We start from the raw sequence: 144179 nt of genomic DNA on the forward strand, positions 1-144179 counted from the left end.
TCAGATTTTATTTATATCTAAAAAACGCTAATTTCGTCACTGACTCACTGATGATCATCAAAATTCTTAAGGTATTTCCTAATGTCCTAGAAAGCTGAAATTTTGTATGTAAGCTAGTATTAGCACACAAGCAACAAAAACATTATAAAACTTGTAACTTTTATCCCCCAACCCCTTAAACTAGGGGATGGGAGTTTGTATGAGACCTGTAATTTTAAATTAAATTTTGATGACGCTAGAGGTCTAATCTAATAATCTAAAACTTGGTTCCCCTAGATATATATATGTATAGGTACTCCTTGTTAAAAAAAATTAAAACTTTAATCGACTTATAAAATTTTGTTACAAACAACTTACAAAAAGAAATGAAATCCCACCAAAAACATTTTCATGTAAAATGTTGCCAAGACGAGCCCATATGACTCGGACTGTCAAAAAGTTATCAGATCTAATGTAGAGCCAAGCTTCTAACACTACACGCCCTAACTCTACAAGGCCTAACTTCACAAACTCTACACTTTAGTCAAAATATGTGGCTTGGCCGTTCGTTACTACAAGAACTATTGTATAACACAAAAGTAATGAACAGTGAATTAATTTTTCACCTTACGCCGATGTGAATGTAGCGAAATGGCCAAGCCACATATTTTGACTAAGGTGTAGAGTTTGTGAAGTTAGGCCTTGTAGAGTTAGGGCGTGTAGTGTTAGAAGCTTCGCTCTACATGAGATCTGTTAACTTTTTGACAGTGCGAGTCATATGGGCTCGTCTTGGCAACATTTTACATGAAAATGTTTTTGGTGGGATCGACTATTCTAGAAAGACTAATCGATGAGTATATAGATTTTATCAAGTTAATTCATATGTAATTTTCGATTGCATAGAAAATAAAAACAATGATGAAACCTGTGTTTTTTTTAACATCACCGCTCCCGCTTATTCCTTGTTATAATTTCAAATTTCCATGTGCATATTGACTCAAATAGTAAAATTTTGTTACATTCACACTTGTTACTACTACAGCTACACTATTGTTTGTAACGAATTTGCTTTTCCGCTGTTTCGTAAACATTCCCCGCCATTTTGCTATGTCATAACATACATCAAATTTGACATTATGTAGCCAATGCACTCTGGATTTCATATTGGTATGTAATTAAATGGTATTTAGATATAGTTATGAGATACCTCTGGTCACTATAATAAAATGAAATTTTAAAATTATAACATGATAATAATTACCTCGCAAATCGCTCATTAAACGGTAAATATACCTTAAATTAGCATGACAAATTACAAGTATGATACCTCATATCTAGAAGAAATCAATTACTATTCTATCAATAAGACAGGAACAATAGCAACCACTTAGCAAACACACCTCATGCAAATAATATATAAACAACTACAAAAATAAAACATCCTTATTCCTTAAAGTGAGATCCACTTTCAAAGCATATTCACCACCAAAAGAATATCCTAAATCTTCAATATCTCAACCAACAGACAATATAATACTAAATCGCTTTAAGTCTCTCGAAATAAGTCACAGATAAAATATGAAAATTCAATATTCTATAAAATAAACATAATTCAGACTTGCAAAAGGAATAGAGTAGCTTTGGTTCGGATTCAGAAATACAATTTTCTACACACTGAACGTTCGTACGATCAACCGCTTTATATTTGAGGGATTCGGTTTGACATCGACGTTTGAAATGAAATTTATTTTGCGAATGGAAGTCAATAACGCTCTTTGGTTTTATGATTTTGTCCGCCATGTGATTGAATATCGTTTAATACTGTGTAAAATGCTCGTGTTAAACTTTTATATTTTAATTCATCACTACAGTGCTTGTCACCAAAACCAAACTTCTCAGAAACGGCTTAACAGATTTTAACATGTTTTTGTTGTTTGTATTCTATTTTATGAAAATTGCCAGAAAAACAACTTTTAACGGGATCGCTTAGTAATGCAATAAAATTGTTTTGAGAATCGTTTTGAGAAATCATTTACTTACATGATTAAATCAATCATGCATATAAGTTAAGAATTCGTATCGGTGTGACCATGTGCTTCATTAATTGACTTACAAGATAATACTGCTTAGTTGTTCAGGTGAAGGCACGGTAATGAACAAAGACAATGTTGAGTAAGAGTTTTATACAAGTTTTGCACTTTACATTGAAATAAAACCGGCCAAGTGCGAGTCGGGCTCGCGCACAAAGGGTTCCGTAGCAGCAAATATAATAAATTACAGTTAAATCAACCTATCTCAAAAACTATAAGAGATACTTTGATCAAACCAAAAATCGTTGAAAGAGTTAATTAGCATGCATCACCTCTATTTTTTTTAGAATTTTATACCCCGTAGTTATAAAAATAGAGGGGGGGGGACATACTTTTTACGACTTTGAGAGCTGATATCTCAAAAACCGTTCACTTTAAGAAAAATGTTTTTTAGAAAACTTTATATCATTTTAAAAGACCTTTCCATTGATACCCCACACGGGTATGTACATCGAAAAAAAAAATTTCATCCCTCAGTTACATGTATGGGGGGCCCCACCCCCAATTCTTTTTTTTACTATTTAGTGTCATATTTTTGTAGCGGTTCATACAACACATATTCCCATCAAATTTCATCACTGTAGTACTTATAGTTTCCGAGTAAATCGGCTGTGACAGACGGACAGACGGACAGACGGACAGACGGACATGACGAAACTATAAGGGTTCCGTTTTTGCCATTTTGGCTACGGAACCCTAAAAAGAAAATGCTAATCGTATCGTTATCGTGTTCATAATAAAATTCCTTCGCAACTCCCTTGACTAATTTTCGTGAAATTCTTTAACTAGGAATAAACCGGTGCTGTACAGTCAGATCTTATACACTAGATTTCGCGGTCATTAATCATTTTGTTTGGTTTTTAATTTATAAAATGTTATCCAAAATTTTTTATCGTTAAAATCTTGTAAAATGTCACTTGTCAGAGCACAAACTTTCGATCTTGCAACTTATTTTCTTTCTAATCTTTCAATTTATTATTTAAATGTTATAGTCGAGCCAATTTAATAGGCAACATTTGACGTCTATCAATTTTATCTTCGAAGAGAGGTAACCTGCTTAAAAACATCGATTAAAGTGAATTAATCGATACGGATTTGAAACATTTGTCAATCGAATTTATTAATTTATGATGATTTTTATTTACAAGTAATCAATGCATTCGATTCTAGATGTCAGATTTCGATTTTTAGAGTAACGTCTCTGATATTTAAAAAGAAAAAAGGTTTATTGACACAAAATTGTAGCGACGTCAGTTCTTCAATTCAGAAATTGTTTATTATGTTTAGTATGGTTTATCAGTAGAATGAAATCTTAAAATTACTTGTATCGGTCATTATTATTATAAATATGTAATCATAATTGAAAAAAGTTAAGCAAATGTGCAGTTCTAACAAAACGAAAATATCATGTTATTCTATGTCGTCGTTACTAGGTTACGTTGTTGAATTTTGTTAAACTGTCAAATGTTGCCTATTAAAATGGCTCTACTATAGTTATGTATTATTAAAAATATCTAATATATAAAAATCAATGCCACTTTTCGTTGTAATTCCATAACTCGAGAACGGCTGAACCGATTTCGATAATTCTTTTTTTATTATATTCCTTGAAGTACGAGGATGGTTCTTATGTAGAGAAAACGTTAATATGTACCACGGGCGAAGCCGGGGCGGACCGCTAGTATATATATATTTTTTTGTCCAGTAAACGATATAAATCCAGTATTTAAATAACAATGACGTTACTCAATGTGTATACTCATAATTGGGACACGCTGTACCCACATTTGGGTACAAAATAAACTTTCTAAGAAACATTAAGTATGGTAGAGTACACAATCCCATGTTGATTTGCTTATTTATGAAGCAAAATGTATTGGACCGGAGTCACTTGAACATTAACCACTGTTAGTGACGACTTGATCAATTTTATTAAAATTTTGAGGAGAAAAAAATATAATATGAGAATCGTTAAAAGAGCGTTCAAAACAATGTAATTAATAATAATTTGCATTAACATTTTTTAAGTCTATTAGGTAGGTACTTAATTCAATACTGGTAAAGTTTCTTAGTAATATAAAGAGCAAGTGCTCATCAAAAATTGTATTTTGTAAAATTGTATTTTGACACAATATAACACAATTGGATGTTTTTGTTGAAATTGTAACGATATAAACGATATACCTCTAAATGCCTTTTTTACAAAGTCCACAGTTTTAGCGTCGCACAGTGGGTCCTATTTCAAGAGTGCTCCAGTGTAGAATGCAATTTCCTCCACAAAGGGCTAAAAGTTTAGCCTAAAATGTACACGAGTTTCCGAACACAATATTATTTATACTTCAAAAATGTTGCTGAATGATTTGTAGAAGGACTCAATGAAAAATAGTAAATTAAGTGAGGATCAATTTCTGGACAAGACTGACTATAACTTAATCTAATGCCTAGGAAAGTGTTTATTCACAATTAGGTGTCACTTTTTTTACATTCGTCATTACCATTCTTTATCAGATAAAGTTCATTATAATATGCTCCTATTTCTTTTCTTTGTGACGCGGACGCCGTGGCTCAAGTATAGGAATAAAATGGGCATGATTTTTTTTTAATAAAAAAAAATAAAAAATAAGATCACTTAATAACGGATAGGTACCTATATTGTTTATTTTTATAGGTTTTACGTTTTAGGAAATATAATATGAAATTCATAGTGATGGTGAAAGCAATCAGCGCAGCGGTTATTGACCCCTGTACACACGGTGATCAATATTTCGGCTTTTCAATTGACAGCCGACTCCAAATTATAGGTCGGGACTTTTAATAGAGGTTTACTTACGCTCCAATTTTGGTGTTATAGGGATGTTTATTAATGTATAATTTAGTGGATACGTGGCTTTTCTATATTTTGGTACTTAGTTAAAATTCTTTGACGACTACCGTTAAAGCAATAATTATGTATTTTTCGGTTTAAAGTGATGTCCCGTCACCCGTGTCCCCGTAGTAGGGTAAGGGGCAGATGCGTTATGCATACTGTTTCACTGATCGATTTTCTTTAGGGACAAGTAGGTGATCAGCCTTCTGTGTCCTACCAGACCGAGAAATTTTTTTTTCTTCGTCTCCACCGGGAATCGAACCCAGGACCTACGGTTCTACGCTCACGCGTCAACCACTGTAACATGGAGGCGGTGGAGGCGGAGGTTATTTTTCGGTTTACTCAACATAAAAAGACGATAAAAGAATACAGTAGAGTAGCGTAGATTTTCCAAACTTTTTTATGGTGACGTATAACTGACGTCACACGAAAAAAAAATACGTTTGTTTCTATTATTTTTAAGCATCATTGAAGGAAGAACTTATTTTTATTTTAATAAGATGGGTTATAAGTTCACTATAATTTTTATTTAATAAATTAAAGTAAAATAATTAACTTCCCAAAATAATATCCACAAGTTATGTCACTTTGAAACAACATAACCTAGTTGTGTGACTTAAACCATTAAACAAACGTTACAGTTAATACATATTTCCACATCATTAGGCAATTACGTCATTATAATCCATCTGTTTCAATTATATAGGTACTTAGTAATAACGCGTATTATATCATCTACTTTTATCAACACGTAGTAAACAGTATGAATTTATTGTATAGAGTTAGAAAAAAAAATTGTAATAACCTACATTTTTCATCAAAAATAATTGGCATTAGCTAAAATATAAATAGTAGGAACCAATGCAGCGGCTCGACAGAACACAGTGGGTTTTTGTCGGTAAGAATAACCCACGGCTCCATCTCAGAGCCATGGGTATCTATTAAAGATTTCCCCACTAAAAAAGGTAATCAATTTTAAAACTTCAAAATTATAAAAGAAGAAAAATGGAAATAAAGACAACATAAACGCACAGTAAAAGACACTAGAGCGCTCGCGCCTAAAATTTTCCTTGAGTGCACGCGTGGGTTACATATGTCACCCATTACGACGCACGTTTTTTTTTCATAAAAATCGTAGTTTAAAGAGTAAACGAAGTACTTATTTATGAATCAACTTTATTTTTAAGTGATGAAACAAAAAAAAATATCAATATTTTCTCATTTTACTTAAATTATGAGCTAAACATAAACCTCTGTGAAAAGTAACTAATTTTTTACTTATTGTGATCAATCAGTTGTTTTTACTTTGGAAACTACAAATTTGATAAAAATAATCATCTACTTATACAGTTTAGGAATAATTTGTTCTTATCCAATAAAATTTTATTTTCAATAAAAAATAAGTATGTCGTCCTAGCACTCGAATATGAGTATTTTATTTCGATTTAAGTTAAGAATATATTATATTAATAATTTCTTAAAAGTATAAATTTATCATAAGAGCAGTAAAAAATAAAAGGGGTATACTTGATTTTCACTCGTAATTGTATGATTTCAAAAACTTCCTAGAACGCTCGCGCGGGGGACATGCGTCACCCATGTACTTTTATACTTATTTTCGCAGAGTACACTTCGTTGCACCAAGGAAGCTGACACGCTGCTAAAATGTCCGTTGATTGGTAGTCGGGGAATACCTGAGACAACAACACTCAAGCACGATTCTTTAAAAAAATATTTAGCAATATAATACACTGGGTGACCTATGTCCCCCGCGCGTGCGCTCTAGTGTTAAATCACTATCATTAGGTACGGTTATTATTTATTACACAAAACCAATGTAAGCTTAAATAATTAAGCCTTAATTAAGCCCAATAAATAGAACAAGGGTCTGCCTACATCTGTTCGCATACACTCGCAGTGCCGATAACATTTTTAAATTCTGATGTTTCAAGTGCGTTACGGTACGGTTTCATGAATTAATATAAAAATAATCTAGTCTTTTGTTGTGTTAATAATCTTAGAAATCTATTGATCTATCTTAGAAAATAAGGTTTATAAATAGAAGTTTTAAAATTCATATAATACAACCGAAGGGGTCACCTAATAGGAAGCGATAACTACCGCTAAAGAAGATGATAAAGCAAAAAAAGTCCACTAAACAAATAAAATATAACAAATAAAAACTGCACATTTAATTCATGGCCAGTAAATGTAACGACAATCGTTGCTGACAGATGTGATTTGACCCTCCATAAAATTCTTTCATAACCTTTTAATTCCATAATTATCATTAATTGCTACGTTCATAATTAAACAACAGCCGACCACAGTGTAATGAGTTTAACCTGAAGCGGGTATGTCATGAAAATCAGTTAACATTGACGGTCAAATATCCCCAGGTTCAACACGATCTCAATTATTTTAAATTAAATATAATCGTGTAGTGAAAGATGAGACTAATTGGACGTATATGTCCTGTGTGAGCATCGATTGTTTTATTTATGCAATTATTTATTACGAGCTGACCACGCAACTTTGTTTGCACTGAATATTTTGTAACATTTTTAATGGATGCTTGTCTTCTGTCGGTTGTAACGAGATGCTATAATAAAGTCTATTTAATAGTAAACTATTGCAATTACTTACTTATATAAGATTGGTTAAACAAATAAATTCATTATTACCACCACATTACCACCTAGTTAAAAAGTTAATAGAGCTTATATGACAAACCCATGATGGAGATTATATTATGACTAACAATAATTAATTACAACCAAACAAAGAAAATAACTTTTTAAATGTAAACAATTCATACAATCATCACAATTTTATTTTCATCTAAATCGTATACAGAAGTCGCATCATATATTTACTGCAAACGGAATTCCATTTCAATTTAACCAAAGCAACGTTTAAATTAAATGAATTTTCCCCGAGCGCTAGTTTAGAAAGCAAATAAAAATCTAATCAAGACTTGGAAATAATCGCGTCAACTTCGATTGTCTTATGTTAACAAGATACCAAGACCAGATTGCTGGGACTGATTGAACTGAGATCCAAACGGAAAAAAACCAAGTACACATTATCGAGCTAAGTGCGTCCGCAAATATTGGCTCAACGTACACTTTCCTTACATCAAATAAGTCTAGACGCGACCAATTTATGTTGGCACTTCGATACATTTATCCAGCTATATCGGTATTAAGCAAGTATGATTGGATAGGGCTCACACTTGATCGGTCGGTGACAGGCGACAAGGGTGCATTCAGATTAACAGGGAGATCGACAAAGAAATGCAATTAAATGTAAAAAAGGGGCTGTTTCACACGATTGTTGACACGCCGTGACGAATGGGGATGTGATAGACACTATTCAGGATTGCATTTTACGGATTTTTTCGGGATGTCCCGCTATCAAAATGTCAAAGGATTTCGATTTTGTTAGGAAAGTCGACGATAATTTTGTTTATAATCGGATTCGAAATTTCAAGTCAATTTTGAATAACAAATGCAGTTCAATTTAAGCTATTTAGGTCATAATCAAATTCAAGACGATTAACATAGATCTTAGTTGACTAGAATGAACATAAGAAATGAAAATAATTCAATTCAATTTAGAACAGCTATGATCTCTTCTGTTATAATTACGGATGTATGAAGTAGCGTAAGTGTTGTTTATTTTAGAAATTTATTAAATCATTAATCGATACTTACAATATAAAAAGAGAATGATTTATAAAACTCTATCTACCAAATTATAGATGTGAAAATTTTGAATGTTTGGATGGATGTATGAATATTGGGTAATCAATTACGCATAAACGGTGGATCGATTCTAAATCAAATTTGTCACAGGTTCAGATATAAGTGGTTTTGATCAGCACATAGCTTATTATTTAGATACATCTCTTCTATGCATGTGATTCCTCCAGTTAGTCATAGAAAAGCAACAAGAATCACTACATAGTATAAAAAAAGTCGCTTTCTCTGTCCCTATGTCCCTTTGTATGCTTAAATCTTTTAAACTAAGCAACGGATTTTGATGCGGTTTTTTTAATAGATAGAGTAATTCAAGAGGAAGGTTTCAGTATATAATTTATTGGGTTTTGGACAAAGCCGGTGAAGCCGCGGGCGGTAAGCTAGTTAAAAAATAAATCCCTGCTTAGTCCATATTATTTGAAATAATATGTACTTTCAATATCTTTATAACTATGTTTAGTATCATCCTAAACGATTACCTATTCATAAAATGGTAAAGTTAAAACTCGGGGGAAGCCAGTTAGCGGACCGACTGAGCCATGGAGATTTATGCATTTTAAATTACACCTGAAACGTGGGTTCGTTTATACGATACGACACGATAAGGGTACGATTGCAACACGATTATCGTGCGGTGATAAATAACGGGATGATCTATTTTCTATGATGTGTGAGTGATGATGCATATGGGATTGGCAGACCATTTTAAATAAACAAAATTATTTTTGATAGATCTCTATGTCCTCTGTCAACGCTGTGTATTCCAAAGTTTACTTGGAATAACTTTTAAATTCAATATACACTTTTATAAATAGGTACCTACTCTTTTAATGGTAGAAATAAACAATATAGGTATTAGGTATATCACAATCTGCAATAATGTTATTTGATGAATATTAAAAATCAGTTAATAAGTAAAAAATAATATGAATTACGAAGTCTTATTTATTTTATGTCATTACATTATATATAATAGATACTAATAATGTATTTATAGATAACTTATCTTACTAGGGAATTTAGATAATATTAATGGAATGTATTTAGTAAAAATTAATATAAATCGTGAGATGTGAAAGACATCTCTAATATTGGCTAGAGTTTGAAGTAAAACATGATGACGATCGACTTTGATGGCTTTCGGATTAGATCTATTTAATTTTGTATGTGGTTTGTTAAATATATGCGAATTATATGGGACTTTGTAATTTATAAAATATAACTTATCATAGGTATGTAAAAATGCGCTGTGTAGGTTCAAACTCTACATTTTAAGGACTTGAGATACACGTATAATATTATATTAATCTTTTTATTCTCAAAGAACTAAATTTAAGGTGTAAGATGTAGGTAACCAACTAACTATATACTGTAATTATTTTTTATCTTTTTATTATCATATCTCTTTTGTTTTTTCACATAATATTATGGTGAGCCTTTAAGAAGTTATTGCAATTATATAAGTTATTTCGTGTTAATTTTTCTGTATATCTGTGTTGATGTAAATAACTGTGGGCTACTGATGTAAATAAATACGTTTGCAGAATTCTAGAATTCAACATTTTAGTAGTAAGGTTTTATTCAATACTCAATCAATAAAATATAATAATTTAAAACATTTCATGTATCCAAAAGTTCTAATGCAATTGCTTAACTTAGATAGTACCTACACAGATAAAACAGATTCAAAAATTACCAACATTATATGAAGGATAATGACTATTTGTTACTTACTAGTTACTGTAGTATCGCTTTAAATTCATTAAACTCAAACTCAAACATTTATTTATTCAATTAGACTTCTTCCAGAAGCACTTTTGAATCGTCATTACATTCTTTAAATTTACCACCGATTCGGAAAGCAGTATCTATGGAGAAGAACCGGCAAGAAACTCCATAGTTGCTCTTTTAAGGTCATGTCCATATACAATATAATTTTACATTACATGTTACATCTAACTACATAATAAGTATTATATATTATCATAATATGCCAAAGAACTGTCCTGTTATTCTTACGCGACAACCCTCCATGGATTTTCATCTTCCATATATTCCTTAATGCTGTAGTAGGCTCTCTGAACTAATACATTTTTTAAATAAAGTTTTAAATTTAACACTACTAAACTCTTTAATACTATGAGGAATTCTATTGTAAAAACGTATACCTTGGCCCATAAATGAATTTTTAACTTTAGCTAACCTATAAAATGGCATTTCAATTTTATTTCTATTCCTTGTGCCATTATATTCAAACCTCGATTCAAACATTGCCATTTAGCTAATTGATACTCTATCAACAACTATGACAAAAACAGACCACAGATAAAACATAATATAATCTGTAACCCGATTATATAAAGCTCTTGCATTATGTATTTCAGGACGTGAAGACGGTCAGCTGTCAGTGATTGATCGAGTGTCTCCACAAGACTGATGCTCGCTGGTGACCTTCGATACTTGCATTAGGTTATTGCTAATCTAATTGGCGCCATCCATTTCTCACGCTGTGGACGTGTTTGTGTGTAGTGAGTGGATAGATTAAATGTGGAAGAAAAGTATGAGTATGATTGTAAGGTTCAATTGTAAGTAGGTACGTATAGTGTGGTATAGTGGTGTAGATAATAAGCCGCAGGCAAATTGCAATTTTCGCCGTTTACAGACGGTCGGCACTTTGTAATATGCCAAAAATTCGTTATCAGAAATTTTTGGTTTGGATAAGGGGGTGGGTTAGGTTAGGTTTTTGTTTTAAAAACTACACAGAAATAGGTACAAAAGTAGGTACTAATTTAAATAGTTTGAACATGTTTCGAATTATTTCAAACAATTTTTGATAGTATTATTTTCTATTTTATTCTAATAAAAAATCAACATGAGTTGGTTCATAAATCTTCCATTATCAAACTTAAATAAACGCACCCAATCGATTTTATTTTTTACTCCTACTTTTAAATACTTACTTTTACTTTTGATTAAATTTTAATTAGCATTTCGTTTAAATTAAAAATGTATAAGTATACAAAGGGTGAATTTACACGGGGAAGTGATTTCTTTCTGCAAGAAGGTGAGGGATAAATGCACCCCTTATCCGTAACCTGAGGGACGATCAAGTCTGTATATCATTGGAAAAACAGGATAAGACATAAAATAAGTTGAAAATTTATTAAACAGATAAATTACTTAGTTAATAAGGGGCATGATTTAAGTGATCTTGTTCTCATTTAATAAGAGGCTGATGTTTATAATGAAGAAATAATAAATAATATTTTTACTCTTTCTTTGAGCTGAAGATTTGTTCAGATTGTTTCTTGATGACATATTATCTTAAATTCAACAGTTTAGGCTGGTTGCAGAGCTTGACCGACCATCAGTGCGTACGTCAGTCGCGCTTGTCATATGTATGGAAATTCATAAAACCGTTCATAGCTAGACCGACCACACGCACGCGTATTGTCATGCGCATTAGTGTCATAGTCATACAATTGTTGATGCGTATCGTCAAGACCGACGGTACGCACTGACGGTCGGTCAAGCTCTGCAACCAGCCTAAATAGTATAACTGAATTCTACAGCACTTGACAGACTAAATTTCAGCAAAATTCAGCTCATCGTTCGCTCCATTCAACATCGTATCAGCGCTTATAGTAGAGCCATTTTAATAGGCAACATTTGACAGTTCAACAAAATTCAACAACGTAACCTAGTAACGACGACATAGAATAACATGATATTTCGTTTTGTTAGAACTGCACATTTGCTTAACTTTTTTCAATTACGATTACATATTTATAATAATAATGACCGATAGAAGTTATTTTAAGATTTCATTTTACTGATAAACCATCCTAAACATAATAAACAATTTCTGAATTGAAGAACTGACGTCGCTACAATTTTGTGTCAATAAACCTTTTTTCTTTTTAAATACTAGAGACGTTACTCAAAAAATCGAAATCTGACATCTAGAATCGAATGCATTGATTACTTGTGAATAAAAATCATCATAAATTAATAAATTCGATTGACAAATGTTTCAAATCCGTATCGATTAATACACTTTAATCGATGTTTTTAAGCAGGTTACCTCTCTTCGAAGATAAAATTGATAGACGTCAAATGTTGCCTATTAAATTGGCTCGACTATAACTGAACAAATGTCCAACATACGCATTCATAATATTTCAACCGATAAAATTTAACTTTAAAGGCATGTCCACACAATCTAAATTCCTTACCGCAATAATGTGTCCAGAATGACAGTTTGATTCACTTAGATCGTGTTACAGTGTACGCGGCATCAAACAAACGGGGTGCGACTTTCTCTTTAAATATTTCATATAAAATTGTATAGATAGTTTTGAGAATGTCTGAAATAAAATAAATATCTTATTTGTTTTATATATCTGTCATTCAGATGCTGAAATACATGATTGTATTGTACATGGATGGAATAACACATTATTGTTACCTTTTCATATTGGACACTGGTTTTGGATATCAGTTTCCCTATAGTAGGTAAATGTGTGTAAAGGTATATGTGTTAGTGTAAAGTTGTAAACAATTACTAATTAGATATGCCTCTCGGGGTGGATGCTATTATTGTCAAGCCTTATATTTTCATACTAATTATCCCGATGCACTATCTCTACATAATATGTCCAGTACAATCCACAGAGCATATTCAAATTTAAAACAACGCATCTACAAATACCTGTACTACTTGTAAAGTTGTAAATAAAGGGAGGTAGCTAGACTACAATAATTATCACAAAATGATAAAGCTGGCTGCGAGGGGAGCCACACGTGGTTTCGCAATTTCGACCCATCCGTCCACGCTGGCCGCAGGCGACTGAAAATCTGATATATTACGTGTTGAGTGGCTATTGCTATTGTCAATTCGATTGCCTTGGTGGTAATAAAAGTTTTTGCTCTATAAATAAATAAATCAATAATTAGTTAACATATTTTAATCTGCTCTACAATTAAATTGTTATAATTATGATCACAAAATATTTGTTTGTTACATGTTTTCTTTAACGTGCGATTTATTTACATTATATAAAATTCTACTAGCTAATTTTGGCTTGAAAATCTAACAAATATATGACTTTTATATGACTTGTATAAAAGCAGACCGTGTTTAATTTTGAACGCGTGTAAACATTCACGTTTGATTTATGTGCGTATCGAATTTTCAGTGTAAATGTAAAAAAATACCTTATTTGGTACCTGTATATTTCACAATGAATATAATATTATGAGTTTATAAAAATAGAACGATGAAAAAAAAATTCTTAATAGTTGCATAAAAATATTTTATAGAATATGAAAAAGCAAGCTAAGTAAGAGCAATTTTATTCTAAGAGTACATCTAATATATAAAAATCAATGCCACTTTTCGTTGTAATTCCATAACTCGAGAACGGCTGAACCGATTTCGATAATTCTTTTTTTATTATATTCCTTGAAGTACGAGGATGGTTCTTATGTAGAGAAAACGTTAATATGTACCACGGGCGAAGCCGGGGCGGACCGCTAGTCTCTTATAATAAAATAAAATTGCCTTTTTGCAGTTAAACTTCTCTAAAACATTGTCCAGATTTTTATACCTTTATACTTATTATGTAATTTTTTTTTATTGTAGTTAATAAAAATTTTATTTTGTAAAAAAAAAAGAATCAGTAGGTACGCTTTTTGTGTAAAAATTTACATGCGGCTCGTTGGTCTAGGGGTATGATTCTCGCTTTGGGTGCGAGAGGTCCCGGGTTCAAATCCCGGACGAGCCCAGTTTGCTTTTATATATTTTATTTATTTTATGTTGGCCATTAATTTACGAAGAAACATGGCCAGCCCATAACACCATGATAAAAAAAATGTAGATATTTTAAAACCTGTAAATAAACCTCTTTCAAAATCGTTTCTTAGACATAGATAATCCGTAGCAATCGTACATTAAAACGTTAGGTTTTAACATTATTTTCAACTAGCTTCCGCCCGCGACTCCGTCCGCGCGGAAAAGATAAGAAAAATTAAGATTTTTTTTCTACGTAAATACGTACTGGAAAAATTTCCAGGATAATTATACCAAGTTTCATCGAAATCGAACCGTTAGTTTTTACGTGATGCCTTCACATACAGACAGACAAAAATTTAATTAATCACATATCTGGGTTTGGTTTCGATCCAGTAACACCCCCTGGTATTTATTTTTTCAATATTTTCAATGTACAGAATTGACCCTTCTACAGATTTATTATATAACTATGTATAGATAACTGTACAATCTACAAGCCGAACGATCGAAACCTTTTGGATGACGTCACGATTAAATCCAATCAATGACTATTGACGTCACAAGCGTCAAAATCCCTAAAGAAGTCATTACTATGCCATCCATAGACCATACGTAATACAGATTCGTGCAAAGCGTTCGGCAAATCCGTGAACCGTGAAATCCTTTGGCTTAAATCGTTTAAACGCTAAGCAACGCCTCAACACATTGCCACCAGTGACTGTTTGCTGGCTTTTTTGTGACCGAATTAAATTCCTTTCCATCCTTTGAAATTGATCCTGGCCTGCATGTGTTGTCTATCCGCGTTCTTTTTGTTTCAGACCATTTTGTCATGACAATATAATACAAGAACTACGCACAGAGAATTGGCACAAGTATCAAGAACTCCTATGGTACATGATATATAAATTAATGAGTCTCATGTAGTTGACGGTATAGGATTGAAAGGTGATTTACTTGCGATGTGTATAGCTTTTATGATATATAACAAGACTAAAATATACGTTATTAAGTTAAACGTTCTTATAAGTGTTGTTTCGATTTAAAAGCTTCGTTGGTTAAGTTGCAATGGAAATATGTATATTAATTGTATATCGAAAAATAACAGATTTAATATAGGTTCCTATTATAAATCTTGTGAGACATGACCTCTATGTAATCAGCTAAGCTAATAAATTATTAATGTAAAAAGAACTTCAGTACGGTTTTTGTGTAACAATTTACATGCGGCTCGTTGGTCTAGGGGTATGATTCTCGCTTTGGGTGCGAGAGGTCCCGGGTTCAAATCCCGGACGAGCCCAGATTACACTTTTTATCCCATTTTGAGATTTTAAAAATTCAAAAGAACCTAGATATAGCAATATTGTTCAAATATAAAAGACGCCACAATTTTTTTATTTTATACATTTAGATATTTATTTTAGACATTTGTAAAGATAGGTGACTTGATGCGTGTATATTATTTTGGAACTATCATAACAAAAATACCTATGAGCTGAGAACCATTCCTTTTCATCGAACTTGCGAGAGTAGATATAATATCTCTCTACTCTCGCAAACTATAGAGATATATCTCTTCCAAAAATGGATACCATTTTTATACATTTTTATAATAATTTATCATTGCCATCTGCATAGTCGTGCACCCTTGTCGCCTGTCACGCGTCACGCATAAATAATTTGGCGGGAAAATCACACCAACCCGCTCTCAAGCGATGTTTAGCGAATTGTAATTTCATGTTAATTATATCAATGTGAATTAAAGCTTTAATAAGCTTATGTTATACGTTATACGTTATTTTATATAATAAAATAACGTATAACATTGAGAATGCAATGAAAGTATGTGTGTCTGTATGTAGGGTACTATGTGTGTGACGTTGAATATATTTTGGAGTACAAACAAACGATATAAAAACTGGCCAAGTGCGTGTTTTTGTTATTATTTCCTTTTGGAGGTTTAAAAAGAAAGTAGCGTATCGAACAGTCACTTGGCAGTGTCCTGTATGTTTGTATGTAACCGACTCCTTTAGAATCGATTTTGACCCACTTTGAACTATGCTTTGAAGTTTGAACGGACATAATATTATTATTTTATGACATAAAAAATATGACGTTTCTCGTAAAAGTGCATCTCGAAGAAGTGTAACTAATTGAATAAATAAATGTTTGAGTTTGAGTTTGAGTTTTGAGTTTATTATTTATAGAGGTACTATAATAATATACAGATCGATGACGTGACAATATAACAATAATTTCTCGAGATCGATTGAGCGTGCTTTTCAGTTTTTTAACTAGGTACCTACATAATTTTTACGTATAATGAACACATTTTTTTTTTTTTTTTTTTTTTTTATTGGTCTACAAAACTGGTTACAAATGTTTGTGATTTATTCTATTAATTATGTACTATCATGCAGTTGATTTATAACCTTCTGGATGTAGACACAGCATGCAAATTTACAAATTTTAATTGGATACCTTATCTATGTAACAATAATTATGATAACTATGTATTTATTTGATTAAATTTAATAATTTATTCCTAATTGAGACCAGAGAACCACTAAATATATCTATTTCTGATCGGATACTATTTGCATAGGTGCACATTCGAAACAGAGGTGCATGTTGACCAAGATTAGTTTTACTTAAAGGTGGCAGAAAACATAATCTGTTATGTAAACGAGTAGTGATACGCGGAATTGAGAGACAAATGCGCTCCAAGACATCAGGACAATCTGCTTCCCCATGTAGAACCTTATAAAGAAATAATATATCCGCTACTTTCCTGCGTGTATGTAAACCACTCAAGTTAAAGTACGACAGACGCTGGTCATAGGAAGTTAAAACCCTACATTTATGGTCTGAGTAACTAAGATGGTACAAAAAACGTTTCTGGACTCTTTCAATTCTATCGGAATGGACTTGGTAACTAGGGCTCCAGACAGCTGAACAATACTCTAGTATTCCACGAACGAGGGTGCTATAAATTAAAATGGTAAGTTGAGGTTGTTTCAGGAATCTCATTTGTCTCGTGACGAAGCCCGATAAATGTGAAGCTTTTTTGACAATATGATCGTAATGGATTCTAAAACTTAAAGAACTATCCATGATAACGCCTAGGTCACGGATAAAGCTCACTTCCGTGAGTGGTAAATTATTGATAAGGTAAGTAACAGGTGTTCGAATTTTCTTTCTAGAAAATGTTATGTGATAGCATTTATTGATATTTAAGCACATGTGATTATTTGTACACCATTTTTGTATATTATTAAGATCTGATTGAAGTATGTTAACATCTGTTTTATCCTTAATCGTTCTATAAACTTTTAAATCATCAGCGTACATTCTATAGTTGGATTGTATTACACGCGGGAGGTCGTTAACAAAGATTAAAAAGAAGAGAGGACCGAGATGGGAGCCCTGCGGTATTCCCGATGGAATAGTATAGGGGGTGGATTTAAAACCTCGGATTGAGACAAGCTGGGAGCGGTTGCGTAAATATGACTCGCACCATCTTAATAAGGATCCGTGTATCCCCATATTTGAGAGCTTATGTAATAGAAGATCATGATTTACTAAGTCGAACGCCTTTCTGAAATCGGTGTACACAGCATGCACCTCGAGATTCTTATCAAGAGCTTCAGCTATATCAGATACATAACCTACAAGATTTGTGTTTGTTGATTTACGGGGCAGAAACCCGTGCTGGTTTTGATCAATTTTACATTTAATGTGGGCCAAAAGTTTAGTATTTACTATGTCTTCTAGAACTTTTCCAGGTGTACTTAGAATCGAGATAGGTCGGTATTGGGCAATCTCGTTTAATGAGCCTGCTTTGTGAATCGGAGTTAAGTGTGCGAGTTTCCAAGTAGATGGGAAGAAGCTTAATTTTAATGATTCGTTAAAGATTAGAGTAAGTGGTACATATAGGCCTTTGGCACAATTTTTATAGAATATTGGTGGTATTGCATCGGGTCCTGGGCCTTTATTGGCATCTAAGAGTTTTAAGCGATTTAACACTTCTTTTTCAGATATTACCAACGTGCTAAAAGGGGCGACACCACTGTCTGTATTTGCATCATGCATATTTATGGAAAAAGACGTTGAATTCGATGAATAAGAATATACTGATTGAAAAAAATCTGAGAAAGCATTACATATTTCTTGACCACCTTTAACAACCGTATTATTAAAAACCATTTCATGTGGTAAATTTGTGCAGTTGCTCATTTTATCCTTAAAGAATTTCCAAAAATGCTTAGGACGATGACGTAAATGATCAGCCGCGTGATTTTTAAATTCTGAGTAGCAGTGGTCTAGCATGTCCTTACATCGCCTTCGAAGCAAATCAAACTGGAGCTTGTCTCTGAGATTCCCATATTTTAGGTATTTTGAATGAAACTTAGCTTTTTCTTTAAGAGATTTTATTAAGGGGCGACTAAACCATGTTGGATATTTTTCATTGCGTAGTTTGCGTACTGGAGTATTACTTTTAATAATATTTAATACAATATCATAGAAAGTTGTGACCATTTCGTCAACGTTGGAGGCGTTTATCCATTGGGAAGTCCAGTCAACTTGTTCCAGTTCGAAATTTATGACTTCATAATTGCACTTATAAAAATCATATAAAACAATGTCGCTATTTGGTTTCAGATGACGTTGAGAAGGATTTTCTATAATAATTTTAAGAGCGGGATGATGCGCATCGATCGAAACTAAAGGTAAATCAGCGTTATAGACGTTGACATGCGACGGCTCGCTGGCTAAAACTAAATCGAGAATACGGTCATTTGAATTCGCGACAGCATTGCATTGTTGTAAATTGTTAAATGCAAGGGAATCGAGGAAATATGTACTGAGTGAACTACAATTGGAAGACGTTGTTAGGTAGTTTAAATCACGATCGCGTTGCCAAACTAATTCCCATAGATTAAAATCACCTATCAGAAAAGTGGAAGAGCGCTGAGAGTTCACGTCATTATGTATGATTTGAGTAGTATTATTTAAAAATGTTTCGAGGTACGACGAGTTAACAGGTGAAGGTATGTAAACAGCGCATATGTGTATTAAAAAGCTATTATTAATTTTTAATGAAAGCCAAAGGTCTTCGCATGCTGATTCCCAATTGAAATTTCTTATAACACGAAAACGGTTATTTACTGCAACTAAGACACCACCTCCATCTCGTTTATGCTCACTAGAAGAAGTTGACGATCTATCTCGTCTGAAAACATTATAACGCTGGTCAAAAAGTTCATGGTCAAATACACTACTGTTAAGCCACGTTTCGGTTAAAATTATTACATCGTAGTTATTTAACAATATAGACTTATAAAATTCTTCGGTTTTGGTTCTGAGGCCTCGTACATTTTGGTAATAACATTTGAGAGTGAATTTTAAAATAAATACAGTTAAAAGAAAATATTTATAAATATTAAGTTGTTGCTAAAGTTTACAAGGTTTTCAGAAAATCTAAATTTTTTACCCACTTTGCTTCTGATTTGATATCCTTCCGAATAAAAATGCGGGCATTCCTTATCCAAATGAAGTCGTATTTCTTTTCTTTAGCAGCAAGTCTAGTGGCAGCGTGAAGTTGTTTATTGGCAGGGCTGAGATGCTCCGAGATGAATATTGGTGACTTAGCACCAGCAAGGCCAATAAGAGATGTGTTTAATTTCTCTCCGTTTTGGCGGTTAAAGGTTTTTATGGCGGCTAGGAAATCATCTCGGGTACGTTGGTTGTTCATTTTCAGTATAATATTGCGTGGGCGTTTTGATTCAGAATCTAACTTAGCCACTCTGTGGAAACCCGCGATGTAAGTGTCTTTTAGATCATATTTAACTGTGCTTGCTATTTTGTTTATAATGTTAAGAAGATTTTCATTTCATTGTTCAGGGACACATTGAATTTCCAAATTGTTGTCTCTACTGGATTGTTCTAGCTGAGCCATTTTTGTATTTAATAAATTTAATTCAGACCTGAGAAATGAGTTCTCGTCAAGAACTTTCGAAAGAGAACTTTCAGTGTGTTCATTTATTTTTATTTGGTCGTCGTGGGCGTCTGATAAAAATTTTATTGATTTTATGGCTTCATCCAATTCTTCTCGTATTAAAGAAAATTGAGAGCCAAGATCCTTTAAGTCTTGTTGGACTTTGATAAGCGTGGAGTTATATTTATTAAGACATTTTTCTTGATTTTCGAATTTTGAATTCATTTCATCACGGAGCTTGCGAATTTCTAATATCACCGTGTCATTGTCTGAGGTCGTCGGCACGGAGCTTACTGGCGTTGTCATCAAATCTCTAGGAACCTTGCCGTGAACGGGGGTATTGGAGTTGTCTCCCACCTTGGGTCTGGAAGCCACGCAGACAGGGCATACCCATTTTGAACGTACACCAGTTGTTTCATTAAACTTGACACAATCCTGATGATATAGGTGATGGCAGTTTCCATTGGTGCATTTAATTCTTTTTTGGGTTACTAAAATATTCACATTACACGCTGAGCAGGCCACCATCATGTAAATTTAAGTTGAAAAATAAAAGTAATAAAAAAAAATATCAAAAGTCAAAGTAGCACAGTAATAAATGCTCCAATACTTCGGTGTTTTACCGATTTTTGTAAAAAAGCACACTAATAAATGCTCCCGGTTGATATTATGTTCTCAACTTGTGGGTATTCGAGAAAAGTCAGTAACATTCAACACAATTTGTAGCTTAAGTTTGTGTTTACCACTGTGAATTATTAAAACTTTTTAGATAGTGATACACTGAAGGTAAGTCCTTTGTGATGAACACGGATTTAACACAATATTTACACTTATTACTATTTAAATTAATTATGTTCGACGGAGCGTTTCTCAATACGTATTGACACAAGAAAGGTACCCGACCCGTAAATGAAACATTTGTCCAATATGTATGTATCTCATTTATTTAAAACATTTTTTTTAATATCTTCTTATTTTGAATCTTCAAGTGTGTTAACTTTTGCGGAATTCAGTAGATAAACTCACTAAGTGCTCATAATTTGTGTGCTACAAGTTTCTTAACTCATCATAATTAGTTAATATGTACCCGTGTGTTAATAGGGTGACCATCAATCTAACTTTATACGATACAAATCTAAATAATAATTATTTTAAATACGTTCAACCCAGTAAAGCTCTATATGACTATTGACTACATGTTTATTTTTTTTTATACGACGTCTATTTTCTCTTTTGTACCTAAGTTATTATTTTTATTGGTGTTATTTAAACAGCGTATGGACTTTAAAAGAGCGGTTTGTATGCTAATATTAAAACGAAGATGTTTCGAGTTCGGTTCACGGTAGTCATAAATAAAAGTTGTGGTTATCGATTTCGAACGATATTTAAGTCTAGACTACTTCCTTGGATAGAAAATAAATGTTAAATGTGTCTGAACATGGATGGGCCACTTGAGAATTTATTGAGCCTATGTATTGAAATTATTCTTCTCTAATCTAAAATCTAAAAAATTTAAAGTTATATTGAAAGCGTTGCTCTTTTAATTTTTGATGAATCTACAATTGTATTTGTTTATTTAATCAACTCTATTTCATCTTTATGTTCGCCTAAATAAATTAAGTTTCATGTGTAATTTTATATACTAACAGATATTATATAAAATAAAGTGAGATTTATAGTTATATCATATTATTTTTGGTATTTGTGTATAATTTTCTTTGAATTTTACCCTCTTAAGAATAATTAAACACACCTCATAATTTTTCACAAAATGGAAACCAAAGCAAGACCTTTATTTTATTAACATAAATACATTAAACACAAAAATCATAGTCACCGCACATAAAGAACGTATCACATGGACGAAGAAGTTCGCGCTAAGCTGTGCGGATACTTTCAAGCCGCTTGTTAGAAGCTACACACGCTTCTGCATCCACAACTTTCTTAATTGTAGTACAACCACACGTTTTGAACTTTAAATATTGAAGTTTAATTGTTTCTGTGTGAATCTTAAATACTTTTATCGTTCTTGTGACTGTTTCAAGGTGTCTGTCAAAAAGGAAAGTGTAGTTGTAACTGTAGAGTAAATATTTATAAAATTGTAGTTTTTATAATATTGTATGTGTTAAAATACTGCCCCTATGGACAGTACCTTAAATAATAAAAAATTGGTTGTCTGTAAAGTCGGTTTACTGACGATAGTTAAACGTGACAACAATTGTGCTTCTTTGTCGCTCGTTCCGCGCTCTCGCTTGCACTTCAAGCCTTACATGGAACGCCTCAGAGCGAGGTAACGCCGCATGAGTCATGTTTTTTCGTGCGTGCAGCCGGCTCTATCGAATTATAAGACGTTGTCACGTCAAAAAACTGTTCAATTAAATGGTTCAAAATAGCGTTGCTATTTAAAAACAAGATACTAATATAGTATTATATTGTCTGTGAAATACCAAACGTCAATATCTCTAAACACAAACGCCTTCATTAATTTAAGCCCTGCCGTTCCGTAAATCTCAATACTGTAAGTAACAGTTCTTCGTAATAGATAATCAGCGAAGCGAGCGAATATTCCAGATATTTGAATAGAGTTAACCCTCTTCCTGGCGTGATGGAACGATGATTGATTTCTGTTTGCTCTGAGGGTAGATCGCAATTTAATATCTTATTGTTAATCGTAGAACTGTTGATTCAGCGAGACCCTTTACGCACTGCGCTTAATGTAAATTTTAACTTTTTTATTCGTAAAAAAAAAACCAAATATTATTACCTATACAACTGTTTATGTGTTACGCTTGAAATTGTAGAGAAACAAAAATTTAGACTCAGACATTTTTTATTTTTATTTATTGGAAAGGAACCTTACTAGCCAAGCATTATATTGTAAAATCCCACAACCACATTAGGTGTTTCGTACTTCTATAACAATCATCAAAATATAAAATACGACATAATCATCCTCCAAAAATATTATAAAATATTAAATCAGCTGTATCGCGTAGACCGTAGAATAGAGATATCGCTTCAACATCCAAAAGCGCAGTGGGTAATGTCTAAAATTTCCATCGTTAATTATTATAAACGCTTCAATTGTTTTGTTTATGTTCGCGTCCGAGTTGAATAGAAACACTAAATACAAATCTAAAATAAATATTTGCGTACAAATTTCAGTTCAATGACTTATTACATTTTAATAACTACAGCGTTTTAATAACGGTGAAGGAAAACATCGTGAGGAAACCGACATGTCGAAGAATTAAAAAAGTTCGACGACATGTGTCATCCGCCAACCCGCACTTGGCCAGCGTGGTGGATTATGGCCTGTACCCTCATAGGAGGCCCGTGTCCCAGCAGTGGGAACGTATATGGGCTGATGATGATGATGATGATGATGAACTACAGCAATCATTTTATATTGAAAGGATAGATTAACCTAGATTAACAATGAAAACGTTTTGAGAGCTTTTTTGTTTTAACTGATTTCAAGAAGAACGTTATCAAATCGATATGCATAACTTACGTAACAATATGTTATGGATTAAGAATAATTCAGCTTGCATATTTTGTCTTCCCATCCCATCCTGTGTACCTTGGAAATATTGTCACCTTTTTATGTTCACTAAGAAATAAGCTTAAGTTATAATAGAACAAACAAAGCAAATAGAACGGTAAAAAAGTCTACTTACTCAATTGTAAACCCTTGGAATACGTTAATTTTCCGAAATCTTCATGATGTGAATGCGAAATCTTCAAGCAACGGAAGCATTGATGAACTAAATAATAAATGAATTAAAGTCGATTTTGGGAACGTTCTATTTTAAAATACATGAGATATACGAATTTATTTATTTATATTATAGTAGAGCCTATAAAAAAAATATTACGATCCCTGAGTGTTAACACTTTATATTTAATCATTACAATTTCAGCTAATGTGCTGGTCAATTGTTGCAACCCTTCTGTTGCAGGAAACTTTTCAATGGCTAACTAAATTTATATTAAGTTTAAAAACAATTCATCTTACCCCCATGCTCTATTACCTACGTAACTGTAAACTTTGCTATTAACTCAAGTGTCGTGAAACCCGCAAATAAAGGGATTTGTTTTTAACATACTGACACACGGACCTCATGTTTGTAGTTTAGAATGTTTTATATAATACTATGGGCATAGGTAGATTTTACTATTCTAAAATTACAATATACTTACAGTAGAATTAGTGAATTCAAACTTTGATAAAGATCTCTTCATAAAATAGTAAATGCTAACTTTATTCTTTTTGTCCTTTTTATTTGCCTTTTATTGCGTATTAATTAGCTTGATAATAATTTAACTACTACCGTGACAGTTAAACCTAAACTATTTCTACAAAGTAGTTACATTTTCATTAAAATCTTATTACGTAGTATATCAAAGAACAACCACATACATAAAATTAAATCAAGCTCACCAAACGTCCAAGCAACGTGTAGTACAAAGAAATAATAGCATTAATGTAATTGCGATGCAAGGAAAGTTTGTCCATTAGAGCATTATTGATGGGTTTTAAATTGCACACAGCCCAGGGGACGGCCATGTTGACATCGGATGGGCCTGGGGTGCCTGTAATGATTTCTATGCTTATCGATTTGGGACAGGTATTCCATATGTCTAATGAAGTATTTGAGTTTAGGTCTTTATGAAAATTATGAAAAAATTGGATTGTTGTTAGGATACGATTTTATTGTATACTATTTTAACCAATGTCAAATTAGGTTGTAGACGCGGTAATGTATACGGTATACCCACAATATGGTATAAAATTATGAAAGAATTAATAATATTATGATACATTCTTTACTATTTTATTTTAGTAAGATTTGTATGCCATTCACGTGTATGCATTTTTACTTTACGGGATAATATCATGAATTCGTACCTAAAAAACGTTCCCGCAAAACCGTAATATCTCGAAGTGAAGTTGCATTGCGAAAATAAAATCAAATTACCTTCGCCAAACGAGGCCGTATCATCATTGAATGCTTGCCAAGGGCGCAATCAGGAATCTAGGACAAGAGGTTGCGGTGTTTCTACGACTGTCTGGACTCTATCAATTACTTTAATTGTCAATTTTCATAAATTCAATTTTAACGATAAAGTGACTAGATGCTCTTTTGAACATTCTACGCTTATTCTAATGCGTGCGGTAATTCTTTAAAATAAATTTCTGTAAACCTAATTGGTGACATTTTTCCATTCATCAGTGTCTTTATCTTAAGCTCGTGATTCGTAGATATTAGAAATATAATTATTAAAGGAAATTAGCAGTGTTATTAGGTCTTTGTTGTATTAGTATTGGATTTTATATTCAATTTATAAGGTCGTTAAAAAATTTGTAAGCACGTTCATATTTTTTAAAAACAGCTCTACAAACCAGTGGTGTCTATAGCTTTGTGAAATCGAAAAGCGTTTGTAGAGGAAGTCAAGTCGAATAAATACTTATTACAGTTATAAAAAAGAGCGAAAATTCAATATTCAATAGCGTAAAATATCTACACGCATTCAGTGCCTATTTTCTAACAATTGAACAAAGAATCACAAGCCAGGAGGTGAAAACGGTTTCATATTATATTTCAGTGTCGTTTTCCGATTTATTGCAAAGCTAGAGAACTCTTAGAGGGTGTAAGGAAAGAAGTTTTTTGTTAGATATTTGCCGACAACCTGTCCTGCCGATCAAACAACATATACGAGGGAATATTTGCTCGTGTCGCTCTGTTTTATTGTGGTCCAATGTATTAAAATAAAATTTTCTTATAGCAAAATATATGAATTTACAATGTATAGGTATAGAAGATGTGACTATGACGATGTGATGTGATTGATAGGAATAGGTACGTATGCACTATTGTATAGCAAAAGTGTAACTGGACATATGAGGCTATGAATCAGAATGTTTAGAGAACTACTGCAATTGATTGATTCAGACTGAAAAAGAACTATAGGTAAAGCTTTTATAGCCCTTTTCAAATCAACTTCTTTTGCTTCCATACACTCGCGAAAACTATGACTCTACCTTGACACAGGATCTATTAAACAATAGCAACTTACTTCCACACCATATTAGATAAAAATTTCGCAAAATAATATATTAAATGAGAATCGCTAAATCCTATCATATAAACCGCAATAAAACAGAACAGTATTCCGAATGTTTTCACTTTTCTACACCGTTGAACCGAATACCATGAATACATACCAACTTTAAAAATCACCTTCTAGTTTCAACATCGCTTTCTTGAAAAATGATAGCAATGCAACCTGGAGCTTGTTATTGGAATGTATATTATTGCTAGCTTTTTACTGTGGAATTGTTCACATCTCCTTTTTGATTAATAATGACACTTAAAGGGGTAAAAATAGCGTAACAATATTTCTTAGACAAATAATAAATATTTTCTAACATCTTCCAAGTGTTTTAATTATTTGTTGTATGACCTAAGTTTGATTACGATCTTTCAATTATGTATAGTAAGAATTGGTAATAAGTTGATTTATATTTAAACTAGCTTTCCACCCGCAGCTTCACCCGCGCAGTCAAAGACAAACCCGCATAGTTCCCGTTCCCGTGGGATTTCCGGGATAAAACCTATCCTATTTCCCGGGATAAATAGTAGCCTATGTCCTTTCTCGGGTATCAAAATATATCTAACCAAATTTCATGCAAATTGGTTCAGTAGTTAAGGCGTGATTGAGTAACAGACATACAGACAGAGTTACTTTCGCATTTATAATATTAGTATGGATTGTATAGTTGCCCTTAGCTACCAAACACTAGTCTGTAACATTGACTTTAGTCGCCGCCCTAAACGCTACAACTGCCCATTCTATTACATAGTACCAAGTATTTAATTACGTAATATCCCATTCGATTTGTAGAGGTAGCTATACATTAAAGGTCCAAAGCTGGCCGTTACATGCAGCGAAATGTAATAAATACGACTTCAAAGCCAGTGGACACTTCCTTTAGAAGCCAATTCTCTTTCAAATTAAAGGACAAAAGGGTTTCGCTTCCCACATTACGGAGGGCAAAGCTTCATTGCAGCCACTTACCTACGTAGTTCGTTCACTTTGTAGTTACTGCGTTTTAAAATTCCTCTTTGGCCTCATGTTACACCAAAGCAAATGAAATCGTGCTTAATTTTAGATCACTCAGAAATCAATAACATTAAAATTTGAATTAATAGGACAAATTATAATTAGTCAACATAGCAAACGTTATATTACTTACGCACAATACATTTCCAAAAGGTATATAAGCTATTGTAAATTATACGACTAAAACTAAAGCATTTCATATCTACACCAAAAATATCAATAAAAACCAAACTTAAAAGGTATTTATTCAGTTATGCATTATTAATTATTATTAATGAAATAAAGCGCATAGATGAACCAAATGCGTATAACAATTCGTTTGAAAGAAGTACATTCCTAGAGTTCAATAATGTTCCAATAAAGAGATACAATGTGTCTGAAACCGCACGCAACATGCGCCTGTAATGGCCGCCGTAAATAATCGCAACTTACAAGTGTAATAAACTTTTTAGTGTATGATTTAATGAGTTAATTATCAGTGTTTTATGGCTAGCGAGTAGCGACACATATGGATGCCATTTGACAGGGGTTGTCGTTAACGACATAGGGAGGGAAATATCGGCTTTGATTCACGCATTAAATTGGTGGAAAATTTTGGATGATTATTAAAACCAAATATCTCTTTATAGCAGCATTTTCTTAGAATATTTATTCAATTTACTATTATCACTACCTACATAGTATGAAACAAAGTCGCTGTCGCAGTCTATCCGTCCTCTTTTTTGAATGCGTTTTATTAAAATAGATAGAGCAGTTCTTGAGGAAGGTTTTAGTATATAATTTGTTAAGTTTTAAAGAAAGAGGGCGAAGCCGCGAGTTGAAAGCTCATTACAATATAAACAATGAAGCTATAACGACATAAACACGGTAGGTAGGATATTTTCTTTTTCTGCAAACAGCGAAATTTAAGAGAAAACACACCATAGTTATAGTGAAGAAAAATTAAGGTGTCTTATTAGAAAGAAAACGGTGTAACAAAAGCCATAGCAATTGAAGTAGCAATGCATTCCGACTTCAGCAATTATTTCAGTTTTGACTTGTTCGAAGTTTGCGAAGTTGCACTATCGTTTGGAAATGACGGTGAATTGAGCGCCGATTGTACTTCCTTCACTGTTTTGTACTCTTTTACTTTTAAATTGAAAATATTAATCGTATCAACAGCTTCATGCACGCAACACCATTTAAAGTCGTCTATTCGTACAAGTTTAAGTTCGTTTTAAGCTATTGCATAGCTTCTTTCGCGGGCCTTGAGCGTGGGGACCGAATCGAGAAATTCCGTAACGAAAAAACCTCACGCTCCCCACTCCGACGGGCGGAGGTGTGGCTTGAAGGCATAGCATGCAATAGCTTTACCGCGGCAGTCCCCGAGTGCCACACGTCGTTTTATAGGTACATATAGTTATAACTATAGTTGTTTAACCCGGGAAGTACGCGTTTTCTAGAGTCACGATAATAATAGAGTTTTTGTGGGTTCTCTGTTCTTCTCATTCTTCTACAAAAATAATCATAATGAATGGAACAAATTTCATACCCTACCTAAATGAATATTTTCATATAATTAAATAATAAGTAAAATTAAAGGTGTGCCTTTAATTTTACTTATTAATATTAGTAACTAGCTTCCGCCCGCGACTCCGTCCACGCGGATGTCGGTCTTCGCGTGGATGGTTTATTTCTCCATTTTGAGTAACTCTGACAATGACATCTTATAAATATCTATTGGACCCAATTCCCAAATACGGCTAGGCCTATAAAAATACGCAACGTGTGTTCGCGGTTCTACAGAACAACGTCTATGGATAAAACTGAAAAATTAAGATTAATTTTGTTCTATGTATTTTTCCAGGATAAAAATTATCCTATTTTACGCCCAGGATAATAAAGTTAATCATAATAAAGTTTCATCGAAATCGAACCGTTAGTTTTCACGTGATGCCTTCACATACAGACAGACAGACAGACAGACAGACAGACAGACAGACAGACAGACAAAAATTTTTTTAATCACATATTTGGGTTTGGTATCGATCCAGTAACACCCCCTGGTATTTATTTTTTCAATATTTTCAATGTACAGAATTGACCCTTCTACAGATTTATTATATGTAGAAGGGTCAATTCTGTACATTGAAAATATTGAAAAAATAACTAGCAGGGGGTGTTACTGGATCGATACCAAACCCAAATATGTGATTAAAAAAATTTTTGTCTGTCTGTCTGTCTGTCTGTCAGTCTGTCTGTATGTGAAGACATCACGTGAAAACTACCGGTTCGATTTCGATGAAACTTGGTATAATTATACCTTATTATCCTGGGCGTAAAATAGGATACTTTTTATCCTGGAAAAATACGTAGAAAAAAAATTAATCTCAATTTTTCAGTTATCCATAGACGTTGTTCTGTAGTAGGTACCGCGAACACACGTTGCGTATTATTATAGACCTAGCCGTATTTGGGTCCATAGATATTTATAAGATGTCATTGTCCGAGTTACTCAAAATGGAGAAATAAACCATCCACGCAAAGACCGACATCCGCGCGGACGGAGTCGCGGGCGGAAGCTAGTAGATAAATAAAAGTAACAAAAATTCAAGCTAGCATCACAAACTAGAAAAACTTTACAAAAATTTAAAGGCAACTAATTAATGCTTTGGAAAATTTCTTCATTGTTGTGAAGTTTACTAAAAAGCCACTCGAGATATAAAATAAAGGGTTTATGTGTGAATATCATGCTATTTGTGACGTTAATTTGCATGACTGTCCACCGTTTGATCAAGTTTGGTCCAAATTGTAAGTTATTGTGTTTATTTTTTGCATTATCACAACAGCAACAGCATCGAACGCAAGTCAATGATATTATAAAATAAATATTACGTAAATTGTTTTTTTTTAATGAATTTTTAATTAAACTTTTTTGGTGTAGAAAAGGTTGTGCTGCTATCTTATAAATAGATCACATCTTAATTTGTATATATTTTGTAATTTCTGTCAAATATTTTATTGTCTTTAAAATTTCCTATACAATAAAATACAAATACCGTACACATATTATTACTCTGAAATGCGTAACATATTTTCCAATGATTAAAGAGTATCTATTATTTAATTATAACCTCTCCGCCTTATAATTTAAGGCACACATAATCACCAATATTAACGTGAGTTTCTAGGTTTACGACTTTGTAACGACGCGCTAAGCGTTGAATTATGAACGCAGGAATGTGTCACATTATTTATTATTTTTAATGTATAGGTCACTGGTAATGTAGAGGAATAAAACGTTAATGTTTGTTTTTAGATGTTACAATTGTTTGCAAAATCGTCATTGTATAAACTTTTAAAAATTGTATGCATGTACCTAAAGTTAGTAATTGTATAAAATTAATCCAGACATATACCTTAAATGAACACGTACCATTTGGGGTCCAATATATTGCCTCATTGTATTTACCAAAATATTTTTTTTTTATCCAGCCCTTAAACACGACTCTGTAGTTTCTTTTTTTTTGGTATTATATTATAGGATTCTTTATTGCTTGGAAAATATAACTTGTAACAACAGTATTGTTCTAAATTACATGTACGCTTTCTCAGTACATAAAGCTATTACAACTTTAATGACGTATCTCAGAGCTACGGAGCGAACACTCAATTACAATGTGGAATCTTAGTTAGATACAATGTAGGGTTGCCAACATGTTGTTAAGATAGTAAACTGTACTTGACACAATATAGGGGTGGTACACATGGTTTCTTAAAGATGAAAATACGGGTGCATAGGGGACAAAAACGATATTTTATTAGTTCTAAATACGGGTGCATAGGTGTATAAAGAGACATTTTGCAAGTTTTTTTAAATTGCAAATATCTGTAGTTGTTTTGTATTTTTGTTATAAATCTTGTAGATGAACGTTAGATTCTATTTTGTAACTACAAGAAACTAGAAAGCTCTTTATAGATTGCCAGTTGTTAAAATAATGTTTTTACTAGCAATATACGTTGTGGGTTTATTTTCCAGACTTTTTGTTTTTGTCTAATCACCATCTTATATCTATAAGTTAGTATCCGAACCTGCCTTAACTATGGTATAAACATATTAAGGTGCATGCTAGGGGTGCTTGTTCCTGACATAACTTAACAGTCAACTATCGTAGCATAAATTCTGTCTAGAATACACGCCTCTTGAAACAGAAGTCGTTGCTAAAAAGGCGAAATGTTGACGGAAATTGAAATTGGCTTCAATAGAGATTGTGTTAAACTTACTGTTTGAGTAAACTTTGTATTTGTTTGAGGTTTTCACAGAATTGGAGGTGAAATTCGAAATGAGAATCCACTAGGAGTTGAGATCAAAGTTTAGGAAATGGGATTTCTTGCGAACTGAAATTATTTCATCTGGATATAATTATGAAAGTTGAGTCAAGATAATAATGTTTTTAAGTTTCGTCTATTGGGTTTGTCTTAACATAATTGTGTGTGTGAGTGTGTATGTGTATGTGTATTTTATCTGGTAATGCATTTTTAGTACATTTGCACTGTTTTTAATGACTCTCAAATGACACTTTTTACATACCAGTAAAAGAATTTCCTCAAAGTTCTCTTCAATCATATATCATAGATAATAATCATAGATATAAATTTACAATGCACCCTTATAAATACCACATCTATACCCAATAAAATCCATATCTATCAGCATGCAATTTAAATGTTAAATTGCAAATAACCGCTACGAACGAACAATATAACAGAATGATGCAGCCGTGAGCGGCCGTCACTGGCAACGATTTCCTAAATCAGATTGCGTTTGCGGTCGAGCACTGCTTAAACGGAATATAAAATGAGTTTTATAATTTGGATCTAGTTAACGCGGTCGTAGTGGTTAAGGAGTTGAAGTTGAAGTAAGAGTACGAGATTTATTTGCGAAATCGTCTCTTTTTGGAGAGAGTTTTAGTTTGTATACATTGCACACGCGAATCGGGTAGTTATCTAGATAATAATATCAATCAGGAAGTAAGAATATTATCCTTCAAACATGATGAAGAGAACTATATTATTTAAACTTTGTAGTAAGTAGAAAAATGCCACTATATTTGGTCTCTTTACCATTATACCTAATATCTTGTTATAATCTCTATGTGCAAAAATTTATGATTTTTTTATTTACATTTCCAATCTACACATACATTTTCCTATGTTAGCAATCGTGTCAATTTTCTAGGAAAAACGCTGAAATAGTAATTCTCAACTTAGCTTTAAATAGACATCAATATCAAATAGAAGCGACAATAAAATTCAAAATACATAGAAAAGATATCGTTTAGCTCATCCAAATATTAACAAAAATAATATTTTATTTAAAATAATATTTACAAGTCGTCGTCAGAATCAACGTAAAGGAATAAATAGCCACTTATTGGATGCATAGGAATAAGCAATTCGCTCTAACATATCGATTTCAAGAATATTCGAGAATTCCCGGGTAACTCAAGCCAGGGCAAAGTATCCTGGTTACATGAGATTTGGGGCTTCAACGGACAATATTTGCCCGGCTCGAAATATGAGATAATGTATTTGGTTTGCGATAAAATCGGGTATTTACCTTCAAAGGTTATGTAGGATGAGTGTTGTAGGGATTCCACCAAACCATTATTATTTGTAAAACATTTAGATTGTAACAAAAGATTTCAATGATGTTTGTAAATGTATTGTAAATTGTTATTGGTGTATTGATATTCTTTATGTGATTTTTCCTGTAATGGTTTCAGAGTATGTAAGATATTCATACCATAATTTAGACGTTAACTCAAATAATATAGATAACAAAATACAAATACCTTAATTTGCTCTTTAGCAATTTTACAATTAGTGGAGACATCGTGGTTTAATAATATTATTTTTAGATGTGATTGGCTTCTAATATAAGAATATAAGTAGTAAATATAAAAAAAAAACATTTATAATTAATGAATTTGAAAAGCCTTAACGAAGTAGATTACGCTCTTAAAATTAAGTAAAACTCTATATTGCGTGTCAGATATTTTGACAAAAATTTTGCTCACATTTTTAATAAATGCGCAAAGAAATGTACATTGAATGCAATATCAAATAAAATTTAGATAGCAAGTATATAATATAATTTAGTTATTTAGCAATACAATTCAGTTCTCCAGTCAACGCTCAATCAAAACAACAACATACCACCATGTCCCTAATACATAGATTTGAATTAAACATTTCCAACATATTAATACGAGTATCCGTTCCTAAATCCACATTTATCGAAATTTACCATAAAACAACCCATTTGGTAGCTTCGGATGTTTGTTTGGAACAAACGTATTCCTTAAGTAAAGTAAACATATCCTTCCAATAATGACGTGGCTTGAGTCATGCTGTATTTGTGTAGATGGTCGATACATGTATCATGTTAGTACATTAGATAGATGAATAGAATTTAGATTTTAGATTTTTGGTTGAAGCCTGCTGTAGAATTCGTTACAACAAAAAATAATGTTCGCCTGTCAATAATAATTTCGTAGTTAATGATAATATACTTGAAAGAGCTAAATAAGATAATTAGAGCTAGAGCCAACGACGTCATGCTAGAGCAGATAATTAACAAACTCTGTATTATATCCAAACGAAGTTGCATTCGGCTAAAACAACATATTATTAAATTCTGTATAAGTGTGTTTAAACTTTAAACAGATAAGTCACCTAACAAAGCTTTCCTAGAAATCAGAAATTATTCTCGATGCAAATAAAATAACAAACACCAAGCATAGCTCAACTTCATATTCGAATGAACATTTTATTTTTAAAAATTAAAACGTACATAAAAGTTTGCGACGAACATGCATAGCACGCGTACTCTACGCCTGCACGAGTTTCTGGAATTTTCCGATAGAGTGCACAGCGAAGCGTTCAGTATCGCATACATAAAGACCTATGCGATAATAGACACCTCACTTAAAAAAAAAACTCATACTATAATTTAACGTTCTAAATTGCATTTTATACCAACCTTCTACTAATAAACATTGGTTATACGGAATTGCAAAGTAGCGTACAATTCTCAATACTAATCCATTTAACGTGGCTGCTCTATTTTTTCTTCTATCTGCGATAGTGTCTGAGCGGCACACTATGGATAATAAAATATAATTATCATGAGCATTCGCTCGAACAATCTGAAATTCAGTCAATATTTTGTTGTTATTTCACCAGACAATATTTTCATACTTTATAAGAGCTAACGGAGGATTAAAATATATTACGTTTTTATATTTCTGGATTACTTCTCGGAACAACCGACATTTATTTTTAATGCTTTTGCCGTTTTAAGTATTTAAAACGGCAAAATTGAGTACAAATAATATAAAATCTCGCTTCCAAAGTTTCTTTATTATGGCTACAATAAATTGGAGTATTTGTAGGTAATCAATACCTTTCAACTATAGGCGCTCTCTATCTTTTCCCATTTTTCAGACAAATTCGTGGCTATATTTCCCTTACAATCAATAAAAAGGAAAAAGATAGACACTATTAATTCCCCTGTTTCTAATAATTTAAATTATGGATGTGATTCGGTTATTCAAAGATACACTTAGAAATTTTAAAATAATTTCACACGTGCTACGAAACATTTAAAAAGCACAACACTAGACTATGAGTTTAATACACACTTCATACGACTTGAATTGTAGCCCCGTTGAGAAATCTATGAACAAAACAAACTAACCTTACGTTTAGGATTACATTTGCTATGTTAAAGGGATATTGCAGTAACTTCTGCTTATTAAGCGAGTTAATCCATCAGTGTCGTGAGTACTATCCGATTATTTATACATTCCTACTAATCTTAACTAGACCAGGTTTTCCGAGAAACTTTTCTGATTTATTGTTCCGTGTGTTATATTGCGAATATTTCGTTATGTAATGTTTTGTTTTGACTGTATGTGTTTATGAGTATTGTGTCTAGTGGCCTACGCTTTTTTGCAATTTCGTATGGAAAATAGATGAGATTGATGGGCGACTTACAAGTATATAAGCCCACACATTTGTTTCTTTCTATACAAAAGTCTTTATATTATGAAACATCCGGCTTTAAAAATTCCTTGTACGAATGAACTTGCAGCAATGTTCAATCAGAATAACTAAATCTATACTAATATTATAAAGCTGAAGCGTTTGTTTGTTTGTTTGAACGCGCTAACCTCAGGAACTGCTGGTCCGATTTGAAAAATTCTTTCGGTGATAGATAGCTCATTTATCGAGGAAGGCTCGCTATATATCATCACGCTAAGACCAACAGGAGCGGAGTAATTCGGGTGAAACTGCGGGGAACAGCTTGTGTGATGATATAAATTCATTTCATAATTATTCAGAATTTAAACTTTTATTTTTGTCTAACGGATCTTAGTCGTCCATTAATGTACATAATAATTCAATAAAGGATATTTTTTTTTATTTTTTTATTTTTTTAAACATTACGCATGATATCCGAATATCCTATGTAAAATAAAGTTATAAAATTAGTCGCAATTTATCAGAGTAGCAGAGTAAATATCAATGTCATCTGTTTCATTACAAATTCAAGCTGTAAGTTTATAAAGGCGGAGTAATTTCATTAGTGCCATGCGAACAGGCCTAATGCGCGGAAGCGTCGCTCCCCTGAGATAAACTCAATTAATTCGCTTTATAAGTCTTCGTCGATGAAAGCCTTTCAATTTTTAACACATTTACACGACGGAAGGGCACTCCACTGTATTATGTATCTCTGATTTTTGAAACTCAATTATGTAGGTATAGAGCGCTCAGTTTGTTTGCCTATTGTATAGTGAATACCTACCTGTACAAAATTTATGTAAAACGTTAGGTAGGTATATAAATGGACAATACTGTTAAAGAGTCGTTCTTCTAAAATAATGTAGTTATGTACTACTATTGACTGAACAAAAACTACCATTTTTTTATCCAAATTTCAAAATTTCAAATTATTTATTTCTTCCTTTTACAATAGGTCCTTAACTAATTTGTGATTGGAACACTCCTAGTAAGCAGATAAATGCTTGTGTCAGGAGGTTCCGCTCTTCCTTAACACTATTAGACACAGAAACAGAAATAAAACAATATGAATGAATACAATGCAAAAACACAAAAGAAAAGAAAGAATTTGACAAAATCTCTGTATGAGTGTGTGTGTGTGTGTGTGTGCGCGCGCGCGCGCGCGCGTGTGTTTTTTTTTTTTTTTTTTTTTTTTTTTTTTTTTTTTTTTTTTTTTTTTTTTTTTATTATAGAGGGAAAAAATACTGTTAAGTATCTCAGGTCAAGATCTGCGACCTGGTATGTCGGACTCGATCATGGTCTCATGGTCCATACCGACTAAAACAACCCTCTTTCTCCCATCCATATCCCCGCGGGATGGCCGTTAGGCTTTACTTCGCGGGGGGACGTATAGCATTGCTGCTTTTCTCACTTACGTTCTAAGCGGTCAAACTTTTCGCATCCGTTCTTTCTTTCGTAAGTCTTTCAGAACCTCCGTTGCATAAGCGCTCGTTGCTTCCCATGATTCTTTGTTTGACAACATCACTCCGATTATGTTCTCAGGACATACTTTTCTTCCCATTGTTGTTTCCCAGGTGTCCCGGGCTTCTTTGTATACTGGACATATAAAGAAAACATGTTCTGCATTTTCGTCTTGACCGCAGGTGGGGCACTCTGGAGAATCTTCATGCTTAAACCGATGAAGGTATTGTCGGTAGCAACCGTGACCAGAAAGCATTTGGGTCAGATAGTAGTTAACCTCACCGTGCTTGCGATTGACCCATGGTTCAATCCGTGGAATGAGGCGATGAGTCCATCTTCCCTTGGTAGAGGTGTCCCATATCCGTTGCCACTTTTCTATACTCTTCCGTCTTTCTTCTGTTTTCAGCTCGGTCTTTGTGAGTGTGGTGCCGCTTTTCTGACGATGGTAAAGGTTCTTACGTTCTTCAGTCAAGACTTCGATTGGCAGCATTCCAGAGATGACACATGATGCCTCTACAGAAACAGTGCGGAATGCGCTGGCAATGCGTAGTGCGCTAACTCTGTACGTCGATGCAACTTGACGTTTGGGCTGTTGCAGCTGCAGCGCATTCGACCAAAGTGGGGCGCCATATAAGAGCACTGACGTCGTCACCGATGTTAGGAGCCTTCTCCTTTGTTGTTTAGGGCCTCCAATATTCGGCATTAGTCGGGATAGTGTTGATGCAACCACTGCTGCTTTAGCAGCGGCATGTTCTGCATGCTTATTGAAGCTCAGGCGTGTGTCCAGCATTACTCCCAGGTAGCGAACGTATGGTTGTGTTACGATCTCGTAATTACCGACTCTGAGTGAGGTTGTTTCTATCCGTTTCCTGCTAGTAATAAGAACGGCCTCGGTTTTGTGTTCAGCTAACTGCAGTCCGGCCGATATCATCCACTGACGAATTACTTGGAAGGTCCTATCGAAAGCCCAATTCAGTTCTTCCAAGTATTTAGCTACTACTACTACTGCAAGGTCATCAGCAAATGCCACCAGTTGTGTTTCTCTTGGTATCTCCGATTTGAGCAATCCGTCATACATAACATTCCATAGAAGTGGACCTAATACTGAACCTTGTGGGACTCCTCCGGTGACGTTGTATTCTTTAGGTCCGCTTTCAGTGTCATATATGAGGACCCTGTTTTTAAAATAGCTAGCTACTATATCCCTAAGGTAATCTGGCACTTTCAAGTTTGAGAGAGCGGACATTATCACATCCCATCTTGCGGAATTGAAGGCATTTTTAATATCGAGTGTCACAACGAGGCAATAGTTCTTAGAGCCTCCTCTCCATCTCGTCCCTGAAATCGCTTGTCTTGCGGTGTCGATAACTAGTCCGATAGCATCTAAAGTTGATCTGCCTTTTCGGAATCCGTATTGGGAGTTGGACAAGAGGGGTTCGACTGCTTCTTCAATTCGATTGTGAATTATCCTCTCCAGAATTTTTCCAACTGTATCCAACATACAGAGAGGGCGGTAAGATGACGCCTCAGTGGAAGGTTTATTACCTTTCGGGAGTAATACTAATTTTTGCCTCTTCCAGACTGTGGGGAAAAAGCCTTCCTTGAGACAAGCGTTGAAGGCGTCTATAAAGATTCCTGGTACAGATTTAACCGCTTGTTTTAGAGCAACGTTGGGTATGCCATCTAGTCCAGGGGCTTTGGTATTTCCTATTCCTATTCTGCCACAATGCGCGCGCGTGTGTGTGTGTGCGCGCGCGCGCGTGTGTGTGTGTGTGTGTGTGTGTGTGTGTGTGTGTGTGTATGTGGGTGTGTGTTACAGCACGTTTATTTTTTATATTGGAGCAAAGCAATCCGGTACTAAAAGTTTAGTCAGTGCAATGGTTTTTATTCGATTGAAAGAGCTTGGTTTGGAATCTTCTATAATATAAAAATGAATCGCAAAAAGTGTTGGTAAGCGCATAACTCGAAAACGACTGAACCGATTTTGTTAATTCTTTTTTTATAATATTCCTTGAAGTACGAGGATGGTTTTTATGAAAAAAAAACGTAGTATCATATCATATCACCGCTAGTATCATATAATAATATCACAGTTTGTATATTCGTCATAGTACATATAGGCTAAAAAATATATTTCCTCATTCAATTTTTTCTCGTTGAACTTGCAGTTTACCGATAATCGTTCAAGGTGCAAGCCTTGCGGTATAAAGCAAGTTCACACTATGCAAGGGTTTAAAGTGCGCATGACACACGTAACTTGTTGGCGCTGCGAGTATCCGAACACGGCAGTGCGGCGTGGTGTCGCGGTCGCCTGACGCGTACCACGCTTTCCCGCGTTTTCAGTTGACAATCCCGCGAACGTTCGAGGTTTGAAATTGGAATTATGATTTCTTTCGTTTTATCTGTGTTCATTTTTGTTTTATTTTTGTTGTGTTAATTTTAAATAAATTTGTAAAATTATTTTCATTTGTTTATTTATTATTTTGAAATATTATTTTTTGTATATAAATATTTTTTTATTCCGTTTCTTACAAAGTTCTTGTGTTATCTGTATTTAGAAAACTTTTCGCGCGCTACCATTCAAATATGGATGCAACATAGTTGCGAATTGCAGAGCTTGTGAAAATGAACTGTAAAGTGAAATTGAAAATGATAGAACAGTGAGTTATTAGTAATGGCGTGTAAAAGACTGATCTTCGTTTGGGCGGTCTGGCTCGCGTTGCCCCTGGCAACGGGCCATCTCAACGTGCTTATCAGTCAAGCTGAAGTTATGAAACTTTTAGGTAAGTAAAACAAATTACCATAATCATGATGTATTTTCTTTTAAGGAAATATACAGCGTATTTTTGTACAAGATAAGCTCGTTTTTAGATTCATTTTTTTATGTTAAACAGAGAAATGTACATATTTTGTATATATTTTGATATTATACATAGTTATATTCAAAAGTACTTTTAAGGCCTATAAAGTTATACTTTAATATTACTTTCATTATTCACCGTATTTGAAAGTAATCGAGAATAAATTAAAATCTCATTAACGCATAATAAATAATATTGTGTACTATTTATAGCATAGGCTTAATAAACATGCGTAGGACCTACAAAATATACATCAATCTTTTACGGTATCATAATCCTAAGTGACAGGCAAGGTCATTAGTTCATTTGTGTTATCAACAAAGCCTCAATGTACTGCGATAGTATATTTGGAAATAAGCTAAATCACGGTGTTTTGCACGTTTATTCTAATATTTTATTCTGACTAGCTTTCCGCCCACGACTTTACCCGCTTTGTTAGAAATTTTACAAGTTTTTAAACCTTTCTTGATAACCACTATAGTTTTATATTAAAAAAAAACCGCAGCAAATTCGTGCTGTAGTTTTAAAGGTTTAAGCATACATAGGGACAGACACACCGCGTGTGTATGTAACAGCGTTGTTTTTTACTATAAAAATATATAGTGATTAGTAACTATAACAGTTATTATAATTATTATAATCATAAAATCACCGATCATTTATTCAGTAGGTAATAAATTTATTTTAATGATGACTACTAAGTTTTTAAAGCTGGTCAAGTTTTTCACTAGGTAATTGTACATATGATTTCAAACCTACAATTTTATTATAGAGCTCTATAACTTTTTATTTCGCATTTGGTTTGTCTTGTGTGGTACACGGATTAAATACGCTGTAAGGGAAAATGTAACGGAAGGTCTTAGCAATCTTTGGTATTTGGTCTTAGTTAATTATTTATCTTGAAGAAATGTCCTCTATAATTATGTTATATAGGTTATTTTAGTTAGGTAATAATACTAGTAGAGAATGTAGCTAATTGTTTAATTGCTACTAGTTTCTTTGATCATTTATTACTACATGTTTTATAGAAAATTATTTTAAATCGATTAGTTATCTTACTATCTTAATAGGTATGTAATTTTTGTTACTCGAATAGGTACATACTATTAAGCATTAGCGTTAGCATTATTAATATCCAAGTCAAAATTACAGCTAAAAATGAATGAAAAAGTCCGTCAAATATCCCAAACATTTCCTTGTGCCAGTTTTTCCGATTTCTCTTGAGAATGTCTGATTTTTCTGGGTCAAATGGAACCAAAGCGAAATGTCTTCAAAATCCATTACAGTTGTTTTTACGTGAATTCTGAGCGCATAATACAAGGAACTAATATTAAAGAAATCATAATATTATTATCTTTGGAATCTATACTATGAATACTGATTATAATATCATATATCTGTAAATATATTTGGTTATTATTTTATTGTATAAATGGCAATAAGCGTCATAAGCATTGCACCATGTTATGCGGAAGTTATCTTATTACTTACAGGGTAGCTTGACTTGATAATAAAACCTTTGGGTACCTAATGGACGTATTTAATATTTATTAATATGAATTAATATTTTGTTAATATAGTTGGAAGTTCTAGATTATTGGGATTGAATTGAGAATGTATTCTTGTTGTGTTGACTTTTTTGCACCCTAATAATAATATCGAAAAATATATAATTTGACAGAAACTTGACTTACTATATTAATGGGTATTCTATTAATTATGACCACCTTCTTTAACGGTGGTTAACGCGTGGGCTTAGAATTGTAGGGTATTTTTAATTCCCGGTGGGAATGAAGGAAATGAATGTTTCGGTCTAGCAGGTGCCTATTTGTTTGTAAAGAAAAACGATCTGTGAAATAGGTGTAATGCATCTGCCGGCTGCCCCATACCCCACTAGGGTACAAGGGACTTCACACTACTATAAAATCTTCAAATCACTCGCATAGGAAAACTTGTGGTTATATCTTTGTTTACTAAAGTCCGATATCTCTGACGCTATCAAAACATCCATACAAAGACCTGTCGCCTTAACGTTGACGTCATCCCCCATTTCCGAAGATCAAAAAATGTAATTATCTACCCCTGATCTACCCTCAACCATTTATATTTGTTCTACAAATTCGACGTATTTCGTACGCAATTGGCTAGGTTTCCGTTGTATGGTATGTTTTAAAAGGGACAAATAATTGTGTCAATGTTATTTCCTTATATTTTTTAGGAATGTATTTTGATAATAATATTATGTAATGGAAAAGAAATAAGTATTTATAGGAAAAATAATTTGGAGTCGTCATTTATTTGTTTGACAGGCAAATGAATGATGACTAAAATGATAAATAAAAGAAAGAAGAAATAAACCAAATATATTCTAAATCTAAATTTAATCAAAAAGTACAGTATAAAGTACAGTTTTTAGGTATAGGTACATGTTTATTTATATATCACCCAAAGTGTTAATAATTATCTGTTTAAATAATTATAAAAGACTCACGTAAAATAAACTATTTTCATTGGTTTAAAACGAAAAAGAAAACCAACGAAGTCCTTCATCGAAACGCAAACAAAAATCGTGTCGTGCCACAACGGGAACAGAACTATCGCACTAGAGGTTTATTACTTAAGGGAGCACATTCGTATTGGGATCTTATTAGAGATAAAAGAAACTTGCCACTGCGCTATGCATACAAAACGTCGAGACTCATAAACCATGCTGGGGACAAATGCATGGAATAAAAATAATGGCCCGCGCATGATGGTATGACGTCGTTATGATATTTCACCGTCTACTGGGAGGAACTCGGATGTTTGTGCTGGAAAATAAGACGAGAATTATTAAGGAATTCCTGTTTTAACCCTTAGCTGGTATCGCCTTTTTTGGCAACACTACCGGTATCGTGGGTCAAATTCTACCCATACCAAACAATCTGTTGTAGAACGTAGATTTTTTATTATTTGTATAAAATATGGTTAGAAAAGAAATAAAAAAATATTTTTTTACAAAATAACCTTATTTAATATTAGAATATAAAAAAAAAATATCATGTTTTACACACATTTGTAAATAACCTTATTTTTTGGCACTTTTTGGTTAATGTGAACTTAATACATAAAAAAAAATTGAAATGTTAGAAAAACTTTAACTAAAATATATTTATGGCACTTCTAATATCTTTATTATAACAAAAAAACAAATTGCTTCTGAAATCAGCATAAAATAAAGAAAATGACAACCAAAACCAAAATGACTTCTACCATCAACTATCATCCTCATCTTCTTCACTCTCATCTCTCGTATTTTCGTTCCTCGTATATTATCTATTATTCTCGTATCTCCTCTTCGTTTTCACTGTCGTCAGAACTTACTCCAAATACACTGTCTTCTAAGCAACTAACAGATTAGGGATTGTCTCGATCGCTGATGATTTCGTCGTCACAAAGTTGGTTTACATTTGGTATTCTTTCATTTTTCAATTCCAAATCATCACTTAAGTCGTTCATCAACTCCTCGATTTGTCTGTCGTTCAAAAAGCCCTCCAATGTAGTACAAATAAACAATAAAACCAAAAAAGTAAGTAATTACACTCAGTGAAAAAAGTTACTTATTTGGTATCGTGGGTCGAACGTGACCCAGAAAGCTACTTACCTCCGCTCCTAAGATAGTCACAGTTCTGCACATCAACACCCCGCTGCAGCTAGCGACGCACTGAGAATACTTAGAAGCGCACAGTCGTTGCATAAAATATTTAAAGAATTATAACCGAAAATGTTCGCTTCTGGGTCAAATTTGACCCACGATACCTGCTAAGGGTTAATAGTCATAATAAATATTGATACAAGATATACGTTATTGCTAACCGCTTTGTTTTTTTGTGAGTTATGTTGAATTTTTAATGACCAATTGCTATGACAAAATTTCGTTATAATTTTTGTGTACGAAAATATCATCTTCAATCTCACAGTTTTAAATACATACAATATTATCAAATAAGACTTCAGATCTGTATTTTTTTTATGAAATTAAAAAGAAAACGAATAAAACTTCTTGAAGTAAGTTCATTAGCGATCTATTTGGTTTGCATAAAGAAAGTCGTTAAGAGGCCGTTTCAAACGCTCTCTGTGGAATTATAACTTCATTTTACATTTATTACTTTTGACACGATTCTTATTAATATTTTCAATGCTTAATCATTAGTCAAATATCTTTTTTATATTACATTCTTATCATTAACGCTTTCAAGGGTGGACGAAATTTCAATTCTATTCTGAAATCGTTTTGTTGTAAAGGCCATAACAAACAGCTAAAACAAATAACCTAAACGTTGACATAAAAACTTCATCAGTGTCTAAATGAATAAATCATACAAACGACAAATAACTGTCGTACTTATGTGTCAAAAATAATAGACTTAAGCGACATCTGTCGGCTTGGGGATTAATGACAGTTCAAACATCAATTGGGCGCAGTCTTATCGGGTGTGTGCAGGGAGGGTTCATCCCTGCATGTGAGATAATTGTGCTTTTTGTATTGTACTAGCATATTGGGTTTGCTCTACCGTAAGTTATTCAGTTTGCTATTTTACGAGTCAATATTCGACGCTTATGGCATGTGATTTATAATTTGGTTACTCGTCATTACAGAAACAGGATGCTTGTGAAGGAATATTATATTTTTGTACATGAATGACTATATAATATCTACTTTGTAGATAATATTATTAATTAACTAAATATGCAGCAATTGTTTATAATAAAAAATAAAGACTGATAGAGTTAATTTGAACTGATATTCCGAATAATTTAGTAGTGTATGGAATTACATCCAAACTTTTTGAGCCGCGAACATTTCATACCATAAATAGCATAGCAAAAACAACTCTATTATAGTATTTTGTTAAAATATTGTACAACAACAAGACGCCAAGGCAAATGACCCACTTGTTGCCGCCAGAACATTACTGCTTCCTGCGGTGAAAGCCTTATTGAGGGCAATATCAATAAAACTATGAACTTCATGGCAGTCGCCGGTCAATACTTTATGTATCTACGGATATTTATGGTTTGCCTTACTTCACGAATTTGTGAAATATGTCTGTATTTTCCGGTATGAAAATAAGCTATTTTAAGCCTCTGAAAGACTAAAATTCGAAGTATTAATGCTGTAAATACAGTTGAACTTAAGTGTTGTTATGTTTTATGAATTATATAGGTACTAGGTAGTTACCATATTATTATGTATTGATTTCGGTTCGGTGGTTTTGAACACTTTATGTTACACGTAGCTGCGGTTGTGCATTGGTAATATTATATCTCTGCTACTAGATAATTTGTTTTTAATGTAATGCAACGATTTATATCAGATGATTTCTTCACTTTCAATAAAGTTACCTACTTGCCTTACCGTACCGATTATAATATCCCTGTTAAAATTAACTTGCATTTATATTCGACTTTCTGACTGATGAATATTCACTTTCTTATGAAAATAATGGTATCTGTTCTTATACCAATATGCATGAAAGCGATGATGTTAATGGAATATATTGCAATAGGTACCACTAAAAATAAATAAACAATTTTATAGCCGTATAGAGCAACAAATATCTACGAAAATAACAACATAATAAAAGTAATATTTTGACAGCAAGCGTATTGAATTGCCTTATAATTGGACATAGGTGTCCATATTTTTAAAGAGGACAGAATAAAATGTCATGTAGAGTGATGAAGAGGGTGCGTACTCAATACAAATTGGTTTGGTAGTCGAGTTAATTATACCGCAAATGATTAGTTGGGTTTCATATTTTGACAGTTTAAAATTATTTCGGCTGGCAATTTAATAAGTGCATGGTATTATTTTTAATCTGTTGGAATGTTGGAATGTTTGAGGGGTATTCCTACTAATTACTTCGTGGATACGAATTGATACTGTCATTTGTTTGTGATGTTATTAATTGTAAAATGATGAAAAGTGAATTGCCAATCAATGTTCAAACTTTTACAGCTCTGTTCCAATTATATAAAATACTTCTTCTGTGTCTAAATAGGTTCTAGAGAATTTTAAGCTATTGCATAGCTTCTATCGCGGGCCTTAAGCGCGGAGACCGAATCCAGAAATTGCGTAACGAAAAACCTCACGCTCCCCACTCCGACGGGCACGGAGGTGTGGCTTGAAGGCATGCTGTGCAATAGCTTTACCGCGGCAGTCCCCGAGTGTCACACGTCTTTTTTAATACTGACTTTATACATGATGATCTTCAGGTATAACTAATATATTTGAATAAGCTATAACATGCCAATAAACATTAATTACTCGCATTTGATATCACAATTAGCCCCTCGCACATCTTGCCCTGTGTAGATCGTAATTCATAATTTAATAACAATAATTCAAACGTACATAATTCACAAGTACATTAATCAGTCGAACAGCCGATAATATCTCCCCACGGTGCTTCGTTAGCGGAATGGCTTCATGAAATATATCATGGGTTTATCATTTTTGGCCCAATTTACCTTTGACCACTGGGAGCAGTTTGATTCTGCGTTGAGTTGATGTTATGTTTCGGTTTTGAAAAATCTCTTTAATAATGGATGTAACAAAAATGTAAAACAAAAAAAAAACGAAAATTTTTCTTATCAAAAAAATGTTACGATAATTTCGTCACAAACTTCACAGACCTTATTTCCATGAAAAATCTAAAAGGTTCGCTAAATGTTTTAGAAACTTGTACTTATTAAATATTAAAATGTGCAAGTACACACTCTAGGGATTCTGAAATTTCTCACTAACTTCAAAACATGAAATGCTGCTGCTGATGAAAGAGTTTTCCGTTTGAAAATGTTTTCATGCTCCAAAATTTTAGTAATTCCGTATTAAATGTTAACTACAAAATTGTACAGAGTTCAAACATAGAAAGTGCAAGGTTGTTTTCACATAAGAAAGATATTAAACACGTCACAGTATTTTGCTTTCCTCGAAATGAATCATACAATGAAATTGATAAATTAATAAAGTTCCGAATAAAGACTCTATGTCCCAACATAAACAATTATATAACTAGATGTACTGCGCGGTTTTACCCGTTTCATAGCTTATGTGTTATCTTGGTAGTTACAAAATCACTATCAGGGGGATGAATTTAAATTTTATACAATGACTGAACAGTAACACATTATGATATATGGAGTTATCGGTTAACCTTTTTTACAATTTTTATACTTTACCAATCTTTTAGGCTCTTTATTGATAAAAATAGCGTGTGTACATGTTATTTGAAGCGAATGTTCGTCGCGTATGCGTAACAACGTAAAGTGCATGGGCGTGACAGAGTTATGGCTTGTTTACTTTACACACGTATTACATTGTTTTCAAATAATGCTTTTAAGATGTATTTCATTATGAAAGCTTTTTAATATGGAGTTTTGTTTGTCAGCGTGTTGTATGAACTTGAAATTTTAATTACGTTTTATTTGAATATTAAAAATAAATATCCTGAAATGCATGTTATATGCGAAAATGTATCCGATTATTTTTAAAATACTTACCTAAATTAATCTTATAATATACAGTAAATATTATTTTGGTTGGTCTTAACGTTCGAAATTACAAATTCCTTGGTTTCCATTTAGTCTATCCGACGACCTTCTGAAAATTTTATGGATAGAGCCTTCCTGATATCAAGGTTCAAAAGGCGCAACAAAGCTTCACAGGAAACTCCTTACTAAAATTCCTTATATTCATATGCTCCTGAAACTATAAACGGCAAATATTGATCAAGTTTAAAGGTTCAATAGACGTTATATCTCCTGCATAGTACTATATCGTACTAAGCTGTATGTATCTCTACTGCGATGGTATTTTACGACATTCCTTTACGTCCATCGTGCTATGGTATTCGCCACCTTGTCATAATATTTTCTAATACCCCGATAAGTGTTATTTTATGACCGTTTTGCTATTAACGAAGAAATGGCTCTGTACTTTGTTTACTTTTCGAGTTTATTACATTTTTATTACGTTATGATAATTTAAGCTTCATTTTACTTTGAGACATAAATCTTGTAAGAGCTTTAATTAAGTAAGATGTCAATTATATAGACTTAAGCGCTCTAAAACAAAAAGGGAACTAGGCAATGATATTTGATGGAATGAAGTAATGTCTTAAAGTAAAAGGTATATTTTTCTTTGCGGAAATAACAACTGAAAGAGGGTAAGCTTCGCAAACTTTCTTGGCATAACCATGAGGTATGCAAACTTACTTTACTATTGTTTTTATAGCATTTGGGGTGGTTTAGTATGTAAATATTTTTGTTTGAATCCAATGCTATATACCTTTAGTAGAATATCCGAATTGAACCTGATGATAAATTAAAAAACCAACACAAACAGTGTTTACCATACAAATAATATTGTAGGCCTATTCAATAAAAACTTAGTAACAAAAAGGAAATATATCCGTATTCCATTAACATAAATTATTTGACCGTGAACTAATGTCATTGTTATCCCCAAAGAGGATCCTCTATGATGAAATTAATCGGAAATATCGTGGTATCCATATTGGCAAGATTATACGCTTCTTGATTTCGGTCAATGTGAGGTCGGATAGCTGTTTCGTAACCTTTAGATAATGCTATTATTATTTAGTTTGCTCCTTATTGTGTATTACGATATGATAGAGCCTTATATGTTCGAAGAAAATGGTATAGATATTGCATACGAACTTATAATAAATGTTTTTTATCTCCTTCTCTATATATGGGAAGGAGATAAAAAAACAAAATTTATAATGCTACTTCTTCAACTTACACTAATATTCTATAGAATGAGGTATTAATTACCTTAATCTATAGAACTATAAATGATAAAAATCAAAAATCTCTAATATATTCAACTAAATTCAAAAACAGCGTCGTATAATTATTACCCACATTCCAAAGAACAAAAAACGCATAGACGCGACACTAATAATGTTTTCGCTCAGTCACAAGATTTGACTAATAGCGCTCTTGTCGGAAACACGCCGCGGTTCCCACGGGCGCTTCGGGAACACCAATTTCATGTGGTTTTGTCGCTTCTACGTCTCTTCGAGGAAATTATAGAGTACTTAAAACTTCTGAATCGATTTAATTTTTGGACTAATAAATGAGTTTTAGTAAGGACGAGGGATTTAGACTTTATTATATAAACTTACTGATTGTAAATTTTAAATTTTATGAGAAGTACCTCCTACCTCTAGAACCTTGATATTGTGTTATAATAATATACTACTATACTAATATTATCTTAGTTTTCCTGAAAATAAGGCTGATGTAAACATAATCTTTGTACATCGTGAAGAAACAAGATTCAATCAAGAAGTTTTTTCCTACATAAAGCTTTATTTTAATGATAAAGAATATCATCGGATCACACTAATTAATATAAATTCCATACAATTACAGTTTACAACTTACGTAGCACTATGATCCGTAAAAACTTAATTCATAAACGTAATTACTTATACAAATTAAATGCGTAAAGAAACTCATGAGTCACTTTATAAAATGAAGGCATTATATTAGCACAAATTTTACCGTGAAAAAACATTCAAAGGACTGTCGGCCACAGCCTTACTTGCTGACACCTTTGACAGGCTTTCTTAATATTTCATGTTTATGTATACTTTTTATGGCATGAATTGATCCTGTGAAATTCAGGTTACTTTCCTCTACATTTGAATATGCATAAATGAATGTGCTCTTCTTGTATAAAGTGTAATGTATTCGTAATATGTATAAGTCTATAAGACGGTATTGAAGAGTAGCTCAATTGTACCTATTTATAATTTACAAGTAAATCTGGAGAAAAGAGAGTCTTGTCAGTAGATATATTGTGTTTGAAGTATTATCACTACATAGTATAAAACAAAGTCGCTTTCTCTGTCCCTATGTCCCTTTGTATGCTTAAATCTTTCAAACTACGCAACGGATTTTGATGCGGTTTTTTTAATAGATAGACTGATTCAAGAGGAAGGTTTTAGTATATAATTTATTAGGTTTTAGACAAAGCGGGCGAAGCCGCGGGCGGTAAGCTAGTATTTTTTAAAATACATTTCGGCTAAGTATTCTTATCACGCATTGAAATAATTAATTCATTGTATCCGAGCCCTTAACTACGTTGACATTGTAACGATTTTTAACCTATTTCTCTGTAAGCGAACATTCTTATATTGCTGCTTATAATTTTTACAGGTGCAAAAACAAGAAGGCAATTTACTGTTTAAAATCAAACACAATGTCATCGTTTGTAGGGTTTAAGTCGGTTAACGAGCACGCAAGTCCATGTTTTTATTGGATTTATTTTTAAAGCTACTTACTGTACAGTCATAGACAGCTTAACTACATATTCAGAGAGTTTTTTGCAAATAATGTGGACATTATAGTTTAGCATCATTGAATTTTATTCTGAATTCTTGTTTAATTTGAAAATCTTACTGTTTAAATAAGCAAATACGTTATTTTTAAAATTATAAATTAACATTAGCAAATATTATATACATATGTTATGTATTTGTGAATGTCCGTGAATGTATTAAATATTGTATCATAATTTCTATTCATTAGAATTTTTATAAAAATAATAATATAATGATGGTCTCAAAGAATTCAAATTGTATTAAGTAACTTAATTAATAAAATAATGAAGAAAAACTTATCAAAGGGTTTTTTCCTTGTACGGCAATAATTTAAAATTTTAACGAGCACCGTTAAAATTTCGTGGGCTTGAAAGAATCTTTTTCACACTGTGAACCATATTTTTTAAATTTTACCCATTTTAACTCGTGTATAGTAATGCTAATGAGGTATTTGAATTAAAAATTAAAAAGTAGAGCATGTTATAATAAAAATGGCATAATGCTAAAAAATGGATATCAGTCCAAAACTATACCAAATTTAAAAAAAAATATTATGTATACAATTAATGTATTCTAATTTATTATCTGGATTTAATTACTTTGTATCAACACAAATAAAAGATATGAACTAGTGATGCAACGAATTCGTATTCGCCGAATAGTAGACATTTACCGAATATTCGTATTCGGCGAATATACTAATTTTTAAAAACGAATATTTTTTTACGCAACTCTATTTACTACAAATTTAAAAATCGCGCGAAAAAATATGACGTGTGCAGGTACTACTGATCCACTGGCCTTTTGGCGAGAAGATGTCCAATTTCCAAGTCAGAAAAAACTCGCCCAACAATATTTTTCACTGAAGCCATGTACAGTCGCTTCGGAAAGACTTTTTTCAACGCCTGGAAACATCCAGACTGAAAAAAAATCGCCTAAAACCAGAAAATCTACGAATTTTATGTTTTTTAAATAAAAATTTGCCTATTGTAAATTTAAATTATTAGAAGAGTAAACATTCATTAAATAAATAAGTATTTTATTACCAAGGCTAGTTATTCGTATTCGTATTCGTATTCGCCGAATAGTAGGTTTGATATTCGTATTCGTATTCGTATTTGTAAAAGTAGTATTCGTTGCATCACTAATATGAACTGAAGACTGAAAGATATGAACTTTATTCAGAAGAACGAACAAAGACGGTTCTATTGAAAAGTTTATATAATGTTGTGAAATACACCTTAAATTGCCAAAACAGGCAACTGGTAGTAATTTTCAATTACCTTGTACCAAGAAGATACGGAATAAGGATTTTCGAAAATGAGGTCAAACGTAAATTAACATTTATTACGATGATAACAGAAGTTAAGCAAGATGGTGTATATAAATCTTCCTCACTACGCTTTCTCATTGAGTACAATTTTATTTCAATTATTTTTTGGTACGGATTACGAGAATATTAAACAATGAATTCATAATGTTCAGTAAAATACAATACACAGGAAAAATATCTTAAATGAATACTTCAAAAGTAGGTTATTACTATCTTAAAATATCTTCCAGAAAGGCAGATATAACACAGATATCACAAAGAAATGATGAAATAAAGTATTTCATTTTATTGAAACATTATTCCAAACGAGAATGAATACTTAATATTCCCCTAAATTGCTCGAATACGCCAAAATTGTAGACTTTACGCGCCGTATCTTTCCCAGACTCATAATATACAGGCCCCTAACAAGATAAGCCACAAAAAGACATTCAAACCAGTAGGCATTCGCGTGTTAACCAAACAAAGAGACAATAAATACACCTTTATCGCAATTTAATAAATGTTCCTGCAACGAGAATATATTCAGAGCTTCATGTTTATGGATTTAGCAAGTAATCTATACTAATATTATAAAGCTGAAGAGTTTGTTTGTTTGAACGCGCTAATCTCAGAAACTACAGGTCCGATTTGAAAAATGTTTTCGGTGTTAGATAGTCCATTTACCAAGGCTATATATTATCATCACCCTTAGACCAACAGGAGCGGAGCAATGCTGGTGAAACCGCGGGGCACAGCTAGTGTTGTAATATCCGACGAATCTTTTAGTCAAGGCTCTGTTTATAAATAAAGTTTTGTTACAAATATTCACAATACTCTGTTACGTCGTATTTCATTACTAACTTCATTCACAATGATTTATTGTTGAACGAAAAGTTGGAATATATTTTAAGACCATCATATTGTAATACATTTCACGAAGAAAGAATCATAATAAGATACTGTTTTATTTTTGGTTGACTATTATGTGAATATTTTATCATTTCCTCTGCAAAATTAGTCTTGTCTTACAACTGTAAAATAGATAAATTTAATAGAAGAAAAAGTCATAGTTACTAGCTGCATGTTTCTAGTCATAAATTACACCACCAAATCAGTACTACGTCATTAACATTTAAATGTAATGCCTCCATCAGCGGTAATTCCCCACTAGTGGTCTAGAATGATCCAAATGACAAGCGTAATGCAGTCGTATCATTTTGTAATTACACTGCAATGGGCCATTACTGTAACTGGAGCGTAGTGTGATGGGCCGAAAAGTTTCAGACAATGTTACTGGCCAACAAAGTAATTTACTCGTATTTAGTAGGGCTTTTTAAAAGTCACCAATTTACTTGCAAAGGATCTGTATGTGGTGGTATTTTAAAAGTTAAATAGTATATTGAGTTGTGTAATTTTCTTTTTCTTCAACCCCCAAAGATAAAGAATAGTTCTAATGCCAAAGGAACTCGTCTTACGGTGCATTTACATTGCTCATTCTAACCCCACTATGTCAAATTCCTTTAGTGTAAACAGGCGTAGAGCATTCTTGTTTTTAGTCCGTTCAAAAAGATTATGCTTTGAATATACTGAACAATACTCAATACGAGTTTTCGTTTACACAAAAAAGATCACGAAAGATTGCTCTTGCGCTAGCTATAGCTCTACATTCGTTTGATTTAAATGCACCATCACAAGTTGCGTCACAAGTTGGTGAAACAATTTTATGACATTGAAGAATTTATGAATTTGAAGTAGTGTAAACTGTTTTGTGTGATATAATCGTGTAAATTGTAGTGTGTTCGTGTAATTGTGAAAATTGAATTGTGTGTACATTTAAATAAGTATTAGATTCATTAACTTTCTTTTTTAATATTTGCACACCCAATCGATGGGTAGAATGTATTAGCCACATAATATTGTAATCAAAACGTCTATAATTTGTAACGACATTCTTGCAAATAAATATAATTTGAATTTGAATTTGAATCTGCAAGCGCTCTACATTAATTATATCAGTTATACGTATATATTTCTGTGATTTTTTATTAGTGGACAGTATGATATTTTGTTAATTTCTGGTATTCCATCACCAAGTAATGTGGTAAAATAATGTAATATAAGAGCTAAATATAACGCAAGATTTCGAAAAAAAATATATATAATACATAAACTTAACATAATAATATGATGTTTTTCCTATGAATTAATTATTACGCTCACTATTTTTTAAAAGCAATCATACACAGCACAAGCCATGGTCATTGTCATATCATTATTAAATATAAGATGTATTTTTTCAAAATTGTTTATATCACTTTTAAATATAATACTGTAGAGTCGTCGCAAATGTTTCAATAAAAAAAAATAGCATTGACTCAAAATATTACTATAAATCCAAACGATAACCTAGGAGGTAATTAGCAGAACTTACAAAAGCGTCACTCTGAGCTCATTACCAGCTACTTAATACTGTCTCGTTAAGGCATGTATAACATAACGAGACAGGTTCATATTAGCGCCTTTGCGAGACAAAGGAATCGCTGCGGGCGCCACGCATTCCCTTGTCATTAGTAAGTTTTAATAATGAGAAGCATTGTTTCAAGAGACAAATTGTATTTGAAGCCTACCTTGGGGCTGGTGTTATCTTAATGGAGTAATTACGGTGGGGTGAAATATTTTTGTTTATTATTCGATAGTAATAAAGAGGGTAGGTACATTTTGTTTATTTAAATGGGAAATTGACAAAAAACGTATTCAAAATGTGATTTGTTAAATCCATAATATCCATAATAATATATAAATGCGAAAGTAACTCTGTCTGTCTGTCTGTTACTCAATCACGCCTAAACTACTGAACCAATTTTCATGAAATTTGGTATGGAGATATTTTGATACCCGAGAAAGCCCATAGGCTACTTTTTATCCCGGGAAAATGACGCAATCCCGAAAATCCCACAGGAACGGGAACTGTGCGGGTTTTTCTTTGACTGCGCGGGCGAAGCCGCGGGCGGAAACCTAGTATATTATATTTTAATTTTTAACCCAGTTTCAAATATAGCTTGATGATGACCATGCTCGCTAAAGCGTCGAGTTTCTGGATAAAAAGCATTTAAATTAATAAAAGACCCATTTTCAACGAATAAATACCTACGCGCATAAAATCCAATTCAGGGAACACCTATTAAAGAATATAACCAGGCTTTGCAACGAGCCCCAAGCTATATAGAAAAGAAATAAAAATTAAATAAATGAAAATATTCATATCGTATCAAACATTTGTAAAACTGTATATCGTTTATCGCTGGAAATTCGTTCACACTATCGGAGTATTGACGTTTTAACATACATTGTATCGTCCGTTGGAGACCTTTTAAACTTTACAGCTAGAATTTTATTTTATTTTAGTGTTCTTTATTAAAATTTCATCACCAATTCGTTTCCGGAGATAAAGGATGGTTAAAAAATAAAACGATCTTAGTATTTGGGCACAATGTATTTTACTCGGTCGCCTTACAAAGAGGAAATTACAAAATTAATTTTTTTTAACTCCTCTTATAATTGTATAAATATGTTTTAATAATATGTAGGTAAGATATTTAATTAAAATCATCAACATTAATCAGCATTTTATGAAACAGAAACAAATAAATACTTTGATTGATTAATCCCGTACAAATCTCTAAAGGCTTGTTTTTTTTTATTTTTTTTTATTGTTCTCATTTCATACAATTTCATACAATACAATATGGAGTAGTACCTATCTTATACAATATACTTTAGACAAAGTTGCAAAGTAACAATTAAATAATTATAGATTAAAAAAGTTATGCGTAGGTATACACGTAGTAAATAAATAACATCTAACACGAGGAAAACATAATTCTAGAAACTTTTACTCTCAATGGGAACTACGACAGTAGTTACGTAAGAGTATAAGATAAACAGTATTCAACAAGGGGTGTCTAACGCAAGGGTGTGAGGGTAGTGATTCATCAATCGCAAAGTGGTACTTCATATTCAGTCCGTTTGACTGTCGCGTCCGCTTTGCCGCCTTTGAATGAGTGATAGCGTCTTTTTATTGGTTAATTTTTTTTAATAGACGAAAGCTGAGTAAGGTACTTATAAAATGAAATGGTTGTTGAATATGTATAATATTTTCGAATGAATTTTTAAATATTTTAAAATAAAAAATAACGTGTTAATAAATAATTATTCTTTGCATTTAAAAGGTTAAAAACATACTTTTCAGGAAAAATAAGATGAAATAATATTCAATTTCATTTTCATTTCCCTCACATACTTACTTATGATATAAGTATGCATTTCCAATATTCAACAATTTTGCTGAGTTCACGGATATGGATTATAAAATGTCTGAAATGTAAAGTCTGCAAATTTTAGATATTTCCAATATTCTTAAATTGGTTGGTAGTGAATTTCTTCGTTCATCGTTGTGAAAAGTACCAAAAATTGTTCGGGCTTTTTCTCCAGCTAAGCAAATAGAGTTAGTTGGATAATTTGACGCAGTCGCCCCACGGGAATCGAACTAGCACTGGGGAGTACACCATTTGCTCAATGCGTTTTGTGTGTACCTAACCCAGAAAGAAATACAAGCAATTTTATATCCTAACTTCCAAGGAATAGAGCGTCAATTGCCTTGAGAACCGATACTCACTTTAAAAATTAGAATAATAAGATTTTTTATACGAATGCATTTGAAATATTGATGAACTTAATGCATTTATGCGGGTGTATAAATTTTGTTGAATTTTCATGCATTTGCATTTGAATGTCTACTGCAGATGTAATAAATGTTTATCATCCAGTCCAGTCCTTAAGTGAATATGAAACGTAAATTTGAAAAGTTCGCTAAGTTTGTAAGCTTTGCATTTGGTTATGAATGTTTTACATTCCTTACGAATAGGTCTTTGAAACCATCTTACAGCGTGAATATTTGATCGTATTCAATATAATTTCATAATAAAATTTAGGATATAGTAGGTACATACTGGTAGATGATATTTTAAATTATAATAAAGAACTATAAAATAAAAAAATAACATTAAATTAAAGATCTTAAAGTTCAAAACCTTCTTGAGTATTTGAAAGAAAATAAATACAAACATCTACAATATCGATATGAAATATAATAAATTAATTGATTTCGGATTATTCTTTACATGAGAATTAAAATAAACAATTAGTACGCTCGTAATAAATATCTATGTAAAAGGACAAAAAGTCTTTATTTTCTTAATGAACTTATGTATAAAATTCAGCCTCTACCGGTTAAGGTTAGTTCCATCCATCTAAAACATGGTTTTACAAGACTCTGTCTCTCATATTATTCTGGTGAAAACCTTTGTTACACAGGCCTAGATGCAGAACTATACTACGTGAGGGAAGGGGTTGTTAACAACTACGCTACAAGCTTCGTAGTGCCTGTACCGGCGCATATTGCAGATTTGGAGTTCATGTGGCAGGCTTTAGGAAGAAAACCGGTATGTATTTTAGCTCATATTCATATATGTAATATGAACTTAATATTATAAATGCGAAAGTTTGTGAGGATGTGTATTGTGTATGTGTGCGTTTGTTACTCTTTCACGCAAATACTACTGAACCGATTACAATTAAATTAAGCACACATATAGAGGGTAACTTAGATAGGATAACACATAGGATAGGTTTTATCCCGGAAATCCAACGGGAACGGGAACTATGCGGCTTTATCTTTGAAAACGCAGGCGAAGCCGCGGGTGGAAAGCTAGTGTAAAACGTTAAATAGATTTGATATCCTTTTTTCTTTATACTGATAAGATCGCTGTGAGAAATAGGTTTTTAATATTATTCGTATTCAATGCAAGATTGTCATATCTTTGCATCTCGTTATAATTTAAATAAACCGAAATCGCTTGAGTGGTGTCTTCAATAAACCTTTATTCTAAGGTCCTTATACTTATTTTGATGTTGTTGATTGAGGTTTGTAGTATAAGAATTATTTCTGACACTTCAATTAAGAATTTTTAACTCAATTAAATTATCATATTTTCTTACAAATGTGTGTTAATCGAAGAAGTAACTTTATAGCTCTATAAAAACACGAAAAAATATATGAGTAGGTATAACAAACATTAAATTACTTGCACAATAAAACACATTTATTAAAATATATCGAAGATCTAGATTTTAAACAATACAAATCGTGACTCGCGCAGAAACAGTTTCAAAACACAATTTTAATTGTCCGCGTTGTTCCCGCGCTTTTCAATTTAGCTTTCAAGAGATTTAATTTTCGAAAACAAAAGCGCGCGTTTAGCCGTCGTTTTTCAAAGAAATTCTTAAGCGACACTTATTTATATACTTAGTTTAGAATTTAAATTCATGAGAATAATTTCTTTTCCCGTTTATAAAGAATCGGTTTATGTTTTTACTGAGCATCTCTTGAGTTCCTTTGTTTTATAAATGAGTTAGTATTTAATGAAATTATCTTTGTAATGAATTTATTTTTATTCTTTTATAATAAAATTATTTTATATTCCCCTAACTAAAGTCAGCGTGCTTGTTGTTACTTATTATTGAAATAAAAGGTAAGCTATAACCGATTATAGTGTTTATAAATCTTGTATGGCTCTACTATACTAAAAGGTTGTATAAAGGGGAAGGTTTAGGATGTATACTACTAGACCGGTTTTATTTCCATATTACGAATCACTTATTTTGATTTTAATTATTTTCCCAAACTTAATTCTATTATTATATGTATTTTTCCTATATGCCAAGACTCTATCGTTGTATAATATTGGAATTTAATCTATATTCCACAAACATTTTACCCATAAACATTGAATCTCAACACACAATATAAATATGTAAATTTGTTATAGCTGCCATACATGATGGCTATAGACTATGACGTCAGAGCGGCAAGGAGCGCCATGCTGCCGCCGCAAGTTAATATCTCCGAGAGAGGCTTCGTGCCGACCACGTTGCAGACTTTTAGGTAAATGTATTACTTTGTATGTTATGTTTTTTTTTGTTTTCATAATTTTTCTCTGCGCGTGTGAACGTGCATACGTACATACATACATACTCATCTTTGTAATATGAAATAAATTAAATAGGTATAAGTATTAGTTTTTGTTCGCAATCTAGGTATCTACATAAATGAATGTTTGAGTTTGAGTTTTGAGTTTTGATTATTATTAATTACCTACACAATTTCAGGCTTTCCGTGATCTGTGTATCCGTGATACCATCACTCATAATCATCTTTGAAATAAGTTATCAAACACTAAAAATAAATTTGTCGAGTTTGTAAAATACTAACGTTTTCTCTGTGAAAATGTTTCATAAATGTACAACTTGATCTTGGAGTTGTTGACGCAATGAAAATGTTAGGTAGGAAATGTATTATAATTAAATGAAAAAACTATACAGTTGTATATAGTAGATTTTGAGAATTCTTAAGACAATAGAAGGAATTATTTCTAAGTGACAAACTTTTTTTAGTATTCAAGTTCATCTCAGTTCCCAAACAATTAAATATTATAAATAATTAAAAATATTTAAATATTATAAGTATTATATATATACATTTTTATTACAGAGTGCGCCTCCCCTGCACGGGAGTGGTAAGCGAAGAGATTCTTGTCACAATACAATTGAATATCTCTTCCGCGGATCGCGCGAATAAAGACGTTCGATTGTTATTCAAGAGGAATAAAATCTGCTTAGCTGGTGAGTTGTTTCTCTTTACATTTTTATATTTAAAATTGATATCTGTTTGAAATGTGAGGCTGAAGATTGTTCTATTCAATGGAGGGGAACTAATACTATTTTGATATATAGAGATATAACTTATATACTTTTAGTCATTTGTAATTAATTACTTACTTATACATATATTATTCAAATTAGAAGATTCACGTTTTAAGGTTTTGCATATATTTTGATTAAAAAACGTTTCAAACTTTATATTTTTAGAACATTAATAAAAATAAATAGCAACAAAATTATACAAAAATTTCACCTCGTATAACATTAAACTATTTCTAAGTGTCTTATTGAATTACAAATTGTGACTATTGTAAATTGTTGTAATTGTGCAAATTGTATTTTAAATTACCTATCTAATATCTTTATTTACTTGTACTACTAATTATTTATTCGTATTTGAAATCGATTGTAACAAGACAATGGCGTTTTCCACACCATACATTTCCATTATCTATTAGGTTATTTATCAAAACTCTACACATAGATATTCAAACTCTTTAAGTCATTTACTAAATCTGATTATCGAACACTCCACGCTATGTTAGCCGACATATGTTTCCACCCTCCTAACCACTTCAAATAACCAGACCCAATATATTTACGAGTCACTCATGAAGAAAAATCATATTGTTTTGCTTTGATGTGATGAATTATGGGCCATTCCAATTGTAAATTCTATGAAAGAGGGTTGTGGTTTTATGTAATTGGAATTGTATTGAGAATTATTGTTATATTTTTAACTAGCTTACCACCCGCAGCTTCGCCCGCTTTTTCTAAAACCTTATAAATTATATACTAAAACCTTCCTCTTGAATCACGCATTAAAATCCGTTGCGTAGTTTTAAAGATTTAAGCATACAAAGGGACATAGGGACAGAGAAAGCGACTTTGTTTTATACTATGTACTTAGTGATTTTGTAAAACCACTTCTACTTCAATTATACCTTTAAAAGTGTATAGTTGAAACGAAACGGTCCACTTTTCTCAATTATTTAGAAATTTCTGAATGCACTTTATATAATATAAGTTTTAGAATCCATTTGCTTATTAGTTTCTGCCAGAACACGATATGAATAAAATATGATCAAAAAACATGCAAATCATAGAATAACTTTTTTGAAGTGAAACTTCTTTATCGGGGTTGGAAAAAAATTTAGTGTAACATTTTTTCGTTACGCGTGACATTTTTCCGTTACGCGCCATCTTTTTCTTATCCCTACCACGCGTGATTTCGTATTTCTGTAAAGTTGCATATAGTAAATTATTTTTTTGAAAAATAATGTCATAAAGAAGTTTCACTTCTTACGTGTGTACACTAGTAGATGCATTTTTTAGAAGTTACTTATTTCTGTAGCTTCCAAGAATCCACAAATATTAGCAAATAGGTATACATTATAGAAACTAATCTCATAAATAAGCCCTTATAAAATCAATGCCTTCAATTCGCGGACTTATTCAAATATCTATTCCCCTCCTACAAATCACTTTAATAACAACTGGCTGTATACTAAAAACACATAAAGCAATAAAACCGAACTTTTCCCGAACACTTCGTCTGCAGAAATAATAATAACAATAAATTTGAAACGCGCAAGGGTGTTTTTATCGTATTCAGAAAAGCTTACAACTACACAATATTCGAATATAATTATCTGATAACAAATCGATTTCGAAACATCGATTCGTGTTTGTTTAATCTCGATTAAATATTGTTGTCGAGCGTTTTGTTTGAAGATCTTGATTACGCTGTCGCGATATTTCGCAACTTCGCTGCATAAAGGCGCTATTTTGGCACGAATTTATAATAATTGCATGCAAAGCGTATTTTCATTTATTACACTAGACCTTGTTTTCCCTTGAGGCGTTTTATAGCGAACGATTATTATTGGGTTTTATAAAGAGCTCGTTATACTTAACTAGTGTGGCAGATTAAACTGTAAACACTTATTATATAACTAGCTTCCGCCCGCGACTCCGTCCGCGCGGAAAAATTAAGAAAAATTAAGATTTTTTTTTTCTACGTATTTTTCCGGGATAAAAAGTATCCTATTTTATGCCCAGGATAATAAGGTATAATTATACCAAGTTTCATCGAAATAAAACCGTTAGTTTTCACGTGATGCCTGAACATACAGACAGACAGACAGACAGACAAAATTTTTTTTAAACACATATTTGGGCTTGGTATCGATCCTGTACCACCCCCTGCTATTTATTTTTTCAATATTTTCAATGTACAGAATTAACCCTTCTACAGATTTATTATATGTATAGATAGATTATAGAACGTTTAGCAACATACTGAATTTGGTTACTTATAATATTATTTGCACGTGTATTAAAATTTAAAATGTATTATTTTTAATCAAATACAATTTTTTCCCTTATCTTAATTGGGAAAACAAATTCAATACTCATCCAATTTTCATGGTCGCGATATTTTAAACTGTTGTTTTACACGCAAGAAATATTTCAATGCAAAAAGTAATTAATTAAATGTATGTGTGTTCTTATTTATTTATGAGCAAAGTGTATGCTTTTAAATGTGTATTCACCAACAAAAGTAAACAGAATGAATATAGTAATTTTTTAGCAAAAAAAAGTTAACGAAATCAATGTCTATCAAGGAAAGTATGCTTTATTGCAATCTAAACTTAATATTATAAAGCTGAAGAGATTGTTTGTTTTTTTGAACACGCTAATCTCGGGAACTACTGGTTCGATTTGAAAAATTATTTCGGTGTTAGATAGCCCATTTATCGAGGAAGGCTGTAGGCTATATACTTAATATCATCACGCAAAGCGGGTAAAACAGCGGAGCACAGGTAGTACCTTTCGTTCATAATCACGACAAAATAATTTGCCAATATTAATATCAAACTCGCGAACCCCTACTAATATTTTTCTCTCAACTGATACAAGTTTACGTTCCACAAATCACTCCCTCCGTTATTAGCATGTAGACGATTGTGTAGACGCAACAGGATATTTTGCAAGGGATGAAGACGTATTATGAGGGGCCCTGAAGGCTCCGCATCCCCATTTTAATGTGTTTACAAGGAAGTATCGATTGTTCTATTGTTCTGTTATTTGACTTGGAAATTTCGTACCCTCAACTGAAAAGCGTCGAGTTTATTGTGTGTTTTATCAAATTTTTATTGCAACGGCGTACAATTTGAACAGGCGGGATGTTTGCGTGCTAGTTATGTGTTTAAAAGTTTCCTTTTTCCTTTTGATATAAAGGAGTGAATGGGAATATCATTTTGTTCGTTGATTGATTGAGATGATGTGTAAAAGCTTGGATTGTTTGTTCAAAAAAGGAGGAGGTTCTCAATTAATAAGCTTTTACACGAAATTTTCGAATCACTTAATCTTATATCAGTATAACATCTCTATACATAATATATTCCCCACATAAATAGAAACATCTAAAATACTTCAAAATTATTAGTCCATAAAGTAACTTTGCATTGCAAATATAAAATATGTTCCCTTTTATTTTATTTTACCTAGTCCCGAATTAATATACAGCTAGTTAACGCAAATCCGCTGTACCGTGTAAATTTTGTTATTCACTTTGTGAAAATTTGCATCTGCATTGGTCTAGAAAATTCCACGTAAAGTGTTAATTATGATTTTAATTTTGGCAAAAATGAGTGGCAATTATGATACGATAGCGAAATCATTTCATGTTATCTTTAAAATAACGAAAATATATGCTACACAGTACACATGTTATCGGTTATGATTAATTATTATCCTCATACATTATTTTTTGTCTTAACTCTCGTTTTGGTACTTAAATACATAGGTACAGGGTTTAGTGTAAAAAATGAATAATTCTATAAAAACTGTTTCTTAATTCAAACTTTAACGTCTTCTTTTATGATGCAAAGAAGACTCTTCTTAGACATTATTGTACTGTTTATTCATCGTTGAATGTTCTAGACGTCCTTTTTGATATACAACTCTTAACGCCAGCATTGGCATTGATAAATAAAATAACGCTTTATTTTCTCAGTTTAAAAGCGACATTTGTATTAGATAAGGTAGTACGAAAAGCTTTGCGAGCTCAAGATTCATTATTTAATTCCAACAAATCCCTTTCTTATCTCACGAGTGATATAAAATGTTCTCTAACCAAACACTACATTGAAGTATATTGTTTCAACCGAACCTGTACTAATAGTATTTGCTATGGACCCTTGTTTTCTTGAGAACCTTAACGGATGGTAAGCGAAGAGATACCGCTCTCGTTGTATGTATTTCTGATTCTTTACGCATGTTTGTTTTCTTTGTTTACTCATCTATACATATAATAAATCTGTAGAAGGGTCAATTCTGTACATTGAAAATATTGAAAAAATAAATACCAGGGGGTGTTACTGGATCGATACCAAACCCAAATATGTGATTAAAAAAATTTTTGTCTGTCTGTCTGTCTGTCTGTCTGTCTGTCTGTCTGTCTGTATGTGAAGGCATCACGTGAAAACTAGCAGTTCGATTTCGATGAAACTTGGTATAATTATACCTTATTATCCTGGGCGTAAAATAGGATACTTTTTATCCTGGAAAAATACGTAGAAAAAAATTAATCTTAATTTTTCAGTTTTATCCATAGACGTTGTTCCGTAGAACCGCGAACACACGTTGCGTATTATTATAGGCCTACCCGTATTTGGGAATTGGGTCCAATAGATATTTATAAGATGTTATTGTCAGAGGTCTCAAAATGGAGAAATAAACCATCCACGCGAAGACCGACATCCGCGCGGACGGAGTCGCGGGCGGAAGCTAGTACTCTAATAAATACAAGTAAAAACATTTTGAATGTATATGTTAAGTACAAGTTAGGCAAGGTAAGGGAGTTAGTAAGTGAGGGTTGTCATTATTATAATATGTTAAAAATAACAGCAAGTTTATCATCTAAGTTGGCTGTGGAGACAAATACTTGTGCAACATAATAAATTCCACTATGAAGTCTGTTTTTATTTGAGGAGATAACCATAGGTGGCTATAAATGAAAAGGCAAGCTGTCTTGTGTGCTTTACTAGAAATAATTATCATATTATGATATTATGTTTGATTGACTAACAATTACAACTATGTAATGATAGGCTGTAAAGAGTTTAAACTGATTTATATAACAGCGAATACATATCAAAAATCGTACCTACCACCGTCTATAAAATTATATTCACTGAGAACCAAACATTTCATTACGCGCAAACTCAGAGTGAAGTCAATTCTCAGATCTTCATAAAATTTTATTTCAATATTAAAATTCAATTAAAGTCTATAGATAGCCCGTAATTTTTCCACCTGAAGACGTTTCAGACAAGGGGAAGTATTTAATAACCGTTGATATCTGAGTGCGTACCTGCCCCCGTACCATGATATCTTAAAGCAGTATTATTTCCAGCAAGGAAAAAGGACAGCGCTATATAGATCGTCTAGCGCCATCACCTTCCCACACTGGGAAGAATACCGCTATAAGACATCATAGTAACCCCCCTGGATATAACTTCTCCCTCCCTTTCCGTTGAAAGTTTTTCTATTATCCCTAATATTTCATTTAGTCGGCTTCAATCTAATATCATTATGGCAGCGTCGTCGAGAAAAGCTTTTTAAGTAATGTAAATAAGATTGTATAACGCTGTTGTTACGTGTTTATTTTAACAACGTCTTTAACGTTTACGTAACACTTATAAACAATGGCAGCCGTGTGCTTTATTTATTAATTTTTATTATTTACTTTAATTGTAAATTATTAGGATTTGATGATATTATCGTATTTTGATTATCATAGGCACATAAATAATATTCACAATTATTCGATTCGCAGAAAAAGATAAAGTGAATATTCAATTAACTGAAGATGAAGTTGATATTTAACATTTGTAATAATCTATAATTTAGAAATGAGTGCGATCTCTCTAAATCTGTAACGATATATACCAAAAAATCAAAAGACAATACCTTTAATACCTACCTCTACATTCCAACACAACTAACCAACAACAAATTACAGGCGTATCCACAATAGTAACTCGCAACGAGACAGCCCGCCTCGCGGGTGACGCCACCCGCAACACCGGCGGCGTGCTGTTCGCGGCGGGGGGCTGTGCGGCAGCCGCGTTGGCTCTACTGGCCGGCGCGGCGGCAGTGGGCACGCTGTACAAGCGGGGGAATAAAGCGAGGCACCATGATTCTATACAGTAAGTGCATTTAGTGAAGGAATAGGTTCAGCAACATCGGTGTGCTGATTGCAGGTGCTGTGCGGCAGCCGCGTTGGCTCTACTGGCCGGCGCGGCGGCAGTGGGCACGCTGTACAAGCGGGGGAATAAAGCGAGGCACCATGATTCTATACAGTAAGTGAATGAATTGTAGATGAGTGATGTGTTCAGTAACAACGGTGAGCTGTTCGCGGCGGGTGGCTCTGCTGGCAGCCCGGCGGCAGTGGGCACGCTGTATAAACGCGGGAACAAAGCGAGGCACCATGATTCTATACAGTAAGTGGATTTATAAAAGTGTAATGGTGAAGGAAAACATCGTCAGGAAATCGACATGTCGAAGAATCAAAAGTTTGAAGATGCGTCACATCTACAAACCCGTTCTTGGCCATCGTGTTGGATTACGGTTTGGCAAGCCCGTATCCTAGCAGTGGGAACATAAAGGGCTAATGATGATAATGTTTATGATTCTGTAAAATAACTTGTTATATATGAGGAAAAATATGAAATTTGAGTTTTTGTTACAGCAGTTTTTGTGTATGAGTGTGGAAATTTTATGTCGGTTGCTTTTCATTTTATTTATCACAATTGTTAGATACATTTCATCCTAATTTTTGAACTGAATTGAAGATAAATTATGTGAACTGTAATGAGAACTACTATGAAGGGAAGATGAATTTTATTAATGGGTAGGGGAATGCTCTGTCTTCAATCTGACTCTATGTGGCTACAATTCGATGAGATTTAAGCAATAGGGTAAACCACTGTTAATGACATTCGATAAACTGATAAAATCTTCATATTACAATAAGAGTAAATTTATTTAATCTTATATTCTGTAGCAAAATATAAAGATAAAATACATTTTCCTTTTTCTGCGCTAAATAATATAATGTACGATCGTTTTAGTAACCCATTTTACCCTGTACACAATATCAGGTTTAGATTGACCTGGTGATTGGTGTAAGTTATGAGATTATTATATTTTTATAACAAATTTTTGTTAATGATAATTACTGTGAAAAATTTCAATAATAATAATGCTCTTGTTGGGTTTTAACCAACGACGTCATTTTAACATTTAGGGTGATACTATACGAGCGGTTTTCCCGCCGCGGGATTCCGCTTCTGAACCGCACTAGTCACAATTTAATATGAAAGTTGTATGCTGCATACTACACTGCGCGGTTTCCCGTCGCGGTTCACAGGCGGGACAAATTCGACCGCCGCATGCAGCGTCAAACCGCCGCTGATAACCGGCGCTTTAAACTACACGGGCGGTTTCCCGCTACGTTACATCATTCGGCGCGGGACCTTGACGCTCGCTCGTGATGTTCAAATGAACAGAAAACAGCGATAAACCGCGTCCCGTGCAGTTTGATGGTCTGCGGCAGCGTTGGCGAGCGGATTCCCGCGGCGGGAAAACCGCTCGTATAGTATCACCCTAAAAATAACAGGAAATTTTATAGAGAACAGATAGTATTTTTCAGGTGATTCGTTTTTTTATTGGAACTTTTTGAAGGTATCTGAAGATTGATGAATTCGGTGGTAAATTTTAAAATATGATATGACGATTCAAAAGTGCTTCTAGAAGTCTTATTGACTAAGAAAATGTGTGAGTTTGATACTAGATTGTCTGAAGATACTAGATTGTTATTCAGTCTAATATTAGGTAAAAATGCTAGTTGTGCAAAACTTTATGACGTCATTGATTCATCATTTTCATAGTATTCGTAACATTGTAATCAATCCATAGTCCATACTAATATTATAAATGCGAAAGTAACTCTGTCTGTCTGTCTGTTACTCAATCACGCCTTAACTACTGAACCAATTTGCATGAAATTTGGTATACCTAGAGATGTTTTGATACCCGAGAAAGGACATAGACTACTTTTTATCCCGGGACATAGGATAGGTTTTATCCCGGAAATGCCACGGGAACGAGAAACATGCGGGTTTTTCTTTGACTGCGCGGACGAAGCCGCGGGTGGAAAGCCAGTATACTATAAACTGAATAGAGACACAAACATCATTATGACTATCTATCTAACACAAAGAACGAACACAACAAAATGAAGCGACTTCAAACAAAAGTCGCTGCCACTCAACACTTGTTAATATTTGTAGTTGTATGGAAGCTACCCTTGTCTCCTCAGTTGATGGATGATAGGAGGCTTTATCGATACATAATAAATTACCCGGCGACGTTTAATTGCAAGGTTTATGTACAATGAAAAATTGCCATGTTCGGTTTTAGACAATGTCTATTGTTCGAATGAGCTTCGTCATTATTTCGTATAAAAACTGTTTTTACTTATTCATGGGATAGTCATTGTGCCTTACTAATTTAGACGGTTTTTGTAGTGTTCAATCTAATATCTAATATCTAATATATATTATAAAGGCGAAAGTTTGTATGGATGTATGGATGTATGGATGTTTGTTACTCTTTCACGTAAAAACTACTGAACCGATTACAATGAAATTTAGCACACATATAGAGGGTAACTTGGATTAACACATAGGATAGTTTTTATCCCGGAAATCCCACGGGAACGGGAACTATGCGGGTTTTCCTTTGCAAACGCGGGCGAAGCCGCGGGCGGAAATCTAGTAAGTAATAAATAAATAGAAAAGCCTTTTATTTCCTTAATAAAATATGTTTTACATTTCATGTGTTCTTAATATTAGTTGATTTATACAATAAAAAAATTAAAATTCAATAAGTACCTAATTATAATAGTTGACATTTTTACGCTCTTCTACTAACTAAAACTCTTCTAAACTACTAGATTTCCTCCCGCGTCTTCGCCCGCGTTTGCAAAGGAAAACCCGCATAGTTCCCGTTCTCGTGGGATTTCCGGGATAAAAACTATCCTATGTGTTAATCCAAGTTACCCTCTATATCTGTGCTAAATTTCATTGTAATCGGTTCAGTAGTTTTTACGTGAAAGAGTAACAAACATCCATACATCCATACATCCATACTTACAAACTTTCGCCTTTATAAGATGTCAATGCAAAATTTAATCAAAATCGAGTAGGTTATGTGAATCTGAGAAAGTTATGTGAATGTCGGAATTTATGAACCCATGCATAATAATAATTATAATACATTTATTTATTTATTTACATTGCTTATACTATACAAGAATAATTTTTAATTTAGTATTTGATTGTGAAATAAATTGATTCACTGGGTTCCAATGAAGTAATTGATTAAAACAAATTGCGACCTTTCAAATTAGGTTAATTAAATAGAGTTTTCCTTGTTTGCGTATTTTTGTGTTACAAAAGTAATTGATAGTAACACAAACAAAAATTAAGTCAATTACCATCTCTAAAGTGGAATTGTTTTAGCTTTCCTAAAACATTATTTTTTAAACGACTGGAAAATTAAGTTCTTAATTAATTTCTTTTATAATTATTATCTAGACGATATTAAAATCAAATACAGTTTTATGTATTGTCCTGCGTTAATTTAAGGGAAGCAATGCAAATACCAAAGTTGAACCGTTTTAAATTACATGATGTGTTTATCAAAATGTTATATTGTATGAAATTTCTTTTAAATGTCAATAAAATCACTTGTGTCCAAGCTGTAATAAATAATGATTATGATAATGACGATTTTTATTACCTACATATTATGTACAAGTCAGAAACCATAACAGACAAGTCAATAACTGCGTTAAAAACAACCGACTTCAAACTTGCACTTGCAACATTTAAAAATACAGACAAAAATGCTCATAAAATAAAAACTACTGGGCCTATCCGTATATAATTTTTATGGGACCAATTCGACACCATCCCCCATCGAACAAAACAAGAATCACGTAAATCGGTTACGAAACCTCGGAGTAATCGGTGTACATACATAAAAAAAGAAAAAAAAACATACCGGCCGAATTGATAACCTCCTCCTTTTTTTTGAAGTCGGTTAAAAATAGCTTAAAACTCAAAACATTGCCTATATTTTCTATGGTTATATTTACTTTATTTTTCATAAAAACACATTTTAACTCATACTCCATAGTACATCCTACACGACGGCGGCCTACGGCAGTCACCAGAATGTCCTACTACGACTTGATACTCTCGGCCGCCCGCCCAGTTCCACTGGCTCTTATGCTACGATAGCCAGCCTGCATAAGTTTCCTTTCGGTAAGTGTACATAAGAGAACAATATTTTTAAAAATTTATAAAGAATAGAAAAAATTCGATCACGAGGTGGGACTCGAACCCGCATCCTTACGCGCCATTCCGGGGCGGATGCCTGACCAACTCGGCCACTCGTGACCCGCCCGAGCGATCGAATTTATTTTATTCTTTCAGTTTTATGTGTCTAAGGGACACACCGCACAGATGCGGGTTCGAGTCCCGCCTCGTGATCGATTTTTTTCTATTCTTTATAAATTTATATTTATAAAGCATTTGAATGCCATAGAACTAAAAATATCAATTTCAACGATATTTTTGTTTAGGCTGGTTGCAGAGCTTGACCGACCGTCAGTGCGTAACGTCGGTCCTGACGATACGCATCAACAATTGTATAACTATGACACTAATGCGCATGACAATACGCGTGCGTATGGTCGGTCTAGCTATGAAAGGTTTTATGAATTTCCATACATATGACAAGCGCGACTGACGTACGCACTGATGGTCGGTCAAGCTCTGCAACCAGCCTTAGTAAGTGTGATGGTTTAGATAATAGAATGAAGTATCGTGAGCTCAAATGTAGAGCCGAGATTTTTCAATAGGTATTTATGATCGTGTAGGAAATCGGTGTAATTTTAATAAATGTTCCCAGAAAATGTAATATAATGTAGTCAGTCGAGAGTGAGTCCGTAGAAATTAAAGTTTAAAGAGTAGAAAATTACTATTAAGTATTCAGTATCTAATAATTATAGCGATCATAGATCACATAATATGTCTACCACAATACTTAAATATTTATCTACACTAATATTATTATAAAGAGGAAAACTTTGTTTGTTTGTTTGATCGTAATAAATAGGCTCATAAACTACTGGACCGATTTCAAAAATTCTTTCACCGTTCGAAAGCTACATTATCCACGAGTAATAAAGGCTATATATTATTATCACGCTAAGACCAACAGGAGCGGAGCCACGCGGGTGAAACCGCGCGGCACAGCTAGTTTTTAATAATAATACAATTAGATGATAACCAGGATGATTGATACATGCTATAATGTTAAATGTATCGTTTAAAATAATACGATTTATTGACTCGCTCGAGTTAAACAACATATTATTAATAATAATTAATCCAATTTTAACCTTTATATTATTTTTATTCCGATCATTATTCAGCGATTAAATAATATTACCATTTTCATTGTATCTCATAATATAATTTTATTCATACTTGTTATTGGATTCAGTAAAAGAGATGATACCTACATGTATTGCGGCATTCATTTTCACCACGAAAGTGTAATTAAATACAAGCGGATTTATTTTTTAGTTGATTTTCATTTTAAACATTTTAAATATATCAAAATATTGCACTAAAGTTTTATCTGTAACAAAAATAATACGCGTCTCTTTTAACGAGGTTATATTCAATAGCTGAACATTGTATCGATTTTGGTATAATTGAGTAACAACAACAACCACAAGAAATAACAAAAACATCTTTGCTTGTATTATTAATTATAACGTTTATTCTTTGTGTTATATTGAACTGAATATCCTCTAAAATCTTTTATTTATTTACTTTAATAATACTATTATCAAAATACTGTTTAATTGTGATCCATAAAAATTGCACTTCTTAACATCATTGTGTCATACTCTCGTCACTTATTCGTTATATTTATTCAAAAATATTGAACATATTATGAACATATGAAAATACTTTATTTGCACCAAAACAAGGAAAATACGAAAAAACACATACAAACAAACACGTACAAAAAGGCGGCCTTATCGCTAAAGCAGCGATCTCTTCCAGGCAACTTTTAGTCGAGGATCATGAGAATTACGTTTTATGGTGCAGAACACAAAAATCATTAAATAAATAAGTATAAGACTACATATATACATATACATAAATACGGATATTATAAACATAAATAGTAAATACTAAGCTGCTTTTTAAACTCATTTAATGTCCCTACTCTTCTGATTTTGTCGGGCAAACTGTTCCACAGCCTGATAGCAAATATTTCCTTAATTTCAAAAATAATTCCTTGTTTTATTTAAAAAATCATAATTCTCAAGTACTCATCTAGAAATATAATTCTTTATATTATTATAAACAAAACAGGCAGTAGACGATCCCCATCGCCATACGCGACGACCCACATCGGAGAGCACGTGTACGCTAAACCGGAGTCCAGGGTTTCATACTATGCGGCTTCTAACTTGACGCATGTATCACAGGTAAGTTTCAATATTATATTGATATAAATTAATGTAGAGATTGTTATGTAACTTGATTAAAAAAAATAGTCAAATATTGAATTTAGTTTCATAATTTGTAGGTAGGTACAACTTTTAACGTTATTTTTAAGCCTGGCTATCCTAGCCTATTTTTGTGTCTTTTATTTTTGTCATATGTGAGATAAGTCTTATAAATCATAAATAGCATGATGTGTATTATATTTTATATGATAGAAATGTTGAATTTTTATAATCTATACATATAATAAATCTGTAGAAAGGGCAATTCTGTACATTGAAAATATTGAAAAAATAAATAGCAGGGGGTGTTACTGGATCGATACCAAACCCAAATATTATGTGATTAAAAAAATTTTTGTCTGTCTGTCTGTCTGTATGTGAAGGCATCACGTGAAAACTAACGGTTCGATTTCGATGAAACTTGGTATAATTATACCTTATTATCCTGGGCATAAAATAGGATACGTTTTATCCCGGAAAAATACGTAGAAAAAAAACTAAATCTTAATTTTTCCGCGCGGACGGAGTCGCGGGCGGAAGCTAGTACAAGAATAAAGCAGCATTCTATCACAGATTCTAATTGTTATCATAATGTGCAGAATAATTCATGAATACATCTACTTATATTATTACGGATATATTTTATTATCTTTCACAATCATAGAAAGAAACATTCATTTCCATCATCCGTAACCGTAAATAAATTACGCCGCAATGTCTGTTAATCTTTGGTTAAACCGATCCCCATAATAATTAATCTCATCATTAATTATATACGATATCCACAATTATTTAATCGAGGAGCCATTTCATACATTTATAATTATTTTAGAATGTTATTAGTAAAACGACTAACATTTTCCATTTCACAAACAACGTTGCAGATGCTTATTAAAAAAGTTCATGCAAAACTAAGAGAAGTTTATAATGAGAATATGAACTGAAATGACTGTTATTTTGTGAACATGGCAAATGGTTCGTATTTAAACAGAAAAATAATTAGAAATAGAGAACTTGCTATTATTTGTAGTCTATTTTCGAAATTGAAAGTTCTATTGCAATCTGCTAATAATGTTACATTTTAATTCAGTTTGAGCCCTATATTTCAGTGGTAAATGCGTAGTGAAATTCATAATTAAATAAAGATTATTTACCAATACTTGAGGCTTGTATTTACCTTATTCTACCAATAATTATACCCTCCTTCTCAGATAAAAGAAAATCTGTTTTTGTATTAACAATAGCTAGAAATATTTCTCCATTAAAAGGCCACAAAGGATAAAACACGAAATTATCTAACAAAGGTTTTTAAAAATTACCTTCTCAAAGCGGACGTTGAATTGCGCGTGAAATGAGCCCTTTACCTCATTAGAGATCCAATTTTAACTGCAACACCCTTCAGGTGATACAAACGTAATATAATTAGCGATCTTCGCTTAAGATATTGCAAAGCTCAAGTTGCTCTAGAAGGCTTGTTATCAAGGTAGTGAAAAATAACGAGATTGAGGCTTTATTTCAAAGTGCCATTCAAACGAACTCAGCGTTAATCAATGTAAGACTACTTATTTTTAACGAGTGGAACATTTTACGACTAAAAGGGGATTTCTGAAAACATATTTAGAGTTCGCAATACTTGAAACTAAAGAAGATCGTAATTCGTAAAGCATTGGATGTGAAAAGTACGTAATAACCCATTATAGCTGTTATACTATATAAGTTTATTATAATAGCATATCCAGTAGGTATCCTATGTTTTCATTATTAGGCTTGGCACGAAGCAACGTTTTTAATTTGCAACCCCCTTTGTTCGTAAATTTAACGCAACGTTGAAATTCTTGGGAGGAAATATGAATTAGTGTTCAACGGAGGCGTTAACGAAGATCGCTAGAAGCTATGTCAAGTTTTAACGAAGCTCAAACGTTTTTAAAGTAAGATAGCTGTGAGATTGCGCTGTATGTACAGAAATTATCGAAGCATTAAAGTGTATAATTAAGCGTTTTTTTTATGACTCTTGGGAATTATTGCAATCTACTTCAAGATGTTAATAATTTCGAAACTGAGTTCTTCTTATCGAGTTAGCTCTCTAGGCTAATTAACTTGGTAAGATGTAACCTTTGTGAATATATGAAGCAATCGATTGAAATTAAAAACGTTCCCCGAACCATCTCCATAAAAAAATTGTAGTTACTGCAAATACTTCAAGAAGTCCCTTGGACAACATGACATGTTTAATATCCTTGGCAAAATACTTCTATCATCTACATATCCAAAGAAAACTTGAATGACATTCAAGAAACTGCAAATACACATTGTATGAATCGTACAATGCCTTAGGTTAATCAAAAAACTGCCAGTCCGGTAGCAATTTCTGAAGACAATCATTAATATCGCTCTGTAATTGGAACGTCAGCCAGACCACAGCGATTTGGTGAAATGTCTACAGAAATCTAATCTTTTGAAAATAGAGATCTAGGCTACGTACGTGCAATTTGTGTGGAAAATAGACTTTATTGTATTTAAGAAGTGTCAATTAGTGGTAATCTCTTTGTATTCTATTATTTATTATTTTGGGAATGAAAACAATTTCGATGACCGGTGTCGTAGAGGATCTGTTGGGCTCTAAATATTTATCAAAGCAATTCGTAGAAAGAATGTCACACTAATTTCGATGCAGTTCTACAAATTAAGAGACTCAAATGTAACTTAAATTTTAGATGTTCTCAAGAGTTCTCTCCTCTGTCTTACGTATTTGTTGATGTGATCAATCTCGAAAATTATAGTTTATTTTCTTTAATAAAATGCGTATAAAGTGAAATGTATTCATCAATAATATATCCATTATCATACTTTCCATATAGGTTATCGTTTCTTTTCAATACTTTTTCACTAACAACAGCAAACAATCACAAAGGACCGAGTGACGGACCCTGCGGAACAACTGCGCCTGCTCACATCACCACGCTGCAACATTCGCTTGGAAATACTCGTCCATGAAGGGACATTTGGAAGAATATATAAGGGCGTGTTCAAACGGGGCGATACGTATGAAGAAGTGCTTGTTAAGACTGTGTCAGGTTGGTGGTTTCATTTTAAAGGTTATTTTTTATGGTCAACTAAGACTCGAGCGTTACCTTACCTTATTTGATAGTGTATCATAATACTCACACTTATTTTCTCATTTGGAATTTGAGTGTAGCTTAAAGATTTTATTTCTTTTATATAGTTAAAAGCAAGTTTTTTTATTTATTTGGACGAATTATCACATAATTTAATAGTAACTTTCGTATCTATAGATTTTCTCTAACACTTGTCTTTTTTCAAAATTCATACGTACACACAAGCAAGTACTAAAACTACTAAATTTTAATTCTGACTCTAATCAATAGACGCGGCATCAGCAATGCAAGCTGCATTACTAGTAGCAGAGGGATTACGATTCTTCGGTTTGGTTCACAACAATGTTCTATCTCCAATGGCCGCCTGTGCGGAAGAAGCCAGGAAACCGTTACTAGTGTATTGCTGTGTATCGCACTCTTCTAATCTTAAGAGGTAAGAATATGTGATTATGTGAAAGTTGCTAAATTTATTGAAGACGTTAGAAAATATTGTGTTGGTGTTTAAATATTAGTCAAACTTTGAATGATGAAGCACGAAACGTAGTACGTTTTCTAACTTTATTTGACCTTTATGTGACCCATTTTTATAGGTAGAAGTGATATCATAATATCATATTATCTCGATAAGCTCAAGAAACAAAATTTTCACTGAGCCAATAAATTCTCGGAAAAAAGTGAAAGTTGTCACGGAAAAACATACACATCACAAAGCGTTACATATTTTGCACAAACATTCTGACTAACATTGACACTCTTATCAAAGCAATACAAAATATCAGTAAACTCGGATATTATAATGGTGGAGCTTGGCGAGCAGATCGCGTGCGGGTCGCCTTACTTGCACTTGCATAGAATTATACATACTAGTGTCTTAATACATTGATACATACTCGTATAAGCAAGCGATATTGCCCCGTCCGACAAGGGCCCTTCCGGCCTCCTCCACTCAAGCGACAGCCCAAGCCGAGGTTCGAGATCCCCGTCAAGGGGGGACGCCCTAGCGCATGTCGCTACCAGGGTGAACCTTCAGTTTACCTACGCGTCCGCGTTAGAATGTAGGAGCCTTTCTGGCTAACATTGAGAATCACCACACAAAAAAAAGCGATATTGCAATACATACACACTCGTATAAATAAAATTGTACCAAAACACTACAAGCACGATAAACTCGCAGATACCTCACGTCGTGCCGCGTGATGGCGCGAGGTGGAGCTCGGCGCGCAGATCGCGTGCGGGCTTGCTTACTTGCACTTGCATAGGATTGTGCACACTAGTGTCTCAATACATTCATACAAAACCGTATAAACAAGCGATATTACAATACATACACACTCATATAAACAAAACTGTAACAACACACTACAAGCACGATAAACTCGCAGATACCTCACGTCGTGCCGCGTGGGCCAGCAAGACGCGCCCGCCACCCGCGAGCTGGTGGAGCTCGGCGCGCAGATCGCGTGCGGGCTCGCTTACTTGCACTTGCATAGGATTGTGCACACTAGTGTCTCAATACATTCATACAAAACCGTATAAACAAGCGATATTACAATACATACACACTCATATAAACAAAACTGTAACAACACACTACAAGCACGATAAACTCGCAGATACCTCACGTCGTGCCGCGTGGGCCAGCAAGACGCGCCCGCCACCCGCGAGCTGGTGGAGCTCGGCGCGCAGATCGCGTGCGGGCTCGCTTACTTGCACTTGCATAGGATCGTACATGCAGATGTAGCTGCTAGGAATTGCGTGTAAGTTCTCGTTATGTAGGAATGCATTTGATGGTAGGAGTGGGATAGTTCTAATGATTATTGTGTATTTGATGAAAATTGTCTGTTATAATGTACTTGTCAGCCTAAAGGTGGCCAGACTTCTTGTGTAAATGAAAGATTTTAAGAACTTTTTTTTTCAGATTTATTTTTTGCATTTTTTCATCTCCAAGATCTTTCTGGTTAATACGATCTTTATTTTACTTAATACGAATACTGGCAAAGTCAAAATTTTCAAAATATTTCTCCTACTTAATAGACTCGACCTTTAGCAATTATTAAATTTCTACATACAGAGTGGACGAGAAGTTAAGACTGAAACTGACAGACACTGGTCTATCCCGGGACCTGTTCCCGGACGACTACCACTGCCTCGGCGACAATGAGAACCGACCCGTCAAGTGGATGGCGCCCGAGTCACTGCTGCACAACCAGTATACTACTGCGTCTGATGTGGTGAGACTTTTGTGAAATGAAAAATGGTTTGCTTGAATAGTGAACATTGAAAAGGTTTCTTTGTTTTAACTAATTATTGTTTTTTTTTTGTTATAAAAAATTGTCGCCACTCGAATCTTAGGCGTACAGTGTGATTTTCTCGTAACTTTATACCACGCTCTCTAAAATAATTATGGAATAGCCTTCTCGAGACGACATTTTCAACATGACTGTATTTATGAAGGGAGTGTACCAGAAGTCAGCGCACCTGAAGAGGCCTCTGTACATGAATATGGAATTTGTTTATGATCAGGTGCTCCACAAGCCCATTTGCTCACTCAAATATATAAAAAAGCATTTTTCACGCAATCGGGCTTAATACTAAGCTGTGCTTGGGATCAACTTCAAACCTATTTAATAAATAGCACATCTGAATAAAATGTAGTAAATAATAATATCAAATATTTTTTATTTTTCACTTTTCCGTTTTTGAAGTCGTTTTTTTTAACGTACTTAGTTATTTTATTAAGTCGTTTTACTTATATAATCTCCCAGTGGTCTCTCGGGGTAACTCTCTGGGAGCTATTTACGCTGGGCGCGGGCCCGCTGTGCGAGCTGGACGCGGGCGACGTGGGCGCGTTCCTGGCGGGCGGCTACCGGCCCGCGCAGCCGCACAACTGTCCCGACGAGCTGTGAGTGTTGCTGAATACAAATGTGCTTATGGTCTAAAAGGGGTGACAGACGTGCGAGTAAGTACGCGAACTTGTGGCTCGACGACCTTTTTCGCTCGTGTGTCACCCCAAGTACGCGTACTTAAAAACCGTCGAGTAAGTTCGTTGACGATCCAACATGTTTGAAATTTTACTCGAAGCCCGCCTTGGCTTGCACGTCTGTCACCGCCGCGAGCCGAGTAAGTACGCGAACTTTAAAACCGCGACTTTAAAGTTCGTACGTCTATCAGCCCTTTAAGATCCGACTTTGACTGACCTTGAGTTGGCTTGGTTGGTAGTTGCCCTGCCTTCCAAGTCAGAGGTCGTGGGTTCGATTCCCACCCGGGACAAATATTTGTGTGATGAACATAGATGTTTGCTCTGTGTCTGAGTGTTAATTATCTATATAAGTATTTAAAAAAAAATTATATGTATGTTTATCAGCCATCCAATTTTTTTTTATTATCTCGATACTGCAATTAATTTAAAAAAATGTTATTTTTTAAATCATTAAAAATGTCCTGTCCAGGATTTTCCCAGTCAACCCATTTTTAGTACATTTTTTAATACACTAAATTTATTATAAAATTGGTCTCATTCTAATACCACGCCGGTGCAGATCGACGTATATTCGGATCTTAGACCATTATAAATTTATAAAGCATTTGAATGCCATAAAACTAAAAATATCAATTTCAGATATTTGCTTTTTAAATGTAACCTAACTTTTCTTGAACCCAAACTTAGCTTTTTTGAACCTAACCTAACCTTATTTTGAACTTCAACTTACCCTTTTTATTTTATCCTGTTTTTGTTCCCAACCTTCACGGCGTTGTAACACAGCATAGCTTGTTTTTTAACCGAAACTTATCATTTTCTTACCTACCCTTGTCTTTCTTCATATCTATTCCGTGGCGGAGATACGCAAACTGAACGAAATTTTCCACGTGGCACGGCAACAAACGCTCGGTTTTAGATCCTCCATCCTTTTCCACCTATACGCACTTCCTCCTTCCTCTTGATTCCTAATTCTAAGAACACATTTCATACATAAAAACCACCATTTTAATTACAAATTTAGTAGATATTTCATACTAAAAATACAATATTCCTACAAAGGTACGGTCTAATGTGCTGGTGTTGGACAATGGCGGCCGCCGCTCGTCCTCTCGCGCCACAACTCCTCGCCGCCCTTCATGACTTTAGACAAGCGCTTAGCACTTATATTTAATTTAGCTTTTCTACCAAAATTAATTAGGTATCTGAATATACAGATTTTTGAAGTTATACCTTCTTTTGGCGCGATGGAGAAAAATAATGAGAATGAATTTTTACGATGCGCGCGCACACCGACACCTAAATTTAACAGCATGAAGTTTTCTAGGTGGTATGAAAATTAATAACTATGTTCAAGTTGTCGCCAAAGAAGTATAACTTCTAACGCGTGTACATAAGTACACACACTCTTTTTTGTATCTCTATCAATAATAATTGGCTCTTCTCCATTTTCGAAAGTTTCTTTTTCGAAGTTTATATAATTATCCTAAGCTTTCTTGTTTCGAAATAATATATTATATGTTGCTGTGTCAAATGTTGCTCAATAGATTTTACATACAATTTTTCCAATTTTCATATTTTGTCATATCATCAAAAAGCAAATGTGAATGCGCGGAAATAAGTATGTTCGATATTATGATCAAAAGTCTAGTCTACAACAAGATTTTTAATTCCTTTCAACGAATGGGTCTCTGAAATCGTTTTGTATGTAAAATCTACTGGGCTATAATTTATTTTAGTCTCCTTTTACTGAAAATTTATATACAGCTGTGCTAGTTTAATAATCTTTGTAATAAGGCTCTTTGATCTTATAGTCAGAACATTTCAGGTTATTAAAAGTCAGAAATAATTTCTCATTATAAAATGTTTTATGCATGAAAATATTGATTTAATAATAATTAGTGATGTCTTTCTCTATTCTGAATCTATTGTAAATGAAAAATTGTAATGTAATTTCTTATTGTAACTGCTTTTTAGAATACAAAAATAATCCATATATTTTAACTACTTCTTATTGATAACAATATCTTTCATTACTTATTCATAAGTTAAATTATTAATGTTTTAAAAATAATTGATTTAATTTTATTTGTTTTTGAGTTCTCAAACTGTAGTTATATGAACCAATCCAATATTAAAGTCTCGCTTCTTCACGCATTCAAATCTTATTTCCGATCTATTAACGAATATAAATACCAAAGTGCCTGCATGCTACGTTTTTATTTTATTTATTTTTGTTATAATTTTTTTATTATAATTTTTACGCTGTCATGGGGGACCAATTGAAAATTGACGGTCGAGGGACACTTTGAATTTCATGATTTTACGAAAAACGCACAATTTGCATGGACCATCCCAATCTATGCAAAATCGATTTTTCTCAGATATAAAAATACCTAATTAACGAATTAACTGTTTAAACTGATAGACAAAGATGAATTTTGTATGGAAACGAAAGTCGGTGACAGCTGAAAAGCAAAACATTAGGTAGGTATCTAATATAATAAAATAAAAAGTAATTTTTTATCAAACTGTATGTTAAATTAAGTAGCATTTTAATACGAAATAATGGAAATGTAAATAACAGAATCGGTGTTTATTAAGGGCCATTTATATTCTTAGAACGGGAATTCTTGGAATTCTTACATCTAATTCAATGTATATTTATTAAGGTTATATTACCAAAGAAATACTGAGAAGTATTAATAAAATTAATCAACGATAGACCTAATTAATGTCAGAAATTACGGATATAAGTTACCACATTATGAACGTTAGAAATAAATTTCGTGTCTATTTTTAAATCTTTAACGTGTGTAAATATGCAACTACCCACATTAAAATTAAGGAATTGTATATAATATGAAGTCAATGCAAAAGGAATTTAATTTTTGACCATAGTATAGGATATACAGTGGAGATAGGTAAGTATTAGGTTAAGAGTTCCTGAGGACATCGTCCGTCCAGGCACAGTAAGGATTAACACCAAAAACAGTAGGTGACACGAAATATATAAAAAAATGGCTTTGAGGAATTATAAACAAATAAAAGGCGTCATTTTTGAGACACAATATTTATTTCAAATTAAATTTATATACTGAAAATCATCTAAGTAGGTACCTACGTAATGTTTTTAAATAGGATACCTTCTAGAATCATTCCTTACATACACTTCATGGTTTTCTTTCACATGGCGAAAAAGTACAGGGTGAATCTTGTAAATCTAATAATGCATCAATATACTGATAGGATTAGATCTTACATAAGATTCAGAATGGTTTATTTAGAGAATTGTGGCCATTAATACAAGGGCTACTTCAAATAAACGAAATTTGAAACAGACATTTTGCCAGTTGAATTCATGCCGTACCAATAAAAACTGTATGAAAGAATGCAAATACGCCATTGTATTTGAAAATTAAAACAATAAACCATAGGAATGCTTACTACAAATGAAAAAGTTCAAACACAACAAATCCCCTACGAATACCGTAAAATATCGTGTTTCATTTCGCAATGGAAATTAATACGACGCCTTATAACTTGTAAAAATAATCCCTCGAAGCCACATTCAGGATTTCGTGTCTATAGTCGTCTATTATACCAAATGTTATACATAGGAAAATATATACACATTATATTTATACTGGTTTAGTGCAATATTGTAAATAGACATTCACTTGTTTTGTTTTACACTTTTGCTTGTTAATTTTACTATAAAGATTTAAGCGCGTCACACACGGTGAAGATACTTATAATCTATGATATATAAAAAAGCTAGATACGTTACCCGCTCTCTATTTTGGCAAGAAAAAACTCAGTTAAGTGCCCGAGTTTCACTTAGTCACGCACCATTCAGCGTCGTGGCTGGACGTTCTTTTTGTATTTTAATCGGCAGTTGTTATTACGTAGTACATGAGTGAGACATGTATTATGTCTCGTGCGTGAGAGTGAATGAGAGAACAACTGTATTGGTGATAATGCGTTAGAAGTAGGTATGTATTCATTACGCTGTTTTTTAGTGCAATGATGTTGGTGTATGCCGCGTCTACTAGTATAATAGGTCATTGCTTATAATATTTTATGTTAAGATTCTCTAATATAAAACGTTCTAGTATCTTAAGGTATCCGGTATCAGCGTACTGACCATCATTTTTCTTTTTGTCATTGCGTACCTAAGACCCCTGTAGAACCGCCATCCTGTTACAAATGACCCACAAAATTTCGGGTCATTTGTAACAGGATAGTAGTGATAGAATATTATAGTATCTTCACCGTGTGTGACGCGCTTTAGCGCTGTAATATTTATCCTGTTCAAATTATCTAAATGTTGAAACTTTCGTGTATATTTTTTGCTAAATAAAATAATTTTGACCCTGTGATCCAAGGCCGTTGTCTTAAACTGTTTCAATTAAAATATTTTTTCTCTATGATGCTCAATATTAATTTAAACTGTGTTCATTTTTATTAAATCTCTGTGATGCTCAATATCAATTTAAACCGTGTTCATTTTTATTAAATCTCTGTGATGCTCAATATCAATTTAAACCGTGTTTATTTTTATTTAAAATAGATACAACTAAAATGGCTCTGCGCGATTTGACAAACATTTAGAAGTGGCCTATAAATGCCATTAAAAAGATCTCGTTTTCGTTTTTTTTTAACGAAAATAAGTTTATAAATCAACGGCCTTGGTATATTTATTTAACTTTTAGCTTCTAGTATATGTGTGTTATTCGTAATTGTATGTAAAACGCGTTATGGATTATACAGGGTGTTTCAACTCTTAGGCATCTTATGCGCTATGTATCTCTTCTATGGAGTATTATTTGCATGTTTAGCTAATTAGATGTTTAAGTTATCGTGGTTCGATGTCTAAATGTTATAATAATATTTATAATTGTAACGAAGTTTTGTACGCGTATGGCTCGGGTAAATATTAAGTTTGTATAGCTTATTTATGCTCAATGCTAACGATTATTTCTATAATACTGTAATATTATTTAATGTTATCAACTATATGTACCTATTTATTTTTTGTTACGAATGACTACTGACAGCTGAATGAAAATCTTGAGGAAATTAGATTAAAATTATTTTATTTAACCAAAGATAATCGACTGATTAACTGTATGTACCTTAATAACCTAATTTTTAAAGTTGATATTTGACGTGACAACGTCTTAATAATTCGATAGAGCCGCTTGCACGCACGTAAAAACATGACTCATGCGGCGTTACCTCGCTCAGAGGCGTTCCATGTGCAAGCGAGAGCGCGAAACGAGCGACAAAGAAGCACAATCGGACGTTGTCACGTTCAACTATCGTCAGTAAACCGACTTTACAGACAACCAATTTTTTCATTTACTTTGTTGCTTTATCAATTACTCCTATTAGGAACGTAAGCTTCAATAGATCGATTCAATCTTTGACTGAAACAATAAACTATCTCGTAGTAAGGAGTGTTCAGTGTTCAATAATCGAGTTCTACCTTTCATCTTTCCTCAAAGATACTCACTTCAAGACATAATTAGAGCGTATCTTACGACACTAATGCTATTGAGAAAGACTGGATCTTACATGGTTTTTTTCTTGGAAATGCACGTAATTAAAGGATTGAAATGTGTGTTTTATTTATTGATTAATATCTTACGTTTACCAAAAACCAGTACCAAATATGTACATTAATATTCAGAGTTGACGTTAGTAGGATGCCTGTTTGATTTGTCAATAAGACGAATAAGTATTTCTGTTTTTTGGCTTGAATTCATTTGTTGTTTTAACCATAAACTACATAATTATAATATTTAAAAAATGAGGTCTACAGTAAAATTTTAAATGAACACGCTGTAGTTTTGTATCAGGTATTGATGTATTATTTATTTTTGCGTATAGACTGGTAAAGACACGTCATCATTTTACTTATATTTAGGCTCATAAATTATAAAAATATTCAGCTATTTCAAAATTTAAATTTGTCCAGTTTAAAGAAAAAAAATTGTAAATGATGAGTGGTGTAAGTGTCGACACTGAGTGCCAGATGATTGTGATTGTATGTTAAATGTTAAATGTAATAAGCAAGTGTTAACCATAAGTGACGTATATGTATCCGATACGGCTTCGTGATTTACGAGGAATAAAAGATGTTATTTTACAATATTATGTGTTGTTTTATTTGAACACCCTGTATGTATAGCTTGGCCGTCTTTTTGGTAGGTTAACACGTAAGCATAGAAATAACTGGGTTCGATTCCCAGTGGTGACTAAGAACTGGCAGGACATAGAAGGCAGACCACCTGAAAATATCAATGAAACAAACATTACATATTATTATTCTAAAATATGAATATTGTTAATAGAATTGTATCAAATGCAGATATATAATTTTAAATGCTCTCTTTAGTAAACGTGAACTAACTTAAAATGTAAGGTTAAAGTTTTTAGGTTAAAAACCATACAATGAATCAAACAATTTTAGTCTCAGTACACATAAGTAGTACAGTGATAGAGTAGTGAACTTTATATGCAAGGGATTACTTTTCCAACTGGATGTACTAAGTAATTCACAAATTTTCTTTTGCATTCTATAATAATTACCTGAAAATAAATACAGAGTATACCACTATTATTGATAGAACAATCATAATTCATATGATAAAACAATCTCCAATTGACTACTTATAAAAAACGTTTTACCTGTTATACTGAAACTTTCATACAAGGAAAAGTTACAAAACCATTATATAAAATTGCAACTACTAAATTAAAACCTCGTTAGCATTACAACTGTTCATTCTGAAATGCATTCTAAAAAAACACACTACATACGACATAAAGTTTCGTCTTTGTTAAACTATTTTTAAATTTACTATAGAACGATCGAAGACATATAAAATATACTCAATACTATGTTTGGTTGGATATTGTTTTATAGCAACTTAGAAGTGAGAAAAGTTCTTAAATTTTTTATAAGATAAAAATGGGAATGATGAGACGGAAAATTTTGTTTCAACAAAAGTAAACTCTCAGTAAAGGTATTTTTTAAACTGATCTTACTTGAATGTTATTAACGTGTCTGTTGAAAAGAAAAAAAAAAACAGTCATTAAAAAAAATACAGAAGTTCATTATAATACCCAAAACAGAGCTCAATTTTTTCCCAAAAGCGTTAATACTCTGGTTCTTCAAAGAAAAACGTAATCTATAAACGTCCCAATTTGTGTATTAATGTCTAGTTTTTTTTGCGATGTTATTTATCTCTCACTTAAGACCCTTGCGTTGAGGTGGAAGTAATCGCCGTATCAAAGCGAAATTTGTCAAAAACACGACTTCGTGCGAAGTTCCGTCAATTCACTCCAATTAATAACTTGCTAGTGTCTCTGTTTCGCTTGCTCAAATATTGTATTTCCATCTCCCTCGAGTCCCCTTGTTTGGAAGCCCCGTAGAGATAGAATATTGCCACTTTGTCGCGCCGCCACCCGCGGGCTGTTTATATACAGAGATTGCAATTTTTCGAGACTGAGGGAAATATCTATTGGAAATTTTAAAGTTTCGCAAAGTAAATGGTTTCTGGCTTAGTGAAACGGTCGGTTAACGAATTTCGCTTTTGGCAGTATTTCAGATGGAGTTACACGTTGGATAAGATAGTGAGCGCGTATTAAAATGTGGCAACTTTTTATGAAAATAGTTTTGTAGTTTTGCTAATTCTTTAGTTTACATCGCATAATTTATATTTATGTCAATAAATTCAAATTAACTGTAGCTATAATAAAACATTTGGTTTTATTTTACCTTAGTAAAATGGTTGAATCTCTGTCAACGGGTGTCAAAGTGACTAGACGTATTACTTACAGTGCAAAAGAATTAAATAATTTTTACCTTAATCTATAACTAGTATTGTGCATCCATACTTTCAATATTGAATTCCATACCACGAGAAGATTTACACACTACGTTTAGCCATCAAAATTCAAGAAAAGTGCAAGTGAATTCCAAGCAAAGTTATAACCTCAAAACGGTGATTTGGCTGCGAGCTGTCATAACAATTCATAAACAATTCAACAAGTTATAGAGAGCCGTGAAAGAAGTCCCACGGCAAAGTGTTACCATCACAATAATTCAATAAGATATAGAGAGCCACGAAATAAGTCTCGCGGCAAAGTGTTACCATCACAGCAATTCAACAAGTTATAGAAAGCCACAAAAAAGTCCCACGGCAAAGTATTCACATCACAAGAATTAAAAATAGCACAATCATCATATTTATGTTGTCAGAATTATAATTAAAATTTAGAAAACTTTTTAACTGTCGGATAATATTAAAAATGGATAACCAAATGCAGATGTTACTGGAAAAAATTCAGGAGCAAATGAAACAACAAACCATAAGCATAACAGAAGCAGTCACACAGAATATAGTAAAACAAATCGATGAACGTTTTAAAAAATTGGACGAGGAAAATAAGCAACTGAAAAAGGAAGTTGAGGAGTTGAAACAGAAAACGAGGGGATTAGAAATGGCTAAAAAGAAAAACAACATAATCCTTTTTGGGATTAAAGAAGATAAACAAGATGAGTCAAAACTAGTACAAACGATAATTAATAAAATGAACAGTTTTCTGGGCTTAAGTATAAAAGAACACGAAATTACGAACGCCTACAGAATAGGAAAACCAAGGAGTACCCCGCGACCTATTCTGATCTCGTTAGTGTCATTCTGGAGAAAAATGGAAATAATGAAATCTAAAAAGAATTTCCCTCATGGCATATATGTGAAGGAAGACTACACAAAGGAAATTTTAGAGACGCGCAAGGCACTACAACCAAAGCTAGAGGAAGAGCGAAAGAAAGGTCATATAGCTTACCTCAGAGTGGATAAACTAATAGTCAAGAACAAAATAGACGCTAATCGAGAAAAAAGAAAACGAGACCCATCCACCTCGCCCAACCTCAGCGCCCCTCAATCAGAAAAACCAATACAAATTGCCTCAAAAAAAGCAAATACAACCAATGCATATGAATACATGGCACGGGCGCGTTCCAACTCATTGAGAGAAAAGTCCAATTCATAGCAACTAACGGACACCCGAAAGCAGAAGAACAACCGAAATATAACAAACATACAACCAATTAACATTAAGAGACTCCCCCAAGCCGGCTGGTCCCCGTGGGGGAATATGACCAAAACCCTCCAACGTACATTAAAAAATGTCAAAACTCTATACAGATTGGAACACTAAACGAAACACCCGGCCTATACGGGGTTGGATTATTAATTATAAGAGCTCATAAAAATAATATTTTAAACTTTTCGAGCCTATCCGAACGAGTAGCACTATTGGACAGTAGAAGTAACAAGGTGGCAAGGAAACTTTTCATGAAAACGACGGAAAGGACGACCCACGAAACGATGGACTGTAGACATCATAAAAATTGCAGGGAATGAGTGGATCTAATACGCTATGAATAGAGACTAATGGTGCAGGTTGGAGGAGGCCTTTACCCAGACCGGGGTTCCTGTTCAGGAGAAATGATTAGTTCTCTAGACTTAGTTTTAAATCTAAATGCTGTAATTCTTTTTTATGGGAAATAAAAGGCTTTATTATTATTATGTCTCTCTCCATAATACACGGGTATCGCCGTAAGGATGATACCCGGTCCTTTGGAAGGCTTACGTGGGGACACAGGTCCAACACGCAGAGGCCCTTTAGAGAATTTAATGTGTTGTGGGACACCAGCCGCAGCCTGCCCATGGCTGCACTATAGAGATACAGCCCTGGGCAGTCCGCGGCCAATGTAGGACTATTGCAGAAAAATGGAAATGAATAAAACTGGGTTATGGAAGGGGGTGTTAGATGGACTGGTATATTGGGTCTATGGGGGCTATGGACGTCTGCCTTTTCAATATTAAAAATTGAAAATTATGGCAGACGGTGACTCGCCAGTTCGGTCGATGGGCTCCCAAAAAGGTTACCGATAATGGCAACAAGGGGGCAACATCAGCTGAACGGCTGGGGGTGTAGAGAGGTGCGGCACCGGTTTCACCATCGCGAGCCCGCGGGCCCGGAGCGGGTTTCCCCGCTATTACGCCATTAGACACTTCCACCCCCGAGCATATAGCTCTAGCGGCTCCACTCTGGACGGCCAACAAAGGCAAGCCAGAGGTGGGGGATCCTGAACCTCGTCATTGTTCACTCCGAACTGCCACCGGGACAGCCCAGAGGTGAGGACAGGGACCTCCCCCGGGAGCGCTCGGTTCCCGCGGGGTCGCTACTCCCCAACACCTCGCCACAAGGTGCCCTGCGGGGTGACTGACTGCACGGTTGGGATATCTATTGTAGATATGCCAACCGGGGGCGATGGGGTCGTCACATCCCTACGCCTTTATTATTATTATTATTATAAAATGGTTGAATGCCATATTGTGATAGTGAATAATATTATCTGTCTGTCATAGCATATCATAATCGTTTGTATCGTAAAGTACCTAAGTAACTTTTGTAAAATATTATTGTACTACATTATAACTTTTTACAGTATTTTTGATAGTACTGCTGATAGAAGGGATAATTTGGTAAGTCATCAAAACCAAAAACAAAACCAAAAACTTTCTTGTCTATACCTTATAACTACTTAAAAAGTGAGCAATGACTTCATTTCACTTTAAGCTCTATGTATTATGCCTTATAATTCACAATATCAATAATTTTAGGAAAATCCACTCCTAAAACTTCAATCTGAATTCATATTCCTATATTCATAACAAACTGTATACACAGTCACAGACAAACTAATTAAAAGGCCGTCGAGCGAAAAAAGGATTTAGTCGCATATCCGAATGCTGGATGATATTTGAAACATTCGTCACTCTTTGCCAATCGCTTTGAGGCCTAATTTAATTAAATTGATATAGACAAAGGCTACGCTTTCGAACGCTCGTAATCTGATTATTTTTATTGGCTGGCGCTTAATTTTCGTTAATCTTTTTACACTGGACATTTGTTTAATTGGTTTACGTTTTCGGACACACAATATAATAGGATATGCGATGAAATGAAATTTGAATTGAAATGATGAGTGAAATTTTACGCAGTGCATCGTGTTAATACGAATTTAAATGGATTGTGGTTTGCAATTGCGATTATTTGATTTTTAATTGGAATCAGTTCTAGATCCTGCATACCTAGTTTATCTATTTATTAGTTTATGGAATTATATTTCCATATTTACTTCGTGTAAACGTTAAACAAATACTTCTATCTCCTAAGTCAATCGTGGAAATCTACCTATATGTGTATTGCAGATCAAGTTCTAGTATTAAATACAGAAGCCATTATATTACCCTTTGTATAAGTAACTAGCTGCTCCGCGCGGTTTCACCGTGGCTCCACTCCTGTTGCCCGTAGCGTGATGAAATATAGCCTATAACCTTCTTCAATAAATGGGCTATCTAACGCCGAAAGAATTTATAAAATCGGACCAGTAGTTCCCAAGATTAGCGCGTTCAAACAAACAAACTCTTCAGCTTTATAATATTAGGTAGTATACATAAGAATTAGTAAGTCCCACGCGTCCCTATCACAGTTGAATCAACTCTATTAGAGTATTGTTGAAGTTATAATTTCAGCTTTATCGTGTGCACTGAGTTTTAACTAGTTATAGTTCTATTCTGTTTGTTTATTTAAAATAAAGCACGTACCTACTGTATCTCGAATGTTTATTCGGGTTATATTTCTTTAGTATAAAAGATCAACCTCTTTATATCCAAGAGGATCCTGTAGTAATATTCTTGTATTAGTGTTTATGGCTTATGATTTGGGAATACTTTTAAGATATTTCTTTTTCAGGTGGTTTAGTAAACTAGACTATTTTCTTACTTTATTATATTAATCTTGGGTAGATTATGGCTGAAAAAGTCACCTGTAATTATTTTCCTTCACACTTTGTATATCAAAGTAATTACTATATTTCTTCAGACGATTAGCTTAAAGAATTTAAATAAACTTGAAACCGTATAATATATTCAGTGTGTTATAAACCGCAAAACGACTTTCTTAATCCTATATAACATACAGCTATATCACTGGAACCGCTAAAACTATAAAACACAAAATGGTCGGACCGCGGTGGAATCGCTCCAGTCTCATAAACTAGTGTTTATGACCCGACTACAGCTGCCTTTATGATCGCAGTGGACTTCTGAAATGTGCTGGATGTTACATTGTATTAGGAATTTTGTTGGTTATTGAAATATGGGTTTAATGTGGGTACGGAAATTGAAAAAGTATATGTGAAAATATTTTGTAATCCTAATTTTATACACAGGAAAATTTATGGATAGGATGACGTTATTTTAGATAACATGCAGAATCTGTTTGTTATGTAGTAAAAAGTTAAAAAATCAATATTCATAGATCTAGAGCATATATATTCTAGATATTTCGATTTGATTCTTAGATTTAGAGATAACAATTGACATGAGCAGATGAAATGATTCCTGACACGATGCTCTATGTAGGTACCAAATTATTGTGAATACATACTATAATATACAACTATCTATTATTATAAAAAAATATCTGCTTTTAATTTATCTACGTATTTTAAAATAAAAACAAAACAAAGTATCCCTTATCACCAAGCAGTAAACACCTAAAATAAATAAATAATTTGATTAGTGACCACCAATCACATGAGATACATATCACAGCTTCCAACTTCTCACCTCGTTGCAACACGTGCCCCAAATGGTATCTAAATCTAATCTTAACAACAAAAGGTCGTAACTACAAACACTGAAAGCGATTTTCAACCCTATATACTTGGAACAAAGGTTTCATTGTAATAACAATATTATTTAATTTAGTTTTTGCTAACAGCGACTTTGTGTTATATCGTCCGTTCTAGAGAAATACTTTACCAGATGACCCACTGAGCTTGCATTTATTTTTGTTTAGTTTTTTGAAGGAAGTTTATTAAATTATGATAGATAATATGAAAGTAATTTGTTTTAATAGACAAAATAATATTTTAGGTACTCAAATTGTTTAAAATAAATTAAAAATTAGTTTAATTTCCGCACAATCAAGGGTCGTCGCTATAAACTTCGAGTAAAGTTACAATAATAAAGACGTCCCCAATACAGCTCAACAATTTCATTGCTTTGAAGAAGTCCTAAATTGGCCATATGTATATTATGTTGTAGGGAATATTTAGTTTTAGTGATATTTTATATTAAGTATAGGAATTAGGAAGTTATCTCTACATTTAATAAATATTAAATATTATATCTGTTTCCATTTTCATACCTAAATTATTAAAAAAAATACAATACAAGTAGGTAATTAGAAAAATAAAATTATATCTCGAAATTACACCTACAAAAAATTCGGAAACATTTGGTAACATCAATAAAAAATATTTCAAACCCCAGATTCTTTCTCTAATACTCGAACATTTTTTCTCCAACGTATTTCTATGTTCAATATACTCTATAATTCTCAATAAAATGTACTTAAATATTCATAAGCACTGTTCGAGTTTAAGAGCAGCCGGATATGAAAGCGAGTGGAGCCGTGTAGGGCTCTTCCGGTTTAGCCTTTCAGATGATGTAAAATTAACTATACAAACTTTGATATAGTATTTGATGTAGAAATAGAATTAAATTATGTAATATTGAGAGATAAATACCTCAAATACGTACTCTTTAATTTGTAAACAGAACAGAAAAGCAAAAAACACATACATATTTAATTTGTCTGTAATAAACAAAAGGATTATTACCTATAAGTAATATTATAGTTGTAACTAGCTTACCGCCCACGGCTTCGCTCGCTTTGTCTAAAACCGAATAAATTATAAGTATACCAAAACCTTCCTCTTGAATCACTCTATCTATTACAAAAAACCGCATCAAAATCCGTTTTAAAAGATTTAAGCATACAAAGGGACATAGGGACAGAGAAAGGGACATAGGGACAGAGAAAGCGACTTTGTTTTATACTATGTAGTGATGATGAAACATCGTCAGTAGGTAATTAATGTTAGGTGTAATTATTATATGTCAAATCCCAGTTTTAGGTACAAATTTATAAGGGATAGAAAATGAAAAATATGACGCTCTGACTTTATTACAATCGTAGTAGACTATTGAACATCAATAATTATATCCCACATTTTGTACTCCTACATGATATCATAAAATTTTCTTTACAAATCTACTATTTTCCAAATCCAAATAGCAGAGAATTTATATTATGTTATTACACTTCTAATCATGTTCTGTAAAGGTCAATATGTAGGCGGTTGTAGGCGTTACAACAGCTCATCCACTGGGAACTGATGAAATTTCAGACTACAAATATTCTGGTAGAGAAATTCAATCAATGAAACAAATTCGTTCTGCCCTTTTGATAACGCATGGCATGTTAGTTTTGAACGGGGTGCTTACAGAATCTTCTGTTTACAGTTTTGTGAAACTGAAAAACGAAACGGTGCTAGTTTCGTTTATTTTGGTTATAAAAGCATGCCAATGTGTAAATAATGTTAAGAGAAGGCTGTCACTGATTTTTGCAAACGTAATTTAAAAAAAAAAAAGATAGAATGCCTTCAAGCCACACCTCCGAGCCCGTCGGAGTGGGGAGCGTGAGGTTTTTTCGTTACGGAATTTCTAGATTCGGTCCCCGCGCTCAAGGCTCGCGATAGAAGCTATGCAATAGCTTAAAAAAATTTTGAAGTATTACGTACCAATAAGAATCATGTATTCTAAATAACATCAATAAAGTAAATAATTACAAATTTCAAAATTGTGAACTTTCTATGAAACATGTTTGACCTATTGTTGCATGTTTTGTTTGTCATGATAAGAGCTCATATTAAATTTCATTAGGTAACCTTATCTTTACTCTGTATTTCTGCTCATACTCGTACGCAAGAAAGACTTAGAAAACGTTCCTTTTAAAAACACCATTACACGTAGACAAATCAGAATGCATTAAGTAAAGGTCCTTGTTCTCACACCAGGGGTTGCAATAGTGAAATTTATGAGTGTTCTCCGGCCGTCCCATCAATCCCTCTTAGCATTTAATAGCGCCATCCTACATTTGTCACCGTACAACCTTAATAGGTAAATGTTCGACTACGTAAGTCTTGGAAACAGTAGGTACTGTTGTATATTTTTATTAAAATTATGGTTAGATAGGTCTTTCTTATATATTATTTTGTTCAAACTCAAAAATTTACTTATTCAATTAGACTACTTTTAGTAGCACTTTCGAATCGTCATTAAATAAGTATTTTTAACATTTACCACCGATTCGGATAGCAGTATCTATGGAGAAGAACCGGCAAGAAACTCCATAGTTGCTATTTTAAAATCATGTCAATATTACATAATATGTAACTTATATCTAACTACATAATATATCATAATATGCCAAAGAACTGTCCTGTCCTGTCCTGCTCTTGAATGTATCACCATCATCATCATCAGCGCATAATATATATTATATTCCCACTGCTGGGACATAGATCTTCTATGAGGATATGGGCTATGGCCATAATCCACGCTGACCAAGTGGGGATTGGCGGATATCACATGTTGTCAAACTTTTCGATTCTTCGACATGTCTGTTTCCAAACGATGTTGAATGTAATGAATTGGTATTGAATGTATACTCCCAAGGACTAATAATGTTTTTACGCTTTATAGAGGATAGGTACAAAAGAAAAACAAGAAAGGTAAACGACGGCGCTGTTATAGTAGAGAGCAATCCGTAACAGACATCAAAGAAAAAATAGAGCTAAAGCAACACAAGTAGGTAATATAAGAAAAATATATAAAGTATAACTTTGTACATTGCGTTATGATTACGTTTAACGCCTAAAAGCTTTCTAGATCGATTTTGATTCTAAAAAACAAGACTTAAGTACTAGCTTTCCGCCCGCGGCTTCGCCCGCTTTGTCTAAAACATAATAAATTATATACTAAAACTTTCCTCTTGAATCACTCTATCTATTAAAAAAAACCGCATCAAAATCTGTTGCGTAGTTTTAAAGATTGAAGCATACCTACATAGAGACATAGGGACATAGGGACAGAGAAAGCGACTTTGTTTTATACTATGTAGTGAGACCGTAATGCAAAATAAATATATAAAGACCTTTCAATCTGTCAGCATTCTAACACTCAATAACGTTTCAATAAATCCGGCTTCAACCCATCCTTAGCCACATTTCACGCCCAGTTTCACCCTACACTATGATCAAATTTATGATCAAACAGTGCATGTGCATTTTACGATAGTGGCCCATTGCTCCGATACTTGAATTTATGTCACTATTGACCCGTGTGAAAAAAACTGGATTTAGTTTGCGTAAACTACGCGCGCAATGTATTTTATCGTGCGGTTTCTGGACTAGAGTTTTTAGTCGGTTGTGAGCTTTTTTAGAGTTGTAGGTATAAATACGACCATTCATTGACTTAGTGGTATTAAGGTTTAAGGTTTAAAGACATTTATTCCCATTAAGACATTAAGTCACTTACATGAGAAACTTAAATTTTAAACATAGGTATTTATAAAAAATATCATTCGTTAGTTAAAAATTTAGAGTAAGTTACATACTATAAACATAAGTTTAGGTTAGGTACTCATTCATTGCATTCAAAGTTTGAGCGTGTGGTCTTCCAGGATGTGTTTCGCTAATTGTTTTTTGAATACAATGAATGAGTTTACACTTTTTAATTTGCTTGGCAATCCGTTATAGAAACGTGCTCCCACGTATGTTGCCGTTCGCCTTCCATAATTCGTTCGGATCTTCGGGAGGGCAAGATAGCTAGCTCGTCTATTAGGATAGTGGCGATTTGATGTTGAGAATATTATATTTGTATTTATGTTTTTATGTAGCGCTTTGTGGATGAACATACACGTATTATAAAAGTATAATTGTTTTAAATTCATTATTTTAGTATCGTCGTAGATTTTATTTGTAGAAGTTAAAAAAGGATATTTAGAAATGGTTTTAATAATTTTATTTTGTAAAATTTGTAGTGGCGCTAATTTATTTTTGTATTACAAATGAATATATTATTGTAAAGAATAAAGATGCTTGTCGCTTTTCACACAATACACAGTATGGATCTATTTTAAATACGCTTTAATATTGCAAATAAGGATTAAACATTCTTTATTTGCATAAGTGATCAGCATTCTGGTAAGTCTTATATAAATACAATAGTCATGCAATGTAGGTTTTTATTTGAAAATATAATGAATTCTTCGAAAAATCTGACGATACTTTAATAAGAATTTTCTATGACAGTATAAAACTTGTAAATATGGAACCTATTCTACAATAATATAACATATCAAATCAACAACAACGTATTTAAAAGAATAGCAAAATCAAAGAGTTCTTTCAGTCCACGGTACCATTTACAAGAGCCGTGTTGGAAATATGCTACTCATCTAGTGGAAGTAATCGATGTGTTACCAAGACACTGCGACGGGATCCAACGGAGGGCTGCAAGAGGCTTCGCGGTGTAGCCACGAAAAGAGCGATATTTGTGTAGCGTCTATTATCTTATACTAGCGGTCCGCTCCGGTTTCGCCCGCGGTATAACTTTATGTTTTGTTTCAATAAGAACCGTCCTCAAGGAATATTATAAAGAAAAGAATTATCAAAATCGGTCCACCCGTTCACGCGAAATGCCGTGACCAAGGGAAATAGGGATTCATTTTTATATATAGAGATTAAGCGTAATACTCTTCATTTTTTTACAATATAGCTGCTATACTAATAATATTATAAAGCTGAAGAGTTTTTGTTTGTTTGCTTGAACCCGCTAGTCAGGAACCACGGCTGCGATCTCAAAAATATTTCACTGTTAGATAGTAAATTTATCGAGGAAGGCTTGTTTACTTAGTAATTACCAGCTTCACAATTTCTGGATAATTATGTTCTGATGAGGTAATTTGAAGGACAAAGTATTAAATTAGCTACCAAAAAGGTCAACGGTGAAACTAGTCTTAAAAGTATAAATAGAAGACCATTCTGTAATTTTAAAATAATATATTTTCATAGCCCAACATCGCGATCTCTGTAAGATCAAACGTTGCTAAGTTACCAAACATTTGAGAACAGACACTCAAACTTCTCTTATTTCGTAATGTCCTCGACAATATTAATTTATTGGATGACGGTTCGTTTAACTTTTATTTTTATTTCGTTTCTACGAAAGAATAATATGTGGAGAAATACTTTTTCCTTGGAATTAAGTGTCCCTTAATGAATATTAATTACGGGGATCGCAAATATATCCTTAAACGTGCGTTTGAAAATTTTTTCTTCAATAATAATATTTCTTCAATTTCCTGAATATTTATTAGGTAAATAAGTATGTTTCCTAATAAATATATTGATGTGTACAATATAATATTATTTGTGTTTTATATAAGAAGACATTAATAATGCTTGCCAGTCTTTTCAATAAGTATATTGTGTGCAAATAAATTTATTGTGTGCAGATCTAAATTATTTTATTAACAATAATAAAATTGGAATATAGTCATAATAATGTTATTTATTCATTGTTAGTTTCATTAGGTCCGCTTGAATATTAATATATTTGTAATGAATTTATGTGTAATCGTGTATTAGGATGATCTCGAATCTAATAATATTATAAGGTAATGATGTCAAAGTTACTATAATACATTAATATAATAAAGTATTACGTATTATGTAAACTACTACTAAAATTAAATCTAAGAAAGAACCATAAATATATTTTATTTTATGAAAAACATTTTTTATATTTATTGTGTATCAAGCTAATAAGAAAATATAGCACATATTCTTGATTATTATCTTCAAAACTTTATCACCATTGACGATATAACAACACTCAATAACTTCTCAGCGGAACAATCCAAAATGTACCCTATCACCGTCCAATAAGTATTAAATTAATTAAATTATGAACAATAGTTTTGTTTACAAGCACTTGGTTAAAGTTTAATTGAAACGGGGTAGTTGATGGGTCGGGAAGCGAATTGGAACTTGTGAGGTTTAAGGGCTGTCGAACATTAGGTCGATGATGCTTATGCTATTATTCGCGTCTAATTCTAACGATTTCACTTACGCAAGAACATGTAAACCTACAGATATGGGACGTCATATTTTGCAAGCTTTTTCCTTCCTTGAGCGCAAACATCGAACATTAATACAAATTTTTGCATGCAAGTAAATGGTGCATGTCATAGCCTAAAACAAAAGAGTATCAACATTAACCATGGCCCTCTTCCCAAGAAGGTAAACACATTCTCCAATAAAAATAGGCAGTAGAGCACATAAAATTCAGCGCTGGAAATATTTGTATTCTCATAGGTTCAGCATAATGACATGGTTAGCAGAGTTCTTTGAAGTATTTAAAGGATGAAGATATTCAAAGCTTTCGATCTTAGTGTCAAGAACTTCATCGTAAAGTCATATGCTCAAGATGTTTTTTTTCATGATCACTTTTATTATTATGCTTAATTATAGCAACCACTAATTATGAAGTAAACCACAAAATAAACATCCACAAAGCAAGTATTATTGTGATCTATCTCATCTGTAAATTCATGTTAATTTAACTTTTTTTTACCAATGCATGTCCAGCATAATCGACGCTTACCCTAACAATAATTGTAAGAGGACGATCATAATAGGGTCGCGATACGATTATCACTTTCTCACTTGTCTCGCGGGAGAGGTTAAGTTGTAATGATGTTATTGTCTTTGGCATGATTTAGCCCTGTTTTCCTTTTACAAGGTAAAACAAATGGCATAACAATAAATATTGATATTTCTAAAAATTCTGATAACTTAGGTTTAATATTATTTTATACGTTATATGACTTAATATAAATAAACATTATTTTTAACCAGTCAAACAGTTAAAATATATTTTTTTTGTGACACGAAAAAAAATCCGATATAATTATGGTGTTTATTTGAAAATTAGGCATTCTGTGACAAAAAGCTGATGAAGCTATTCAAAAAATGGTAATGTTGATGCTGATAAGCATTGCTGAGTTATTTAAAAACTAATTTGAACTACAGCGAACAATCACAGGAATGAACCCAAGGAACTTACACATGAAATAGCCGACTTTAAAACTGAGAGAAGCGAGATTAAAATGATGGGAAAGTTGGAGTGTAAATTTTAGTCTGTGAAGGTCTATTTAATAAAACTTCCCCGGTTATAGAAGCATTTCTTGGAAGCTTTGACGGTTATGGCTTAAAGAGTGAGCTTTACGTGCTTGGCTGAAAGTTTTTTATATCTAATCTTCACTATTAAGGAACGATATAAAGTTTTATATCGGACATGTGGAAAATACAGACTACTTTCCAAAGAAAGCATGTAGCGTTGAGATGAATTTTAAATAAAATAAGTAGAAATTTTTATAGAAATATCGTTCCTTTGGTTTCTCATTTTGGTAATTGGGTAACCCAGACAGATCAATTCAACTAAAACATTTGGTTATGTCTCACCCTCGCACAAAACGACTAGTCGCGTAACGCTTCTTCTTTCATTATCAAATAACAAACAGTCTCCTTAATCCCTCCCAAAAAAGAAATACGCAATCCCAAATGATATGTAAATCCACGTGCTTAAAGCCTTCCCACCTTGTTCCAACTATTAACGTCTTAGCGCAGAATAACATGCAAATTGTACCCGATCGAGAATCAAGTCTCTCAATGATGGATAAAACTGGATTAAGCCGGTTTAGAGCGGATAACACCGCACCGGAGCGGAGTCGTTCATTTATTATGTAAATATGCGACAAATTAAATCCGATGGGAATTTCGTTTGATAAACGTAGGCTGTTAAATTATCATGTCGCTTGTGTAGCTTTTGAAAAACTCCCGACGATTAAATTTAATTGTGTAGTATACAAAATCATATATTTATTTCATTTTTAGCAAGTGTGGGTTGAATCCTCGTCATCTACAGTGTCAGTAATTAATTATTACAAATTATTATTATTTTTTTAATTATGTAAAAAATACTTTCATGAAAAAAGCCGTAAGTTCATCTCGATTTACAAAATTGTTTTATAGTCCATCAACCTGAATCAGATCGGATAAAAATATATAATAAACCATCTATATTATAATACACCAACCATAATAAAAAAATGTTGTGTGGTTTTATGAAAAAATGTTGTATGGTTTTATGGTTTTGTGAAACTTTTTTTCACACTATAGACATTTAACTAAAAATTATCGTATTTGTGCGATAATTATCGTACGTATCGTGCGTCACGCGACATGCGCTACACAGACCAAAAAGTGTGTAGCGCATGTCACATTCCGGGTTTGGCACTCGAGCCGAGCACTTGTGCTTAGCGAGAGCGCTCTACCTGCCGTCTATTGTTCTCCGTAGAGACGGGGGACCACTACCTGAAATTCGCCGAAAGGCAAATTCCGGGAAGTGACCCGCGCCTTTGTTGGGAACAATAGCGATCGATAAGCGACCGGTCCCACCCCGCCTGCTCAGGTAGTTTACTACCTGGTCAGTCGCGGTGCAACCACAGCTGCATTCGCAGCGTACAACTATTCCTGTTTCTCGACGCGCCAGTCGCGGTTTCTCCGTTGCCCACCTAACGGTGTCAAACGGGCTTCGGAGAAATTAACACCATTCGGTGGGAGTATCTGTGGGGCGCAGATACCGCACGTTTGTATAAACGGCGTACAGCCTCACCGCTTCGGGAGCTTTTCGGTGACTGTGAGTCCGGGGTCCTCTTAGTAGGCACTGCCACGGCGGGCAGGTACTCCAACTGCTCGCTAGCGCCCGGACTCGGCCGAAAACCACTCTCGACGGGTCCACGTCACGCTTTCGCAGGGGGTCACTCCAAGACCCCTGCGGACCGTTAGGTAGTGACAACCTCACCCCGCTATCACCAGCGGGACGCATTAACACACCCACACTCACGCACAAACGTGTAGGCACACAACCCCCCCCCGCCCGGAAGCGGGGAGGGACGCTAGGACGTCAGTTTAGAAAGGTAGGATGTCCGACACGATGGAGGACATAGACATGAAAGCCTTTATGGCTTTCTTAGTTAGGGAGAACCCGGAGATACTGCGCGCCTTTAAAGCACGCAGTACCGCCGGGGCTCAAAACCTTGCCGCGCCCGTTGCGCAACCACAGAGGGACTCTCCTGAGTCCCCACCGCTGTCCCCAGTGGCAGTCGAAGCGGGGTTCGAAGCCCCGACCGGTATGGAGTGTGAAAGCGCTCCTCATTCGCCAGCAGCTTCGGAGGCGGAGTCCTCAGACTCATCGGACGGTTTCGAAACCGTCAAATACAAAAAGAAGCGCAAACTAAAAGACCCTGCGCCGCCCGCTAAAAGGAACGCGACCGCTCGCGATTCCTCGCGCGCCGAGCCTAGCCGTGCGCCCCCCGCCCCTCAGGCATTCGCCCCTCAGGCATCCGCCCCTCAGGCACCTGTAGACCCGACCGCGGGCAACACCGCGACCGCGACCCGCAAACCGCCCTCTCCCCCACCCGTTTACGTGAGGGATAAATCAGCCTGGCTGAAAATCTCAGCCTATTTAGAAAAAGAAGGTATCCCCTTCAAAGCTCGCCCAACTAAGGACAATATTCGTGTCCAATTGTTAACTTCAACCCATCACAGGGTTTTCACGGCCTATCTAAGAGCCGAAAATATAGGCGGTCATTCGTTCCCCCTTCCGGAGGAACGCTCCTTAAGAGTTGTCATAAAAGGGATCCCCAAAGAGATCTCTGCCGACCAAGTCTTCGATGACTTGAAAGGCCAAGGCTTCCCCGTCCAAGAGTGCTTTAGAATGCACAATAGAGTCACAAAAGTAGCATACGACATGGTCCTCGCGGTCCTTGATCGTACCCCGAAGGGGAAAGACATTTTTAAAATGCGGCATTGCTGCAAGCTTTCAGGGCTCAAGGTGGAAACACCCGACTCCCATAGTTACATCAGACAGTGTCACCGCTGTCAGCTCTACGGGCACTCTGCCCGCAACTGCTTCTCGCGGCCTCGCTGCGTTAAGTGCTTAGGCGACCACGGCACGGAGGATTGCACGAGGTCTAAGGATTTGCCTAATGAGGATCCACCGTCCTGCGTGCTTTGTGAGACTTCGGGTCACCCCGCGAACTACCGGGGTTGCCCGAAGGCTCCCAGACACAGGGCGGGGGGTCGCCAGAAGGCGAACAAACCTCGCGGAATCGCCCGCGCCGGGGCTCAACCCCCACAGCCAAAGCCGGTCTTTATACCGGCTCCACCACCCAAAACAAACGCTTGGACGAAACCTCCGTCACTAGTGACGCAGGCCCAGTCGAGCGTGGCGGTGCCGCCTCCAGCGGCTCCCGCCATACACACAGCACCGAAGCCCTCAGCTAAAGTGCACACACCCGAATTAGACTCGCCTGACGAGTCCTTTGCAAACCTCATTTATTTAATGAATTATATTAAAGACCTCAACCTTGATGAGGTAAACCTAGTTGTTAGGAAACTTAAACAGTCCAAGAGCAACATCGAATCCCTTAAAATTTTAGCAGCTCATTGGGAGCTGGTAACAAAACTCCAAAACACTCCCTAATGGCTACTACAAGTAGAATTAAACCTAGAGCGATCTCCGTAGTTACTTTTAACGCGGACGGCCTTCTCAAACAGACTAACTTAGTTAGGGACTTTGTTACCAGACGGCGGGTTGATGTGCTAGTAATGCAAGAAACCTTCCTTAAGCCTTTCAACCGTAATCCGCGACTCGCCAACTACATGTTGGTGCGTAACGACCGCGTAAACAGCCCCTTAGGCGGCACTCTCATTTACTACAGAAGGGCCTTGCACTGCACGCCCATCGACACGCCGCCTCTAATTAACTTAGAAGCCACAGTGATCAAGGTGTCTATGACCGGTCATCAACCCGTCATAATCGCCTCGGTCTATCTCTCCCCGTCAAAGACAATCTTGGAGAGCGATCTCAGAGCCTTGCTTGCACTGGGCGACTCGGTCATTCTGGCCGGCGACCTCAACTGCAAGCACTGGAACTGGAATAGCTCTTACGAGAACGCCAATGGCAAACGACTAGACCGACTGACCGACCTTCTTAACGTCACGGTTGTAGGCCCCTTAGAACCGACCCACTTTCCGAAGATCACGGGACACAGACAGGACGTGCTCGATGTGGCGGTGATGCGGAACGTGACGTTACAGTTGCGCTCCGTTGAAACGTTGCACGAGCTCGACTCTGATCACAGGCCCGTGTTGTTCGAACTCGGCCCTCCCGATAGCACCACAGTAGAGTACATGACGAAGGTAGACTGGCGAAAGTTGCACGAGGCCTTACAGCCCGTCGACTCGCCAGAGCTGGAGTCTGTACCGGACAAAATCGACACGGTCGTAGAGGCGCTCGACGCGGTCTCCTCGGTCACCAGCCACATTCAATCCAAGATTGAATACGCGTCCCGGCGGGTCCCCGTTGGCCTCGGCCACCGGCTGGATCTGCCTCCGGACGTGCGTAGGCTGGTGGGCGATAAGAACGCGGCGACGCGCGCCTACGACCGAGCACCGACAGACGAAAACCGTAGAATTCTTCGTTCCTTACAGAGAGAGGTAAGAGAGCGAATTCAAGAATTACGCAACGAGCGGTGGGACTCTTTACTCAGCGAACTCTCTCCCTCGCACACTGCCTACTGGCGGCTTGCGAGGTCTCTCAAATCTGATGGCATTGCCGCCACTCCACCGCTCATTCGCCCTAATCAACCTCCCGCTTTTGACGATTTTGAGAAGGCCGAATGCTTAGCTGACAGTTTAGAGGAACAATGTTCCCCCAGTCTCGACTTGACCGACTCGACTCACATTAACGTAGTTAATCAAGAGATCGCACGCTTAACCGCAAGCCCTCGTACCGATGCCGAGCCTTTGTCACCAACGACGGCCACCGAAGTAAAATCGTTAATCAAATCACTCGCTAGTAGAAAGTCCCCAGGCGGAGACTCTATTCCCAATAGAGCTCTGAAAAGCCTGCCGCCCGCCCTTATCGCTCTCCTAGTAGCTACTTTTAATTGTCTCCTGGCCAATTGTACCTTCCCCGCTAAGTGGAAGGAAGCAATTGTGATCGGGATCCACAAACCGGGCAAACCCCGGAACGTGGCATCTAGCTACCGTCCCATCAGTCTCCTCAGCTCTCTGGGGAAAATCTATGAGAGAATCATCTCCAAACGCCTCTGGGACGCAGTCATTGCCAAAAAACTGCTCCCAGACGAACAGTTCGGCTTTAGACGAGCTCACTCGTGTCCCCACCAAGTACACCGCATCACGGAGTACATTCTCGCGGGCCTCACCCGCCTCAGACCCCACAGAACGGGAGCGGTCTTCTTTGACGTAGCGAAGGCGTTCGACAAGGTCTGGCACAACGGTTTGATTTACAAACTGTACACTCTCGGCGTGCCAGACAGTCTCGTGTTCATCATACGAGACTTCTTGTCTAACCGGTCCTTTCGCTACAGATTAGACGGCACGCTCTCGTCTTCACGTCCCATCCAGGCCGGAGTCCCTCAGGGCTCCGTCTTGTCGCCCCTCCTATTCGCGCTATACACTAGCGACATCCCAAAGCACGATAAAGTGCAATTATCCCTCTTCGCGGACGACACGGCACTCTACGTGTCGAGTCCATACCGCAAAAGAATAGCTCCACTCCTACAATCCGCGACCGATGCATTAGGCAAATGGTTTCGCAAATGGGGTATCACTGTGAACCCCGACAAGAGCGCCGCCGTGCTCTTCAGGCGCGGCGGCCCCGAGGCCATAGATAGTGTCAAACTCTATGGCCAAGCCATTCCATGGCAAAAGCACACTAAATTCTTAGGCGTCACTCTAGACGCACACATGTCATTTAAAGCCCACATTAAGGCAGTCCGTAAGAAAGCCAGCTATGTCCTTAGCCGGCTCTATTACCTTATTAACAGACGCAGTAAAATGTCCCTTAGAAATAAGGTGACACTTTACAAAACGGTGGTCCGTCCAATCCTCACTTATAGTAGTGTAGTTTTCGCGCATTGCGCTCCCAGCTCCATACACAAGCTCCAGACGATTCAGTCGCGGTTCATGAGAACAGCGACTGGAGCGCCCTGGTTCGTGCGTAACGTGGACCTACATAGGGACTTAGAACTCCCCACCATAGCCCAATGGATGAAGCAAGCGTCTAAGCGCTACTTCGACAAGGCTAAAAACCACCCTAACCCATTGGTGACAAAGGCCATCGCATACGTCGCGAAACCCGATCCCACTCATCGTCGTAGGCGGCCGAGACATGTCTTGGACGACTCCGACGATGATATTACCAAAGCTAACGCACGGCTAGACTCGGCGATTGAAGCCCAACGTCGAACAAACCGCGACACCGCACACACCACAGCAGAAAGCGTACACCGTCTTCGCCGGCGAAGACGAGGTCCCTTGTTCCGCGTTCCCGCGCCCACCCGGGTGAGCGCCCGTCCGATTAGGGCCCTTCTGGCCTCCTCCACTCAAGCGACAGCTCAAGCCGAGGTTCGTGGTCCCCGTCAAGGGGGGACGCCCTTGTGCATGTCGCTACCAGGGTGAACCTTCAGTTCACCCCCGCGTCCGCGTTAAAATGTAGAAGCCCTTCTGGCTAACATTGAGAAACACCACACAAAAAAAAAAAAAAAAAAAAAAAAAAGACCAAAAAGTTTGAGACGATGTAATAAAAGTTTCACTTTAAAAAAAAACTCAAGTTAATATACGAAGCTCATAATTGTAGACTGTAGTGATGATAAAAACACAAAACACTAAAACAGCATAATAAAATGATGTTGATAACAACGCTGTTACCTCAATGACCAAATAAGGTCTAATAAAGTCATTCCCCAAAACGGGGATTTCTGCTAATCGTCTGTTTACAACATGTCTAACTTTACAGAACAGCCATTACAATGCGGATAACAGACAATTAATACAATTATAGGACTTGTTGAGTTGTCTCGCTAACCGGGGTTTAATTTCAAACTATCCCGACTGATATCTGATTGCTCTGAGTCTAAATTATTATTAGATTCAAACAATTACCATTTTGGGAACGATTATAAACCCCTTAAATGTTATGCGTACTTACACGCATAACATTTAAGGGGTACGGTCAAATTACGGAATTGTCAAAATATATTATATTTATGTGAAAAATGCATTAAACTTTATATTTTATTTTTCCACATGTTCCAAGTGATCTGGTATTGTATTAAATTTGGGATGTTTTATTTACGATCTAATGAGAAAATACGTGGTAAAATTTGGGACAACGTATCTCCTCGTGTCCCAGAGAAAACAAGGTTATGACATACCTACATGCGCTGACAAAAAGTGATAAATCTCAGTTAGAACATTTCAAGAACTTTTAAATGAAATACAAGTAAGTAGTAATTCTCATTAGATCGAAAAGGTGAACCAGAAGCAAACAATAGATTAATTTGTTGGTATTTTTATATTACACTAAACGCTACCGGTGTTTCAATTACGTGTGCCCGCCACGCCTCTCCAGTCCTTCTATCCAATTAGGATTAAAGGTACATTACCAGTTAAAGCGGGTGTACTTATTTTTTATTGATCCGATTTCTAAAGGTAAAATGGCAAAAGAGATCATGAAGTTTTTGTTTGGAGAGAAAATGTAATGAAGTATCTTCAAGAAAGTGTACTTTACTCTTTTTTTTATTCTTTTTCTCTTTTTCGATACAAAACGATGAAGTATTTGGCTGCTCAATGTTATAATTACGTGAGACTTTACCTCTCAACTACGCGACTTGAAACTTTTCGAAGAATATGTTTACACATTGAAAATTTTATTCAATATAGTCTATATCTATCAATCGAGCATATTCTTTTTTTTTTTTTGGTTTTTTAGTCGCTGATAGCTTCACCGCACCTTTCGGAACCTGATCAAGGGAATAATGCCTGTATTAGTGGGAGGCTTTTTGAAAGGTGTCCGTGATTGGTTTTTAATTATTTATTATACGAAATTGCGTGACATGATACAAAATGGTGGTGGATTAATCAAGTTGGGAAATGAATTTGTACACCTATGTAGTAGGTATTGATAAAAGTAAAAAGGTTTTAGCGGTTCTGAAGTTATAAATTATAATCATATAGATAAGATAAAACTGTTATAATATAGTCTACATAATGTTTAGTTTACAACAACGTCGCAAAGGTTTAGTTGTATTTATTTTTGGGGAAGAAACAGTTTATTTTCAAAGATATTTAGGAAACCAGAACCAATATACCATATAAGTTACAACTCTGGTTACAACGCTTGCTTCGAGACAGTAAAATAGCAAAGCAACATTGTAAACAGAACAAACATTCAATGGTTCGAACAATTCGAAGTTAGTACAATCATTTAAATAATTCACCCGCACTCAGTTTGACGACAGGAATCCGAACCGCTCAAGCGTTCAATTCTAAGATAGTTTTATTCATTTGAGTAAATTTCACAGGCGATCGCTTCGCAAATTGCGCCGCTCGCTGCTGATCGATTGTGCTGCCATCGGGTAGCAAAATGATACCGTTTTGCTTGTACCATACTGTATTTTGTTTTTTACTTCGGAACTTTCGACTGGGTGAACTGATTTTGATGTTTTTTTTTTATTCGAAAGCTGATTGGGTCTCACGCCTTCCCGTGTCGTTTATTTTAATTCTACCACTGTGCAGACGGTTTCTTTTCTTTTAAAATAATTGGAATGCTATAATATCTTGATATCGTGAACAGCTGCCGATTTTGCTTAAATACGATGAATTTTCAGATGTTAGTTGGAGTTAATGTGTATTATAATTAACTAGCTTTCCACCCGCAGCTTTTCCCGCGGAGTCAAAGAAAAATCCGCATAGTTCCCGTTCCCATGAGATTTCCGGGATAAAACCTATCCTATTTCCCGGGGTAAAAAGTAGCCTATGTCCTTTCTCGGGTATCAAAATATATCTTTACCAAATTTCATGCAAATTGGTTCAGTAGTTAAGGCGTGATTGAGTAACAGACAGACATACAGAGTTACTTTCGCATTTATAATATTAAGTATGGATTAATAACAAAATACACAACAAATATCTCAATAACTTAATGAGTAATGACTAATGACCATATATATTATATGTAAGTGCATTACACAATTAATGAAGAAATTTGCTCTGAGCTAATTTTCCCGTACAATAAATCGGAGCACAGATGATAATGGAGTCTCGTCTCCGATGCACACATTTTATTTCCTTTATTAACACACGGCGATAAAACGACTCCACTGTTTTTTAATCACGTTGTTTGTGTCGTCGCCAGGCGTCGAGGATCTTTGATTATAAAGTTAAATTGCAGCTGCAAGTTTTATCAACGAAATACAATTACGACGTTATTTACGAAAGTTCTGTTCCCTGTTTTATTATATTGTGTTTTGTATGTTGTAAGGTGTTTTGAATTTATTACTACGGTGATATATAATATCCTGGATCCAGTATGTTTTAGCCTAGGTAATAATTAAAATGAAAGTGATATAATAGTTGCTCTAAAAGGAAAAAATACACCTTTTTAATAGACTGAATTTTTCCGATGCTAGATTCTATAGAATGTCTAAAATCTTTGTAATCATATCTAATTAATGGTGTGATTACAAATAATGTAAAATCAGCAAAGGTTTGTCTTCTTCTCTTTTAATCCTTTATCCTTACAACCTATAAAGCAAGCCGTAATTTCAGTATTCAAAATGCAAGAAATTCTCTGTATTATTTTCCCAAACAACTAAATTGATACGTAATGAAACTATTTATCTCCAAGAGCGCAAACAGCCAAACAAAACACAATACATTGAGATTGGGGCTGCAGAGGTAATTAATTCGAACACATTAAATCTAATGACCCATTTATGTTCCGTTAAGGATTAATTGAGCAAATATGCAATGTTTCGATCCTGATGAAATTCTTTAGGCGGAATTTGGAGAATTTTCTATTTTCAATACTTGTAATTGTCTACTATGTAAATATTTAAATTAAATGTTTGTGTGAAAGCTTACCGTTTTACATATTAATTGTAAGGTCTAAGTGGAATATTCAATAGATTGCATTAATTTTTAACCGACTCCAAAAAAAGGAGGAGGTTATCTATCAATTCGTTTATAACATTATTGCCGTCAGCACCTTGCTTCTGTATTTTACTAGAGATTTCCAGAGAGTATCTCTTCATACGAAAATACCTACTTCAAGTTTATTAACTTTTATTATGGTAAAATAATCATCAGGTTTTTGTTGAAACTCCATCAATCTAGGAGTTTGTCAAATGCCATAATTATTATAAAAATTCATTAAAAGACTACCATAAGACAGAAGCAACGTCTAAATGACGATTAACTTATTTCGCTCCCACAGGAACACAGTCCCATAAGAGCGTTTAAGCCGTAAACCACCATGCTGGCCAAGCGCGACTTTGTAAATGTCTCATGGGTTTTAACTTGCTTTCTAGTCGTACTACTTTCGTCACTGTTTTCTTCACGACATAAATAGCAATATTTGTATAGATAAGGTAGACAAATTGAAAACATAATCCATACTAATATTATAAATGCGAAAGTAACTCTGTCTGTCTGTTACTCAATCACGCCTAAACTACTGAACCAATATGCATGAAATTTGGTATGGAGATATTTTGATACCCGAGAAAGGACATAGGCTACCTTTTATTGCGAAATATGTACCACGGGCGTAGCCGGGGCGGACCACTATAGTTATATATATAAATATAATATATTATGCTATCGCTCTATTTTTTTAAGTAGACCACAAGCACCGTACAACCATCACAGATTAAATGAAACACAAAATCAGCACATCCCGTAAAAACACGTAACATCAAACATTACATGGTTGTCAATTTAAACCTGCCATTTCCTCTTGGGGTTGACCTACCGTTCCTTTGATGTTCGCAGGCACCAAGCAATGTTAATTAACCATCGATTTGACAACTTCCACTCAATATTTGTATTTGCGAAGCGAATATGGCAATCTGATTATGTTTACGGTTAAGTGGAGACTACCAAATTATTGAATTTGCCCCGTTTATTTTGCATACGATAATGTTAAATGAGCTGTTGGCTCGTGCGTGATGTTACCTACGTTGATTATATTTTCTAAGCCTTTTTATTACAGCTTTAACATATTTTGTAATTATGAAGTGTTTCAAATATTTTAGCGACTTGTGTAATAAATTGTTTTTTTTTTTAATATAAATATGGGTTTTATTTATTATTTAACACTTTAGCCGTTCACTCATGCTTCGTGATCTGAGATCAATCAACAATCTTATCCGAACTTCTGTAATAATGTTAACAAAGATGGCCACTGACCGGCTTTGCCAGATAGTCAGTCGAATTATTAAGTTTCAAAACCTGTGTTATAGATATAATAATTTTCATATTATGTGTACCATATTCGATCCAAATCTATTCAAACCTTTTTAAGCGTAACGAACGCCCAAATATCCATACACACAAATACCTCCCTTTAATAGGTCACACATCCATACAATATATACCTTCGTCTAAAAGCAGCAAATTGCCCCAATAATTTCTATTAAGTGTAGATTAAAAGAATGTGTACAGTAAACACGATATATCTCAATTTGAGTAAGTCAACTGGGAGTTAATTAAATAATTCCTGCCGTTCGCCCAAGTAAGCTTTTACTTAATGACAATTTAATGCTATACCCCGGCTTTACTTGTACTTCAGATTTCCTTGAGGGGTTTGCACCAAACAAGGGTTCAGGTGCTATCTTGTATTCATTATTAATCACATAATATTGTCGTATTTTAAAATAATGTTTAATTTAATCCATACTAATATTATAAATGCGAAAGTAACTCTGTCTGTCTGTTATTCAATGACTTAACTACTGAACCAATTTGCATGAAATTTGGTATAGGGATATTTTAATACCCGAGAAAGGACATAGGCTACTTTTTACCCCGGGACATAGGATGAGTTTTATCCCGGAAATCCCACGGGAACAGGGATTATGCGGGTTTTTCTTTGACTGCGCGGACGAAGCCGCGGGTGGAACGCTAGTATAGTATAAAACAACAGAATTTAATGTTATCATATTTTAATTTGAAAACTTTTTAAATGTTTTTTGAAAGTTCTGATGGAAAAGAGTAATAGTTTTTTATTTATAATTTTTACATTTTGTAAAATAATGGACGACGTTTTATTATTAAAATTATACTACTTAGTCCCTATAATAAAAAGAGAATTTTCTACCAACTCTTTCACAATTCATTTTATCGAAAAACTTGAAGGTAATAATTTAAAATTACACGTTCTAATGAATCAAAAGAAATTCCGTAATCGTCATGGCGCCTACAAATTGTTCACGCAAAACTTCGACTCGTTAAAATTGTGAGGAAAGCTGCGAAATTCTTTTTGATTATCACTAATTACAAGGGGGTGGCCGTTTATGAAAATTTCAACTGGATTCCGGTTCATTGACCCGGCTCGAAATTGTTGGGAGAGATGTTTTTAAATTGTAAACAACATTAAATTGTATATTTATTACTACGAAAAATATTTTTTTCTAAGAAAATTTCGTAGCCAAATCAGAATTTGAGTATGACTCAAACTTAATTTTGTAGGTAATTTCTTACAGCGAAATAAGAAAAAACTTTAGCGCAAGATATACAAAACAATTATTACCATTCTGTTGAAAGTACAGTTTTTCTAAGAATAGATATTAATTTATATAGTTATTTTTAGATTATTTGTTTTATGTTTCCCTTTCCGATGAACAAGCTTACAGATCTTGTGACTAAAACTCTAAATTGTAGACACTTTATTAAGAAAGTTTCGAAGAAAAACAATTTTTTAACAAGATTCATAATACAATTATATATTAATATCAGTAACCGCTCGGTTACGAAAGATTTTTTATAGAGAAAAACAAAACACCTCTATTTATACGTCACACTTATCATATCTAGTAATTTTTTGAGAGGAGGTTAAGAAGACTTGTTAAATGAATTAATATTTAGGTAATAACAAATATTTTTCGACCATCTATTTATTATCACGAAAGTAAAAAGAACATGAAATTAATTTAATTACTCTGAAACATATTATTTTACCTAAAAATATATACGCTTTAAGCTTCTTTGGTTTAAAGCTATAAAGGCTCGTCAAGACCTACATTTTAATGTATGACATAATTATACACACGTCTTTAGAATTAAACATAGCAAGCAATTATACGTTAATTAGGATTTAACCACAATATTTTTGTATTGAAATGCTAAAGCTTTTCATTTTGTATGGGCAAAATGCATTTCACATTTTCCATTACCCACTAGGTCATACATAAAGCTGAATAAAGGTAAGTATATCAGGTCAAATATACTTCAAGGCTTGCAGTAGTTCGTGTGGATATTCGAATAAAAAGCCTTTCAAACTGCGCTTAAGTATTACGTGAAAATATTACCAAGTCTCCGTTAAAACGTAAGAAATATTTGCTTAAAAACTGTGTCACGTTTGAGTTATAATGAAGTGATTTAACCATGTGCTATTGCCGTGGGCTTAATATTGAGGCAAGCGTTTTAATTAACGGAAAAATAAAGTCTTAACTACGGTAAACTATTGTTTGTTTAAGTCGGTCGCGTTTATGGTGGAAACCAGTTATTCTTTATGTTCATGTAGTGTTAACATTGTGAATAGATTTATAATTATTTGAAATATATTTTATGGAATCAGGAATATTAACAAGATAAAATACCTTTAATGAAGGAAAAAATAATAGAGAGAACTTTCTTTTCGAGCTTTAGAAGCAATAAACAAGGTTGTATTTTTTTTTTGTTTCATACCTAAGAACTCAATAATAATTTCTGAAAATCAGATGTTTTGCGCGAAGTGACAGTAGTATACCCACCTCAACGCTTCGCTTATGAGGCGTGCAATAGATGTGTTTTTAATTAGTATAATATATGAGGTGTTATAAATTTATTCTCAAATATTGTTTTTCTTGCTATTATTATTCTTTTTCTCTGTTCGCGTCCCGCCAATATTACCTGGTATGGTTGCCTGGTAGAGATCACTACTTAGTGATAAGGCCGCCAAGTTAGTTGTACTCTGTTTTTAGCTGTAAGTAATTCAAAGGTTTCCTATTTATACAATTAATTAAGTGTTAAATAAATAAATAAATAGCATAATATAATAAATAAATTGTTTTATTTTTGTTTTCACTATACCAATTCTATTCCAGACAATTTTATATGAAATATCATATCATCCTGTACCATATATGTAATTAGATTACATTTGTGTATCAATCCACAAATAGACAAATCAAAAAGCATACCAATGCATTTAAATTAAACGATTAAATATTATTCCCAAACGCGATGATAGAGGTTATAAAATAAATAAAACTCGTTTGTTTGTCGAAATCACGTTTGTGGTGCTAATTAAACACATTAGTTTATTTCCATCGAAATTATCGCGTGGTACAGACTCAACAAATAGTTATAATTTATACATTTAGGACCGGCTACTCACCTACCTGCAGCAGGGGCAATATTGGAATTGCACCCTTAATTGTGATGTGTATAGGCAAGCAGGAGCAACTTAAACCGGCTAATCACCTACTTGCAGCAGGGGCAATATTGGAATTGCACCCTTAATCGGCTCCTTAGTTGTGATGTGTATACTGTATAGGCAAGTAGGGACAACAGCCGGCTACTCACTTACCTGCAGTAGGGGCAATATTGGAGTTTGGCTCCTTAATAATTGTGATGTGTACAGGCAAGCAGGGGCAACAGAGAACAGCTGAAATAGCTCCGACCGCCGTGCAACCGAGATTGTTACAATATTACCCCTGCGGCAGGTACGTGAGTAGCCGGCTTAATTTGTAATGTACTGTTGACAGTTATTATTCGAAAAATACCGGCGCGCTTTCGATAAAGAATTATTGTATTGGGAACGGCATTTATATTTATTCATTTTAAAGATCCTTTCTGTTTTAATCCGTTGGAACAAAAAGCTCTATGCAATGAATATAATTGAACTCTTTATAGTATTGCTCAGCGTACGCAAAAACAATGAAAGTGGAAAATTAAAAGAAAATGTGCATTTTGAAGATTAAATAGGTGAAACTAAATAAGTTATACTTAAGGTGAATCTGTGAGTAGTTGGATAAACCTATTCGATAGCAATCCATTTATTTTAAAATGTTTATATTTTTTTTATACGTATAGAACGTAGATCTTTTAAGATTAATTACAATTACAGCATTAATCATATTTAAAATATAGGTAGAATATTATTAGTTTTAATGAAACCAACAAAATCACAGCCCCACAGCAATTTAATTTAATTTTGAAGCGATATACAATTTCATTAATATAATGTGTGTTCGTTTAATTAGAAAATGTTATTTTTGCGAGTACAAAATCACACTCTATAGAAATTATTTTGACAGATGAGGAACTATAATAATAATTTATTATGAGGTACTAAAAAGGTTTTACGTAGGTTTATAAAGAGGAAAACTATGTTTGTTTGTTTGATTGTAATGAATAGGCTCATAAACTACTGGACCGATTTTAAAAATTCTTTCACCATTCGAAAGCTACATTATCCACGAGTAATATAGGATAGGTTTTATCCCGGAAATTCCACGGGAACGGGAACTATGCTAGTTTTTCTTTGAAACCGCGGGCGGAGCCGCCGGCGGAAAGCTAGTGTCTGATTAAATACACTCTACTTTAAAATCTTAATATATATAAATCTCGTGTCACAATGTTTGTCCTCAATGGACTCCTAAACCACTTAACCGATTATAATAAAATTCGCACACCATGTGCAGTTCGATCCAACTTGAGAGATAGGATAGTTTAAATCTCAAATCGTTTTAGAGAAAGTGGGCGAATCCGCGGGCGGTAAGCTAGTAATGTTATAAATTATAGATAAGCTATAATACACATAGCATAACGCAACGCGCTCAAAATCAAGTATTTATATAGCTTATGTGTTATACTAATAACCTATACTCTTATAAAGTTTCATCCAAATCTGTCTAGTAGTTGCGAATCTCGGTAATTGAAGCTCATTTCAGCTACCTCTACCGCAGTACAAACACATTGAATGATAAATAGCAAATACCTAACACCAGGATGGGTTCTAGTCAATAATGACGTCATTAAGGGTGGCAATGATGAATCACCACACCCCTTAACTGCGGCGTGTTTGCAGACATTGGATACGATGCACTTATCTGAAATTGTGGGAACTGTATACTGTGTAAATGAATTTTGCAATTAAACAACAAGATGATAGAATATTTAGAGAATTATACAGGGTTAGTTTTCAATGACTGGCCAAATTTCATACAGAAATGGTTCAGAATCGATAACATTTTCGATCTAATGAAAAAAAAAAACATTTTTTTTTATTATATTTCATTCCTGTCCGCCACTAAGAAGCGAACGTGTGGACATTACAAAAGCACAATTCAGTTCAACAACCTAGATAGGTAGAAGTTAGCACACACATAAATTTGGCGATGCGCGCACGCACACAAGTGCATTGATTATCGCGTGTTTACGATTAAGGAAAATTTTAAGACATTTTCAAATGAATGCTATTATTTATTTTTTTTTTATTCGACAATAATATTTCAAATGTACCTTTGGTTTAATATTAAATTTTGGCTGGTCATTGAAAACTAACCCTGTATGAAACTGTGTTTGCGGATATCAGATACGACGCACTATTCTGAAAATATAGTAAATATTTTGTTTGAAATAAAATATAATTGATGTCCCTATTGAATATTTAGAGCAAGAATATCAAATTGGATTAAATGTATGTAAAAAATATCCCGCCATCATTAACAAAAATTAAACAGTAGGTAGAGCTTGTTAATAACTATTCCCTCTGAAGACCTATAAAATTACTAGTGGTCCGCCCCGGCTTCGCCCGTGGTACCTACATGTTTAAAAACTATCCTATCTCTCAAGTTGGATCGAACTGCACATGGTGTGCGAATTTTATTATAATCGGTTAAGTAGTTTAGGAGTCCATTGAGGACAAACATTGTGACACGAGATTTATATATATTAAGATTATGAAGGATAAATACTATAACATGTTATTGTTTATCTACTATCTTTTACCTATGTTATGTTAAAGTGTATGTATTAAATAATTATATTAAATATGAATATACATCTAATTTATTGAAGGAATTATAAAGCTTTTGCATTTAATTTTCTTTTAAATTTTTGCATTAATCAAATATGATGAATGATGATATTTTTGAAACAATCCAAAAAGGTTTTCTGTGAATTTCATAATCTTTTGTGCTATAAAACTAAAAAAATTTCAACGTTAGTGCATAATATTTTAGGTCAAAATATCGTAAAAAAGAGGTATGTGTCAGCAAGCCAGGCCGGATTTCCACCTAGAACCATGAGGCTATACAAAAAATAGACTACTGGTTTTCACGAAATATATATCCATACATTGACTTTGGAATTTTACTATAGTGAAATATCACTACCTAATAAGGTATATCTTCTTCACAAGCAGTTTGTGGTGGACGTCACTCTTTCTAGAAAAACAGCTGATTAGATCTGTATAAAAATTCAGTACAGAAATATTTTCCTACATACGCCACTTTATAGTGGAAGATCACACGAGTGATACTGCAGAGCTAGTTAAGAACATTTCTTTTAATCTTCAACGGGAGTCAAAATAGGTAAGTGAACAATGTTAAGTCGTAGCACAAAATTACATAACTATTGTGAGTTCATAATGGACGTACATAATACATTATGAGTACAACTAGCTTACCGCCCGTGGCTTCGCCCGCTTTGTCTAAATAAATTATATGTCCTAATAAATTATGTACTAAAACCTTCCTCTTGAATCACTCTATCTATTAAAAAAAACCGCATCAAAATCCGTTGCGTAGTTTTAAAGATTTAATCATACAAAGGGACATAGGGACAGAGAAACCAACTTTTTTATACTATGTAGTGATTACTAAAGCTTTCTAAAAGCTCGTAAGCTATATTTATTAATTTATTTAGCATATAATAAGACCCACAGCGTAACGCATTACGCAATACACAGATTATAATATTGTAATAACTTGATTGCCTCTCATTTAAATCGGATTACCTGGAGTGCATGTAACTCGTGATTCCGAATTGATTACATAGCCTATAAACTATGATAATATTATTATGTGTGATGAATAGAACATAATGTTATAAATAAATATTATTATTATTACATATTTTCTAATGTAACATGATTTTATTGTTACATTTTTGCAGTCTGAAAAAGGAATTAACAATGCTTATTTACTATTTGTATTATCATGTAATGTGGCTGTCCTATGATAAATCCAATTCTAACACGATATGAAAATCAGTCAGGTGGAGAATAATTATAAATTTAGAAATAAAATTCATCAGTATAATTATTTTATATAGCCCAATGGATAGTCCCTTTTCCATTCAATAAACCTACAAGTCCACCAGTTTTAAATATAAAAAGGGGGACACAGAAATCGAAACATTTTATTATATTTGATAAAACGCATTAAGTTTAAGAGTGAGTGAAGTGGCTAAAACCTCAGTCTGAGTGCTGTTGTAGGTTGACCATAATGATATTTACCCAGAACATCCACTTTGTAACGTAACGTTTTATGTACAGCATTACCATCCAATCAAAACTCATCCCTATCGTTAACGGAATAGAACTCAAAATATATCGGAGATTTATGCTAAGATGCCATTTCCCTCTTGAAATCTTCCTTGCAGGAAAACTCAACGATTTATGTTTAAAATTCATTTTGTCGGTCGGTGAGGATGCAAAAAATACGTTCTACATAAATAAAGTCACGTATGTAATTAAGAAATTAAGGTTTACTTTTGATGCGCATCCCACTTTTTTTACATATATTTTTAACTTTAAATAGGTTTACTGCAAAGCTTTCCATGGAGTTGTAATGTAGAATTTTTAGTCAAAAGTGAGTTAATTATAACACTATATTGATTTAATGTAAAATGTCATAATTATCAAATTAGTCTTTCTTACTCGCCCTCGATTCCTTATTATTTAATGAATGTTTATATAATGATTTTTTTTACCATTACATAATATTACAAATAAATGCAAGGAGCATGATAAATTGAATTCAATTAATTTCAGAATACTGCAAAATAAAAAATAAAAATCATTAATTTTCCTACGTTAAAGAAAAAATAACTGCAATCAATCAACACACACGCCTATAGTAGCTTTACAAAGCAAGCATCAATAAAAATCAATACTCGAATAATTTCTTAATGAAGAAAAAGAACAACATTCAATTTATCGTATGAAAAGTGTTACTATATGTAATTTTCAGTGTCACTCGCGTCAACGGAAGTCGTTAGCTTGCTACCGCCCATACTTCCGACGTTTGACAGCATAATTATATATGCAATATGAATTTTTATGAATAATTCAGCTGGTAATCTTAATAATGTTATTTGGAGGTGACATATTTGAAACTTGATATGGTTGGAAAGTTTATTTGTGACTTTTCAGAGTTTTTGTAAAAATAGGACACGTTTTTAGACTGAATGTAAAGTATAGATTCTGTTATAATTTTACATGAGTCGTCATAACATATCATGTAGGTACAACTTTTTGATTTTATCTTCTCTAATGGAATTGTGGGTATGGTATAATAAACGTACGTAATTATTATGACAAAATCTTTGATAAAATGAAACCAATATTTTTCTTTTACCTCACGAAACTAAAAAGGATAATGCGTAAGTATTTATTAGCAATTTTTGAAATTAACATTGTTGAATTACTGAATATCAATGATACCAGTAACAAAAAAAAGACGTGTGGCACTCGGGGACTGCCGCGGTAAAGCTATTGCATAGCATGCCTTCAAGCCACACCTCCGAGCCCGTCGGAGTGGGGAGCGTGAGGTTTTTTTCGTTACGGAATTTTTCGATCCGGTCCCCGCTCTCAAGGCCCGCGATAGAAGCTATGCAATAGCTTAAAAATTAAATATCCTGTAAACAGACAACACTATAATCCCAAACATAATAGATACGTAACTTTCTAGTAAGCTGTGCCAAAGATATACAAAGCTCATTAATTTATGAAATCTAGGAAGGTAGATACTAAGTTACTACATAGTATAAAACAAAGTCGCTTTCTCTGTCCCTATGTCCCTAGTATGCTTAAATCTTTAAAACTACGCAACGGATTTTGATGCGGTTTTTTTTTAATAGATAGAGTGATTCAAGAGGAAGGTTTTAGTATATAATTTATTAGGTTTTAGACAAAGCGGGCGAAGCCGCGGGCGGTAAGCTAGTTATTATTAAACGTTTTCCTTCATCCGTGATCGATTTTTTTTTATATTCCTTTAAAACTTATATTTATAATATATTTCAATGCTATAAAAAACTTCAACGTTCTTTATTTGGAAACCATCAGTTCTTTTATACCTACGCAATCCGTTTTTTATATTCTCTTTATGGGATGCATACACGTGCTGCCTTAAATGTTTTCTTTACAACTTTTCGAATACTAATGTCGGGATAAGCCTTTCGCGAAGTTTCCGCCTCAACTTGTTTTTGATAACCCCAAACCTTGAAATAATATTATCCATGTAATAAAACTTTATTTTCCATGTTCGAATAATAATGTGGATACGTTTTGCGGATGAAAAACTCGTTAACTGTTATTGCTTTTTTTAACATATTAATAAATATTTTTAAATTGAAACAGCGCGCGCAACACTTAAACCATTAAATTTCTATTAACTATGTTTAAATAAATAACTACAACAAATGACGATGTATAATCCGTCCAACCCACTCCTAATCACTTTTTAAGAATGTGTATTGTATAATAGTAACCTGTAGAAAGTGCGTTAACTCAACCTCCTCCAACTCCTACTTAATATTATAAATGCGAAAGTTTGTGAGGATGTGTGTGTGTTTGTTACTCTTTCACGCAAATTCTACTAAACCGATTACAATGAAATTTAGCACACATATAGAGGGTAACTTGTATTAACACATAGGATAGGTTTTATCCCGTAAATCTCACGGGAACGGGAACTATACGGGTTTTCTTTTGAAAAAGCGGGCGTAACAGCGGGCGGAAATCTAGTGACTCTATGAAATCATTTTGCGTATTCTGTAGTACCTATTCACAAACCTTATACGATTATTTACTACACGATCTTCTCAATAAACATTGCTTAATTCGAAACCCGATAGAGCATGATGTTCATCCAATACAAATTAGAATACAAGCCCTGACAGACATTCAAAGTGTATCCCAACAAATACAATTTTATTATGCGGTCTCTTTTAACGCAATATTGAGTATTACAAGTGGAGTCCTTTGAAATTTTTTCAAGTGTAAAATTCCCGTTCATTCCATTTACTTTCAGCTTAATGAAATTTTCGATACAGTCCGTTTGTACAATGAACGATTCAGAGTCGGGGAATATTAAAAAAATATTAATACATTTTAATTTATTCGATTGCGATTCGAACATTATGAAAATGCTTTTTGTTGATTAACTTTCGGTTTTAATGTTAAGTTTATTTTCAGAGTTTGTTATTTATTGATTATAATATTGGCTTTATTAAATTAAATCTCCATTAGACAAAAGGATTGTGCAAAACAATCTTTATAATATTATTTTACATAACAATAATAAAAATAACTGATATATTAATTTGTAGATTTAACCAAGCGTTATTCCTCGTCAATCGTAACTTACTTACTGATTATTATTATTCACAATATAAATTAACATATGTGGCGATAAATGTATTTGAATGCAACTTCTTAAACGTATTTTCCATCAAGATACTTCTTTAACAACTCAAGACAAAAGTATAGTCAATTTTGGTTTTTACACTACCTACCTACTTACTTAACTGAAGTTTTATTTGAACTGCAAATAATATATTTTTTTTATTTTTTTATTATTGTATTTCGTTTTCCATGCTTGGTGTATATGTACAATAAAATATCCAATAAAATAAATAATCAACCACTACCAAATCTTGTTTCATTCGCAAATTACGCGGCAAGAAGTGTTTTTACTATTCCCTCACTTTCAATCAAAGTTACAAAAATGCATATTTATTTATTTCCTCATCGCCTTAAGCTTTCGTTTATTAAAAATGGGGGACCTAGCACCCTTAGTAATCTTAACAGACCCTGAGGCTATCGATTTCAGCTTCAAGATTGAAATTGAAAACAAAGATATTGCCAATTTCGCTATTACTCCTATTACGAGGTGATCTCAAGTGTAATATTCGAGAATATTGAATTCGTTCGATGATGTTAATATTGTTAACGAAAATGTGGAAGATTTCAAGGAATTGGTTTTGGACACGTCGTAGATACGAGGATAACGTGATTGTTATTGGTATAAATTTTGTTCTGAGTGTCTTTGAAATCTAGCAATTTAGTAAAATTGTTGAACGATATATTACAGAAAAAAAAATGATGCTACGGAGAATGTGTACTTAAATGCAATTAGAATATGAAACTTCAGTAAAATAATTAATAAATTAAAATTGTGCTAGAATGTACATTTTAGATCCTTGTAATTACAATTTTAATTACTTTGTGAAACATCGAAATACAAGAAAATTTATTCATATATATTCTGTCCTAGATTTAGTTCTCACTAGGTTCCAACTAAAGTTAATACCCGAGGGTAACAAACTTTTCAAACAGAATCCATCTTAAATATAAATTTATTTTATTAGAAAATTTTATTAGAATCCATCTTGATAATTCGTAATAACTAAACAGATATCAAGCTTTCTGAATAACATTCTATTCTATCAATTTTGTATCGATAAAAAACAACAAAGTACACAAACAATGCTTTGATTCAATAATGTCCCCTACCACGCTGAACATTAAGACGCAAATTAAGTACATCCTGCAATTTTCTCACAAATAAGACGAATGGGAAGCAATCCGGCGACTAAACAGCGGAACCAATTCTGAGCTCATCCGTGTTTGTCAAAGTGCTTCCTTTGATATTTACTTTCGGTTCTCGAATTATAAATATGACTTTGTGTTTCAATTTTTGCTGTCTGCTGCTGTTTACATTAAAGTATTATGTGTTTATGAAGATGCGTTGATTCGGTTTGCATATGTTTTTTGTGGTAAGTAAAAGTTATTTCAAACTTGAGAACGGCTGGATATTCTTTTTTAATAATTTGTACACATGAATTTCAAGAGTAATAAAACAAAGCATGGGTTCATTAAAAATGTATATAGAAATATGTATATAGAAATATGTAATTTCACCTACTCTCTAAGTTGTGCTGTACTAGTACTATTTATTACCTTCTCTATCTGCACAGGGTGTAATCGTTAAGTGTGCACAGGCGATTATTCCGTAACTATTGCAGATATCAAAAAAAAAAATACTGATATCGAAAGTCCTTTACCTAATGAGTAAAATGACATTAATAACTTTTTAAAAATAAAATGGGAACTATCCAAAAATTTTACACCAAACACTCCCATACATCCATCCCCTGTATACACATAATATTAAAATACTTACAGTACTCCAAAATTAATAATGCGCATGCAAATCTTCGCTAATTGTCGTATTTCCAAAATTATTTCATTTGACTTAACAAATTTTACTAAATTATGCATGAAGAAAATGCATTTAACCACTCTATATACATAATATCGTCTTCGGAGGCTCCGGGAATATGACAGTTGCCGAACTGTGACGAAGATTTCTATGCGCATTATCACTTTTGGAGTACTGTACCTCGTATTAAAATTAATGTATCGATAGTACAATTATGTTCGAATCGCAGACACAGAGTTGCAAACAGGCATGTCTTTGAAACTAAAAACCGGAAATTGCTTCGCGTCTTGTCTCCAATGCCTAGACATGCAGCGTCTTCATTAGCGGCATAAATTAAAATGCTTTTAGAAATATAATAGGTTTTCTCTTAGACAACACAGTGGAGTAACGAGGTGTGAACGGTTTGAAGGAGGGCTGCTTTGTAGCAATATTTATTTAAAAATTTAATGTACCACACCACGTAAAAATATTCACAACTATTCAATATACGTTTTTTTTTGTAGCCTGTGTTTATATAACAACTAGCTGTGCCGCGCGGTTTCACCCGCGTGGCTCCGCTCCTGTTGGTCTTAGCGTGATGATATACATATTAAAGCTTATATAACCTTCCTCGATACGGCGGCTATCTAACACCGAAACAAGTTTTCAAATCGGACCAGTAGTTCCTGAGATTAGCGCGTTCAAACAAACAAACTCTTCAGCTTTATAATATTAGTAGGTATAGATTTAGTAATAGTAGTGGCAAGCATTTGTTATGACTTAAATAATTGTCTTGGTAGTATTATACTGGCATGGATATTTTTATTTATTTAAAAGGTTGAAAGAAAACCTTCATTTATGAAATGATATACAATGTTAATATTAATAAAATTTATATCTCTAAACGGAAAAGTTCTGCTTGAATATTATATTCATTGCACTTGATTTGATGGCTTGTTTAAAAGGCTTCATCCTACTTGAATAAACTTTAACTCAATATAAATTGAAAATTTACTCAACGCAAGCGTAAACTACAGAGAAATCTTACTATAATAAGAACTATATTACATTATAACTATTACGGTTTATATTGTACTAACTTTCCGCCCGCGGCTTCACCCACGTTTTCAAGAAAAAACCCGCATAGTTCCCGTTGCCGTAAGATTTTCGGGATAAAACTTATCTTATGTGTTAATCCAATTTACCCTCTATATGTGTGCTAAATTTCATAGCAATCGGTTTAGAAGTATTTGCGTGAAAGATAACAAACACATACATCCACCCACACAAACTTTCGGATTTATAATATTAATTAGGATTCGTAAAAAACTAATCAGTTAATTAGTTCCCAGCAAATACACATAAAGTTCTAGAAAAACGCATTAGATTAATGGAAAAGTCATAAAAAGCGACGGTAAATAAGTCTCGTGGAATAAATTTATGTTCAGCAAGCAAATTTCTATCGGTACTGGACAAACATGCATTTATCGTGGAGTTGGATTGAAATCCACTTGCCTTTATTAAATAACTATGTCAATGAACCTTGCTTGAACTGAATGTGATAGATGTGTGTTTGTTACTCGATCACTGTAAATAGGTTATCGGACTCTACTGAAGCGTTATTTACAACTTTTAACATAACTACTTATATTAATGTAAAGAGGATCGATTACTCTTTTCATGTGAATAAATGAATTAAATAAGAATATCACCGAATTTTTTAAGTATTTCATCAGTAAAACCTACATTTTTTAGAAGTTTTAAAGATATTTTTTAACGCGGGGTAAAAATTATTATACGTAAAGAATCTGGTACTTTACTGTTATAAAAATATATCTATCAAAGTTGTGTCGTTTTATGCTGTTTTATGCAATAGGTGAAACAAAATTTTACACATATTATCACTGTTTTTTAACGTAGCTGACTGTCTCGTAGCCCGTAGGCATAGTGCTACGAAAAGTTCTACAGTAGTATATTACCCAAATTATATGATTTTACTTAATTGCGCATACATTTAATAAATATAACACAGAAAAACTATTTATATTATTAAAGAATAACAGCATTTACATGTAAATACATAAATTCTTCCTTATAGGTATACTCTATACGATGTCACATGCGAAGAAAAAACATTCTTTAATTTTAACACTACCTTTGTTTAACTAATGGCAAAGATTTTTACAAAATACCATACTTAATCGTAAACTCCAAGCCCACGTATTCTTTGAAAGCACACGAAACGTACCTCGAATGCAGTTATGAAACCCAAATTGCATCGGCCATTCAAATATAAAACGCGACGTTACATTTCCTTGAATACTCCATTAAAACCTAACCTTAATACCGAAATCCGTCGCTAAGAAACTCTTTAGTTCACTGCAGTGTAAAATAATGCAGGAGAAACTCATAAAGAAGCGAGTTAAATCAACATGAAACATAAAAAGGACTTCATTTCAACCGTCTGTAAGATTAGTGCAGTTCATGAATTATTGAATTGTTTGGATTGTTTATCATTACTTTTACAATAAGAATATTAGATTCAAGAAGGTGTTGTGGTAGTTTTAATTATATAATTCACTCATTAATTTTAATAGCATACTGAGCTAGGTGTAATTTTAAATTCTTAATTTAATGATTAATTAAGCTGTAATTTTTCATATATTTATTTATGACAACAGTCTGCTTTATTTTTAACTTCCGGGCTGTTTTGTAATGCCAAGAATCGCAGCGTAACGCTTATCACCCAAATTCATATAAAAACAACATTATACAAATATACAACAAATAATAATAGTTTAAAACAACTAAAAAACACGCTTTTTATAGAAAACCGAACTAAAAAATAGAAAATTTTATCAAATTAGTGTATTGTCATCGGTCCTCAATAAATCTACAAAGTTTGAACGAAATCTGGCCATTTAAAGTGGGTCAAAATCGCGCCCAAAGAAGTCGGTTACAAACATACAAACATACAGGTGAAGCTAATATAAAGCGTGTAAAATATATTAAAAATACAATGTTATACCTACAATAATAAGCTACATTTTTCATATTTTAAGTTCGCAATTTTTTCCCAACTTCATTAACTAATGCCGATTGCATAATTAATATTTCACATCAGAATTTAATTAGTTCACTGAAAATCTTATTTTAATTTGTCGGAAACGTTGTTTGCATTAACGTTCTGATCCAATATGAATTTTATTCCACGAATTGTTGTTAAAATTCTCTTAGCTTGCAAAGTTTTTCCGCTAAAAGGATTGAGATTTCGAGATTGTATGATGGATTAATGATATTTTATGGATAAGGCTCTTCAATAACAGCATCCTACGGCTATTAACTTTAATCCGAAATATTTATGAATTAAATATGATGTTGAAATTTTAGTAAGGTTTATTTTTAGTAACTTTCCATGAGGGACTGTGTTACCTTACTTGTCGGGATCATATTAAGTCATTGATTATATTATATATGGATCAAAAAGTTTTTCTACAATGCTCAAATGAAGAAAAAGTATTTATTTGCAAAAATATAGTTACAAATTATAGATGTTTTAATTACATTATTATATACTAGAATATACAACTTGAACATAGTTAGGTACATACCACCTAGAACTAACTTCATGCTGTTAAATTTAGGTGTCGGTGTGCGCGCGCATCGTTAAAATTCACTCTCATCATTTTTCTCCATCGCGCCAAAATAAGTATAAGTAACTTCAAAAGAAATATCTAGTAAATTTTTCATATCATATGTACTAACAGTAAAAATCAGGCCTATTTGTCGAGAAACAACGTACACTCCCATGAGCACGTTATGACGTCATCACAGAAGCGTGGTCGTTTGTCGCATATAACCTAATTTACTCAATCAAGTCATATAACACAAATATTAATACAAAAATAACTAACATTATAACTCCATTTAGGTAATTAATAATTCCGCTAATTAAGGTCCGCCCAACTTATGAGCTGTTAAATGCCAACACTTAATAATCATGTTAACAAGGGTCACATTAACGATATCCATGTAACTCTATTGTTACTTGACATGTTCGGGAAGTGTACATGATTTGAGTGAGTTAATTAACTTTTTAATTCATAATTCAATCAAAATAATGCGAATTTTAGACCTCTCTATTGTATTTAAAGTCTTCTTTAAACACCTACGCCATTCTCAAACATATAACTGTAAATTAATCTTCTTTAGTGAAATGAAATAATATTATTATGTACTAGCTTTCCACCCGCGGCTTAGCCCGCGCAGTCAAAGAAAAGCCCGTGTAGTTCCCGTTCCCGGGGAATTTCCGGGATAAAACCTATCCTATGTCTCGGGGAAAAAAGTAGCCTATATCCTTTCTCGGGTATCAAAATATCTATATACCAAATTTCATGCAAATTGGTTCAGTAGTTAAGGCGTGATTGAGTAACAGACAGACAGACAGAGTTACTTTCGCATTTATAATATTAGTATGGATGTTTATATTAACTTGGTTGTAAGCGATATAAATGGGAAAGCAATATGGATGTCAAAAAAATAAGACTTTTAATTTAAATCAATATTAATTGTTATAGAACAGATAGTTAATAAATTATACCTCTAACCTGTGATTTTCACCGTCACAACCCATAAAATGTATCGCCTAATCTCAAGAAATTCGTAAATGCAAATTAAACGACATGAGAACAATTTTACAGCATCACGTCCAACTTTTATTAGCTCCATCTTGACCGGAGGTGTGATAAAAAATAAATCGACTTTCAGACTTTTGCCGCTTGTCACCTTTCTACGTGTTTTACTAAGAAATGAAGTTGTAACGCGTTTTTAAGCACTTCAAAAAACTTTTAATGATTTTCTTACATCACCTGAACTTCGCTTTTTGGTATTTTTCTTACTTTTTCAGAAAAATTGTCGTTTAATCCAGTTTATTTTTTTAGTAAAGTAGTCTTAAGCGTTCTTTGTAATAGAGGATGTGTTTATGTAAAGTATTATGGTTTACAATTATTTTACCCAAAAAAAATATAAAAAAGCAGGTAAAAGCGGAGACTTATTCCTAGACTAGCTGCGCTTCGCGGTTTCACCTAGTTCCTCACATAGTTCCTGAGATAAGCGCGTTCAAACAAACAAACAAACTCTTCTGTTTTAAAATATTTGTATAGAATATAGATGGTAAGTAAAAGGAACATTAGTAAAATACTTAAAAGAACGTAATCGTTAAATATTAGTATATTTTTATTTATTTATTTCCAGTTTAATTACTTTATTCATTACCGTATAGGATTATTAGGCTTGTCTTTTCACTTTTTCATTTAGGTGTCTGAAAAAGTACACTACTAAGTAATAAAAAATTATAAATTATAGTTTTATTTATTCGTCATTGCAGACACATTTTCATAACATTTGTAACTCAACAAAATTAATACCTACCTAAGTGAACTTGACCAAAAGTTCCCACCTTGTACGCAAGCTACCATCACAACGTAATTTGACTTGAATTGTAAATGTAATGCTATGTATTATGTAAATGTATTCCGATAATTGGGTGTTACTCGAACAGCTATTACTTAACTGAGGTGTTTAATTAAACTGGGATTTAATCAATACCGTTCAGAACCATCTTAGTCTAATTATGATGAAGTATTTAACCGACTTCAAAAAAAAGGAGGAGGTTATCAATTCGGCCGGTATGTTTTTTTATGTATGTACACCGATTACTCCGAGGTTTCTGAACCGATTTACGTGATTCTTTTTTTGTTCGATGCGGGATGGTGTCGAATTGGTCCCATAAAAAATTTATTCGGATATGCCCAGTAGTTTTTATTCTATGAGCATTTTTGTCTGTATTTGTAAATGTTGCAAGTGCATGTTTGAAGTCGGTTGTTTTTATCACTTGTTGATTATTCTGTGTTTATTGTAATGTTTAACAATCTATTTTTTTTACTTAGTAAATTTTGTAGGATTTTATTTTCAAAACTAGCTTGCAAGTGAACCTTGTAAGTAAGTGAACTGGACTCAAATCAAACGAATGAAGCCTTTTTCTTAATTTATATTTCTTATTTTAGTGTCTAGTATAGATTTGTAATTAGTAAACAAGTGATAACTGCGTTAAAAACAACCGACTTCAAACTTGCACTTGCAAAATTTACAAATACCTACAGACAAAAATGCTCATAAAATAAAAACTACTGGGCCTATCCGAATAAAATTTTTATGGGACCAATTCGACACCATCCCGCATCGAACAAAAAAGAATCACGTAAATCGGTTCAGAAACCTCGGAGTAATCGGTGTACATACATAAAAAAAAAAAATACCGGCCGAATTGATAACCGCCTTTTTTTTGAAGTCGGTTAATAACGTTAAAATTAAAAATTATTAAGAAAGAGTTTATTTGGAACACTGTGGTGTTCTTTCTATTTTCGTATTATTCTATAAAAACATACCTGTTAGTAATTACAATAATATTTTGGCATTTAACTTTTAAGGTACTTGCTTAAATATTCTAGAACTTTAATATGGTTCAGTGCTTTCTATCTAAAGCATTGTTTGTTTGTCTACGAAAATCTGAATCGTTTAAAGTCTGTTCAGGCTTCACGAACACTTATAGCGCTCCTAAGCGTAAACCGTAAACAAATTTCTTAATACAGTTTACTAGTTTCCAATAGTCGCTAAAATCCACAACTCAATTAAACTTTAAAGGTCCTTGATTAAAGCGGTCCTTCAGCACTATATTTGCCAAAGAATATTCGACTGAAAGGAAGTTGGTTTAGAATTTAAATTGAGTTTAAAGTGTATAATGGTTTGTTTGCAATTTTTAATTAATCTTTTTTATGTGATTTTATTAATTTTATACTTTTTGAAGTGAGAACAGAGCAAAATAAAGTATTGACAGATTGACAGATACAATGAAATAACGATTTAAAAAAATATTATTATTCCTAACAACCATTATTTCTCTTGTTTATTTTTTCTTCTATACCATTAAGAAAAACTTTTCGTTATGACACTGTATGGAATGATTTGTCTTCTTCTGTAAACGAATACATTTTGAAGGCAAATGAAAACAAACTGTATAAACAACAACCACCTCTCAGACACCTTAAGAAACGTATGATGAAATCATACGTTCAAAGTATAGGTAATATGTATTCATTGTACTAGAATTCTAACAAAAGCGTAAATATTCCATTCCATTCCATGAAATATTTATTCATTCAATTCTTGAAGCTACTAGAAGACTTCTAGGAGCACTTTAGAAACATGCTAACATTGTTTTACCAATTGCCACGCGTTTTTAAAAAGAAGCTTCAAACATAGAAGAGAAGGTAAGATACTCTGTAGGTAGATGCTCTTTTTAAATAATGTCAATATTACATTTTAACTGTACATGATTTCATACATATTAGTTAATAATATATAATATAGTATACGGAAGCCAGTTTCTACGAAGTAAAAGTTCTGGTTATGAAGCAACAGGAATGTATGTCATACCCCTTTGATAAGCATAAAATTGTCCTTATCAACATGTTTATGAAATTCTTATTCATGTATGTTATTTCCCATAAGGATATGTCATTATGAGGTTCAAGTTGCCTCTATAAATAATAACACCCTTGTCAAAGGGCTTAGAATGGGTCTTGCATGTATAATACGATACTTCGTTACTTGTAATTACCGCTGTGTTTGCTGTGATAATATATAAAATTAACTAACGATCGTCATTTCGCCCACTTATGAGATTTTGCGCGCAGACCTACGACTTTGGGTAAAAATAATTGGAACCAAATTAAACTATAATATTATATTATATGTAAACGTTTTAACAGACGACCAACGATTCTCAAAAAGAATTATGACACATTTTTCTATGGACAAGAATTATAGAAATAAATATTCAACCTATCTTATTCTTACATCTATACAGGGTATCCCACAGTTGGTATACTAAGGGGGTTATAGTTTTGCAAACGCTGAGTTCGTAAAAAATATATATGAAATTTCAGACGCATTTTTTTTTCAAATAGATGAATAATTCTTAAAACTCTATGTGTACCCATAACAAGCAACCCGCCCAACTTTGCCACTAGCAAGTGAGATATCGTTTAAGATTATATTTTCATAGACAAATTGCTCATATTAGGTATGCCGGCTGCGCGAAGCTAGAGAAGAAAACATGGATTTTCAGGAAAATTTTTTTGACGTAATTTTGTTGTTAAAGTATTTTTTTCGTGATCAGTGTCTTAGTATACCTATAGTGGTACACCATGTATATAACACTACTATGAAATCTTTCGAAATATTTATCAAAATTTTTCCTGGATTTTGAACGAATTAAAACCTAATTTTCCATACAAGTTCTTACAATCTCTAACATCTCTCTAGTAAAACGACGTTGATTCATGGTTACTTTTAACGGTACATTTAAAAACCATAATAAATTCTGTCGCGCGTCTATTACAAAGAGAATTGTTGGATGAATGCCAGATTTAATATTTAAATCTCCTTAACACTGTGTTCCGCTGAAACATCATAATATAAATAAAATATCACAAACATTACCACATTGAATCTAACCATTTCGGGACCAAAAAATACGGTAAACTTATTTAAATATTATCACGCATCTTTCTATACTTAATGAATGTGAAGTCAAATCCTTTTGCATTTAAGAACTGCAGAATTGGAAGTTTTAAGCATAAGCTTAAAGCTCAATCTTCACAACATTAAAATACATATTTTCAAAGTACATACATTTAAACAGTCAGAGTCAATAAATGCACACATGAACACAAAATACGTAGGTACACGTTCACACCATCAATATTTTTATGAACAAGCATAAATTGTATCACTCGAAACACAATAACTCCAAAGCGTTTCATTATTGCTCCCAACGGGCAATACTTTATGGCAATAATATTGTTCTGTGACGTCATCGCAATTATCGTATAAAATAATTTCACACGAAGCACAGATAGCGTCTACTTTTATTTGGTAAAGCAAAATTTGGGAGCCTTCCAAATTAACTCTTAGCCTGGCTTTGCAATTATGTGCGGGGAACCATTACCGCAATTGAGATAGCGTAAATAAAATAAAAACGTACTGCATGGTAACACAACAGTTTTATGTTTAAAGTTTTATGGTTAGTTTTTTGGGTATGATGATTATGGGTGCTTAAGCAAAAATATATGGCGCGTTGAGAGTAAAATTTCAAGTTCGCGTCGTGGCAATATCCTCACGCCGTAGAGTAAGTAAGACGACAATTTTGGAATCTTTGAATCTTGCCAAAGAAGTTTCACTTCTGACACGTGTTTTCGGAACACTTCGCTTTTTTCAAAAAATCAAAGAAATCAAAGAGATTTGTTTATATTCTAAATTCAAAGAGATGTAGGTACTCAAAACAAAAGAATGTTGTCAAAATAACTAAAAATTTAACATGGACCATTTATTACACATATTGTTAATTCAAGAGCAGTACCTTTGTAGCGATATCAAACAATTTAGATATGCGTTGAACTCATTGTCCATAGTTTACATTGTTGGATGACAAACACAGTAATATATCAATCAAGAGCTCGACTGGATAGGCCCAAGGTGTGAACGTAAGCGTGACCTTGGAAACACAACTTTTAGAGGTAGCGCGCAAGAGCAACTTTTGTCTCCGCAACTATTTTGTCCCTCCCATCAACTCTATGGGGAGTTGCGTCGCTACGTGCGCGCACTTTCTTATTAGCCCATGGAGTTGATGGGAGAGACAAAGTAGTTGCGGAGACAAAGGTTGCTCTTGCGCGCTAGCTCTAATAATATGTCTCTAATTAATTTACAGCTTAGGTAAAACACTACATTCCAAAATTTAGTCCATGAAAAAATTATTTTTCTTTGAGTAAATGGAAAGCTAATCTTCATGTTATCTTTGCAAATGAGCATAATATTGCGGGAATTCGCCACAAAACTTGGTAATGATGTCCGATGCTAGTTTTCAGCAAGCCATGAGGATCATTTTGTAAATATTAATGTTTGAACCCTTTATTTTTATCACACGTGTGATTACGACTCAAAATAGTAGTGTTATTTTATAAATAATCTGTGGAACCTGATTATAACAACAGATTCACCGATCACTACCAGACACCAAGTATAAATTAATATGAATGTTCCGCGATCCCTATTCAAGCTAGCTACTTTATCTTTCGTTCCCAGTGAACCAAAGTAACAAATTCCTCAACCTCCAAGATACGTTTACAAAATACAGTACGTGTCTTATAGTTTAAGCCAACCCATGACGTTTAGCCGTCGATAATCCCGGCATGGTGCGACAACCATCGACCGGATTATATGCCGGGTCCGATAGAGGAATTAGGAAGTAAATAAGGGCTTGTTTACTATTCAAATTAGATCCTGTACGTGCTCAAGACGAATTAATTAAGTCTTCGTAGCGTTTCCGATGGATATTGTTTGAACTAAGATGAAATTCGGCTACCTATTGGTTGGTGGTTTATGTTTGACGTATTGTCGTTTCAATTTATGATTTTCCCGTTGTATAATTTGAGTTTGGTGGTAAGGATCCCTTTATATCTAATATTAAATCAAGTAGAATTTCTGATAACAGCTTATTTTAAATGAAAGTAAATAAAAATAATAGACGTGTGACAAGAAACATATTGTAAAGCTCTGTTATACAAGGCAAATATTAATTCAAGTGTGAATTTAAATTACTATGCTGCCAACACAGAGATTCTGTAAACAATAATAATTTAAGTATTTTGGTTCTATTCATATCTAGTCTAGCGAAGGTTTATGAGGACTGTTATTATTGTCAATTCAATGTTTAGTCTACAGTATAGCGAATTTATTTAAATTACCTAAGTTTTATTTTTGTTATCTTTAATGGCACAAGGAAAAGGTGTATATCGTAAAAGACCGTAAAAATTACTCTAAAACCACCAATGCTCCAAATATTTTATGAACAAGCATATATTTTAAGAAATGGCGATTTAGCATCTTGTGGTCAATTGGCATATAAAGAAAAGTAATACATACATTTTAAAGTAAACGCAACTCAAGAATTTCCTCTCAAAAAGTAAAAATTGTCACAATTTCACATCGGTTCGACTGGAACGAATTTAAGTCTCCAATTTTCTTTAAGCCGGTCTAAGGAACGTACAATATGACTGCAAAAGCTCCCGAAATGCTTAACAAATCTCCGTCCAGTCTGCTATTGGATTATATGAGGTTTGAATGGACATGGCCGTAGAATGGGACATCACGGAGAGAGATAGCAAGAGGTTTAGGGCACTCCTCCACTTGATGCATCGCTGAAAAAATGAGCTTTTTTGTACAAATGATTAAGGATAGTTTGAATATCTTTTTAAATTGATTTATAATTTGAATGATAATTATCAAACTTTATCTTTATGTTATCATGCGAAATCATTACAATGCGTTCTTGCCTTATATTGTTATATTCAAATGTTCTGTAACATCTGGTCATTTTTTAAATAATAATATGCTGATTGGAAAATAAATTTGGTTTCTATTATACTGTATAAAAATTAACAAGTATATTTTGTAGTAGCTATACGAATACATATTATCGCATGCTATATGCTACAAGCATAAAGGATGCAACGTAAAATTCCATGACATCGTAAACAAAGGTTCAAATCTGGAAAGACGTAACTCTCACAGTACACTCAAAGTAAAATCGACCATACACACTTTATATAAGATTCATCTTTGTTTGTCCGTTTTGTTACAGTACACTGAAAGGCTTAATAATTTTGAAGGCGTGCCTAGTTGACCGTCGGAGGGATTTTGAGATTTGTCGCTGATTTTTTATTGCTATTGTGGAATTATTATCGCTGCAGAGTGGCTTTGGACAAATAGATTGTTACCGCTTTTTGGTATTGCTGTATTTGTTTTAGCACAATTTAAACATGAGATCAGAGCAGTGGTGGCTCAGTGGTGAGACCTCGGACTTCGAATCGATAAGTCCGTGGTTCGAGACCAGGCGAGCGCGCAGGAAATAAATTGATTTTTCAATTTATCTGCGCATGTTGTAACATCACCACTGCTCGAACGGTGAAGGAAAACATCGTGAGGAAACCGACATGTCGAAGAATTAAAAAGTTCGACGACATGTGTCTTACGCCAACCCGCACATGGCCAGCGTGGTGGATTATGGCCTGTACCCTCATAGGAGGCCCGTGTCCCAGCAGTGGGAACGTATATGGGCTGATGATGATGATGATGATGAATTTAAACATACTTTGTGTTCCTTGGTATGGAATGCTAGCTTAAAGGCTGCTTAAGCTGATGATATAAGAATCTAACATGACATAGATTTCAATTAGTATAGAATGATAAAAATCTATTAGTTTTTAAATATTTTTCTTCGATACAGCTATTTATTAATTATCATCATATTATAAGTAGGTGCTGAGCCATTGTTAAAAGTTAAATGACTCAGGAGATTTTTCTATGTAAATATGAAAAAAAAAATACATTTCTAGATTTTACATGCTTATCTCTCCTCGAACCTCGACGCTTTAATTTAAACCGCAGGCTCTAACCACTGAACCACCTCTGCTCTTACATTTCCACAAAACTGTTCTTCGTATATAATCCTGAAATATAATATTTTTACGGGAAATTAATCTTGTTTTATGTAGATTATAAAAACACCACATCATCTATCAAACCGTCGCAGCGGGTCTTTGAAAAGAGTTCTTTTTCAATGCATGCCTCATACAATTTTGGGTTGGTACAGTACAGATAAGAGGGACAGCTCATATAATTTAAATTATACGATTGTAGCCTTTTTTGAAAGCCAATAAGGGTCAGAATGCAGTGGCGATTAAAAAAACAACAAAAATATTCGGCTACGGGTACAGTTATTAGCGCCCATTCAGTAGGGTGAATATATTTAAGGCTTGATTTGCTTACGTTTCTAAAAATATGCACATACGTTACTGATACATGAATAATGTCACATTTTCCTCGTGAAAAACCGCTTACTTTCATATTTGTTACACTTGCATTCGCTTTGATGTTGACTTAGCTACTTTATGAATAATAATATGAATAAAACATCGCCCTGAAATACCAAAAATGAGGCATTACAATGAATCATTTGATTCACATCTGATAAATTTTAGAGGTCGCAGAAAAGTTACAAACGATGACCTATAAAAGTATAAGCGGGCACGGGCATTATTTAGCATAAGATGTTTATTCTTCAGCTAAGCCACATTAAACATAAAAATAATAAAAAAAATTATTCCAAAATGTGTATTATATGAGTATAAGAAAATGTATTTGTAATGTTATTTGCAGCATTCACAGGGTCACAAATCCAAAAATAAAAATTACCTGCAACCATAACTTTAATACTCTTAAAAAATTGAACACAGAAGTTAAATGAATGCCCATAAATTCATAATATACATGCTACGTTGTTTTGAACCAAAACCTTCATCCTGAAAATAACATCATTGAACATTCCTTACCAGGCTAAAATAAAGACGCGCATTCAGCCCGCACACTCCGCAAGCCAATTTGCTTCCATCTAACATAAAAATGCACAACAGTTGTACATATCAGCGTCACTAATGGCCCACGAGGGTGCCAAATCGCCAATGACTTCGCGTTAAGTGCCAAAATAACACGACACGGTGCCAAGCGCTGTAGCCAAAGCGTGTGTGCATAATGAGTTTTACTTTTGGATTAACGTTATTGATAATTCGGTCTTATAGAGTATCTATAATATACTTCGTGCGATGAAATCTAAGCTGAAAGTGAGAAGTGATCTTCTTTTATACATATATAAAAAGTACGTTTCACTTTGTTTGTCCGCGATGGATTCCAAAACTACTGAACCGATTTTGAATTTGATTTGCAACCCGGGTGCAGATTGATGTAACTTGAAAGATAGGTTACTAATTACTACTTACTATATACTAGTTACTAATTACTAATCTGGTACCTTATATTGTTTCTTCTTCCTATCTTCCTCCCTTCTTCCTAATATTGTTAAATATTTTACAAACAGTTGTAATAAATATGAGATAAACTTACAAAAATAGGAAATTTTTTTCCTATATTAATATTGTCATTATTCAAAATTGTTTTGTTGTTTTCATTAGAATAATTGTACAGTATTTCTGTATTTCTCTCTGAGAATTAGTTCTCACGAAATCACCAATAAATGTTAGGAAACCAACGAACATGTGTAACTACGACTACAAAGCGAATATTACTGTAAACAATAATTGTTTGGTCGCTTTTGTATTAATATTGCGTCTACAATTTCAAATATTATATTAATTTGTATTGTGTGTTATATATTCATTTTATAGACTTGGTATGTATATCTATTTTATTGCATACTTTTTAATTAAAAATAGGTTATTTTAATGCAAACACGAAAGGCATTTTTAATCTGTCAGTGATTATGATCTCTAGTGGACATTAAAACGTATTTTGGGCGCGATAAAAATTATTTTAAGTTATAATCAAAAATCTTTATTATCGACAACACAAGATTTATTATATATCTGAACTGCGATAGCAGAACGCATGCATGCGTAATTCAAAATGCATGAACCAACGGGAAAATCATATTTGAAATGGATTAGGTTTTGCATAATGCGTACACATCATTATAACGGGAGTGAATTAACTATGGTGGTTTAAGTTTTATGAATGACTAGTTTTCCGCCCGCGGCTTCGCCCGCGTTTTCAAAGGAAAACCCGCATAGTTCCCGTTCCCGTGGGATTTCCGGTATAAAACCTATCCTATATGTTAATCCAAATTATGCGTGCTAAATTTTATTGCAATCGGTTCAGTAGTATTTGCGTGATAGAGTAACAAACACACAGACACACACATCCTCACAAACTTTCGCATTTATAATATTAGTAGGACTAGCTGCCCTGCAGCGGGCTTACCCGCATTGCTTGATATAAAGATATAAATAAATAGAAAGAAAGAAAGAAAGAAAGAAAAAAGCTTTATTGCCAACAAAAACTTGGATTAACTTAACTTAAAAAGTAAACATAATATTATATTAGGCAATCGGAACAGACTCAGCCTATAGCCTATAGCCTATAGCCTATAGCCTTCCTCGACAAATGGCCTGTCTAACACCGAAAGAATTTTTCAAATCGGACCAGTAGTTCCTGAGAGTAGCGCGTTAAAACAAACAAACTTTTCAGCTTTATAAGATATAGATTGAGTTTAAGAAATTATTTAAATATTATTTCAGTTTTAATCAATCGACATCAAGTGAAATAATTGGAGTACCTTCGGGAAAATTTAAAATATGTGTATCTAAATGTAACGACTACAGTTCACAGATAAATAGTGCAAGTGTTCACGTAAATGGTTGGCAATCCAGTAGAGAGCTTTTCTTAAGCTTTTTCCTTTAGCAATTACATCTCTGCGGTGTTTCCTAACTAGTATGACTTTAATAAAAACTACAGAGCATTTAAAATTCTTCTAGAATTATTAATATGTCTTATGGGAATATAACCTATGTGTGTATTGTAATTTGATTGTTTTTCTCACAATCATCCGTAAAATTGAAAAAGCTTCATTTCCCTATAAAAATGATATACAGAATATCTTCATCGGCTACTGTTCATAGAATTACAATAGTATTAATCCCGTTCCCGTTGGATTTCCGGGATAAAACTTATCCTATGTGTTAATCCAAGTTACCCTCTATATGTATGCTTAATTTCATTGTAATCGGTTTGGTAGTATTTGCGTGAAAGTGTAACAAACACACACCTATACATAGGTACACATACGTCCATCCTCACAAAATTTCGCATTTATAATATTAGATAGGATAGAATAGGATCTATAACATTTATCTAACGAAATTTATTCACAAAATACACATCAATCCACATACAACCCGTATTTATAAATTATAATATTAGTGAAGCCGCAGCGAATTAATTAAAATTTAAACGAGTTAGCGTCGGATAATAATTTTGGAAAGTTATAGGTACGTATTGCAGAAGTTTTTATGCATCAACATAATTTATTGCTATGCACTTACATCGCAACAAAATTAATTTAGGCTTTTATGTTTTTAATTGCTTTGAAAGTCATCATAATGTACTATTATTAGGTACATTTACCGAATATTATGAAAATACAAGCTCTCCGTCGGGGCTTCGCCCGCGCAGTCAAAGGAAATTCCCAGGGGAATGAGATATTTCTCCGTGATAAAAAGAAGCCTATATGTAACTCTCTTGTCTTCTTATAATCTCCAGAAACGAAAAAAAAAAAAGAAAAACAATCGTTTTGTGTGTAGATATAATAAACTATTTGTTGTAGTTTCCACTGCAATAACCTAAGGCCATCTAAGATTTAGGTCAATATTTTTTACTTGCACTAGTTGCATGGCCTTGTTATTTGCTTGTCTATAAAAAATGAATTAGCAAACAAAATTCACTTTGTTTATTCTATTAGTAATAGCTCCATGAGTAAAATAAATAAATTTAATCTTTAAACATTTTTATTTTAACTGCCAGGGTGTTGACGTCATGTTCATTGAATAACATCGTTCAGTGTAAATGGGCCTTTAATCAAATCAACAATTTGCATCAATTCGTGTTTCAAACGGTCACCATGGCAACGCGTGCGTCTCGTCACTTCATTACGTTTTTCTCGTATTTCACGTTACGGTGTAAGTTAGGAGTTAAAAGCGACGATAAATAATTGTGCTACTTTTGTAGTGAATAAAGAAAATTGATCAATTCAATCATTCTTTTATGAGGCGGTGTTGACAAATAACTTTAAAATTATGTATTAAATAGCCTGATAAACACAAATAGAATCTACAGCTTATAGCTACATGTTCTTATAATAATACAAAAGTGCGGATGCATAAATTAATATAGAAATCCCTTAAATAAATATCCAAACAAATTAAAAGAGTCGACAGTAACTCACATACACACAAACAAACACACAACTTTGAACTTAACTGAAAAGACGCAGCTTACCTTTTCATGAATTTGAAAGTCGCTTACACCCCTCACTTATTCGTTAGTATGTCGCGAAAAATCTGTGCAATAAATCTTTATTGCGGTGTTGTTTGGCCCGTATTATTTGTGCTGTTTCGTAATCATTTTCCTTCCTTTGACGACGTCATTTTTCCCGCCTGTACCGTGATTGCTGCGTTTGCTTGTATTTTTATTAATAGCCTTTTTTTCAGCTTACGTGGCGTACGGACTAATAAAACAGCTTTTGTTGAATGAATTGAAACCTATGAGAGAAGAACGGACCTCTACTGGATTTTGAATAGTTTTTAAAGGCATATTAAAGGCAATTTTCTGTTAATTAAATAAATATAACCGTTAGTAATTAATTATTTTACACAAGTAATCCAGATCAAATTTAACTAATAAACTGAGACAAATCATTCGTAGTATATTACTTCCGGAAGTCATTGTTGCATCTTTTTCTCCTGTACATTATTTATTATTATGTCATTTGGTTTGGTACTTATTTGTTCTTTTTTTTTATTATTTTTTTTCCAAGGGACTTTGTCGCTTAGCGACCACGTCGTCCCGTATATTCCAATTACAATCAACACTTAAATCTAAAAAATTTAAATACAAACAGTAACCAAACAGTAACATACAGTAAACAAAACAATCATTTTTGTAATCCAACATCGGTTAGTCTGACCAGCACCCGCACCTCTGCCGACGAGGGACAAGTGAGAATGCTGTTCACACAACCGACATTGTTAATACAGCGGAAGATATCATTTTGTTGTCTAAATTGCGCGTTCCGAACACAATCCATGAGAATATTCTGCACATCTTCTACAATACCACAATCAATGCACAACGGAGAATCGGCTTTCTGCATTAAATGTGCAAACTTATCTTATTTGTTCTACGCGACAAATAAAATATTTTCATTGATAATCAAATTTAACAATTAATGCCTCTTCTATAATATAAAGTTGAAAGGCTAAATTTGTTGATAAACGCAAATCTCGAGAATAGCTGAACCGATATAGTTAATTTTTTTTATAATATTCCTTGAAGTACGAGGATGGTTCCTGTGGAGAGAAAACGTAAAAATGCACCACGGGTGAAACCGGGGTGGACATTAATAAATACATATTGAACTCGAAATGCAAACAATACTTGAACAAAATGTCTAACCAAGGACCAGACGTTAGAACATAATACTGGGTGCATATGAGCTGCGGCTTGCGGTCTGTGTCCACGTCACATGCCTGATCTAACCGATAATGAATTCGGAATATGGCCGAATGAATTAATAAATCGTTGCATAACAAACTTACGCAATTTTGTACTGGCAATATTAAATAACAGTAATCTACACTAATATTATAAAGCTGAAGAGATTGTTTGTTTGTTTGAACGCGCTAATATCAGAAACTACTGGTCCGATTTGAAAAATTATTTCGGTGTTAGATACCCCATTTATCTAGGAAGGCTTATAGGTTATTTCACGCTAAGAACAACAGGAGCGGAGCCACGTGGGTAAAGCCGCGGGGCACAGCTATATAATACGAGGAATAATGAAAAAGTCTCTGAAACGAAGGAATGTAGGTTTTGAAAATCTGTATTTAATTTATCTACAATTATTTTTAGCCGTTCTAAACGATAACTTTTCGAAGAACATTGTACATCCCATTTCACCAAAAGTTTTTAATAATACAACCTATATATACCCATAAAATTAAATTGAAATTTGAAATATATTATCACTAGGTATATAATTATTTATTCAAACAAATTCGACGAAACGAGAACTTCATTTGGCATTGAGTAAATAATTTATTTTCAAGAATTATGAACATAGGTGTTCATTTTAAAATGCTGTTTTTAATTAAAATTCAGCTGCATCAATTGATGTGTTGGAGAGATATTTTATTGTTGAATAAAAATTGTTTATCGTGTGTTCGTATGCATATTCGTTATTGAAAAATCGTAATTTATTCTCTGTTTTGATTGAAAACAGAATTGTACTGGATTACAGTTGATACGGTTTTTATATTTAACTTAAGAGTAGGTAGTGAACTAGAAAATGTGACAAATGTGAAGATTTGTAGAGGTTTAGTCATATTTGGGTATTAACGTATAATTAGTAATCTGCAATCGCACTTCTTTAGAATGTATTATGAATTATTTGTATCTAGCTAGCTGCTCCGCGCGGTTTCACCCCCGTGGCTCCACTCCTGTTAGTCGTAGCGTGATGATATAATATAGCCTTCCTCGACAAATGAGCTATATTTAACACCGAAAGAATTTTTCAAATCGGACAAGTAGTTCCCGAGATTAGCGCGTTCAAACAAACAAACAAATAAACTCATCAGCTTTATAATATTAGTATAGATAGAGGTAAGGGTATTTGTTGAATACAATGTATCCTTAGTAGCATTTTTTTACAATTTAAGTATTATTATTTTATTAATGTGCTCAACATTGTCCTATTAGAAATACTAATTAAAAATCATAAAAAGCTTTTAGCAATTATTAATACAAATTAAAAAGTGTAAATTGACATCGAATGATGGGCAAAACATGGAAAATGATATTAGCTCAGCGCGATCGGGTTAATGACATTTGTAATTAGAAAAGTTGGTTCTACGCGGGTGCTGTGATGTCATTTCAGCGAGTTTTTAATTGGATATACAATACTTTTGAAGTCGATTCCGTTTTTGATCAAATTTGAAAAATCGTGGTGACGGTGCTCATTATAAAAGATATTGAATAGCTTCAAGCTAGTTTGTAGGAAAATTATGGAATATTCTTGAACTTTGCGTTGAAGGTAATGATTATATTTAAAAAACGAACATGTTTTGTGAAATATTCGTCTGTTTGTTATAACCATTATAAGCAAAACCGTTGTAATGTTTTTGCTGATTTTTATTGTAGGTATGAAGGTGGTATAAGGTATAATGGAGGGTTTTTTATATTACTAATTTGCAAGTGCTGAAATAATCATTATATAATAAAAAACACCAGAAGACGACCATATTCACATCTTATTCACCAACACACTCAAAAAATCACATAATATCAAATAAAATGAACCGTCCGTTACTTTCATAACATTCCTTGGAATGTTCAAGTGTTAAAATCCGTTTAAATTGGATAGGTAACAAGTTGGAAGTGGCGAGCCGTAATGAAAGGGATTCCACAGATTCCCGGATAGCACGACTCAGGTAGACTCGTTTATTGGATCTCACTACGATCTTATCGAGTTTTTGACTTTAAGTTAATTAGTGGAAATTAACTTTTAATCTATTTTTGGTCTTGAGATTGCGAAGAAATAATAAATTAAAATACATTATCCAAGCTTAATTTAGTAGATAAATAAATAAAAATTTTAATGTGTACTGCAACTGTACTGTCATATTCAAATACGAAGCCCTTTTAGCACATTAAATTTAAGACAAATCCGTAAAGTATATTTTTTATACAACACAAATAAACTCTATGTTTCTAAATTTAGCATAAACTATTTTTTTCTGTTATAATCCACTTTCTGTATGTATTGTAACTAGCTTACCGCCCGCGGCTTCGCCCGCTTTGTCTAAAACCTAATAAATTATATACCTTCCTCTTGAATCACTCTATATATTTAAAACAAAAACGCATCAAATTTCGTTGCGTAGTTTTAAAGATTTAAGCATACAAAGGGACAGAGAAAGCGACTTTATTTTATACTATGTAGATGATGATGATGAATAAATTAAAAACTCACTGTAATAACACGGATTAGTGCATATTTTCCACTTTCTAGTAACAAAACATCATGTCACAATTTCTGCAATTGCATTACCTACATTTTTGAAAACGTAGTGACAATACCACATTCAGTTTCAACCTCAATACAAAAATAACATAATTAATCTCTCTCTTTCTCTATCACATTAACGAGATGAGAACATGAAGTTTTTCAGATGAAAATTAAAAATTATGAAAAACAATGCGTAGCAGAAGTGTCGTTTTTCTATTCAACAGAAAAACGCATTTAATTACGTTTTAATGCAAATTGTTCCTGAGGATAATTCTAACTAGATTTTTTTTTAATAATATGCTAACAATATGTCTTTATGATCTTTTATAATGTAGGTAATATGTTTACAGTTATGCTCGCGGCAAGGAAACCAGAGCCCCCCGCGGCGTAAGGTGGCTAGGTCCGAAAATGAAACGACGATATTATTTAATATCGTCGCTCATTGCCACTTCCGGACCTCGAAGGGCCGCCAAGAAGCGGCAGTCGCCACAGACGGCGGGGGTACAAGGCCTGGCTGTTAACCCCCGCCGTTCAAGACGATAGACGGCAACCGTTGGGTTTTAGTGGGTATGGCTTCGTGCGAGTCCCACATACCCCCTTGGACAGTAAAACTGGCGAGGGGGATGCGTAAAGGCATTTCCCAACGTTAAAAAAAAAAAAAGAAAAGACTTGAAACAGGTAATAACATAGATTTAAAATCAAATCTATGTTATTCTGAATCACACTACGTTTTTTAGTAAAATGATTCAACTGAACTTCCAAGATTAGCATTATAAACTCCAATTAAGCCTTTGATAAAGCAATTTTATAACGCAATACGCAGCTTCGTCTACTAAAAATCAAATAACCAAAACGCATAAACAAAAAGCGATTTAACTTTTGACTTTTGAATCAGTACAATTGTTCGAAACATTTCTATTGACGCGTCGCACAATGCACACAAAATTTACATGCAAATACCATTCGAGAGACAACCAACAAACTTTTGATACGAGCTCTATACTTTATGTCTATACATATAATAAATCTGTAGAAGGGTCAATTCTGTACATTGAAAATATTGAAAAAATAAATAGCAGGGGGTGTTACTGAATCGATACCAAACCCAAATATGTGATTAAAAAAATTTTTCGATTTCGATGAAACTTGGTATGATTATACCTTATTATCCTGGGCGTAAAATAGGATACTTTTTATCCTGGAAAAATACGTAGAAAAAAAAAATTATCTTAATTTTTTAGTTTTATCCATAGGACGTTGTTCTGTAGAACCGCGAACACACGTTGCGTATTATTATAGGTCGAGCCGCATTTGGTCTTTATAATAGATATTTATAAGATGTCATTGTCAGAGTTATTCAAAATGGAGAAATAAACCATCCACGCGAAGATCGAGTCGCGGGCGGAA

The 144179-nt window shown here is 33.6% G+C and overlaps 1 protein-coding gene and 2 non-coding genes across 3 annotated transcripts; all 3 read left to right on the plus strand.

Moving 5' to 3' along the window:
• Window positions 1–14410: 14410 nt before the first annotated feature.
• Trnap-ugg lies at window positions 14411–14482 on the plus strand. The gene has a single exon. It is a non-coding gene; the product is annotated as a tRNA-Pro (tRNA).
• A 1233-nt stretch (window positions 14483–15715) lies between these two features.
• On the plus strand, window positions 15716–15787 carry Trnap-ugg. The gene has a single exon. It is a non-coding gene; the product is annotated as a tRNA-Pro (tRNA).
• A 23689-nt stretch (window positions 15788–39476) lies between these two features.
• LOC123696384 (tyrosine-protein kinase Dnt-like) lies at window positions 39477–79503 on the plus strand. The gene is made up of 15 exons (XM_045642524.1): window positions 39477–39508; window positions 39678–39924; window positions 57088–57215; window positions 58602–58717; window positions 59324–59454; window positions 65525–65711; window positions 68771–68773; window positions 69769–69896; window positions 72030–72145; window positions 75063–75240; window positions 75553–75715; window positions 76896–77039; window positions 77354–77513; window positions 78048–78184; window positions 79322–79503. The coding sequence occupies exons 2-15, from the start codon at window positions 39816–39818 to the stop codon at window positions 79431–79433; spliced, it is 1812 nt and encodes a 603-aa protein (XP_045498480.1). The 5' UTR covers window positions 39477–39508; window positions 39678–39815; the 3' UTR covers window positions 79434–79503.
• Window positions 79504–144179: the final 64676 nt, after the last annotated feature.

The sequence above is a fragment of the Colias croceus genome, chromosome 1 (assembly GCF_905220415.1).
Source record: "Colias croceus chromosome 1, ilColCroc2.1".
NCBI lineage: Eukaryota > Metazoa > Arthropoda > Insecta > Lepidoptera > Pieridae > Colias > Colias croceus.

Excerpts from the sequence above, each read along its gene's own strand:
- LOC123696384 (XM_045642524.1), top strand. The coding sequence starts at position 39,816 with ATGGCGTGTAAAAGACTGATCTTCGTTTGGGCGGTCTGGCTCGCGTTG. Across the intron at positions 75,716-76,895 it reads CACTCTTCTAATCTTAAGAG|ATACCTCACGTCGTGCCGCG; the intron begins GTAAGAATATGT and ends ATAAACTCGCAG. Across the intron at positions 77,514-78,047 it reads ATACTACTGCGTCTGATGTG|TGGTCTCTCGGGGTAACTCT; the intron begins GTGAGACTTTTG and ends ATAATCTCCCAG.